Below are 135,177 nucleotides of genomic sequence, written 5' to 3' on the forward strand. Positions count from 1 at the left end.
TAAGACTAGTCAATTAACAGAAAATTATAAAATTAATATTTTCTTACTTAAGTGGCTGATGAGAGCTACAAGTGCTGAAACGGCAAGCAAGAGATTTTTTGAAACCTGAACTATATAGCTAGATAATCATGCTAAAGAACTGCTTAGCGTTTTAAGTGATACTCGACCGTAAACATTGTGAAAAGGGGATACCAAAGGGAAATGTACCCAAAATATTCTGAAAAGTTGCAGTTTTCAAAGATTTGTAGCATGAAGGACGGCAAGCAAGGGATTTTCGACCTATGTTACATATAGCTACTGTCATAACCTACAAACGATTGTACGTCGCAAGTTGATACTCGATCGATAAGACTAGTCAATTAACAGAAAATTATAAAATTAAGATTTTCTTACTTAAGTGGCTGATGAGAGCTACAAGTGCTGAAACGGCCAGCAAGAGATTTTTGAAACCTGAACTATACAGCTAGATAATCATGCTAAAGAACTGCTGAGAGCTTTATGTGATACTCTACCGCAAACAGTGTGAAAAGGGGATACCAAAGCGAAATGTACCCAAAATATTCTGAAAAGTTGCAGTTTTCAAAGATTTTTACCATGAAGGACGGCAAGCAAGGGATTTTCGACCTATGTGACAGATAGCTACTGACATAACCTACAAATGATTGTGCGTCGCAAGTTGATACTCGATCGATAAGACTAGTCAATTAACAGAAAATTATAAAATATAATTTTCTTACTTAAGTGGCTGATGAGAGCTACAAGTGCTGAAACGGCCAGCAAGAGATTTTTGAAACCTGAACTATACAGCTAGATAATCATGCTAAATAACTGCTGAGAGCTTTAAGTGATACTCGACCGCAAACATTGTGAAAAGGGGATGCCAAAGCGAAATGTACCCAAAATATTCTGAAAAGGTGCAGTTTTCAAAGATTTTTACCATGAAGGACGGCAAGCAAGGGATTTTCGACCTATGTGACAGATAGCTACTGTCATAACCTACAAAGGATTGTGCATCGCAAATTGATACTCGATCGATAAGACTAGTCAATTAACAGAAAATTATAAAATTAAGATTTTCTTACTTAAGTGGCTGATGAGAGCTACAAGTGCTGAAACGGCAAGCAAGAGATTTTTGAAACCTGAACTATACAGCTAGATAATCATGCTAAAGAACTGCTGAGAGCTTTAAGTGATACTCGACCGCAAACATTGTGAAAAGGGGATACCAAAGCGAAATGTACCCAAAATATTCTGAAAATTGCAGTTTTCAAAGATTTTTACCCTGAAGGACGGCAAGCAAGGGATTTTCGACCTATGTGACAGATAGCTACTGTCATAACCTACAAACGATTGTGCGTAGCAAGTTGATACTCGATCGATAAGACTAGTCAATTAACAGAAAATTATAAAATTAAGATTTTCTTACTTAAGTGGCTGATGAGACCTACAAGTGCTGAAACGGCCAGCAAGAGATTTTTGAAACCTGAACTATACAGCTAGATAATCATGCTAAAGAACTGCTGAGAGCTTTATGTGATACTCTACCGCAAACAGTGTGAAAAGGGGATACTAATGCAAAATGTACCCAAAATATTCTGAAAAGTTGCAGTTTTCAAAGATTTTTACCATGAAGGACGGCAAGCAAGGGATTTTCGACCTATGTGACAGATAGCTACTGTCATAACCTGCAAACGATTGTGCGTCGCAAGTTGATACTCGATCAATAAGACTAGTCAATTAACAGAAAATTATAAAATTAAGATTTTCTTACTTAAGTGGCTGCTGAGAGCTACAAGTGCTGAAACGGCCAGCAAGAGATTTTTGAAACCTGAACTATACAGCTAGATAATCATGCTAAATAACTGCTGAGAGCTTTATGTGATACTCTACCGCAAACAGTGTGAAAAGGGGATACCAAAGCGAAATGTACCCAAAATATTCTGAAAAGTTGCAGTTTTCAAAGATTTTTACCATGAAGGACGGCAAGCAAGGGATTTTCGACCTATGTGACAGATAGCTACTGTCATAACCTACAAACGATTGTGCGTCGCAAGTTGATACTCGATCGATAAGACTAGTCAATTAACAGAAAATTATAAAATTAAGATTTTCTTACTTAAGTGGCTGCTGAGAGCTACAAGTGCTGAAACGGCCAGCAAGAGATTTTTGAAACCTGAATTATACAGCTAGATAATCATGCTAAAGAACTGCTGAGAGCTTTATGTGATACTCTACCGCAAACAGTGTGAAAAGGGGATACCAAAGCGAAATGTACCCAAAATATTCTGAAAAGTTGCAGTTTTCAAAGATTTTTACCATGAAGGACGGCAAGCAAGGGATTTTCGACCTATGTGACAGATAGCTACTGTCATAACCTACAAACGATTGTGTGTCGCAAGTTGATACTCGATCGATAAGACTAGTCAATTAACAGAAAATTATAAAAATAAGATTTTCTTACTTAAGTGGCTGCTGAGAGCTACAAGTGCTGAAACGGCCAGCAAGAGATTTTTGAAACCTGAACTATACAGCTAGATAATCATGCTAAATAACTGCTGAGAGCTTTAAGTGATACTCGACCGCAAACATTGTGAAAAGGGGATACCAAATCGAAATGTACCCAAAATATTCTAAAAAGTTGCAGTTTTCAAAGATTTGTAGCATGAAGGACGGCAGGCAAGGGATTTTCGACCTATGTGACAGATAGCTACTGTCATAACCTACAAAAGAATTTACACCGCAAGTTGATACTCGATCGATAAGACTAGTCAATTAACAGAAAATTATAAAATTAAGATTTTCCTACTTAAGTGGCTGATGAGAGCTACAAGTGCTGAAATGGCAAGCAAGAGATTTTTGAAACCTGAACTATACAGCTAGATAATCATGCTAAAGAAATGCTGAGAGCTTTAAGTGATACTCGACCGCAAACATTGTGAAAAGGGGATACCAAAGCGAAATGTAACCAAAATATTCTGAAAAGTTGCAGTTTTCAAAGATTTTTACCATGAAGGACGGCAAGCAAGGGATTTTCGACCTATGTGACAGATAGCTACTGTCATAACCTACAAAGGATTGTGCATCGCAAATTGATACTCGATCGATAAGACTAGTCAATTAACAGAAAATTATAAAATTAAGATTTTCTTACTTAAGTGGCTGATGAGAGCTACAAGTGCTGAAACGGCAAGCAAGAGATTTTTGAAACCTGAACTATACAGCTAGATAATCATGCTAAAGAACTGCTGAGAGCTTTAAGTGATACTCGACCGCAAACATTGTGAAAAGGGGATACCAAAGCGAAATGTACCCAAAATATTCTGAAAATTGCAGTTTTCAAAGATTTTTACCCTGAAGGACGGCAAGCAAGGGATTTTCGACCTATGTGACAGATAGCTACTGTCATAACCTACAAACGATTGTGCGTAGCAAGTTGATACTCGATCGATAAGACTAGTCAATTAACAGAAAATTATAAAATTAAGATTTTCTTACTTAAGTGGCTGATGAGACCTACAAGTGCTGAAACGGCCAGCAAGAGATTTTTGAAACCTGAACTATACAGCTAGATAATCATGCTAAACAACTGCTGAGAGCTTTATGTGATACTCTACCGCAAACAGTGTGAAAAGGGGATACCAATGCAAAATGTACCCAAAATATTCTGAAAAGTTGCAGTTTTCAAAGATTTTTACCATGAAGGACGGCAAGCAAGGGATTTTCGACCTATGTGACAGATAGCTACTGTCATAACCTGCAAACGATTGTGCGTCGCAAGTTGATACTCGATCGATAAGACTAGTCAATTAACAGAAAATTATAAAATTAAGATTTTCTTACTTAAGTGGCTGCTGAGAGCTACAAGTGCTGAAACGGCCAGCAAGAGATTTTTGAAACCTGAACTATACAGCTAGATAATCATGCTAAATAACTGCTGAGAGCTTTAAGTGATACTCGACCGCAAACATTGTGAAAAGGGGATACCAAAGCGAAATGTACCCAAAATATTCTGAAAAGTTGCAGTTTTCAAAGATTTTTACCATGAAGGACGGCAAGCAAGGGATTTTCGACCTATGTGACAGATAGCTACTGTCATAACCTACAAACGATTGTGCGTCGCAAGTTGATACTCGATCGATAAGACTAGTCAATTAACAGAAAATTATAAAATTAAGATTTTCTTACTTAAGTGGCTGCTGAGAGCTACAAGTGCTGAAACGGCCAGCAAGAGATTTTTGAAACCTGAATTATACAGCTAGATAATCATGCTAAAGAACTGCTGAGAGCTTTATGTGATACTCTACCGCAAACAGTGTGAAAAGGGGATACCAAAGCGAAATGTACCCAAAATATTCTGAAAAGTTGCAGTTTTCAAAGATTTTTACCATGAAGGACGGCAAGCAAGGGATTTTCGACCTATGTGACAGATAGCTACTGTCATAACCTACAAACGATTGTGTGTCGCAAGTTGATACTCGATCGATAAGACTAGTCAATTAACAGAAAATTATAAAAATAAGATTTTCTTACTTAAGTGGCTGCTGAGAGCTACAAGTGCTGAAACGGCCAGCAAGAGATTTTTGAAACCTGAACTATACAGCTAGATAATCATGCTAAATAACTGCTGAGAGCTTTAAGTGATACTCGACCGCAAACATTGTGAAAAGGGGATACCAAATCGAAATGTACCCAAAATATTCTAAAAAGTTGCAGTTTTCAAAGATTTGTAGCATGAAGGACGGCAGGCAAGGGATTTTCGACCTATGTGACAGATAGCTACTGTCATAACCTACAAAAGAATTTACACCGCAAGTTGATACTCGATCGATAAGACTAGTCAATTAACAGAAAATTATAAAATTAAGATTTTCCTACTTAAGTGGCTGATGAGAGCTACAAGTGCTGAAATGGCAAGCAAGAGATTTTTGAAACCTGAACTATACAGCTAGATAATCATGCTAAAGAAATGCTGAGAGCTTTAAGTGATACTCGACCGCAAACATTGTGAAAAGGGGATACCAAAGCGAAATGTAACCAAAATATTCTGAAAAGTTGCAGTTTTCAAAGATTTTTACCATGAAGGACGGCAAGCAAGGGATTTTCGACCTATGTGACAGATAGCTACTGTCATAACCTACAAATGATTGTGCGTCAAAAGTTGATACTCGATCGATAAGACTAGTCAATTAACAGAAAATTATAAAATTAATATTTTCTTACTTAAGTGGCTGATGAGAGCTACAAGTGCTGAAACGGCAAGCAAGAGATTTTTTGAAACCTGAACTATATAGCTAGATAATCATGCTAAAGAACTGCTTAGCGTTTTAAGTGATACTCGACCGTAAACATTGTGAAAAGGGGATACCAAAGGGAAATGTACCCAAAATATTCTGAAAAGTTGCAGTTTTCAAAGATTTGTAGCATGAAGGACGGCAAGCAAGGGATTTTCGACCTATGTTACATATAGCTACTGTCATAACCTACAAACGATTGTACGTCGCAAGTTGATACTCGATCGATAAGACTAGTCAATTAACAGAAAATTATAAAATTAAGATTTTCTTACTTAAGTGGCTGATGAGAGCTACAAGTGCTGAAACGGCCAGCAAGAGATTTTTGAAACCTGAACTATACAGCTAGATAATCATGCTAAAGAACTGCTGAGAGCTTTATGTGATACTCTACCGCAAACAGTGTGAAAAGGGGATACCAAAGCGAAATGTACCCAAAATATTCTGAAAAGTTGCAGTTTTCAAAGATTTTTACCATGAAGGACGGCAAGCAAGGGATTTTCGACCTATGTGACAGATAGCTACTGACATAACCTACAAATGATTGTGCGTCGCAAGTTGATACTCCATCGATAAGACTAGTCAATTAACAGAAAATTATAAAATATAATTTTCTTACTTAAGTGGCTGATGAGAGCTACAAGTGCTGAAACGGCCAGCAAGAGATTTTTGAAACCTGAACTATACAGCTAGATAATCATGCTAAATAACTGCTGAGAGCTTTAAGTGATACTCGACCGCAAACATTGTGAAAAGGGGATACCAAAGCGAAATGTACCCAAAATATTCTGAAAAGTTGCAGTTTTCAAAGATTTTTACCATGAAGGACGGCAAGCAAGGGATTTTCGACCTATGTGACAGATAGCTACTGTCATAACCTACAAAGGATTGTGCATCGCAAATTGATACTCGATCGATAAGACTAGTCAATTAACAGAAAATTATAAAATTAAGATTTTCTTACTTAAGTGGCTGATGAGAGCTACAAGTGCTGAAACGGCAAGCAAGAGATTTTTGAAACCTGAACTATACAGCTAGATAATCATGCTAAAGAACTGCTGAGAGCTTTAAGTGATACTCGACCGCAAACATTGTGAAAAGGGGATACCAAAGCGAAATGTACCCAAAATATTCTGAAAATTGCAGTTTTCAAAGATTTTTACCCTGAAGGACGGCAAGCAAGGGATTTTCGACCTATGTGACAGATAGCTACTGTCATAACCTACAAACGATTGTGCGTAGCAAGTTGATACTCGATCGATAAGACTAGTCAATTAACAGAAAATTATAAAATTAAGATTTTCTTACTTAAGTGGCTGATGAGACCTACAAGTGCTGAAACGGCCAGCAAGAGATTTTTGAAACCTGAACTATACAGCTAGATAATCATGCTAAAGAACTGCTGAGAGCTTTATGTGATACTCTACCGCAAACAGTGTGAAAAGGGGATACCAATGCAAAATGTACCCAAAATATTCTGAAAAGTTGCAGTTTTCAAAGATTTTTACCATGAAGGACGGCAAGCAAGGGATTTTCGACCTATGTGACAGATAGCTACTGTCATAACCTGCAAACGATTGTGCGTCGCAAGTTGATACTCGATCGATAAGACTAGTCAATTAACAGAAAATTATAAAATTAAGATTTTCTTACTTAAGTGGCTGCTGAGAGCTACAAGTGCTGAAACGGCCAGCAAGAGATTTTTGAAACCTGAACTATACAGCTAGATAATCATGCTAAATAACTGCTGAGAGCTTTATGTGATACTCTACCGCAAACAGTGTGAAAAGGGGATACCAAAGCGAAATGTACCCAAAATATTCTGAAAAGTTGCAGTTTTCAAAGATTTTTACCATGAAGGACGGCAAGCAAGGGATTTTCGACCTATGTGACAGATAGCTACTGTCATAACCTACAAACGATTGTGCGTCGCAAGTTGATACTCGATCGATAAGACTAGTCAATTAACAGAAAATTATAAAATTAAGATTTTCTTACTTAAGTGGCTGCTGAGAGCTACAAGTGCTGAAACGGCCAGCAAGAGATTTTTGAAACCTGAATTATACAGCTAGATAATCATGCTAAAGAACTGCTGAGAGCTTTATGTGATACTCTACCGCAAACAGTGTGAAAAGGGGATACCAAAGCGAAATGTACCCAAAATATTCTGAAAAGTTGCAGTTTTCAAAGATTTTTACCATGAAGGACGGCAAGCAAGGGATTTTCGACCTATGTGACAGATAGCTACTGTCATAACCTACAAACGATTGTACGTCGCAAGTTGATACTCGATCGATAAGACTAGTCAATTAACAGAAAATTATAAAATTAAGATTTTCTTACTTAAGTGGCTGCTGAGAGCTACAAGTGCTGAAATGGCAAGCAAGAGATTTTTGAAACCTGAACTATACAGCTAGATAATCATGCTAAAGAAATGCTGAGAGCTTTAAGTGATACTCGACCGCAAACATTGTGAAACGGGGATACCAAAGCGAAATATAACCAAAATATTCTGAAAAGTTGCAGTTTTCAAAGATTTTTACCATGAAGGACGGCAAGCAAGGGATTTTCGACCTATGTGACAGATAGCTACTGTCATAACCTACAAACGATTGTGTGTCGCAAGTTGATACTCGATCGATAAGACTAGTCAATTAACAGAAAATTATAAAAATAAGATTTTCTTACTTAAGTGGCTGCTGAGAGCTACAAGTGCTGAAACGGCCAGCAAGAGATTTTTGAAACCTGAACTATACAGCTAGATAATCATGCTAAATAACTGCTGAGAGCTTTAAGTGATACTCGACCGCAAACATAGTGAAAAGGGGATACCAAATCGAAATGTACCCAAAATATTCTAAAAAGTTGCAGTTTTCAAAGATTTGTAGCATGAAGGACGGCAGGCAAGGGATTTTCGACCTATGTGACAGATAGCTACTGTCATAACCTACAAAAGAATTTACACCGCAAGTTGATACTCGATCGATAAGACTAGTCAATTAACAGAAAATTATAAAATTAAGATTTTCCTACTTAAGTGGCTGATGAGAGCTACAAGTGCTGAAATGGCAAGCAAGAGATTTTTGAAACCTGAACTATACAGCTAGATAATCATGCTAAAGAAATGCTGAGAGCTTTAAGTGATACTCGACCGCAAACATTGTGAAAAGGGGATACCAAAGCGAAATGTAACCAAAATATTCTGAAAAGTTGCAGTTTTCAAAGATTTTTACCATGAAGGACGGCAAGCAAGGGATTTTCGACCTATGTGACAGATAGCTACTGTCATAACCTACAAATGATTGTGCGTCGCAAGTTGATACTCGATCGATAAGACTAGTCAATTAACAGAAAATTATAAAATTAATATTTTCTTACTTAAGTGGCTGATGAGAGCTACAAGTGCTGAAACGGCAAGCAAGAGATTTTTTGAAACCTGAACTATATAGCTAGATAATCATGCTAAAGAACTGCTTAGCGTTTTAAGTGATACTCGACCGTAAACATTGTGAAAAGGGGATACCAAAGGGAAATGTACCCAAAATATTCTGAAAAGTTGCAGTTTTCAAAGATTTGTAGCATGAAGGACGGCAAGCAAGGGATTTTCGACCTATGTTACATATAGCTACTGTCATAACCTACAAACGTTTGTACGTCGCAAGTTGATACTCGATCGATAAGACTAGTCAATTAACAGAAAATTATAAAATTAAGATTTTCTTACTTAAGTGGCTGATGAGAGCTACAAGTGCTGAAACGGCCAGCAAGAGATTTTTGAAACCTGAACTATACAGCTAGATAATCATGCTAAAGAACTGCTGAGAGCTTTATGTGATACTCTACCGCAAACATTGTGAAAAGGGGATACCAAAGCGAAATGTACCCAAAATATTCTGAAAAGTTGCAGTTTTCAAAGATTTTTACCATGAAGGACGGCAAGCAAGGGATTTTCGACAGTAGCTAGGTGTTTTGCTGATTTTTATAATAGACCTTTAATAGATGAAAATGTTTATTCAACCAGCATTTTAAGCAGTTTGTAATTGATTATTTAACTCACTTTTTAGAAATGCATATGATCATATTAGCTCAATAGTGGGACCGGATTTTTGCACTAAAAGTTTTGATAATTCTAAAGTTGAAAAAGTGATACTTATCTGATATAGGACATATTTTTAAGCATATATGCTATATATGATGAAAAGTTAGAACGAGCGTTAGATATAAATTAGGTATTTATATATTTTTAGTAATGATTTTTTAATATTGAATTAAAGTGCAATGTTTAAGTTCCATTGTTTATAATATGTATGACGCTTTATAATGTAAAATTATTAGAAATTTTTTTAACGTGCTTCTTTGTCAAACTACAATTAGCTTATTATTTTGTCGATATTGAATTAAAGTTTAATAAATCCACAACAACATATCTAAATTTATAAGTTAATAGGCAAGCTAAAAAGCTAGAAGAATAAGATATATGCTTTAGAATTAATATACGTTTTTTGTCCTATAAGATCTAATATTGAATTAGAGTCTGTAAAAATAAGTCTATTACTATAAAATAATATACGCAGCCATATTATGGAAAGTAAGAAATTTCTGTGTGTAGCTTGCATTGTAATAGTAAAATCTAGTTAAAAAGGCGCGAAATTCATACATACGCCGCGCTGGTCCGTCAGTCGCCGGCGCGGCGCTCGAGAGCCTATCATAGCCTACCTATACCTCGCCCCTCGCCCCACCTCCCGCTCAGTAACACTGTCTGTCTTTTCTTATCATTCATTTGTTTGTTTACCGTGCACATATATAAATTAGATGCGGACATTACGTGAAATTAAAATATCTTATTAAGTAAAAATACCTACAGCTGGTCAATCAGATCTTGTCAGTAGAAAGAGGCGGCAAATTTGAAAAATGTAGGTGCGAAGGGATATCGTTCCATAGAAAATTTGAATTTTGCGCCTTTTTTTAGTGACAAGATTTGCTTGACCAGCTATATTTCATTATCTTGACTAATATTGTAATAAAAATGTACAAGATATTCACAACTATTTTTTACTATACATAGTTTGTCAAAGGACTGTCTCATTTCAAACATAGACAGAGAGAATCATCATACTATCTTTGATTTACACTAGTACTAGCACCCAAAAGAAAAGGATGAATATAGTTTTTTGTTTTTATTTACTGACAAATTGGTTTGACCAACTATACCTATTTCTGGTTCCTATTGTCATGTCCTGTCCTATTCAACGTCAATATCATAATATGTATATTATAAACCAACTGATCAATATTACACGGTATACATCCTGAATATACAATAAGGTAAGTGCCCTCACTTACCTTATTGTATATTCCGTGTGGGCCGTATATGCCTATATACAGCCCACCTTAAATTAAAATGGTTTTTTTTTAATAAACAGGATATGAAGTATGAAAAACTCACTCAAATAGGTTTCTCATTTATTTAAGTTTCTTCATTATACCAAAATAGTTATAAAAATATCACGATACTCTTGGAAAATATACCTTTTATAAAAGTCCTATTATGGGCCTTGTTGAACACTAGCAGTGTATTACTTAATCCCGCAAAAAATAATCATTTTGACTGTAGGTAATAACAGATTTTATTGTATTTAACTTAAGAGTTATACATATACAAATAACAATATTTGATACTTCATAACAGGAGAATTTATTTATAATAAGTGAAAATAATTATTTTGGGTCTTAATAACTAAAGATATAAAAATTGTCTAGTTTACGCGAAAATAGTAGGTAACTAAACATAAATCTTTATTAGTTACAGCAGTCTCATCTTTTAACATCTGGGGGCACGGCAGTGCCCCCGCCAAGACGAGAAAAGCGCAAGGGCACTATCTACCTTTTCTCGAAGCGCTTCGTCGTTTTTTGGAACCCTCATAACTTGGGGTTGGATTATACCAGATAAACAAAGTTCTCGGACTTATTAAGCATATCAATTGCATAGCTCTTATACTTTAGATTTTATTCATATCTAAAAACTTCGATTTCGTCACTGACTCACTCACTTGATGATCATCAATACCGGGTACTTCCTGAAGGTCCTCTAAGAAGCTGAAATTTGGTATGTAAGATAGTTTTAGTACACAAACAACAAATAAATTCAAAAAAAATTTATCCCTAAGGGGATGAAGATGGGGTTTAATTTTGTATGGGAAATCAATAATCGCTGAACCGATTTAGTTGAAATTTGGTATGTAGATAGGTATTGTTATGGGGAAGGATATAGAATAGATTTCAACCTCAAAGTTTACCCTTACGGGGTGAAGGCAGATTTCAATCCCAAAGTTTACCCTTACGGGGTTATATGGGGAATCAGTAAGAAGTACATTGTGTAACAGATGCCCCCAGATACTTATTTCAGGATTTTTAATAGTAAATCACCCCCAACCCTTTAAATTAGGGGATGGAAGATTGTCATAAACAACTTACAAAAAGAAGTGAAATCCCATCAAAAACATTTTGATGTACAATGTTGCCCAAACGAAACCATAAGGCTCGCACTGTCAAAAAGTTATCAGATCTCTTGCCAAGCTTCTAACTCTACAAGCCCTCTAACTTTACTAGCTCTACACCAAAAGTGTGTGGCTTGGCCGTTTCGTTTCTACAAGAACTATTGTATGTAAGTATAATACAAAAACCGCCCAAATGCGAGTCGCACTCGCGTTCCAAGGGTTCTGTACATTACACAATTTTTAACAATATATTTTTTTAGAGAAAAGTGAGTAGTCTTTAAAAAACCCGTAGGTATCGGAAAACTAGGTACTTAAGTCCGACTCACGCTTAACTGCACATTTCTAATAGGTTTTCCTGTCATCTATAGGAAGAGAGCTAATATGTGTATTTTTTTCATAATTTTAGACCCAGTAGTTTCGGAGATAAGGGGGGAGGGGGAATGGTCATTTTTTGCGTATTTTCTTAAATAACTTCTAAACTATTTATTTTAAAATTACGAAAAAATATATCTGAGATTCTTACAATGAGCCCCTTCGTTTGATATATATATATATATATATATATATATATCGAACGATGATATATATATATATATATATATATATATATATATATATTTTTTTTTTAATTTATTGTACAATAAGCTAAATAAAGTACATTATTATTACAAGACCCATCGTGGGCAAAACCTTGAGGAGGTTTGTATGCCGATGGGGAGTTCGAGAAAATAACATGACAATATACATATCTATCTTATACTAATTAAAATTCTAAAAAAATTCTCTTATATTAATTCATATTCTAATTCTCTTATATTAATTATAAGATGATATAGTTTTTTTTTCTTCTATTTATCATTCATCTCAAAAGTGACCCCTTTATTTGAATTTCTATTATTTACTTTACATGTATGTCCTTGGGCTAGAGACTTACATGTGTATACCAAATTTCAACTTATTGGTGCAGTAGTTGCGGAGCAAATAGGCTGTGACAGACGGACAGCCAGACACACGAGTGATCCTATAAGGGTTCAGTATTTTTCCTTTTGAGGTACGGAACCCTAAAAATAATGAATTTAATAAATTTTTCACCTTATGCCCATGTGGCGGTAGCGAAACAGCCAAGCCACATATTTTGACTAAGGTGTAGAGTTAGTGATGTTAGGGCTTGTAGAGTTTGAAGCTTGGCTCGACAAGAGATCTGACAACTTTTTGACAGTGCGAGTCTTATGGTTTCGTCTTAGCAACAAAATTTACATGAAAATGTGTTTGTTGGGATATTTTTTTACAGTAAAAATATTTATTCGTAACAGTAAGTATTATCTTTTAACATAATTTTTACAGTACATCTGGTGCTACATTACGACCGGTGCTATAATAAGATTAATAAGCACGTTAAAACACTCCCTTTGACCGTGTTTTAAAATTCGTCACTCGTTGCAAAATATCTATTTTTCGCAATTCTATCGTAAAAGAAAAGAAAACTAACGAAGAGGTTTTACGCATACGAGGGCCGCACTGAAAGTTTTGCGTAACTTTTGAATAAAATCATTTATAACCATAATAATACATTTATTGCTTCTCAAAATGTTTCCCTTTACATTCTATGCACATATTCACTCGCTCAGACCATTTTTGGAAGCATGAGGCCCAATCACTTGACTGCATGTTTTCGACGTGGTGATGAAACGTAGTAACTGCCTTATCCGGGGTCTTAAATGTCAAACCCCAAATTAAATCCTTAATTTTGGGAAATAGATAGAAGTCACAGGGTGCAATGTCTGGATTATAATCCGTATAAGAGACATTTTCCACGTTTTCGTAATTAAAAAATGTTTTTGCCTTTATTGCGGTATCGGTGGACGCATTATTATGACGCAGGAGGATGCGGCTTCTCGGTCGTCTCTCGCGGTCTTTTTCAATGACTGCGGGCACACAAATGGTAGTGTACTACTCAGTATTTAACGTTCTTTTATTATTTAAAAGTACGGTACAAAAAAGTCGCGTTTAAAAAAAACAGACGATCAAAATGTTTGGCAACGCTTTTGGCTTGTTGAACTTCTATGGGCCTCCTGTCACCTTCGAAAGACCCATTGACTGGACTAATGCCTTTTTTCCGGATCGTAGCAGTAAATCCAGATTTCATCTCCTCTAACGATGTTATATACAGCATTTGAACTTTCTTGCTTGTACTTACGCAGCATTTCTCGGCACCAGTCAAAAAGTACCTGTTTTTGGACTGAAGTTAATTCGTGAGGAATCCAAAGACAACAAGGCTTCCCGACTTTTAAATATTCTTGTAAAATCTTTTGTATTTGTCTTATACCTATCCCTAATTGTCCTCAAATTTCGTCATAGGTGATTCGTGGGTTTTCTTCAATGAGTCGTCTCACAGTAGCCACGTTTCCTTGAATGATCGCCGTGGACGGTCGACCTTCACGAAAATCATTATCTAGAATAATACTGTCTCTACTAAATTCACCATACCAACGCCTCACGATGCTCAGATGTGGTGCTTCAATCCCAAAAGCATTTTGAAGGCAAGCACTACACTCTTGCGGAGTAAGCGAACTTTTAAAATCATAACAAAATCATAGCTCTAAAAATATTTTCGCGTTAAAGCCACGTTCAACGCACTGACTTACTTTGACAAGCCATTAAAAACAAAAGACGATCGATTTGTCGCCAACATTTGTCACATTCCATAATCAAAAGCCTGTATTTTTTTTAAAAATACAATTCATAATTTAAATGTTTATCAGTGGCCAGTAGTGCAAAACATTCAGTGTGGCCTATGTAGTAGGAGAGAGGAGGAGTTTGTTAAGAACTATAGACAATAGAAGAGGAAGGATGCTTGGGCACCTGATACGACACGACGAATTTATCAAAAATATCATAGAAGGGAAAGTTGAAGCAAACAGGAAGAGGGGAAGACCAAGGAGAGAGTACATGGATCAAATAAAGGAAAAGATCAAAGTCGTGTCGTATCGGGCTGTCAAAGAGAAGGCGGAGGACCGCCAAACATGGAAATTGCTCCACCGACAAGAGTCATACTCTTAAATATATGATGATGATCGTAAATACCTACCTATGTATTAACAAAAAAAAGTCACTTGTAATTAGTTACTGCCTTTAAAAAGTATAAGTGCCTCAATGTTATTAGACTTTTTGATTCTTTAAAACGTCTTTAGGTCAATAAAGCAAGTGAAAAATTATTAGAGTTAGACCAAGAAAAGTCTGCAGCAATTTTGACAGCCCACGCAGTGCAAGTGTTATTTATAAGTCATAATTTCATAGAAGTTTCTTCAAATCGACCTTATTAATAAGAGATTAAAAATATTGAAAATTATCTTAAAATATTTTAATCTAATATTTCATCTCATACGTTCAATAAGGCCCGGGACTAGACCTTTTTACCTGCACTGACAGTGGGCCTTCTTAGCAACAAGTACAAATTCAGAATAATTGGGAATAATAGGGAGCAACTGCTATTTTTGAATGCTGGGCCTTGTTACCCGCCGGGCCTCATATGCCTGCACCTCACCTACCTTATTTATTTGTTTTACAAGGGGAAAAGTTGTTGATTAACCGCTCGTGCTAATATTGATACCCAAACAAGCGAAACATTTTTTTTTTATTAAATAGGAGGCAAACGAGCAGACGGATCATCTGGTGGTTAGCGATTACCGCCGCCCATGGACACCCGCAACACCAGAAGGGTTGCAAGCGCGTTGCCGACCTTTAAGATGGGGGTCTTTGAAGGTTTGAAGGTCGTATCGGACAGTTCATTCCACAGTTTGGCTGTGCGAGGCAGGAAGCACATTCACAAATTCAAACATTCTAAAATTGAACCACGAGCGTAGTTAGTGGTTCGTAAAGTTGAACCTTGAGCGTAGTGAAGGTTTCAAGGGACGAAGGTTAAATAAAATTTTCACCACATCAGCTCGTAAAGGCCCTCTTGATTGTTCGTAACGGATAAGAAAAGTGGCATTTAATTTGATGCAAATTTTGAGTTGTTACCGTAGGTAAATTGGATCAGTTGGTTGGTAATATTGACTTTAAAATGATAAATATTGAATAACGTCAGTTTGAAATTGATTTTATGATAAAGTAAATATTATCGGAGATGATCGCTCTTAAAAAATATATGTCGCTAGTCATTTATAACCTAAAAGCGCCAAATTACGCAAAATTATATTGAAATGACACCTGTGTATTGAATTTGAAGAATACTTTAACAAGGGTAGTTATCTGTATGACAATGCACCTAAAATAATTTTCAAATGTATCTATTATTTCTATACTTAACACGATAACGAATTCTACGTAAACGAAACCGCGGGCAATCCCTAGTACATATAGAAATAAATAAGGGAAGGTAAGTTTCCATTAGTGTACTGTGTAAAATAACTATTTACCATTGATAATAATTTTATAAACGCTTTGCGTATTTTTAAGGGCACCGCGCTAACCGCTAGCCCGCGACCGTCGATCGCTGCCTCCTGCCACGGCGCACAGCGCGGCGCGCGCAAACGCCGCGCGTTTGAAATGTAACTTAATATAAGCTCGGAATGCATACTTACGTATCAGTATTTAGTGTCGCCGTGATTTTATATTTCTAATCTTTTGTGTGAGAAGTAAGATCTTTATTATGACCGTGTAATATTAACTCTACAAACTTTAATTCAATATTGGCTATACTGCTTAACGAGAAATCAATATCTAGACAAGCACATTGTCTACATTTCTAACTTTTTACATGTATACTAAGTTGATAGATAATATCGTAATTTTGCAATATCAGCTACTCTAATTCTGTATTTTCATAATAATTCCTGTTTTTACGTTCACCAGAAAGCAGCTGTTCCAGATTTCTAAAAACCGAATAGTGTGAATAAATTAAAGTGTTATTGAATATGTTAAAGTTTTTTGTAACTTTAATTTTATATTTACATAGTTATTTAGCAAAAATTGAAAATTTAAATATGGCCGAACGCTCCACCTAAAATTTTCTAACTTTTTACATGAATGTTATTTAACATGCTTACAATAACATATCAAAAAAGAAAAAACTTTAATGTTATCAAAACCCATTTTTGTTCCACCGCTGGTCTATATGTGACCGTTATCAATAAATAATTAAAATAAAGCAACCATGTCTTTAAACATCTACATAGTTATACAGAGGAGGCGTCAATGAATATAATTGATTGATCAAAGGAACTTACCTGTAAGTGACCTTCGATCAAAATTATATGAAGTTGACGCCTCCGTCCTTTTATCCCTTGCCTGCCGTCCTTCATGCTACAAATCTTTGAAAACTGCAACTTTTTAGAATATTTTGGGTACATTTCGATTTGGTATCCCCTTTTCACAATGTTTGCGGTCGAGTATCACTTAAAGCTCTCAGCAGTTATTTAGCATGATTATCTAGCTGTATAGTTCAGGTTTCAAAAATCTCTTGCTGGCCGTTTCAGCACTTGTAGCTCTCAGCAGCCACTTAAGTAAGAAAATCTTAATTTTATAATTTTCTGTTAATTGACTAGTCTTATCGATCGAGTATCAACTTGCGACACACAATCGTTTGTAGGTTATGACAGTAGCTATCTGTCACATAGGTCGAAAATCCCTTGCTTGCCGTCCTTCATGGTAAAAATCTTTGAAAACTGCAACTTTTCAGAATATTTTGGGTACATTTCGCTTTGGTATCCCCTTTTCACACTGTTTGCGGTAGAGTATCACATAAAGCTCTCAGCAGTTCTTTAGCATGATTATCTAGCTGTATAATTCATGTTTCAAAAATCTCTTGCTGGCCGATTCAGCACTTGTAGCTCTCAGCAGCCACTTAAGTAAGAAAATCTTAATTTTATAATTTTCTGTTAATTGACTAGTCTTATCGATCGAGTATCAACTTGCGACGCACAATCGTTTGTAGGTTATGACAGTAGCTATCTGTCACATAGGTCGAAAATCCCTTGCTTGCCGTCCTTCATGGTAAAAATCTTTGAAAACTGCAACTTTTCAGAATATTTTGGGTACATTTCGCTTTGGTATCCCCTTTTCACACTGTTTGCGGTCGAGTATCACTTAAAGCTCTCAGCAGTTCTTTAGCGTGATTACCTAGCTGTATAGTTCATGTTTCAAAAATCTCTTGCTGGCCGTTTCAGCACTTGTAGCTTTCATCAGCCACTTAAGTAAGAAAATTTGAATTTTATAAATTTCTGTAAATTTACTAGTCTTATCGATCGAGTATCAATTTGCGATGCACAATCATTTGTAGGTTATGACAGTAGCTATCTGTCACATAGGTCGAAAATCCCTTCCTTGCCGTCCTTCATGGTAAAAATCTTTGAAAACTGCAACTTTTCAGAATATTTTGGGTACATTTCGCTTTGGTATCCCCTTTTCACAATGTTTGCGGTCGAGTATCACTTAAAGCTCTAAGCAGTTATTTAGCATGATTATCTAGCTGTATAGTTCAGGTTTCAAAAATCTCTTGCTGGCCGTTTCAGCACTTGTAGCTCTCAGCAGCCACTTAAGTAAGAAAATCTTAATTTTATAATTTTCTGTTAATTGACTAGTCTTATCGATCGAGTATCAACTTGCGACGCACAATCGTTTGTAGGTTATGACAGTAGCTATCTGTCACATAGGTCGAAAATCCCTTGCTTGCCGTCCTTCATGGTAAAAATCTTTGAAAACTGCAACTTTTCAGAATATTTTGGGTACATTTCGCTTTGGTATCCCCTTTTCACAATGTTTGCGGTAGAGTATCACTTAAAGCTCTCAGCAGTTCTTTAGCGTGATTACCTAGCTGTATACTTCATGTTTCAAAAATCTCGTGCTGGCCGTTTCAGCACTTGTAGCTTTCATCAGCCACTTAAGTAAGAAAATCTTAATTTTATAATTTTCTGTTAATTGACTAGTCTTATCGATCGAGTATCAACTTGCGACGCACAATCATTTGTAGGTTATGTCAGTAGCTATCTGTCACATAGGTCGAAAATCCCTTGCTTGCCGTCCTTCATGGTAAAAATCTTTGAAAACTGCAACTTTTCAGATTATTTTGGGTACATTTCGCTTTGGTATCCCCTTTTCACAATGTTTGCGGTCGAGTATCACTTAAAGCTCTCAGCAGTTCTTTAGCATGATTATCTAGCTGTATAGTTCAGGTTTCAAAAATCTCTTGCTGGCCGTTTCAGCACTTGTAGCTCTCAGCAGCCACTTAAGTAGGAAAATCTTAATTATATAATTTTCTGTTAATTGACTAGTCTTATCGATCGAGTATCAACTTGCGACACACAATCGTTTGTAGGTTATGACAGTAGCTATCTGTCACATAGGTCGAAAATCCCTTGCCTGCCGTCCTTCATGCTACAAATCTTTGAAAACTGCAACTTTTTAGAATATTGTGGGTACATTTCGATTTGGTATCCCCTTTTCACAATGTTTGCGGTCGAGTATCACTTAAAGCTCTCAGCAGTTATTTAGCATAATTATCTAGCTGTATAGTTCAGGTTTCAAAAATCTCTTGCTGGCCGTTTCAGCACTTGTAGCTCTCAGCAGCCACTTAAGTAAGAAAATCTTAATTTTATAATTTTCAGTTAATTGACTAGTCTTATCGATCGAGTATCAACTTGCGACACACAATCGTTTGTAGGTTATGACAGTAGCTATCTGTCACATAGGTCGAAAATCCCTTGCTTGCCGTCCTTCATGGTAAAAATCTTTGAAAACTGCAACTTTTCAGAATATTTTGGGTACATTTCGCTTTGGTATCCCCTTTTCACACTGTTTGCGGTAGAGTATCACATAAAGCTCTCAGCAGTTCTTTAGCATGATTATCTAGCTGTATAATTCAGGTTTCAAAAATCTCTTGCTGGCCGATTCAGCACTTGTAGCTCTCAGCAGCCACTTAAGTAAGAAAATCTTAATTTTATAATTTTCTGTTAATTGACTAGTCTTATCGATCGAGTATCAACTTGCGACGCACAATCGTTTGTAGGTTATGACAGTAGCTATCTGTCACATAGGTCGAAAATCCCTTGCTTGCCGTCCTTCATGGTAAAAATCTTTGAAAACTGCAACTTTTCAGAATATTTTGGGTACATTTCGCTTTGGTATCCCCTTTTCACACTGTTTGCGGTCGAGTATCACTTAAAGCTCTCAGCAGTTCTTTAGCGTGATTACCTAGCTGTATAGTTCATGTTTCAAAAATCTCTTGCTGGCCGTTTCAGCACTTGTAGCTTTCATCAGCCACTTAAGTAAGAAAATTTGAATTTTATAAATTTCTGTAAATTTACTAGTCTTATCGATCGAGTATCAATTTGCGATGCACAATCTATTGTAGGTTATGACAGTAGCTATCTGTCACATAGGTCGAAAATCCCTTCCTTGCCGTCCTTCATGGTAAAAATCTTTGAAAACTGCAACTTTTCAGAATATTTTGGGTACATTTCGCTTTGGTATCCCCTTTTCACAATGTTTGCGGTCGAGTATCACTTAAAGCTCTAAGCAGTTATTTAGCATGATTATCTAGCTGTATAGTTCAGGTTTCAAAAATCTCTTGCTGGCCGTTTCAGCACTTGTAGCTCTCAGCAGCCACTTAAGTAAGAAAATCTTAATTTTATAATTTTCTGTTAATTGACTAGTCTTATCGATCGAGTATCAACTTGCGACGCACAATCGTTTGTAGGTTATGACAGTAGCTATCTGTCACATAGGTCGAAAATCCCTTGCTTGCCGTCCTTCATGGTAAAAATCTTTGAAAACTGCAACTTTTCAGAATATTTTGGGTACATTTCGCTTTGGTATCCCCTTTTCACAATGTTTGCGGTAGAGTATCACTTAAAGCTCTCAGCAGTTCTTTAGCGTGATTACCTAGCTGTATACTTCATGTTTCAAAAATCTCTTGCTGGCCGTTTCAGCACTTGTAGCTTTCATCAGCCACTTAAGTAAGAAAATCTTAATTTTATAATTTTCTGTTAATTGACTAGTCTTATCGATCGAGTATCAACTTGCGACGCACAATCATTTGTAGGTTATGTCAGTAGCTATCTGTCACATAGGTCGAAAATCCCTTGCTTGCCGTCCTTCATGGTAAAAATCTTTGAAAACTGCAACTTTTCAGATTATTTTGGGTACATTTCGCTTTGGTATCCCCTTTTCACAATGTTTGCGGTCGAGTATCACTTAAAGCTCTCAGCAGTTCTTTAGCATGATTATCTAGCTGTATAGTTCAGGTTTCAAAAATCTCTTGCTGGCCGTTTCAGCACTTGTAGCTCTCAGCAGCCACTTAAGTAAGAAAATCTTAATTTTATAATTTTCTGTTAATTGACTAGTCTTATCGATCGAGTATCAACTTGCGACGCACAATCGTTTGTAGGTTATGACAGTAGCTATCTGTCACATAGGTCGAAAATCCCTTGCTTGCCGTCCTTCATGGTAAAAATCTTTGAAAACTGCAACTTTTCAGAATATTTTGGGTACATTTCGCTTTGGTATCCCCTTTTCACACTGTTTGCGGTAGAGTATCACATAAAGCTCTCAGCAGTTCTTTAGCATGATTATCTAGCTGTATAATTCAGGTTTCAAAAATCTCTTGCTGGCCGTTTCAGCACTTGTAGCTTTCATCAGCCACTTAAGTAAGAAAATCTGAATTTTATAAATTTCTGTAAATGTACTAGTCTTATCGATCGAGTATCAATTTGCGATGCACAATCATTTGTAGGTTATGACAGTAGCTATCTGTCACATAGATCGAAAATCCCTTGCTTGCCGTCCTTCATGGTAAAAATCTTTGAAAACTGCAACTTTTCAGAATATTTTGGGTACATTTCCCTTTGGTATCCCCTTTTCACACTGTTTGCGGTAGAGTATCACATAAAGCTCTCAGCAGTTCTTTAGCATGATTATCTAGCTGTATAGATCAGGTTTCAAAAATCTCTTGCTGGCCGTTTCACCACTTGTAGCTCTCATCAGCCACTTAAGTAAGAAAATCTTAATTTTATAATTTTCTGTTAATTGACTAGTCTTATCGATCGAGTATCAACTTGCGACGTACAATCGTTTGTAGGTTATGACAGTAGCTATATGTAACATAGGTCGAAATCCCTTGCTTGCCGTCCTTCATGCTACAAATCTTTGAAAACTGCAACTTTTCAGAATATTTTGGGTACATTTCCCTTTGGTATCCCCTTTTCACAATGTTTGCGGTCGAGTATCACTTAAAGCTCTCAGCAGTTCTTTAGCATGATTATCTAGCTATATAGTTCAGGTTTCAAAAAATCTCTTGCTTGCCGTTTCAGCACTTGTAGCTCTCATCAGCCACTTAAGTAAGAAAATCTTAATTTTATAATTTTCTGTTAATTGACTAGTCTTATCGATCGAGTATCAACTTGCGACGCACAATCGTTTGTAGGTTATGACAGTAGCTATCTGTCACATAGGTCGAAAATCCCTTGCTTGCCGTCCTTCATGGTAAAAATCTTTGAAAACTGCAACTTTTCAGAATATTTTGGGTACATTTCGCTTTGGTATCCCCTTTTCACAATGTTTGCGGTAGAGTATCACTTAAAGCTCTCAGCAGTTCTTTAGCGTGATTACCTAGCTGTATAGTTCATGTTTCAAAAATCTCTTGCTGGCCGTTTCAGCACTTGTAGCTTTCATCAGCCACTTAAGTAAGAAAATCTGAATTTTATAAATTTCTGTAAATGTACTAGTCTTATCGATCGAGTATCAATTTGCGATGCACAATCATTTGTAGGTTATGACAGTAGCTATCTGTCACATAGATCGAAAATCCCTTGCTTGCCGTCCTTCATGGTAAAAATCTTTGAAAACTGCAACTTTTCAGAATATTTTGGGTACATTTCCCTTTGGTATCCCCTTTTCACACTGTTTGCGGTAGAGTATCACATAAAGCTCTCAGCAGTTCTTTAGCATGATTATCTAGCTGTATAGATCAGGTTTCAAAAATCTCTTGCTGGCCGTTTCACCACTTGTAGCTCTCATCAGCCACTTAAGTAAGAAAATCTTAATTTTATAATTTTCTGTTAATTGACTAGTCTTATCGATCGAGTATCAACTTGCGACGTACAATCGTTTGTAGGTTATGACAGTAGCTATATGTAACATAGGTCGAAATCCCTTGCTTGCCGTCCTTCATGCTACAAATCTTTGAAAACTGCAACTTTTCAGAATATTTTGGGTACATTTCCCTTTGGTATCCCCTTTTCACAATGTTTGCGGTCGAGTATCACTTAAAGCTCTCAGCAGTTCTTTAGCATGATTATCTAGCTATATAGTTCAGGTTTCAAAAAATCTCTTGCTTGCCGTTTCAGCACTTGTAGCTCTCATCAGCCACTTAAGTAAGAAAATCTTAATTTTATAATTTTCTGTTAATTGACTAGTCTTATCGATCGAGTATCAACTTGCGACGCACAATCGTTTGTAGGTTATGACAGTAGCTATCTGTCACATAGGTCGAAAATCCCTTGCTTGCCGTCCTTCATGGTAAAAATCTTTGAAAACTGCAACTTTTCAGAATATTTTGGGTACATTTCGCTTTGGTATCCCCTTTTCACAATGTTTGCGGTAGAGTATCACTTAAAGCTCTCAGCAGTTCTTTAGCGTGATTACCTAGCTGTATAGTTCATGTTTCAAAAATCTCTTGCTGGCCGTTTCAGCACTTGTAGCTTTCATCAGCCACTTAAGTAAGAAAATCTTAATTTTATAATTTTCTGTTAATTGACTAGTCTTATCGATCGAGTATCAACTTGCGACGCACAATCATTTGTAGGTTATGTCAGTAGCTATCTGTCACATAGGTCGAAAATCCCTTGCTTGCCGTCCTTCATGGTAAAAATCTTTGAAAACTGCAACTTTTCAGAATATTTTGGGTACATTTCGCTTTGGTATCCCCTTTTCACAATGTTTGCGGTCGAGTATCACTTAAAGCTCTCAGCAGTTATTTAGCATGATTATCTAGCTGTATAGTTCAGGTTTCAAAAATCTCTTGCTGGCCGTTTCAGCACTTGTAGCTCTCAGCAGCCACTTAAGTAAGAAAATCTTAATTTTATAATTTTCTGTTAATTGACTAGTCTTATCGATCGAGTATCAACTTGCGACGCACAATCGTTTGTAGGTTATGACAGTAGCTATCTGTCACATAGGTCGAAAATCCCTTGCTTGCCGTCCTTCATGGTAAAAATCTTTGAAAACTGCAACTTTTCAGAATATTTTGGGTACATTTCGCTTTGGTATCCCCTTTTCACACTGTTTGCGGTCGAGTATCACTTAAAGCTCTCAGCAGTTCTTTAGCGTGATTACCTAGCTGTATAGTTCATGTTTCAAAAATCTCTTGCTGGCCGTTTCAGCACTTGTAGCTTTCATCAGCCACTTAAGTAAGAAAATCTGAATTTTATAAATTTCTGTAAATTTACTAGTCTTATCGATCGAGTATCAATTTGCGATGCACAATCATTTGTAGGTTATGACAGTAGCTATCTGTCACATAGGTCGAAAATCCCTTGCTTGCCGTCCTTCATGGTAAAAATCTTTGAAAACTGCAACTTTTCAGAATATTTTGGGTACATTTCGCTTTGGTATCCCCTTTTCACAATGTTTGCGGTCGAGTATCACTTAAAGCTCTCAGCAGTTATTTAGCATGATTATCTAGCTGTATAGTTCAGGTTTCAAAAATCTCTTGCTGGCCGTTTCAGCACTTGTAGCTCTCAGCAGCCACTTAAGTAAGAAAATCTTAATTTTATAATTTTCTGTTAATTGACTAGTCTTATCGATCGAGTATCAACTTGCGACGCACAATCGTTTGTAGGTTATGTCAGTAGCTATCTGTCACATAGATCGAAAATCCCTTGCTTGCTGTCCTTCATGGTAAAAATCTTTGAAAACTGCAACTTTTCAGAATATTTTGGGTACATTTCGCTTTGGTATCCCCTTTTCACAATGTTTGCGGTAGAGTATCACTTAAAGCTCTCAGCAGTTCTTTAGCGTGATTACCTAGCTGTATAGTTCATGTTTCAAAAATCTCTTGCTGGCCGTTTCAGCACTTGTAGCTTTCATCAGCCACTTAAGTAAGAAAATCTTAATTTTATAATTTTCTGTTAATTGACTAGTCTTATCGATCGAGTATCAACTTGCGACGCACAATCATTTGTAGGTTATGTCAGTAGCTATCTGTCACATAGGTCGAAAATCCCTTGCTTGCCGTCCTTCATGGTAAAAATCTTTGAAAACTGCAACTTTTCAGAATATTTTGGGTACATTTCGCTTTGGTATCCCCTTTTCACAATGTTTGCGGTCGAGTATCACTTAAAGCTCTCAGCAGTTATTTAGCATGATTATCTAGCTGTATAGTTCAGGTTTCAAAAATCTCTTGCTGGCCGTTTCAGCACTTGTAGCTCTCAGCAGCCACTTAAGTAAGAAAATCTTAATTTTATAATTTTCTGTTAATTGACTAGTCTTATCGATCGAGTATCAACTTGCGACGCACAATCGTTTGTAGGTTATGACAGTAGCTATCTGTCACATAGGTCGAAAATCCCTTGCTTGCCGTCCTTCATGGTAAAAATCTTTGAAAACTGCAACTTTTCAGAATATTTTGGGTACATTTCGCTTTGGTATCCCCTTTTCACACTGTTTGCGGTCGAGTATCACTTAAAGCTCTCAGCAGTTCTTTAGCGTGATTACCTAGCTGTATAGTTCATGTTTCAAAAATCTCTTGCTGGCCGTTTCAGCACTTGTAGCTTTCATCAGCCACTTAAGTAAGAAAATCTGAATTTTATAAATTTCTGTAAATTTACTAGTCTTATCGATCGAGTATCAATTTGCGATGCACAATCATTTGTAGGTTATGACAGTAGCTATCTGTCACATAGGTCGAAAATCCCTTGCTTGCCGTCCTTCATGGTAAAAATCTTTGAAAACTGCAACTTTTCAGAATATTTTGGGTACATTTCGCTTTGGTATCCCCTTTTCACACTGTTTGCGGTCGAGTATCACTTAAAGCTCTCAGCAGTTCTTTAGCGTGATTACCTAGCTGTATAGTTCAGGTTTCAAAAATCTCTTGCTGGCCGTTTCAGCACTTGTAGCTCTCAGCAGCCACTTAAGTAAGAAAATCTTAATTTTATAATTTTCTGTTAATTGACTAGTCTTATCGATCGAGTATCAACTTGCGACGCACAATCGTTTGTAGGTTATGACAGTAGCTATCTGTCACATAGGTCGAAAATCCCTTGCTTGCCGTCCTTCATGGTAAAAATCTTTGAAAACTGCAACTTTTCAGAATATTTTGGGTACATTTCGCTTTGGTATCCCCTTTTCACACTGTTTGCGGTCGAGTATCACTTAAAGCTCTCAGCAGTTCTTTAGCGTGATTACCTAGCTGTATAGTTCATGTTTCAAAAATCTCTTGCTGGCCGTTTCAGCACTTGTAGCTTTCATCAGCCACTTAAGTAAGAAAATCTGAATTTTATAAATTTCTGTAAATTTACTAGTCTTATCGATCGAGTATCAATTTGCGATGCACAATCATTTGTAGGTTATGACAGTAGCTATCTGTCACATAGGTCGAAAATCCCTTGCTTGCCGTCCTTCATGGTAAAAATCTTTGAAAACTGCAACTTTTCAGAATATTTTGGGTACATTTCGCTTTGGTATCCCCTTTTCACAATGTTTGCGGTCGAGTATCACTTAAAGCTCTCAGCAGTTATTTAGCATGATTATCTAGCTGTATAGTTCAGGTTTCAAAAATCTCTTGCTGGCCGTTTCAGCACTTGTAGCTCTCAGCAGCCACTTAAGTAAGAAAATCTTAATTTTATAATTTTCTGTTAATTGACTAGTCTTATCGATCGAGTATCAACTTGCGACGCACAATCGTTTGTAGGTTATGACAGTAGCTATCTGACACATAGGTCGAAAATCCCTTGCTTGCCGTCCTTCATGGTAAAAATCTTTGAAAACTGCAACTTTTCAGAATATTTTGGGTACATTTCCCTTTGGTATCCCCTTTTCACACTGTTTGCGGTAGAGTATCACATAAAGCTCTCAGCAGTTCTTTAGCATGATTATCTCGCTGTATAGATCAGGTTTCAAAAATCTCTTGCTGGCCGTTTCAGCACTTGTAGCTCTCATCAGCCACTTAAGTAAGAAAATCTTAATTTTATAATTTTCTGTTAATTGACTAGTCTTATCGATCGAGTATCAACTTGCGACGTACAATCGTTTGTAGGTTATGACAGTAGCTATATGTAACATAGGTCGAAAATCCCTTGCTTGCCGTCCTTCATGCTACAAATCTTTGAAAACTGCAACTTTTCAGAATATTTTGGGTACATTTCCCTTTGGTATCCCCTTTTCACAATGTTTGCGGTCGAGTATCACTTAAAGCTCTCAGCAGTTCTTTAGCATGATTATCTAGCTATATAGTTCACGTTTCAAAAAATCTCTTGCTTGCCGTTTCAGCACTTGTAGCTCTCATCAGCCACTTAAGTAAGAAAATCTTAATTTTATAATTTTCTGTTAATTGACTAGTCTTATCGATCGAGTATCAACTTGCGACGCACAATCATTTGTAGGTTATGTCAGTAGCTATCTGTCACATAGGTCGAAAATCCCTTGCTTGCCGTCCTTCATGGTAAAAATCTTTGAAAACTGCAACTTTTCAGAATATTTTGGTTACATTTCGCTTTGGTATCCCCTTTTCACAATGTTTGCGGTCGAGTATCACTTAAAGCTCTCAGCAGTTCTTTAGCATGATTATCTAGCTGTATAGTTCAGGTTTCAAAAATCTCTTGCTGGCCGTTTCAGCACTTGTAGCTCTCATCAGCCATTTAAGTAAGAAAATCTTAAATTTATAATTTTCTGTTAATTGACTAGTCTTATCGATCGTGTATCAACTTGCGACGCACAATCGTTTGTAGGTTATGACAGTAGTTATCTGTCACTTAGGTCGAAATTCCCTTGCTTGCCGTCCTTCATGCTAAAAATCTTTGAATACTGCAACTATTTAGAATATTTTGGGTTCAGTTTGCCTTGGTCTCCCCTTTTCTCCAAGTTTATGGTCGAGTATCACTTATAGATCCCAGCAGCTTTTGCTGCATGCTGCATGGAACCGGTTTTAATAACCTCTAGAGCTAGCTTGCCGTTTTATTAGGCGATATTACAGACAGCATGAGTTCTGTGACGAAAATGTACATATTTTAGTTTTTCATCACTTGTAGTCTTGTTCGGTCTGTTTACTTTGTAATTACATGTATCAGGTGCTCTTTTAGTGCTTTTCTATGATATTTTTTACATTAAAAATTTTGACTTCTTAATTTGGTTGGGTTATCGGCGGCTGCTAACTTTGGCTGCTAACTTCACACCGGTTTTTATTTAAGTATACATTTTTGACATTCAAGGTCACGACCTCAAAATGACCCAGAATAACGCTTACTTAGTAGGTTAAATCCCGCTTTGCCGTTGCCTGTGAGGCTCATACCTATAGGTAGACATCCAACTTGGCTCAACAGCGCGTAGAAACTGCTATTCATATTGTGCACGGAGCACAGGTCTTCCGCGAACACCGAAGTTCGCAAATTTCGGGCATCTTTCTCTTTACGAACTTAGATTTTCGCGTTTATAATCCTGGCATGTAACTATGAAAACAATGGAAAGAAAGAAACTATGGAAGAGAAGCGTTAATCTCGAGACACAAACGTGTAAGCGCCATGAATTTCACGACACTTATGATGTTTTGATCGCGTGGTTCACGCCCCGCTCCCCTCGCTTACAGGTTACGAGTGCAACAATTTCATTTTGTTTGGTATAGCTGCTGTATATATGTATGAAGTAATAATAGATATTATTTATTCTCATAATATGAAATGACCTAGCGGTAGCGGTCTGGTGGCCGAGAGCGTGCGACTTGCAATCCGGAGGTCGCGGGTTCAAACCCCGGCTCGTACCAGTTTTCCCTCTGGGTTGGAAGATCAGATGGCAGTCGCTTTCGTAAAAACTAGTGCCTACGTCAAATCATGGGATTAGGTAGTTGTCCAGCAGACCCCAGGCTCCCATGAACCGTGGCATAATGCTGGGATAACGTGAGGAAGAAGAAGAATATGAAATTAAGTACATTATAAATTATGCTAGACTAGTCTACATGAATTAATATTATGATCGTCATTCGTATTTACATAATATTATTAAATAGATACACATTAAAAAATGTCTTAAAATACCTAATTAATAACTCAATGATTTTAAGAGAGCTTCCCAATTAAAGGGCCTTAGATAAGATGTCAATCGAAGAGTAAAAATGTATTATTTAGAATGACAGATGGGAGGAAAAGTCGGTACATAGGTACTTAGTCATATACCTACATGCAATATTTAAGTTTTGATTGCCCTGAATATCCAGATGCGAACTTCTGCTAGCGCTCGGTATCCGTTGTGAATAAATCTTTAGTTCTAGTCGTCCAGGATGTCGACACCTCTGCGCGCAAGAACAGCTTAACTGTCAAGCATTTCTCACTAAGATTCTCCTATTTACGCGAGTAGGAATTACGGTGGAGTTTATTAACTCGATCACCGCCCGAGCTCGATACCAGTTCTTTAACTGGATCATTGCAACTTGAGACCGAGGCTATTTAATGACTTTATAACTAATTGACGTTTAAAATCGTTTTGTAAGATAGTCTCTTTTCACATTCCTTGGTGGTTCATGTTATCGAATTAGTTAAGCTTGGAACTTAAATTGGACTTAAAAAACCAGTAATGATTTACTTATTAAAAATTTGCATTTTCAACCATATTTTTCACTAGAGTTGGAACTAAAATGAAATAATGGAAAAAAATATGACTTCTCTTGGTCACTACACATTTTTATATGCACAACCCGGCAAAAATTGTTGTTGTCGCGTTCCGCACCGCAATACGGGGTCATCAAATATGGAAGTGTTCGCGCGCCGCCAAATGCTCGCCCGCCGCGGGGCTACATTTCAAAACTGTCTTCAGAACCATCCACAACATTAAAATTTAATCACCGCGGAAATTGACCGTTTTATCACTGTCCCATTTAATATGGCATGAAACTGAGGAGTTTCAAAATGGAATTTGTATTTTTTTTACATATTTGCTAGGTACTTAGTTTGTTGGCAGGTGTAGATTGGAGCTTTTTATTTATAAAACTTAATGTTATTTGTTAAAATGGAATTCTGAATTGTTTAGAATGTTAAAATTCATGATAGAAAACTTCTTAATTTGTTTACGAAAGATATTTGTTACACATATTTGTGTTTCTGGGCAACGCTCGTTTGTAAAACTGTGCAATACAACTTCAAAAAAAAAATTATGTTAATCTAAAATATGACTATATTTTCGACTTATAGGTAGGTATAACTATCGGTCAGGATAATTAGATATGTAATATTTAACTGAGCGTTAAACGTGACCCGTCGAAGCTACACGGGGCACGAGGCGCGATATAACCCCCCGGCTAATTAGAAAAGTCTATTAGCACGGTCTGGGCGCAGGTAAACTTTTCTCGTTAATGCATTTTCAGTGCAGTTCGAAGATACAACTTTGTAGCTGATGCAAAGTACACTCTCGGCCCGATTCAAAATTTAAGATACGTCAATTAATAGATCTAGAAACGATATGGATTAAATGTGTCAGTGTCAAAAGTGACGGTTTTGTTTCTGCTTTTTAACCGACTTCCATTTCATAGAAGGAGGAGGTTCTGTATTCGGCTGTGGCTATTTTTTTTTTTTTCTATGTACGTTCACCGATTACTCCGACATCCGTAGTCCGATTTGAGTAATTCTTTTTTTGTTTGAAAGGACCTACTTCCGAGTTGGTCCCATTTTAATTTGGCTCTGTTCTGATGATGGGATCCATGAGGAATTGAGGGAACTCCTCAATTTTTAAAGGCACATGCATGGTGATTTGGGTGTTTTCTTAAGCAAGTCGAGCATTTTCTCCCGAAAACCACCACTTTGATGAAGTAGACCTGATGATGATGATTGTTTTGATGATAATGATGATGATTTTAAATGTAGTATGTTCAGCGATTACTCCGGCACCTGTGATCCGATTTGAGTAAATCTTTTTTTGTTTGGAAGGAGTTGCCTCCTAGGTGTTTCCATATTATTTTTGGTTCTGGTCTGATGATGGAATCCATGAGGAATTGAGGGAACTCCTCAGTTGTTAAAGGCACGTGTAAAGTGATTTCGGTGTTTTCTAAAGTAACTCGAGCATTTGCTTCCGAACACCGCCAATTTGATGTAGTGCAAGTGTAGCCTTACCACGAGCTTGACATTGACATATTCGCTAAGTTAGCGACGCTAACGTCTTCGTAACTTACTTTTTATGCATCTCGCTCGCACTAATATGCCAGTACGAGCGAGATGCAAAGAAAGTAAGTTACACACACGCTAGCGAATAAATCAATGTCAAACTCTTGGTAAGCTGGTAAGGCTACTGATCGGGGGTTAGGGTTAGGAGTTAAGGGGTCGGGTAATGGTGGTTGAAGGGCTGCTGGTTCAGGGCCGAGGGGTACATGGATCAGGGGTTGATCGGGGGGGTTGAGGGATTGGGTCAGTGGCGGGGCGGAGGATGGATTTAGTGTAGTGACAGGAATTATAATTTCCCAGACGGACTCGAGAAAATTCCTGATTACATATTTATTAAAGTAGATACACGAATTTAGTGTTAATCATGATGTCGTTTTTCATTATTGCGTCGCGCTCTTAACAATGCGTTAAAACTAAAAATGGAAAAATAAAAACTTTTTACAAAAAAAAGAAAACCGACTTCAAAAAGGATGAAATAAAATATTATCCTTTTTAAGTCTATGCGTTACCAACTGATATGTTTGAAGTCGGTGCCAAGCCAAGTAGTAACAATACCCGTCAAAAATAATCAGCTTTATGACTATAAATCCCATTAGAACTGTACTAATAACTATGTAATTATAAATGTGTTAGTAATTCTGTCTGCCTCTTTGTCGCCTTTTCATGCATTTGGCAAGAAAGTAAATTCCTTGAATTGTTTTATATTTTGAAATGTAGTCCTCTGAATAAGGGACGGGAAATAACTTCAGTCCCAATCCCACGCTTGCGTGCCGACAAACATGGTACGGACTATGCCAAGAAGGTTTGATCGTGTGTTCTTAGGTACAGTCGACGTCAAAAATATGTTTACACTTTTGCACCTTACTCCTTTGTTATAAGACGAAAAGTGTAAACATATTTTTAACGTCGACTGTACCTACAGAAAGTACGTTCATTGTCGTCGTGTAAGGCAATCCAACGTAGGTACATCCTTATCGAATCGCACCAAAATCATGGTATGCTTCAAAAGTTGGCTTGGCACCGACTTCAAACATATCAGTTGGTAACGCATAGACTTAAAAAGGATAATATTTTATTTCATCCTTTTTGAAGTCGGTTTTCTTTTTTTTGTAAAAAGTTTTTTCTTCTTTTAATACAATATATTCAATATTATATCTCAAAGTACGCAGGAGGGTTAGAAAAAGCTTGATCGTCATTATTTGCAGATTGTAGGAGCATCTTAACCTGCCAAAAATATCGGTTTAGGCCTTTTCTGGGAGACCATTATCATAATTTCAGTAAAATTTTATGTCAGTAAAATTACAAGTGAAAGAAAAAGGAAGGATCGTGTCGTATCAAGCAAGCTGGCGCAATATAGGAAAGCTGGAAGATACTCCACCGACAAGAGAATAACTCTTAAGTTAATGATGATAAATATGATAATTTGTTATGACGTTATGAACAGGTTAGCAATGGTCTTGATCTTCCCGCTCCTAAAACCAAAAAAAATACGTGGTTTAAGGCCTGCGCAAACCGGCGGAGCGCAGCGCAGATCACTTTAAAATTATCAATGTATTTTCTTCCCTATTTCAACCTTCAGGTATAAATTTAAATGCTTTGAGACCGACCTCGGAGCATGACGGAGGATTGTTACTCCGCGGCATCGAGGAGCACGCCAGAGGATACCGCGGCGGTAGGCGGCGGCATGCCGCGGCATCCCGCGACATGCGTCGAGGCCTCCCGAGTGAGACGGAGTAGCGCCGGGACGATGGGGGAGAACTCGTGCATACTAGTCACTAATCCCTTGTGATAGAGTACACACGGCGGCATGCCGCGGCATCCCGCGGCCTGCGCTGAAGTGCTCCGTGGTGCGCCGACCGTGAGCTCTGGACTGTGCGGGCGCTCGCGGTATGTCGGGGGATTTTACCTCGCCGGGTGTGCGCTGCGCGGCGTAAATGCTCCTCGGTGATCTGCGCTACGCTCCGCCGGTTTGTTAACGAGAACGTACCCTATATCGCCGTTTTCAGCCTTCTCTGACTTAAACTATGTAAGTAATAAATATGATTTCACGAATCAATGCATTTTTCTCGCCAGTACGTAAATATTAATTCGTAAAAAGCTGGTCTTCCGTAACCGTGATTTGAGGTGACATTTTTCACTTCACTGCTCGCACTTTTCAGGGTTTCGTAATCAGTATAACAAAAAATAAAACCTTAACCAATTGTGATTATACAACTACTAATATACCGATCCATGCAGCTTTGTTATCAACTCTGTACCTATCTGTATGTGTTTGTGTGGTCTTTTTGTGTAATAATTTTCAAACGAGGACCGTGCTGCAATATTGCATTGTGATGAAAACAATAATTAACCCTACACAAAACAACATTAATTGGCCTACTCGACTCAGCATCGAGTATGTTTTAAGGACTTTACCGTGCAGCTGCTGCTATTTCGTAATTACCATGGCAATTATAATTCCATCTTCCTAAATGTATATATGTAGGATGTAGGATGTATATAGTGTTTCATATTAATATTAGTAACTGCTTTTAATTAATTATACATCTAACAAAACTATGGGAAGGTACTCAAAAGCTTTTGACAAGACGATATTAGTTTGTGATTTTTTTTATGCCAAATAGTACCTATTTTATTTTCGCTCCGTTTACTATGTCCATTGTCCAGACGAGTACAGTAAATAGAAACCAGAAAAAGATTTATTACCGGTTTGTTCAACGTATTGATTTAGGTAGGCACATGCGTTCCCGGCGGCTAATTTATTTAAACGATGTCGGGCGGTTTCGTATGTTTTAATGTCCACTCAATTTGATTGTTTTCCATTTGACCTAAATCCCTCGTAAAAAATCCGTGAGCTCCCGCCGAATCAATTTTGAATCAAATCCCAGGAGATTTTAAATAAATAAGCCTCGTGTGGAGTCGATATTCAAATATAATTTCGTTTATATGATGGTAATCGAGAAAGGCCTGTATTTAGGGACGTGTTATCAAGTCGACCCAAAAGTTTTCGAGGTCTGCGGGGCTCGGATAGCTCTTGCACGGGCTCCATCAGTCCGGATTTGCCGAATAAAATTTGCATACAAACGTGTTAGGCGCGGTAATACTGCGAGATAAGCTCCCGAACTAATACAAGTGGATGTGGTTTAAAAAGTTTTAATTTGCTTTTAATATTTTTTTCTTTTTCTTGATGTTACAGATTTTTATATATTAGAATACCTAGCGACTTGTCATTGGCAGACTGCTTTTCCCCAAAGATGCATCAACGCCTGCATCAAGTACATATGTTGCTTTTTCCACGCCAGTAGAATTTTACGCATCAATTTGGCTTATAATGTTTTAATGAAAATATTTTTTTTAAATTTGGCGGCATAAAATCCTTTCGATTATATTGATACGAGTATTGTATATGACCAGATGACCGTGCTGTTATAATATTTTAATGAAATTATTATTATCAATATGTTACTATGAACTAGAGAACTTGAGTTTGCCGTTTATCACCGGCGACATAACTACCGATCTCAAAAATATACTAAAATACGAGTAGGACTGCAAATGTCACAAAAAAATTCAAATACTGTTCTATAGAACTAGAATAAGAAACTTGCTTAACCTCTGAAGGACTCGCTAATAATATTGACGTGATTCGTACGAACCGTATCTCATGCGAACCGTATTTATAAACTTTAGTCAGACGTGGCCAGTCAACTGCGAAACTGGCTACTTAGGAAGGGTCTCACTCGATTCGGCGGGATTCCACTAAGCTTCTGCAAATCGATCCTTGTGGGTAAATGACCTGAAGATAACTCGATAGCCAAGTGTCCTGTTAGTAACGCGTGTACCAAAATCCAAATACATAGGTATTTAATAAGGCCTTTTGACATGTAATCCCGCTTTCCTTGAAGCACCATAATTATCATCAAAGGGATTTTACGCAGACCTCCAGATTTAAAGTACGCCTTTTTTGATGAGGTAGGTAAGTGCTAACGGGTTCTAGGTACATTTGCCACATTTTTAAGTATACATAATATATGATATGTTCATTCCATAAAAAATACAGTAAGTATATGAGACTTACCTTTCAACCGTTGAACGCATAATTGAGCTGCTCTGAGCTCACCCCAGAGTATAGTATGGCTCACTCACGCTTGACTAATTGAATGTCAGCGACTAGTGTGGATTGGTCAGTTTGCATATTCTTTATCAAATTCTTTATCGTATTTACGAAATTAGCATTGTGAAGTTTGAATTGTAGTTTTAGTCGTAACTGAAAATATATAAAAATATCAAAATGTTAATTATGCCACCTATTACATTATATTTATACACCTACACCATCTCTTTTGATATACAAATTACCTGCTTTATTTAGGTATCAGCGTTGTTTGAATTACTTTTTAAAAGGTTGGCAAAGTGTTGCGCGTAGTCTTTGATCTCGAATTTAAAGTCTATGAATATTCTTATGAAAGATGCAAGCTTCTAGTTATGCTTAGGTACTTAAATGATATAACTTATACATAAATAAGAATGTTTAATGGTTGTCACACTGATAAAAGCGTTCTCCGTACCCGCAGGTGCCTCGCCTATTGCGAAGCCGAGTGTAGTGTGTAACAAATAGTAAGTAAGTAGGTATGTTGTTGTATTTGTTTTTACAGTCATGTTATGCAATACTATTTACACTGTAAAACGGTATAGTTAGAAGAAGGGTTAGACCAACACGTTCTTGGAAATGAATATACCTACATATACCTATCTAAATAATTATACACTACTTCGATAGTGCATAGTGCATCATCACTGCTATATTTATATGCGGAACTGGATTTTCACCTAACGAGATTCTCTTGGGACTTAAAAATATTTCCACCAGCATAAAAATGTTATTTGGTCGCGTCCACGAATAATTCGCGTTGAAATAGAATTATGACAACAGCCAGCGCTGGGATACGCGATAAGCGAAAGTTAGTGTTACGACGGGCCCTTGCGGGTATTGCGAGCCGCGAGGGCGTGTAGAGATAGCTCCATAGTGTGTAAATTGTAGATTTTTAGAAACACCAGCGCCAAAATCAGAGCTTCGATGGCAATTTTACTGGGTGTACAAAAGCGAAATTATTTATTTGAGTTTGCATTAGGTACAAACTAATGCTTAGAAAAAACTAATCAACAGCAACCTGTGGCTAGTCTTTTAATATTATTTCTTCGCATTCGTTCTTGTTTTCTTTTCAATTTAGAAAAACTGACTATACTGTATTCATCTGTGAAGTCTCCCCTAATATTCACGGCATTTATCACTGGGTTGCTCGGAACACGAATTTCGCGGAATGTTGGTTTTGCTCGTTGAAACATATTGGATTGGTTCCGGGAATAACTGTGATTTAACTATTTCATTTGAACTTTAATCTGTTCTAGTAGCGGAGTCAGTTATGAAGTTGACCCAAAAAATTTTTATTAAGCTATGAGCTTCATCACATGATCTTTGAGTAATTCTAAGCATTTCAAGCCTGGGAGGCAATAAGGGGAGGGGGGGTACAAAGATGGCCGCCACCCGTCATCATTCAAAAAAATCTGTTCTGGTCCTGATGGCTACTAGGGCAAGTTTGGTATCATTTTCGTATAAACCGAAAACGTAGAATTCATTGCTGATATTTGTTTTTTTCAGCTTCATAGTAATTTTACAAGAAAAACGTAAAAAGATGAAAATTTAGGCTGGAGATATTTGCTTTGAGAGCTAATAACTTTTGTATAGTAGCCAAAAATATCATATAAAAAATACTATAATAAAGCGTAATTCATGCAGATTCTAAACATATACACATTGAGTAATACCCTACTGCAAAAAGATGGTGAAAAAATTATTAAATGACCGCAGCGCGGGTAGTTGGACTTTCGTTTATCTTGCGGACCGTCGTTTATCTTACAAAATGATCGAGTACGAGTATCTACGTAGATATGCTTACTTTGCTAGATTTTATGATGACGAATAAAATACTTTCATCCAGACATAATTCATCATACAGACATAATTTTATGCACTTTAATTTTAATGCACTTGCAACGATTTGAGTGGGGCCTAGTGTTATTTGACCGGTGTTTTCTGTAAGGTGGAGGTAAGTACGTACTTCCCCAGTTGGGCTCTGCTCGGATAAATCTGGAATGACATCCGCTGTGCTGTGCCCTACCACACAAAGCGAGATGACATTTACAGTGCCCATACCTCTCTTTTGAACGTAGTTTAAGGATATATCCGGGTCCAAAATTGGGTCCGAGAAATAACTATTATAAATGAAATTATTCTAATAAAATAGCGCTCTTATTTTTGCTGATAATATTAAAACACTATTTATGAGAGAAATTGTACTACTTAGGAAGAGGCAAAATATTTATTTTCACGAGAATTTTCATGCTATAACTCACTTTAAGTAATTTTATAGGTACTTACTTGTTGTTTTTAATAAATAACTTCAACCTGCACATAACATTCATTTGGATTTGATTTGGTTTGATTTTGTTTGATATTTTACATTTAATATTTGCTTCAGGTTGGTGTGGTGAAAAATTCTGTGTTTCACTCGGCGGCAAATTTTGTTTAACCCTCGTTCTTTGAAACCCTTACAACGCTCAAGATTCCATTTTTCGAACCACTCACTACGCTCGTGGTTCAATTTTGAAATCTTTCGCTTGATCGGGTATCAATATTAGCACGAGCGGTTAGCAATATTAGCACAACAACTTTGCCCCCTTGTAAAACAAATAATTATTATGCGGAGAGCTTACATTTAGAAATCATAACAGCTATGTATATTTGTCATACTAATATAGGTTATGCAAGTATGACTTGGTGACAAACCAACGAAGCCCCGCCTCGCGGGGCTTCTATTTTCTGCTCTGAGGGATAAAAGGTAACTAACGAACCTAACCTAACCCAACCTGAAATTGCGGTTGTACATGATCTTATTTGTTAAGCGAGCCGCCCTCCTCTTTAGACATGGGGATACCTGTGTGTATTTTTTTAACCTATACCAGAATTATGTCTGTGTACTGGAAACTGCGGACATTAATTATACAGAAAGCATTTTATTCGTCATCATAAAATCTAGCAAAGTAAGCATAGTTACCTACGTAGATACTCGTACTCGACCATTTTGTAAGATAAACGCCGCCTAGCGAGAATCCAACTACCCGCGCTGCGATCATTTAATAATTTTTTCACCATCTTTTTGCAGTAGGATATTACTAAACATGTATATGTTTAGAAGCTGCATGAATTGCGCTTTATTATAGTATTTTTTATATGACACTTTTGGCCACTATACAAAAGTTATTAGCTCTCAAAGCAAAAATCTCCATCCCAAATTTTTATCTTTTTACGTTTTTCTTGCAAAATTACTATGAAACTGAAAAAAACAAATATCAGCAATGAATTCTACGTTTTCGGTTTATACGAAAATGATACCAAACTTGCCCTAGTAGCCACCAAGACCAGAACAGATTTTTTTGAATGATGACGGGTGGTGGCCATCTTTGTACCCCGCCCTTCTCGACTAGACGCACGCTTCTTATCGCCTCCGAGGCTAGAAATGCTTAGAATTACTCAGAGATCATATGTGATGAAGCTCATAGCTTAATAAAAAATTTTTGGGTCATATATGGCAGCGATCCGTAACTGACTCCAGTATAGATTTTATATTAATAGTAGTTATAACCTTTATTTCATGCATTTTTGTTTTTTTTACTTTCATTGTTTTTTGTATATTTATTTATTTTGATAAGTATGTTCTATTACTCGTAGCGCATCTCACTCGCACCAGTATGCAAGTATGACCATGCTCTGGCGAATGATAACAAAATGAGACTAAATCGAGATTAATTTTTAAGTTCGAACCGGCCTCTGGGTGCACAAGGCATTGATCCACTAACCTTAGGGTGTTTCATTTTTCCGAATTTTCGATTTTCATCTGACTTTGCTCGAATTCTTGTTCTAACTGATAAAAAAAAATTATACGTTTAAAAAAATTAAAATCGGTCAACATTTAGAGGTTGCACATCATCAACAAAGATTTTTCAAATAACCAACGACTCTACATCGGAGGGTAGAAAATGGTTTAAGCGGCTATCATCAAAGCGGAGAGTAGTGTGATACTGAACCTTCTACATATAAATAAAATTTAAAATGAGTAATAAACTTCGATTTTTGTTACTCGATAAATGTTCTAATTAAGATTTTTCAGTTTTTCCACCTTTTTCCAAAGGAAAAGTGCTTTTATCGTGTTTTAGACGCAAAATTCAGTTTTCTCATTCGATTTCAGTATCAGTTCATTATATTTTGTCATTTTAGAAAATAGTTCATTTTCCCGCAATGTATGGGGTTCTCACTCTACCTTTTCAACTTGTGCAACCTCTAAACGTTATTCGATTCTTTTGAAAATTGAAGTAGATAGTTTTTAGAGTGGGGAGACTCCATTGGTGAGCAAAGTCAGGAAAAATATTACAACTTATTTTTCTCCGTACAAAAGTGAACCACCCTAACTAACCTTCTTTCCTTGAAACAGAAATCCGGGTTATCCGCAGATGGTCTAGATCGCGAAATGACTAGTGTGTTGTTTTGCCTAAATCGCAATTAGTCTACATCGCAAACGGTCTAGAACGCAAAATGCCCACTTTTTATATCACCACATTTTACATAAGTAGGTGAGGTTCGTTAGGTATCTTCAAATGACCGAAGGCCAAACAGCAAAGAATAGGAGCCCGTCGACATCGCTATAAAGTTAAGATAATCGGAAAAAATAATTCGGGCATTTTGCGTTCTAGACCGTTTGCGATGTAGACTAATTGCGATTTAGGCAAAACAACACACTAGTCATTTTGCGTTCTAGACCATCTGCGGATAACCTGAAAATCCAATGGTAGGGGTGAACAGCGATGCGTAACATAGTCGTAACTATGCGCTTGAATCGGCACTACTTATGTCGATTTAGTGGCTAGGCAAATCGTGTGCGAAGCTGCAGTAGGTACCTATGCGATGCTAAGTTCGCTGAAAGCGATACGGAGTTGCCGTGAATTTGCCTGGAAAGCGCGTGCCTTCTAAACCGTAGTAGATCGTGGGTTGAGATATCTAGAAGTAGCTCAGGGTTCATACATCTCTTATATGCAAGACTATTAATGTACTTACCTACATTTTTAAACCTTAAAAACGCATTCAATCGCAGTAGGTAATTACTTTTCGCGTTGGCAAGGGAGCGATGAAAGAAAAACTTCATAATATAAATAGACAATATTATTGTATAAATTTTTGTATACATATCAATATGTTAATCAAATTAACTAATTACACTGACTAGATATAATTTAACTAAACCATTTGGCAGTTGTTGGCTTCGTTTCTCAACTTCCAGAATCTTGTGAACAACCTGTAAAATAACGCATTACAGTATTTTTTTTATTAGGCAGGTATTTAGGTAAGCCTTGAGTGGGATTAGGTTCGTCCACGTCAATTTACTGTCCATTTTAGAACAAGTAGGTCTCCCAATAAAATTGCTTAGGACCTCAAACTCAAGTTTTTTTTTCAATTATCTATTTTAAACCTTAGGGACACATCGACACAACGCTTTTAATATTTATTTATTTCTTTAAACTTTATTGCACAAAACATAATAATAATGTACAAATGGCGGACTTAATGTCTAATGGCATTCTCTACCAGTCAACCATCGGGCCAAACAGAGACATGTAAAAAATGGTATTTTTGGTATCTATGTAGGTACTGGTCACAATAATGGGCTTGATTTTAAAACAGATCGCGGCGCATATCATATTCATTTACATTTTCGTTAAATTAGCTTGTAAATGGTAATTTTTATAGGTATCTTACAGGAGTACAGGGAGGAATAGCTGACATTAATTACCTACTCCCATTTTTAAAAATTATCATAAGTACGAAATTATGCGATACAAGAAAGTTACCTAATAATGCCACAGTAGAATATAGATAAATAATAATTACCATTATAATGACCATGATCGGGGCAGTACAATATAGATAAATAATAATTACCATTATAATGACCATGATCGGGGCAGTAGAATATAGATAAATAATAATTACCATTATAATTACCATGATCGGGGCAGTAATGGCGGCGGCGCCGGCGGCGTCGCTGCACGTCGCACGCGTCTACGCATGTCTCTTCTGTCAACAAAACAACGGATTCTTAATACATTAGTAAGTACATAAAACACTTTAACCTTTTTCCAGGCCGCACTAATCTACAAGCTTTTCCCAAAAAATCCAAAAATATTCCAATAAATCTAACATTAATGATTTATTTGAAGACAAGTCACATTTCCCGAAAGTGCAAACTAATTTGAACCTAAGTCAGTAGGTCAATAGTATAAGGTCTATCTCGATTTTCATATTGATTGTCACCGTCACAAGGTACGAAATCGGTCATAAACTGACATCGTACATTTTATAGCATTTTCGGTGCAGCGGAGTGGTGTTAATAAACAATTGGTATCAACAATTTCAACCCTAATGATTAATTAGCGTTAATTACGTTAGGTAATGTTAACCTTAATTTACCATTTCAGTTGGAATTATCTACCAATTCCGTTAACACCTCTCCGCTGCACCAAAAATACTATAACATTTACGATGTCTGGTCATAAAATAATACTTTCGACCATACCAAGACAAATTAGCACCAACAAAACAAATAAAAGCGGCCACGTGCGAGTCGGACTCGCCCATGAAGGGTTCCGTAGCAGCAAGTACCAATAAAATTCCGGTTTACGATTTATGACGTATTAAAAAAAAAATACTTACTTGATCTCGTTCAAACCAATTTTCGGTGGAAGTTTGCATGGTAATGTACATCATATTTTTTTTTAGTTTTATCAATCTCTTATTTTAGAAGTTACAGGGTCAGGGACACACATTTTACCACTTTGGAAGTGTCTCTCGCGCAAACTATTCAGTTTAGAAAAAAAATATATTAAAAACCTCAACATCATTTTTGAAGACCTATACATACATACCCCACACGTATGGGTTTGATGAAAAAAAAATTCGTTTTTTTGTTCTATTTTTGTGTGAAAATCTTAATAATGCGGTTCACAGAATACATCTACTTACCAAGTTTTAAGAGTATAGTTCTTATAGTTTCGGACAAAAGTGGCTGTGACATACGGACGGAGAGACAGACAGACAGACAAGACGAATCCATAAGGGTTCCGTTTTTTGCCATTTGGCTACGGAACCCTAAAAAAGTGTCGTACCGTCGCAGCACGGCGGGCGCGCGGGCGGCGCGGCGGCGTCGTCATCATGGCGGGCCAGCGCTCGCAGCTGCAGCGTGTACGCGCGCGAGTCGCTCGCCGCGGGGCCCGCAAACGTCACGTACGGACTTATCTCGTACAAAACAAAAAGGTGTCGTACCGTCGCAGCACGGCGGGCGCGCGGGCGGCGCGGCGTCGTCATCATGGTGGGCCAGCGCTCGCAGCTGCAGCGTGTACGCGCGCGAGTCGCTCGCCGCAGGGCCCGCGAACGTCACGTACGGACTTATCTCGTACAAAACAAACAGGTGTCGTACCGTCGCAGCACGGCGGGCGCGCGGGCGGCGCGGCGTCGTCGTCGTGGCGGGCCAGCGCTCGCAGCTGAAGCGTGTATGCGCGCGAGTCGCTCGCCGCGGGGCCCGCGAACGTCGCGTACGGACTTATCTCGTACACATCTGTTTTATAAACAATAAATAATCATTGCCGTATTTCTAAACTGACAGTATTAAGAAGCTTGACTAGGCACAGTCAACTGTAAAAATATGGGTGTACAAATACAAATCATTTCAAAATATGTCCCATAACTCTTATGTCAGTGAATTAAAAACTATGGGACATATTTTTGAGTAAGTAGTCTACACCCATATTTTTACAGTTAACTGTACTTATTACGAAACAATTCTGCTACCGTAATTCATTAACCATTTAATCCCATGAAATGCTTTCGTAGAACTGTCCCGTCCACTGCCGGTTTATCTTCGCTGCGCCGACTACAATTTAATGTACAATAGTAATTATGCTGCAACTATTAATTGCTTTTGGAGATGTTATTTCTAGCTTTGCTTGTAATGGTGAATGAATATTTGCGCACACCGCGTAATATAATGTGTTCGTTAACCTTACAATAACTCATCATCATCATCATCATCATCTCAGCCTATATACGTCCCACTGCTGGGCACAGACCTCCTCTCATGCGCGAGAGGGCTTGGGCTATAGTCGAAGTCTTACAATAACTATTATTAGATATTATGATTATACATATGTAATAAAATTACAATAGCTACTCTTCGAAAACACGGAAAATATCTCCGTATGATCAGATTTTTTCATAATTGGTTTCATAGAAAAGTTCTCCCTAAGAGATAATATAGTGTAATCACAAAACAAAATAATCCGGTATAAATAAAAAATAAAACACTTTTAGGTGCTGTCACAAATCAAAGTTGCAAAGTTTAATTGTCCTTAAAAATACCTATGTCCTATGTCTATAAATAATGGGATCCTGGAATATGTATAATAGGGGCACCTATGAGACGCCCCACTGGTGCGTTGCGTTCATGGTGGGAAATAAATTCCGATACTACTATCTGATCTATTTACTTATAAGATTTACTACAATAAGCATCTCTTTATTTTCAGGGAGCCAGTGAGACTAGTTTTCCGAAGATTTGGTTTATATATGTATATTGATTCCTTGCCTGTAAGTTTATCTTATGACATACATTACAAATACAAATATTTATTAACTACATCAAAGTTAAAGGAATGATTCAAATGTTTTTTTTGCCAAAAAAAAACATATTCATGACATGAACAGATTGTTTTTTTTTCATTTAGCATCGTGTTAATGGTTATGAGTTGCGTCATGCCGACGGCATCGTGTGCACGAAAAAGTCCATCAAACTACGTTTGTTTAGTGATTGTTGTAAGTTAATTAATATATAGTCATTTTAAATTATGTTTTTCTTATTTATTCGTAATGCATGTTAATTATAAAAAAGTAATGTTTTGAAAAGATGTGTCCCGCCGAGTTGGTTGCCGGTCCCATATTGGGATACCCTCCTCCAAAATCTTCTCGAGGCATTTGACGTTCAATAGTACATTGTAGGAGAGGACGGAAAACCGCTAAAAGATGGACGAGTGAGTTCGAGGGCCGACACGTTAGTGGAGGCCCTCGAATAATACGAGTCCATTATTAGCGTTTCCGGCCGAGGCATTACATAGTGCTTTTCACGACTACTGTGAGGAAATAAGAAAACATTTGCATAACTATAAGTACTAGCCCATCGATTTCTCTGGTAGCAAATTACTAGCCACTGCCTGTACTGTCTCTTGAATTTCGGTAGGCGTCAGCGTAAGAATATCATTTTCTTCTCTAGAAGAACTCATTTTTATAGCAAGTGTAGATACGCGTTTCTTATATTTTTAGTCAAACACAATTTACACTATCCAATTCAGTAAGTATTTTCAGATCCCGCCTTTTTTACTTTTTTTACCACTTTTAAGAGGCGTTTTTCTGTTATTTGCTTCAAACCGACTCTAAAATTAAAAGCGTTTTTGCTAAAAAAACCACAAACTGCTACAAAAGTAAAAAAACGCCTTAAGCGTGAACTGAATGGATAATTGTTTAAAAAAAACCGGGCAAGTGCGAGTCGGACTCGCGCACGAAGGGTTCCGTACCATAATGCAAAAAAAAAACAAAAAAAAGCAAAAAGAAAACGGTCACCCATCCAAGTACTGACCCCTCCCGACGTTGCTTAACTTTGGTCAAAAATCACGTTTGTTGTATGGGAGCCCCATTTAAATCTTTATTTTATTCTGTTTTTAGTATTTGTTGTTATAGCGGCAACAGAAATACATCATCTGTGAAAATTTCAACTGTCTAGCTATCACGGTTCGTGAGATACAGCCTGGTGGCAGACGGACGGACGGACGGACGGACAGCGAAGTCTTAGTAATAGGGTCCCGTTTTACCCTTTGGGTACGGAACCCTAAACAACTTTTAAGTCGCACAAATATAATATCTAGTGTGTTTATTCTACCAAATAAAAGAGTGATGTATCTACACGAACATTTACAACAACTGAGCTGCCAGCCTAACAATAATTATGGTACGTATTAAATAACCCAGAGAACAAGGTTGTTAAATTAACTCCCCTGATAAAACCTCAGTTTTAGGGACAGTAATTAAAATCAAGGTCATATAGCCCTTCATTTGCGAAATAACCCCGTATAGGACTGAGCCCCAATTCATAAAGCGAGCATGTTTATAACGCGAACGAGGACAGGTCGTAATTGATCCCTAGATACAGCATGTAAAAAGAACACCGGTTCAGAAAGGTACCTATTTGTAGAAATAACGCCATCTATTCTTATTAAATTCGTTGGTGGTTGTTTCTTCAGAAAACTGACGGTCGTGATTTACTCGTTAACATTAATTAGACTTCATTACATCTAACAACTTAAATTCAAAAAACTAAAAAGATAGATAGATATACGGCAGAATCAATGTCAATGGCATTATCTTAACCATAATAAATATAATCTTAATAAAACATGCAGTATGCAAAATGATCTAATAGCTTAGAAAAGCAATTAGAAATTAATAGATGTTATACTTATACGTGATCTGGACAACTAGAGGAAGTTGTAGTGGTGGCTAGTAAACAAGATGGTATGCAAATTGTAGAGTGTGTGAGCCCGTTTTTATCCGACTACGACAATGCCAACAGAATAAGTAAATTTTAGCATCATTGAATTTACTTGATTTTAAGTACATCTGTAAAACAATGCTTGATTAATGCCCTTGGGAGGGGCGAGTTATTCAGATGTGATTAAAAAGCGTATTGCTTGCTGTGTAAGAAAACATCATATGAATTTTATGCTACCGGTTGTGAAGTGTCGAACTAAGAAGAACGTCTAGCTCTATCATTATTTGGGGGACTGGAGGGAAGCACGGTTGAAGTAGCCCCTGGTTGTAAGTGAAATGAAGGGGGTCTAGTGAAAGGTAATCTAGGCTAACGGGTCAAACGAGGCTTAGGCGCCGAGCGTATGCTAGCTTATTTATTTAACGCTCACACGAACTTCGGCGTTTGCCAAAACTAAATTTACGTTCACGGCTAGATATATAGACACTAGAGCTTAGTGTTGCTATATTTCACAGACCTAAGTTGAGGTTTAAACGTTCGTGAGTGCTTACTAATTGAAATTAGGGACCATACTATTTACTTTTACAGAAATAACGATTAAATAATGAATGAGGGTGGATCAAGTTTTTTTGTTGCTCTTATGTCCCGTTGTTCAAAGAACAATATTGGCACAATTAGAAGAAATGTTGTATCACTTGTATCGCATCCTGCTAACATGCTTAGATGGTTCATTAATCTCATTATGGACATTTAAAAATTGATTCAGAATACGTGGAATGACTATGCATGCAGAAAGTAAAATTTTAATATTGTGTTGACCAGCGGAAAAATCATAAAGTAATCTCAGTATTAGAAGCATTCTATGAAATTGTCTACCGTTGTCCCGTACAAACGCGAAGTTTCTGAAGATTTAAAGGTATAAGAGTTTTCTTTTCAATGACAAATGGTCAAAAATATGCACAGAAAAATAATCGCCTGCTTTAAATGCCGAGAAAAAAGTCGCAACACAGGAAGTAAAATGCGTTTGTACGGAACAGCCCGTGGAATGCTCCATTAATGGATGGCGGATGCACCATTAATGCATCCATTAATCCTGAGATTAGTCTATGTGTTGGGTTCCACCGTATATGTTTAAAATCAAAACATAACGAGGGGTTTATTAATTACCTGCCTATGAAATAATAATTTGATGGCTATAGCCGATACGATATGAAATCTCGTCAATTATTATGTCAGTGGGAAAGCAGAATGTGGACGTACATCTCTACCACTCTAGGAACAAAAAAGGGCCTAAGGGTTCACCTGGTGGGTCGGGCGGTAGTTTCGGCGTTTGGTGTGGGGGCGCTCGGTACGTGCCGCAAGTCGGCTTCTCGGCGCTCGTGGTCACTCGCGGTACGCCGCCGTCACTTCTGAACAGAAACAAATACTTGAAATACTTATGTAATATTTACTGGGGTAAGTAAGTGCAGAAATGTATGGAGAAGTATGCACTTTTAAGTAGTTTCTCCAGGATTAATGGGTCTCTTACGTAAATCCTTCCTCACATTCCATTCCTTACTTTACTTTAGCATATATAAAGATGAATTTTATTGTAAACTTTATTAAATTCAATTGTCAATGGTAATAAAGTTTACCTACATTATTCCATACCTTTAAAGTACATAATATATGTAGAATAAACACACTGCCTATGTTTAGTTTTCGTTAAACACAAACTTAATTTACAAAAGCACGAGTAATAAAACAGGTACATATGAAAACTGTTCTAATTTGATAAAGCCGTTTTCTGTGTTCTTTTCATGAAGCTTTGAGACGGGTGAAAAGAATGAATGCAGAACTTCATATTTAATTATTTCTGTTTAACTTTCATTATAAAACACAATTTTGTATTTGCTGTTTTAATTACATTTAAATAAGCAAGTATATATGTATAGTTTAGTTTATACCTAAACTTCGATCTTTCATACTGTAAGAGAAATATGGAAGAAATTTTTATTTGTTGTTAGGGTTCCGTACTCAAAGGGTAAAACGGGACCCTATTACTAAGACTTCGCTGTCCGTCCGTCCGTCCGTCCGTCCGTCTGTCTGTCACCAGGCTGTATCTCACGAACCGTGATAGCTAGACAGTTGAAATTTTCACAGATGATGTATTTCTGTTGCCGCTATAACAACAAATACTAAAAACAGAATAAAATAAAGATTTAAATGGGGCTCCCATACAACAAACGTGATTTTTGACTAAAGTTAAGCAACGTCGGGAGTGGTCAGTACTTGGATGGGTGACCGTTTTTTTTTTGCTTTTTTTTGTTTTTTTTTTTGCATTATGGTACGGAACCCTTCGTGCGCGAGTCCGACTCGCACTTGCCCGGTTTTTTTAGTTGTGTTTGGTCAAATTTTAATCTAAGATCCTTAACTGTATATATAAGTGTGTATTGTAGGAGATCATATCACTGCTATTTATGTTTACTCTTTTGAACCTTACTCTTTTGTGATAAGGCGAAAAATGTAAACTATTATGTTTGACGTCGACTGTACTATAGATTTTGATATAGGTATTAAGCAATTAACCTTACTTTCATTTCAATTGTGATTCATTTCACTAGGAAAGATTTATTTAAATACACCGTGTTTTTATTGAATTCCGTTAACTTCGGGGTATGGTTAAGTACGTTTAAGAGAACTAATTGGCATAGTTATTTTTTCAAAAAAGAATTTTTTTTTTGCCTTAAAAAAAATCAGTTTAAAAAGTAATTAAATGTAGCATATAGCGTAGTTGTAATACGGGCATTACATTTAACTCAACCAAACAATCGAAATCTTTGACATATCAATGTCATTTCGAATATCGATCGACCGAGATTGTACTTAAGTTTAGTAGTAAATGTATGAACTCATTCTAAACACTAATTAATATGTAAACCGGCCCTAAGGCAACTGTACACGCTTGTAGAGGCCTTATAGGAAAAAAATTAATTATTGAATATCTCCGAAATGGAGTTAATTAGAATATTAGTCTTTGAGAAAGTTACTTGATTTAAGCTCAGGAATGCACCCTTGAAATTAACGGAAATAAAAAAAAAAACACGGTGTATAGTTGTTTTTCACTTTATATTAACAGATTACGTATCAACAGGTACCCATCTAATACTAATACTATTAAGATAAAGGTAGACTCGTAGAGAAACATTTAATAATTACGACTACGTCCTTTTAAACTCTTAAATATTAAAATTAAAAATAAATTACCTTAATAAAAAGGCTACATCATATAGTAACAAAACTTATTGAAGACACGTATAGTGTAGGTATTTTAAAAACCAAACTCTCTGGTAGGTACTTACTTTATAGAGTGTGAAACATAAAAATAAGCAAGTAGAGTCTCCTCCGCGTAGTGTTCGCACCCAACCATAAATTATTTGTGATAGCGACTCGCTCCTGTAGCTCGGTTAACTTCGCTATTTTTCCACTAGGGAAAATACATTTTACATCTTACTACCCTTACGTAAGAGAAAACGGATGGGTTTTATATGAAGTTGAACCTTGCTGAATGTATTTGATGAGAAAACAAAGACACATTCGTATTTTTATTTGGAGTTATATTTAGATTTGTATATGTGCGTAGTATTTTTTTTATCAATTAATGCTACTTAATACGTAATTTTGATTGCTATGTTAATGAAACCGGCTTTTAGTAACAAAATTAGACATAATAAGAAATCCACACGTATTTAGTGTCCAGTTATAAATCGTTTGTTAATTATATTTTGTATTAATTAATTATTTTATTGTATAAAAACATGTTAATCAGAGACCCAGAGAAAAGAGAATCAGAGAGGTATGAATCTTGTACCTATTTATTATTTACACTTTATGCCATAAATTTAATAGAAACTAATATGAAATGCGTCATTTTATTTTTCTTCCCTATTGAAGTTAAACTTTTTTATAAATCTACTAGATATTTCTAAACTTTATCATCAGTCAATAAAGGTACAACGGCATAATCAACTAGGCAGTCACTGCCGCCACGCAATAAATTGCACCAAAGTCAAAGAACCCTCCTATTCCGAGGAGCAAAATCACATTTTTCTCTCAAGTCGTACATTATCCAAAAATACGGCGGGGATCCATAGCGGTGGCGTTATTACTTTAATATTTTCTGCTGGAGGACAGGCGATATTAAAACTCGTGTCATACGTCGTTAGCACGACAGACGTGAGAAGGGTCGATGGGTCTACGCTTAATTGTCGACAAAGAGGCCCCGTGTCAGCAACTCGTTTGCAGATCACAGACCTAACGATCCGAAGTGGGTATTTGAATATTTTTTCACGATTCGGCTCAACCTTAATTGCAGGCGAATGCATTTCAGGATTTGGCTGACTAAAGTCTTCAATTCTACTACGCACGGGTTGTACGAACACTAAGGGTCGGTTGCATCAAACAGTCTGTCACCGTTAAAGCGTTCGCTATTTTTTATTTGTATGGGAAATTTTATACTTCACTGCTGTTTGACGTTAATCAGTCTGTTAAATGTGGTTGGTGCAACCGGGCCTAAGAACGTATTATCTTTTTCTTTAGTTGTATGATATTCACATTTCATTTCTTAAATTACTTTTTGGAAAAAAAAGACAATAATATTAGCAATCAAAGTTATGTTTAACAATCTTGCCTTTCAAGTTTCACCTATAAATAGAGTATTTAATTCTCGAACAAGGTTTAAATGGATAATTTGTTAAGGTTTTGTGTTACCCGTGCGATGCCGGGGTGTGTCGCTAGCTACATATATTAATACTTAGCAATGTACATACGATATCGAATAAACAAAGATAGTTTACTATTAAAATGACGTACAATACACAATACAATACTCTTTATTGCACACCTCACATACACGTAGTTTACAATAAATGGACAATAACATAAACAAAGACAGTAGAGGTAACAACAGGACAGGACGTACCTTTTCCGTCTCAAAAGAATAGCTAAAATGGTCAATGCAGCCAGCGACAGGGCCGCACAAAGTGCTAATAACAAGGCCAGTTCTCCCGCCGTGGCCGGGAAGGGCGCGTCCACCTCCTCCGCGTAGCCGCCCTCGGCCGGAGTCGTGGTGAACTCATACACCTCTCGCGTCCAGCCCGCTTCGTTTGACGCGCGAGCTGCCACGCGATACCTCGAGCCAGGCGTTAAACCTAAGATAATAAGCCAGTGTCATATACTATTGCATAGAACTAATATTATCTGTAGCTACATGACCAAGTTCCGTTCCAGTACGTACCGCCCAGAATAACTTCGCCCCCAACAGGCACATCCCTCGCACCAGCAACGCCTGATCCAGCCCACTCCAACTTTAACGCCACGGGCCCACATCCCCCGTCCGTCCAACTGCTTGTGTCGAATCTTGCGTGTGTGGAGTTCACTCTAATCCACCTCGAGTCAGGAGGTGCGACGGGTGGCCCTCCGGTGGTACGAACCGCTATCTCTGTACCGGGTGGTCCGCCTGCGGACCCATAAGCCCTGTAAGCTGAGCCACAGCGAAGGTTTGGTAACGTCACCGGACCAGGGCTGGCGGCTAATATCCTCCATTCTCCCTAAAATAAATTATTGTGAAAGTTTCCATTCACTCTGATACAAGTACAAGTCAAAAGACAAATTTAAGGTTAGCTACCTCAGGAGCAGCAAGCCGCCAGTGTAAAGAATAAGATTTAGGCAGGGCATGCCCAGGAGCTCTTGGAGCTGGTCGCATATCAAGCTCAAGTTCCCTTGATCGAGCTTCAAGCAATGCCAGAGCTGGGGGTGCCGGCGGCCGTAGGACTACAACTCTCCACGTAGCTGAGTCAGAACCGTGAGGGTTTTCGGCGACGCACGTGTAGTTATCAGCGTGGGATAGTTCCAAGCCTGGAGAAAAAAACTAATTACTAAGTACTCAATTCAACTTGTCAACCTATTAAATACTGTCGTTGCATTTGTGACGACTCATTATATAATACCTCTAATAAGAAGAGCATCTCCATCCAGATGGAATGGCGATCGTGGGTGCAACGGACTGCCGCCTCTTAGCCATCGTTTAATTGGTGGTGGGGTCCCTCCAACGACGCATTTTAGTGATAAGGATCCGCCGGCAGCTCCAACCGCTACATCACCGAAGGAAGAAATCCGGGCAGGAGCTATAGAAGAAAAACATGGTTGTTGAGTTAGGTTAAGTAATATGTCTCACCAACGTCTAAAAATCTGAAAGTAAAATAATTGTAAAAAGAAAGTTTCAGTTCCGAAATTAATATAAATAAGCGTTGAGACTAGGGCTTATTTAAATGAAATTACGTAGCGAAGCAGGAAATAGAATTTAAATGCTAACTAAACTAAGAAAAATCGTATTTTGCTTACCATCATTCATATCTAAAGCGCTGGTCTCACAAGCCACGTCGCTTAGTCTTTCCCGGAGTGAAGGCTTCGGAGAGTATTGTACATGATTTGCTCTCGTTGCAAGCGTCTACTTACCTAAGGCACTGGTCTGACAGGCGACGGTGGTGGTAGGCGGTCCCTCGCCTGCGCTGGTGGCAGCGCGGACCCATGCTTCATACGTTCGACCGGCGCGGAGACCTCGAAGGGTTCTCATGCATTCTGTGTATACACCCTCGCCCTCGGTGCATGCGTTCACTCTGGTGGCGTTTGGCTCTTGTGAACTGTAGAAAAGTATCCTAATATACTTTTGCTGCCAAAATATAAAATCAACTTGGTTGCAACGGTAACAATTATTAATCTAAAAGTGTATATTGTTCGTTAATGGTTACTTATTCGCTTATTTAGTGTTAATCCAGAAATGTGTTTTGTCCGAGTCCAAGCACTAGATAAATAAAATTTACAGCCAGAGACCCATGGCCCAAACGATATGACACATATATATTATTTAAATTACAGTTTATAGAAAAGAGCCAAGGCCATAATTAAGATCAATTGTTTTACTAACCCTGACAAATCCTTCACGTACAATATGTACTGCGTCAGTCTTCCGTTGGGCTCTGGGGGTGGAAGCCAGGATGCCCTTAGAGACCGCTCGGCTAATGCTATTAGCTTCATGCCACCAGGTGCACTTGGTACTGAAACAATTAAATTTTACATCACTGCCTCGAGCTCTACATTCTTCGAAATCTTATTTCCAATTAATATTGAAACTGGATGGAAGAGATTGACAGTAAAATTGGAACATGCCACGTCTGCTATCCGTTTATTTGTCTCCGCTAAAAATGTATTAGAATCTACCTCGATCCATCTCGGTTCACTCACTTTCAGTATATTATGCATTAGGTATTTTTTTAATTACTTCTTATAATTGTTAATTATCATTATTTTATTTTACCATTATTTTTAATAGCCTAAGCAGGGCTTCGCATACGTTTCTTACAAAACATTTTTTAATCAAGGTTTTATCTGAATGTTAATTTTTTTGTAATGTCTCGTTTTCAACTATCCGTTAAATAACATTGTTATGTTTACACTAGTTGTTTGATATTATATACTAGCTGTTGCCCGCGACTTCGTCCGCGTGGAATCTTATCTTCAACATTTTACATCTTTAGTACCTATAATTTTCATATCCAAGCAATGTTGAAATTAAGTACTTTTCTTTTTTAGCAAGTTGTATGAAGTTTTAAATCAAGTGGATTTTGATGTTGGTTGCTGAAATTACTTTTCTTGTATTCTCATAATAGGTACCTATGCCCTTATACAAAGATTCAAGTTCCGCATTCCGCATACACAAAATACCTGATACAAACTTTCAACCCCTTTCTCACCACCTTGGGGGATGATTTTCAAAAATGCTTGAATTCGTTTTCATGTTTTTTTAATTTATTACCTTTTTTCCAAAAAGTTAAAGTTCCTAGCTTAAAATTAAATTTACACCCCAAGACGAATTTTCATCCCCTTTTTAGCTCCCTTAGGGATTGAATTTCCAAAAACGTTGCAATTCCTTTTTTTTGTAATCGGCTATTATGTCTTTCTAAGAAGTTTCAAAGCATTTGTAATGGATTCAAACTTTGAACCCCATTTTAACCCTGTTAGGGGATGAATTTTACAAATCGATGAAATCACTTTTATTGTCTTCTAATAATATCCCCAAATACAAAGATTCAAATCCCACGCTCGAAAAAATGCATGATATCCAACTTTCAACCCCGTTTTCACCACCATAGGGATGAATTTTCAAAAACGCTGAAATTAGTTTTCTTGTATTTTAATATAATAGCTTTTTACAAAGTTTCAAGTTCCTAGCTTCAAATAAAATTTGCACCTGAAGACGAACTTTCATCCCGTTTTTAACCCCCTTAGGGGTTGAATTTCCAAGAACGTTGCAATTACTTTTTTTTTGTAATCGGCTATTATGCCTTTCTAAGAATTTTCAAAGCATTTGTAATGGATTTAAACTTTGAAACCCATTTTAACCCTGTTAGGGGATGAATTTTACAATACGCTGAAATTACTTTTATTGTCTTCCAATAGTATCCCCAAATACAAAGATTCAAGTCCCACACTCGAAAAAATGTTTGATATCCATACAAACTTTCAACCCCTTTTTCACCACCTTAGGGATTGAATTTTCTAAAACGCTGAAATGAGTTTTCTTGTATTTTAATAATATATCTTTTAACGAAGTTTCAAATTCGTAGCTCAAAAGAAAACTTTAATCCCATACAAACTTTCATCCCCTTTTTAACCCTGTTAGGGGATGAATTTTACAAAACGCTGAAATTACTTTTATTGTCTTCTAATAATATCCCCAAATACAAAGATTCAAGTCCCGCGCTCGAAAATTTTTTTGATATCCATACAAACTTTCAACCCCTTTTTCATCACCTTAGGGGATGAATTTTCAAAAACGCTGAAATTAGTTTTCTTGTATTTTAATAATATATCTTTTTACGAAGTTTCAAATTCCTAGCTTAAAAGAAAACTTTAACCCCATACAAACTTTCATCCCCTTTTTAACCCCCTTAGGGGTTGAATTTCTCAAAATCGCTTCTTATTTCTTGTACACTTTATAAATGCAATCTGGTGTGCAAATTTCAACTCTCTGACTTTTGTAGTTTCGGCTCTGCGTTGATGAATCAGTCAGTCAGTCAGTCAGGACACTTGCATTTATATATATAGATCAAATCAGGGCAATAAGAAGCCAAAACCCCTTTGACAGTTACTTAGTGTATATTAGTTACCATCTTCGTCTGTCCGGCACACTTGCGGCGCTGACAGGGGTCCGTCGCCCGCCGCGTTGTGTGCACGCACCCTTATCTCGTACTCGGCGTATGGTGTTAGTCGGGATATTGTAGCTTCTTCACCCTTTACAACAAATAAAATCCTTGTATAAATAAGGTGAGAATAAGGTATTCGAATTCCTAACTCAATACCAGACTTTTACGGGACAGATGATAGTTAGTGTAGGTAGTAATTTAATCCTAGAAGTTATCTATCGGAAGGTTAATTTAAAGTTTAAACTTAGATTTTGACAGTAATATGATGTCATTCTGTTATTCGGCCGCGCATCTCGCTCGCCCCGATACATGTACCTAGTGATGTGCCGTGGGAATTTCCCGGGAACAAGGAATATTCCCATATGGGAAATTCCTGGGAAATTTCCCGGTGTTCCCGGGAATTTTCCCCAAACAGGGGAATATTGAAACAGATTCAGCGTATTATAATTTTAATTAAAGCTAGCTATAACGACAAATAACTGCGTTTAGTAAAATAAAGTAGCCAAAAACCATTATTTGCAAAGTGGCTTCCCAAAAAAAATACTTGGAAAGTGGATTTGCTTACAACATTCGCCACTTTGGATGCTTAAAAAAATATGGCATCACTTTAAGCCCCCGAAGTACCTGAATGCGAAATTTTAGCGAAGTCGGACCATTTCGAAATTATCTCCATACAAATAGATAAAAAAAATTTTAATCTCCAAAAAATTATGGCTACAGTTTTTTTATTGGATATTTTGATAATGTAATGCAAAAACATTCACGAGAACACGTCCTTAATACTCGTATGTAGAAGAGTTTCTTGGTAAAAAACTTACGGAACTCCACTATTCTTATTACATAGTACCTAACTTATTTTGATCCTGATTAAATTGTGATAATTTTTATCGATATTGTATAATGGCGTATTATTGTAAAAAAAAAAATGTTTAGGCCGGGGAATTATTCCCAGCAACTATGGGAAAATTCCCAGGAAGAATGGGAAATTTCCCGGGAAGAATGGGAAATTTCCCGGGAGTATAGGGAATTTACGTAGGCGAATGAGATACAGTTTATAATGTTTTTGAAAAAAGTTTAAGATGCTCAGTGTTGACTGAATTTCTGATAATAAAATAGTATATCTATGCGCAATTTCAAAATTCCCCTACTTTCCCTTCATATGGGAAATTTCCCGGGAACGTTTCCGGGAAAATTCCCACCTAGGGAAATTTCCCGGGAACGGCACATCACTACATGTACCTACGGAGAAGTACGAGCAAAATACACACACGAATTTTAACCGAATACAGACATCAAATGTAGGTACCTACGTAACGTTCGAATTGGTCTCTAGTGCATCGCATTCCATCAAATTTAGTTTCGCCTGATCGAAAGCGGGTTTCCATAAACCAATAAGCCATTATAATACATATATGTGACGTTCCATAGAAAAAGGTACCTTATGGCGGCCGGCGCTTACGTCGCATAGCGCCGCAATAATATTGGAGCGGCGTTAATAATAGCGTAAGGGCCCCCCCACATCTGGCGTCTTTCGAGCGTCGGCGTCTGTCGGCGTCGGTCCAGCGCTATGGAAAATGACGTCGCTGCGCAGTTGCGTCGACGCTGCGTCGACGTTGCGTCGACGTCGGCCATAGAATTGTAGACGCCGACGCTCGAAAGCCGCCAGATGTGGGGAGGCCCTAAGCGTCAACCGGCATAAGGTACCTTTACCCGTGGAACGTCACATATGGGTCAAACACGTTTTAGGAAAAGGTCACTTCTATGGACAGTACAATAAAAGTAACTACTCGAGCACTAAAGGAATGTATCACGTCTGCAAGGGTGCAGCGTAAAAATTAGCTTTACATAGATTCCCTTAACTTTGTGATGTCTAGGAAAGACGCGAACTATAAAATGTGTAATAAGCATGACTATAAAATGTGTATGACCCATATGTATGTAACATGAAGTTAATTAAGGCTATTAGTTAAACCGTAGGGTCTTAGCTTCATAAATATGTTTAACAAATCAATAATTTGGAATTTGGAACTAGAATTTATAACTGTCAAATATTGGTTCTTATGTTGCGCTGACTATCAAGAGATTTTCAAAGCAAACTTAGATTACCTTTCCCAAAAGCTTTCGAAGACGTGAATGCTCTAATTGCTATTAGATATTAAACCTAGTACACTCTAAAAAAAATTTGGTTGGCCCTATCAATATTTTGATAGTCGTAATCAAGCATCTTGATTCCATACGAGCCTAACAAGGACTTCGACATTTCAAATAAGGTAATTCTGATTGATCTTACTATTGCTATGTAACTGAGCCAACTAAGATCTTGTTCAATATATACATGAAAAAGAATTATGGTAACTAATTGACCCTAGTAAGATCAACTAAGCTTGATATTTATTGAATCAACCTACGTTACATAATTATGTCAACAAGTTAATAATAGATGCAAGGTATACAATTGTTAGGATTAATCAATACCTACTTTATTAGTTCAATCACAGATACACTTATTGTTTTAAGTAATCAGCTTTCATTGATTTATATAAGATCGTAATTGTTGTAATTAACTTAACGTCAACTAAGAAGAAACTGCTCTTAGTTGGTCTTCATTTTTTAGAGTGTAGAGTTGGAAAAGTTGGACAGTCGTAAGCCGGTAGTTAACCACACAAAACGACGAAGGCTTAAAACTTCTGCAAAGTAGGTAGTCATTGGTTTTTCAAAAAAAAATCATTCGCCTGACCTACTCATCTATAGAGAAGTGAGTGCTATCACAACCAGAGCGCACTCCGCGTTAAAGAATTCTACATTTTGAACTCCAGGCGGTTATGAAGTTCGATGGTTATAAAAAATAACAAGATATTATTGCAAACCTTACCTGAACTCGTAAATACGCGTCTTGAGTTGGCAGCAAAGGGTCAGCATCATATCTTGTGAATTGCAGTGTGTAGTGGGTAATAATGCCACCTCTGGAATCTACTGCAGGCGGCCGCCACGCTGCTCGTAACGATGTCGGTCCACTTGATTTACAGCTCAGCCCTTCAGGACCCCCCGTCGGAGCTAAGTATTTAAACAAAAACTTTAACAAGTCACATACTTAGAATCATTCATTTAGAATCATTTATTCATCAATTGTGCATTACAGGTAATGAATACAGGTGTCATAAACAATTTTGTTCTCTGTAATATCTTGCGACGTATAATAATCTTAGTTGCCTAGCGCATGCAACATTATTATTAGAAATGACACTATATTTTATAATAATTAATAAATTGTAATTAATATTTATAATAATTAATGGGTAATTTCTATAAGTCAATCATTAATTTAATATGTATTATGGAAATATATAATACTTAAACTTAATATACGACTTATAGCTAATACTATAGTCATTTACAATAGCTGTAGCTCGCAGTAGGTAAATAGGTTTTTCAGTCACTATGTGATGATGGTATTTGCAAAATTGCTAAAATATTCGAAACTGACTTTAACAAAATATGGGGTAAATATACCGCGAGTAGCGTGAGGCATCCTTTAAATTTATAAACGCTATAATATAATATAATATTGTGTAGTGAATCAGTGTAACATAATAACATATATGGATAGTAATGAAAGCGCAGAAAAAAAGGCGGTCTTGATTCACCATAGAACACAAAATATTAAATAACACACTGTAGGTATTACGGTGTGTAGGTACTCAGACAAATACAGCTTTGTATTTCTTACAGATTTTCACTGCCCAGAGCGCGGTAGCCACTTAAGAAGCTTCCGCCTGAACGGACTCGACAATAGATTTTTTGTGCAGTCAACGCCAAAAATATGTTTACACATTTGCACCTTACTCCTTTGTAATAAGGCGATGTATACCAAATGTATACTATTTTTGACGTCGACTATACCATAGCGATCCTTGGTACCTACTATGATTGTATAAAATATATTTGGACTCAAAACTTTTAATTCTCGTGGTCCAGAGACCGTTACCGTATTTGCTAACAAAAGTCGCAATCTTTAGTCCTTAATTAATACATGTTAAATTAGTATTTTCTGAAAATTAAGTTTACGAGAAGCAATTTAACGATGGAAAACAAAGGGACTGTCGTTGATTAATAATTCAGATTTTACATTATAATACATTGTTTAAACATCTGTGTCGATCGGTACAGAAAATTGAAATTGTTTGTCACAATTTACAAAGTATCTTACCTACTTTCCCAGTCTCGTTTTTTTAATATCTTCTTCCGTAATATTTTCACTTTGATGTTCTTCTTCATTGCGCAAACAATATTGTCCACTTAGAACTTGTTTAACTTTATTATCAAAAAGTTAATGTTAGCGCTGACGAGAGCAGTGCTATCTCTAAACTTTCCAACTCTTGAGCCGTATTTTCGGTGGATTTGAATATCGACAATTCCTTTTGAGCTTCAAAAATGCTAACAAAGTCAGCTCTCCAAGTGCCATCAATTTGTGCTGAACCATTTGACCTATATAGGGGCCACGGTCCAATTAAACCATTTTGCATTTTGATGTGAAAATTTACGATGGCCGCTTCCTGTCGATAGCGCAATGCGGATTTATTCACGAGTGCAATGACAAAAGTTGAAAACAAAACTTGAAAAGCGAAGCGGTTATGCCTCGCCGCTGTTAAAATAGTGTAATTTGGATTTTATAAATTGGCTGCGCATTTTTTTAACAATACTTTTCGTTCATAATGGAGCTTAACCAAAGGCTAGGAATTAATACTCGAAGAATCTTTGTGTACGTGTTATTAAAAATCATAATTTGTACTAGGTATTAAAGGTTGAACACCCCAAAACGTGGGCATATAAAGTAGTCAATAAAACATAATCAAGTACAATATTGAAAAAACTTTTTATTAGATTAGCTTACATGACTATCATACATCTATGATCATACAAATGTGTATTTAATTATGGCTTGAATACGCCATTGCCCTCACATTGCGTCGAATGCTGCTCATCAATGCTTGCACGGCATTGTTAGGGTACTTTTTACCAGCCCAACTCCATGTTTTTTGCAAATCAGCCACAGAATTGATTTGCCCGCCCTTCTTTTTTAATATCCCTTTCATTATGGACCAATATTGCTCGACAGGCCTAAGTTCAGGGCAATTAGGAGGATTGCTGTTTTTAGGTACCACAGCAACACCATTCTGTTTGTACCAGTCTAACACAGCTTTGGCATAGTGGCAGCTTGCTAAATCGGGCCAAAACAATGGAACTTGCGAAGTATGATTTTTCAGAAAGGGTAATAGTCGCTTCTCCAAACATTCTTTCTTGTAAATTTCGCTGTTTACAGTGCCCGTAGTGATAAATGATCGACTTTTTTTACCGCAGCTGCAAATAGCTTGCCAGAGCAAGTACTTCTTTGGAAACTTGGACCTCTTTTTTAACTTACAGTCCTCAGGAGCGTCTTTGCGACTCGTACTAGTATAAAACTCCTGGCCTGGTATCTGTTTGAAGTCAGCTTTTATATACGTTTCGTCGTCCAACACGATGCATTTAAATTTTGTTAAGAAATTGTCGTATAGCTTTCTTGCCCTTCGTTTGGCCGTCAAATTTTGCTGAGCATTGCGGTCTGGTGCAGCTTGAGCTTTGTAAGACCTTAATCCAGCTCTCTTCTTTACTTTTTGCACAAAAGATTGTGACATTTGCACTTTTTTGGCGACATCGCGTGATGAGATCTTCGGATTTGTCTTAAAAAGCTGTAAAACCTTGGCTTCTTTTTTTTTATGTCTTACGCCTTGTTTTCCGCCAGAACCTGACTTCCGATCTATAGTCAATCGTTCTCGGAACTTTTTTAAAACAGAACAAACAGTGGATTGCGGGTATTTCAATAACTTTGCTAGTCCTCTGTAGCTTAGAAGGGGATTTTCTGCGTGTTTGAGCAAAATCGTTTCACGCTGCTGAAGTTCAAGGCTCGCCATCGTGAAAACGAATGATCGAAGTGACATGCTGTCATAATATTTTTTATTCATCATACTATGGAGTTTATAAATATATTACTAAAAAGTTTATATAATATGGAAAAATTAAATTATACGTATAAATAAATGCCCAAGTTTTGGAGTGTTCAACCTTTATATAAATTATATTACGGTTATTAATTAAAGATCTATGGTAGAATTACTATTAGAAGTATTGGAACAAATCAAAGGGACTAATGTAGAAGGTAGCATTATACTTACGCGATTCTAACGTATGTCGGTAGTGCGGTGGCGATACGGGCCCAGTGCCTGCCGCATTATAGGCCCTCACTGTGACCCCATAACGAGTAGCGGCCTTTAGTCCTCGCAGGGTCGTACTAGTTGCGTCCGCGCTCGCGCCGCTTTCGGAGCCCGGGCTGTCATTCAGCGTTCCTTTGCCTTCTTCGGAAACCCACCAGCGGATTGTGTAGCCTAGCAGCGTGCCATGCCATGATTCTCTAGGTGGCGGCTGGTAACAAAAAATACGACTTATAAAGCAGCGTAGCCTTTGAAGACTTTCGTTAATAAATAAGGTGAGGCCAAAGTGAACAAAAAACTATGTATTAAGGACAGAAGACTGCGATATAAAATGACACCTACAAACACAACAAACAATTCGTTTTGCGTTTGCGCGACTTTGTATTAAGAAATGGAAGTCAGTAATATCAGTCTCAATTGCTTTCAGCCACTGCGAGTTCAACTGCCGTATTCGAACTTCAAGATATTCACAAGAGACGACACGTAGGTACTAGATCTATTCTAGATACGTTATAGTTTAGATATCAACTAGTTCTCTTTTGCAGCACAATTCGGGCAACCAATGTCACCTTTACGTTAAATAGAGTAAGATATCTATTAGATGTAAATTGTATCTCTAAGTCATATCCTGTGGAAATCGTTCAAGAGTATTTCCAGAATCGCGCAAATGTCAAATTTGACAGGTTAGATCTTAAACATATCGTTATCGTATCTCGGTGATGTCTAAAAGATATCTAATAGATATCTATTTCAAAATCCGAATCGAGCCCCTAGTAACAATTTGGAAACGCGAGCCACTAAGAGCTCATGTAATACCCGTAAATACAGGTACCGGATCAAGGCCTGTTCACTTCCTAAGAAAGTTATGTCCCCAAATAATTGCGCATGTGTGCGCCTGAAGCTTCTATGTGTGCGTTGGCCTCCGAGAAAAAGTTGCGAGTAATAAAAATAAAAACATTTTTCTACAGCAACATTGCTCCCAACTCTGATTTAAATTATCACGAATTTTATACATAATTAATCATAAAACGGGACTCAAAATGCTTAAAACTTAATTACACGCGATTAAGTTTTATAATGAATATTTGCTTTGTTTGAGCGTTATATATATTATTATAAGATTTATGAGTAATTTGCCATTTATAGTGGAAATAGTTTAATTTGAAACCTCAAACAGCTCGGCCTAGATCTATGACAAAGATATTTTATCTGTGCTTTTCGCTCTTGCAAAAATGTGTGATCTCAATCATATTTTTTTCCATTGTCCTGCATTTAATTTACAAAGGCTGTTGTTTGTTGCCATGTGTATGGACACAGGTTTGCAAGTTCTACCAAAATCTGTGCAGGGCCTTTTGAAATATAAACAATTATATCCTGTAATCTATGAATTTGTTGTTCACACTATTGGCAGTTTGTAAATATTTTATAAGTGATTGAAATAACCATAAAGTTTAAGTCTAATGTAACTTTTAGATTCATGTCATATTGTAATGTGTAGTAGTAGTTAGATTTTAGGTGTAAGCTGTCCATTGTAATTATTTTTGTTTTGTGTTTGAGCTGATGGCCTAGTTGCCAATGCTCATAATAAAAAAAAAAAAAAATCTTGCAAAAATGGCCGCTCAAGCTAGTTCGCTTTCCTTTACAATAAAACTGAAAATTAGTTATTGTGTCGATTCACGGTATAAATGTGTGTGAAAAGTAATAATACAATGCGTCTTTTCATAAAATCAAAGTTATATTGCATAATCATCCACCATAATAAAAAAATATATTTGTCAATGACTCTGTCCAACTGCTGTGGTTAAAGTTCATAACGAACATTTTATTTATTAAATCTTTAAATAATAAATACAACGTAGCGGTACAACCACTTAAGACTGTAAGTCTGTACCTACATAGATTACAGCAATGCACATAGAAAATGTGTTAAATGCGGAGCAATGGCTGTTGAAGCAGCCAGAGTGAAATTTATACAGCTTTAGTGGGTTCAGAAGGAACCGACTCATAACGCATCTGGAAAGCGTATTAATTAACCGTGAAGAAATGTATGAATACAAGTTAGAAATCTGTGTAAAATGCCGTGTGTAAAGTGTAAGTAGTGTATCTGTTTGTAAAGTGTAATAGGTAGGTATGCCTAATGTTATTTGTATAATACTGAAAACTTTGTGAATGCGCTTTATTAATGTCTATTTTTATTAAGTTGTCAGGGTTTAATTTTCAGTGTATATTTCTATATGTAAAACAATGCAATGTTATAAACATAAATATGCCTTTTATTTAAATCAATAGATAATACCACAAACAAGGGGTAATATTTGCATCTTTCATATATTTCGTGATATGAAGATAACAAATATGTTTATCAACATAATTACTATATACCTATAATACCAATACCCGCCAGGCTAAACCGGTTGTTAACTTTAGTTCCATTGGTACACATCGAGGGCGCCAGTAGTATAAACGTATAAACGGTTGGGGACATTTTTTTGTATGGAGTTACCGTTCTTCTCCTAATGAGTATTATATTCTTTGTACCGGATTGTGAAGATTACCTGCCAAGTGATGTGTAGTTCCCTCGCCCGGAGTGCCCGCACGGTGATCTCTCGCGGCGCGCCGCCGGGAGCTATACAATCAACAAAACACCCGAGTCATGTTAATGCTTTAAATACGCTTTCAGGTCGTTACCTACATATTACTTACGTAGATACAAGAGTATTTTAACTAAGGGAATTCCGGGAATGTTAATTTATATTAGACATGTTAGAGGCTAATCATGTACATTATGTTTATGCACGTGTATAAATATTGTTATACCGGGTGTGGCCTGTAATATGAGCAAAAAATTAAACTGTAGGCTGTACTCCTCACACTGACCAACATTTGTTCAGCGATTTTTAAAAATTACTTGTGGTTTGATTTTTAATGCACTTTAAAGTTTATTCTAAGACGCAATGTATTGCGAAATTTGTTATGTTTAAGGCGTGACAAGCAACGTCAAATCACAACGATATGGCGTGGCAAATTGGCAATGGCGTCCATTGAAGATAATATTTCTTTTGTATGAAAAATAGGGAATCTAAATACTTCATATTTTTTTTAGGTTGTTGAACAAAAGTTTCACCATTTGAGGAGTACAATCTATGTTTTAATTATTTGCTCATGTTACAGGCCACACCCGGTATAATTCATACATCAGTTCTAAGGTATTTATAGCTAGCTATAGTATAGCTTGACGAAAACTACCTAGGTTACTTCAGGCGTAATGTAAATAAGTAGTAAAAAAAAAGTAGTTAATAATCGAACATAAATGTTTTCGTTACTTTTAACTGAAAACCAACCAATGCAAAATACACTTTTCACCTGCAAAAATCCGGTCTGGAAAGGACATGTATCAACCAACTTTGTATAACTTTGTATACGGACTACACCTCATTGATACAGTTAGATCTGTATGCATCATGCTAAAATATGTTTTTAATAGGTACATTCATCAAAATCGGCTCAGTAATTTTCGGGCAGAGCGCCTGTTTATAAATTTAAAAGCTGTGACGTGTTCGCAAAAGACGTTATGAGTGACTGTGACGAGCTCGCATTCAAAAAAGAGCTTCTCCCCAAATTATTACCACGAAATTCATTAATTATATAATTAGCACTTTTTAGTGAAAACGAACATTTAACAATATACCGTGTCAAAATAATGCTTCCACACTTACAGTTTACGAGCCCGTAATACAACGTGTAGCACATAAAATGGCTTAACGATTATGGTCGGTATTAACACCGGACGACCCCGTATAGTCCATTATTTTATTATAGACGTCATGACCTCGTTAAGGGGTGTAGATCATGTGTAACATAGCTGTATCTTGTAACTTATGTTTAAAGATTTAATTAGTTGTTTGTTTTCCTGTGACTTGCAGCTTCCAGTATCCGGGAGCCTGATTAATATTTTACAAATTATCATGGTTTTGATCTTATTTTGACACGTTGTTTGGTGCATGCGAAATAAATGTGTTGCGTAGGACGCGTGATAATCACCAAGATGATCGTCAAAGTCGTATCAAAACCATTTCAAAACCATAACAACTTATTAGATAATATGAATCGTTATCTTTACTAGTCTGATAAAAGTAAAACAATGATAATATTTTACGAATGTGTTCGTTTCTGTTCCACGTATTTTACCGTAAAATGTATCATTACTCGTTATGAATACAATCGTCCGAACTGCGGGAGGCATATTTAATCAGTTGCAATTGGGATTTAAAAACCATACCTGCTTATATTTTTATAGGTATGAATAAAAACGATTGACATATTTACGATTTTACCTATTGTAAACATAAACATAATTTATTTAAAAACACGTATTTCATGGTTACATTCATATAAAACAAAGACGTAATAATAGTGATGGTTTACATGCGCCTGAACTAGGATTCCTTGTGTATCAGGCGTAAGTATTATTGTACCAGTAAGTAGTATGAATGTTGGTGTGTCCTTATTATAAGGACTAGGAAGTCTAACGTCGCGCATGTAAAGGCAATAGCAAGTGTAATGTTTACGAAAAGTGATTTACAATGTTAAATCGAGGTACATCTGTCACTAACCTTCCTCTCTCGTAGTGAAATGCAGCGGGGAGGTGTACGCGGACGCGCCGACGTCGTTGAAGGCGGCGAGTCGGAGCGCGTATCGGGTGTCCGGCGAGAGCCCGGACACGGACGCGCCGGCACGCCCCGGCCCTTCCGACCTGCCACACGTTATCTCAAGGCAAATACATTAAATGAAAAAAAAAACACGCCATAGTGTTGGACTTTTCTGACCAATACTTATGTTTTTTGTTGATTTTACGAGGGTCGCACTGAAATATTCGGGAATGGGACACTTAGAAATAACATAATAGAATGAGGCATATAATTTATAAAAATGTAACTCTTTATAAAACTTTTAAGGTATATTCCATTTGGTTGTCATTTATATTTAAAAATTACTGACAATTTGAAAATTGTATGTCGAACATTATTTGAATTTTTGGCCAAGTGATTTTTCGGATCACATTTTTAAACGGTTTTCAATATGCCCTCAGCGAACAAATAAAAGTTACAATGGGCTTCTGTTATTTTTTTATGAACTAGAGTTCATCGTACGCTCGTTTGCAGTTAAAATTATATATGAAAGTCGCTTTCATTTTATCCCATGGGTGATCTTAAAGAAGCATGTCATTCCAAAGCGACGTCAAAATTTAAAATCGCATTTGTGTTGTTAATTAAAAAGACTGCCAAAAAAGTTGCATATCGGCAGATTTCGACATTCCTAAATATTCATATGACAACAGTAAAAAAATCTTTTATATATAGATATATGTAAAAAAAACTTCAATTCCGTTGGCTACTTTACGAATTTCATACAAACCCACTAAGGCCCCAAAATCGCCATACAAAAAGGACTTTGGGATTATGAGCCGTGTGCATTACAGAATGATTACTTTCAAAAGAAAATTTATATGCGTGGTCAGTTTGAGTTTAAGTATGCATTAAAATAAAGATTGACTGTCTAGATGCGACAGTTTTCTCTATTCCCGACATTTTCAGTGCAACCCTCGTAACACAACTGCATCAGTAGCATATTAGTTTTGAAATGGTAATTTTAATTAAGCAACCTTACAACCAAAAATGTATACTTTTAGAAAAGACTAACGAATGGGACGATGAATATCCACGAGTTAGGTAATTACCGATAGAATTAAATCAACACCCAACCAAAAACAACACGCTGACTACGAGAAACTTACGAGACGTGGAGTAAGTCTGAATTTGCCAAAGTCAGGTTAAGTACTTCGGGCGAGTCCCAGTTTTCGAGTAACCCGGTCAGGGGCGTGTCCAATGACACAGTCAAGTCTCGGTTTAGCGCCCTGTACTGCAGCGAGTAGTGAGACACGAGGGCTCCGCGGGCTATCCTCCAGGTCACTCGCGCTCTTCGGGACCACACTTCTGATATCCGAACCTCTTCAGGTATATTCGGACGTTCTGCAATAAGAACACAACCCTAAATATTTTACTATAAATTGAAGCTTGCGTTGGGATAAGGATATAATCATAAATTTCTTTAAATCTTGAAACGAGTCACCGGAGCAAAACGAGAATTGATTACGTACACACCAAATTATACCTAGAGGGCTCTTAATCAATAAAATATTAGCATGTTATTAATTTGTAAAGGTACATCAATCAATAAAAGATCCTGCCTAACAAACTTGTCATAGGTAGAACAACCCAACCTACCAACCTATGACAAGTTTCCAAAAGGTTTTTCTTTTGTAACGAAAGGAAGATCGTTTTTCGGTAAATTTACCTTTAACATACAATCGATACACCAACTCATCATTGCCGTAGAGATTCCTCGCAAGACAGCGATATTCTCCTGCGTGCTCGGGGCCGGCGTGCGTTATTGTTATCTCTGATATCTTCCCTCCATTACCAGTGTCTCTGGTTTCGATGCCACCGGCGCCGCTGTGAGTTGACATGACATTATAAAAGGTTACCATAACATTATCTGTTTAGTGAAATACGAGCGCAGTCCTTTGGGCATTTAATAAGAAAAGATCGTCTAATGTTTTGTATTTTATATTGAAAAGGAAACCATCAAATATGGGTCAATCAGTCGGTGTAGGAAAACTTTATAAACCTTTAGCAAAAAAAAGCTTTCTTGTTACGGATTGGTAATATTAATTGTACAATTAAGAAAATACGTGATACACAGCTTCTCAAAACTTACTGTAACGCCAAAGGCCTGGAGTCATGCGTCCAATGCACGTGTATCTCCGGTTCTCCGCTAACAACACACAGCAGTCTCGCTGTTGAACCTCTGACCACCCATCGAGTTGCTCCGCCGCTGCCGCCTCTGTTAAGTTTTGGCGGTTCTAAAAAATATATCAATTTAAATGCTGTAAGTTTTAACAATGATTGAAGAAATATTTGCGGCTTATTATAGTAAGTTTTCTAAAATAAGGATAATTCTGAATTTGAAGACAATAAGTTGTTACCAAAATAGTTCAGTCTCCATTTTCAATGACAAAAATTTCTACTTTTGGGTTTACTGCATCAACCGCCCTTCCCGAAATTATATCATTTACCTTCCTTTTTGAACATCATGGAATAAAACGAAACCTAAATGATATGCATCACAGTACACTTATGGGATGGCTGCAACTGCAGCGCAGCTGCCCGTTTACTTATGGCAAAAGGACCTAATTGATAGACATAATCATACAGTCTCCCCCCTTGATCCGTCCGTAGCAGCCTCCATCGCTCTTGCTTACTTGACAATCCAAGTAATTAGTCAACTGACCTCTGACATCCAAGTAGAAAGTGTGGTGTATAGAGGCATGCTGCGCGCGCGCCACGCACCGGTACCAGCCCTCGTGCTCTGGAGTGGCAGCCTTGAGCCACACGGTCCCGTCGGACAGGATCGATCCTCCTTCAGCATCGTTAGTCTCTGACTGACCGAATAGCACGTGACGCCAGTTTTCACCATCTACGGCGAAATATTTTATTTGTTAGTCAATATTTTTCATCTAAATTATTTTCATAACATATTTATCTACATCATATTATGATTCAAGTTGTATGTCTTACCCAAAGAGTATTCCCACGAAACTCTGGGTGCCGGTTGTCCTTTTGCAGAACAAGGCAATAAGAGAGAAGCTCCAGCTGACACTGAGGTGTTCTGTGCTCTCCACACCCACATTGGCGACTCTGTGCATTAAAACTGTTTATTATGTTATGTTATTAATTTCAAAACTATTTTCTGTTATTTTATAATGCACTATGTTGTTAAAACTACTTAGGGAATCAAAACTACCTTTGACATTGAGTGATGCAGTATGACTAACGGCACCAAACTCATTAGAAGCTTTACACGTGTAATCTCCGCTGTGTGCCGATGTTAGTTCCTGTATAATTAATAAAGAAAAAAAATCCATATTCTTCTGCTCCACCTACAAAAAAACATAGAAATCAACGAAGGTCCTATAGCAATATATGCAAATATCACAAATAGGTACTTAATAATTGCATACCTTTAAAATAGATGGAATCGGTAAGTTATCCTTATGCCATGTGAATTGAATGGGTTTGTCTCCAGAAACTAAACTACATGTTGCTTGCGTACTGCCTCCTACTTCAAGCTCTTCAGGAAATAGAAAAGGTGCAATTTTAGGCGGTTCTGTAAATTAAGGAAGGCTTATGTATTATTTTTCATACAAACTGAAATACAGTACTTAGTACTAAAAAAATCCAGAACTTACTATGAACCTCAACCCTTACAGTTCTTCTGGCAAGTTCCCCACTTTCAGCTCGCACTTCGCAAGTATAGCTTCCTGCCGTGCTACTTCGAACAGAAGACAGTTTTAACATTCCTTTCTCATCGTTTGATTCCATAGCAACTTCAACTATGGAACCATCTTCACGTCGCCAAACCACTTCTCTAAAAATAAATTTACCATTAAGAATACAAATTTAATTTGAGGTTATTACTCAAAATTAAGTAAGACCTACTACTCACTTTATTGGATAACCAGAATACGGACAGTGTAAAACCACATCCGTATCAGCTTTAACATGTATGGACGATAAATATCTGATATTTGGAGGACCTGAAAATATATCGATTGCAATTAGGACATTAGGTAATTTAAGGTTATTGTAGGTACCTATTTAAAATAAGTTGATTCGTACCAAATACATTCAGTCTTGCGTGATGAGCTTGTGAACCACGGGAGTTGGTTGCGTTACACCCATATCTGCCGCCTTCATCGGCAGTTCTAATGGTCACACTTAGAGTTGATACAATAGTCCCTTCTTCACCGCCAGAAACACTTTCGGCTCTTGTATTTACACTATATCTAAAACATAAAAATATCACACAATAAGTAAATAGCAAAGAAAGATACAGGACAATCTTGTAACTATCAAACCAATCATCTAACGATATACAAGAAGGTAAAAGTCAATTAATTATAGAAATCGTGAAACTTTCAATAATATAATAAACGTGAATTCTTACTTGTCTGGTGCCGATGGAAGGGGTCTATCATCTAATGTCCATAATATTCGAGGTGGAGGAATACCAGTAGCCGCGCATCTTAGTGCAACGCTTTGACCAATTCTAGTAACCGCTTCGCTGAACGTAGACACCAACCTTGGCGGTCTATCTAAAACCCAACCAATTAATTTCCATTAATTTATATAACTTTGCTAAGTTATATTGCTAATGATTAAAAAAACATGAAAGGTTACCAGCAATGATTAGTTCAGCTCCTGCCACAGCAGAATCGGAATGATCGTGAGCAGTACATTGGTACAATCCTGCGTGATGAGAGTGAACTGGGCCAAGGGTTAGTCGAGATTGAGGAGCATGGAGGGGTCTCGCTTCATGTTGCCAACTAAGAGTGACTCCACCACCCCGTCCACCAGTTACAGAACAGTTCAAGTGTCCGCTACCACCTGTCCCTAACATCTGTAAGTATTATGATCCAGTTGGGTCTAGATTTTTAATCAAATAGGTACATTAAGTTTTAGTCCAACAGAAAATACTGGGAAGCATTATAAAAAGAACGGGGACTATTATGCTTTCAAATAGTAATTATACTAGTATCCATTGGAAGTGACATTATATTGAAGATCAATAATACAGATGTCTTACCAAAGGGTTAGGAGATACAGTCACAATCAGAGGATCATAAACGACAAGCCGGATCAGAATCCTAGGAGCCGAATCTGTCCCAGGGAAGCAGGCGTACCGCGAGGCGTGATGCGCGCGCGCGTTCGGCAGCACCAGCGAGCCGCCCCGCACCATCCCCTCGCCTGCCACCGCCGACCACGAGCCCCCCGCGTCCTGCCGCTGCCAACTGACGATTTAATTTTGCTGTACTACAGGCAACCTGATCTGATGAGTTGGTAGTTGGAGGGTCGAATGGAGATTGGTTTTGGTTGGTTGATTGGTTTGGTTGATGGTGGTTGGATTGGTTGGATGCAGAGAACTAAAAGGTTTTGCTGCACAATGTCTATAAAAACTAACACAATGACCATATACATTAAAATGGAAGAGGAGATCTAGACACGCGGCAGCGTGTCAAGCCAAGTTCAAGCAAAGGAACTGGCTAGCCAGCGCCGAGTGTAATATTACACGAACCACTTGGTGCCACTTTTGACCCTTCTATAACTCAAAACATCTTTGACGTAAACACATAAAACTACGTGTGTTTAATTATATCCATAAGGATATCTAGAAGCCCAAATTTCATGAAGCTAGCTCAAACGGTTATAAAGGTATGAAGGTCAAAAAGTCGTAAATTTTAAGACTGACTTATGACTTATAGTACCTAAACCTAACCTACTTCCAGATGACCTAGAAGGATGAAATTTGGAATCCAGCTTGGTTATTGTGTGTAACCGTAGAAAAAATTTAAAAATAAAATAAAGTTAAAAAATAGGGGTGGTCCCCATACAAAAAAAACACTTTTTATTGGGACTGACATATAAGTACCTAAACCTAACCTACTTCCAGATGACCTAGAAGGATGAAATTTGGAATCCAGCTCGGTTATTGTGTGTAACCGTAGGAAAAAATCTAAAAATAAAATAAAGTTTAAAAATAGGGGGGGCCCCATACAAAAATCCATTTTTTATTGGGACTGATATAAGTACCTAAACCTAACCTACTTCCAGATGACCTAGAAGGATGAAATTTGAAATCCAGCTCGGTTATTGTGTGTAAGCGTAGGAAAAAATCTAAAAATAAAAAAAGTTAAAAAATAGGGGGGGTCCCCATACAAAAAAAATATTTTTTTATTGTAGCGTTGGAACCGTTACAAGCAGATATTTGAAACTACCCCAATATATGTATTATTATATTTGCTATATTAAAATAAAGTTTAGTCAAAAAATAAGTGGTGCCCTATACAAAAAACTTTTAATACGCTCTAAACAACCGGCCAACGGTGTGTCGTCGGCGGCGCGCGGTACCACATAATTATACAAAGAACAGAAGTAAAAACCATACAGCGGAAACACAAGAAAAAACATTAAATCTCAATACCTGCCTAGTTTTCTTTACAAAAAGTATTGATATCCCACCAAAAACATAAATGTAAAAAAGGAGAGCCAAGTTCAATACAAAAATTATGCTTGGCTGTGGGGCTCGCCGCAAAAAGAATGGAGATCTAAATGACTGCCACTGCCAAGTTCTATGCAAAATCCAAATATGTATTTATAGGAACAAAATAACATTATAAACAAGTATTAAACTCTATTTCTTTGCTTTATTGGATACCTATAACAATTGCTGTTATTTAAAAAAATGTGAGATCTTAAAGTAGGTTAGATTTGACTTGGCCAGTTTTCATTATATCAATCATTTTATATATATTGTAATTCTGATAAAACCTGGCCAAGCCAAATCTAACCTACTTTAAGATCTCACATTTTTTTAAATAACAGCAATTGTTATAGGTATCCAATAAAGCAAAGAAATAGAGTTTAATACTTGTTTATAATGTTATTTTGTTCCTATAAATACATATTTGGATTTTGCATAGAACTTGGCAGTGGCAGTCATTTAGATCTCCATTCTTTTTGCGGCGAGCCCCACAGCCAAGCATAATTTTTGTATTGAACTTGGCTCTCCTTTTTTACATTTATGTTTTTGGTGGGATATTAATTATTGTTAACACCGACAACATTATTTATAGACTTATTTTGGTGGTAATATGAAGGCAATATAATATACTGTACATATTAGCATTAACAGAATTCGAACCCAAGACTAGATTATAAAGTATATTTACCATCGACAATGCCACGTCATCGTGCTTACATTCATCATCTGCATCTTTAATCTTCACATCTTTATTGTTGATCATGAAACCCTTTTTTACTCCCGCAAACAACGTACCCGTACCTTTTTTCATTTATAACCTATATTGTGTTACATTACGACATCCAACCATCAACTTGAATACGAACCAATACACTATACTTGTATTGAATTTATAGATGTGCAACTACATAGGTACCAATCAAATTATTTTTATTCAATAATTTTGATTACTGTTTTTAAGTACCTATATACCTAGTCACACTCATACATATAAATTATAAACTGAAACAGATAACATATACCTACCTACTAAATATGTAGTTGTGATTGAGCGAATATCAGACAATCCCGAACTGACATTGTGTTGTAACCACCAATTAAGTACCAGTGTCTGAGGAGAGCGCAATTAGCATCAAATCGAGCGAAAATGATATTCATGCCATGTAATAGGTATATACATAGTATGCTAATCACGGTACCTATGTGCTATATTGGTTCTATTATACTAGTTAGTATGCGAGATTTGACATGACTGACTTGGTTATGTGGTTCAAATTTCACGGATTTACTTGGCTAGCTCATCAAAGAACAACTTACAGCCACCCCGATCGCTTAATTTGAATTAGTTACAACTCGACTAAAGAAAGGTAGGTATAAGTGTACAAAATATATAAAAATTCATGACTTATGATTTTTCTGGATTAATCTGATGACTGTCATTAATATTAAAAAGCCAAAGAGAAAATAAATAGCTACATTTTAATTGGCATCGTCCGAGAGACGCTCAATAACAGATTCCGTACCAATCTATTTACTACAGCGCAAGTAATAAAAGTTTTGTTCAAAATACACATAATTATTTCACAGTTTTCATTATAAATGGAAAATGCGAGATCGATTTCATTTTTGTCATATGCAGATAATGTTAAAATTTGTTTTTTGGCTCAGAAAGCAACTGAATTTAACCTGTTAGGTTAGGTATATAACTTTCGCAAAAAAAACGAAATATAGGTATTACCTAATGGTGTGTCCACTCATGTGCCTTATAATGCAAGGCAAGATAGCGGTATCTCCAGCTCGTGTCTCAATAGAGTTCAGTTCGATGTGCTCCAGCCAACTGCTATCTGTTAACACAATAAGTACGTAAATTAAGAAACCAAATATTTTTTTGTTTCACTCGATCTTTTCTGAAAAGTGCTAAAGTGGTCAACTGATGGTCAATATATATTTAACTTGAAAGAAAATAATTACAAACCATCCGTGGTCAATTTGAGCGAAGGGCTTGCAGTGTCCAGGGCGACGCAAGAATATTCAGCTTGTAAATCTGCTTGCGTTAAATCGAGACCAAGTAGAACCCCAGCCCCGGATATCCAACGGGAGTCTGCAACAAAGAGACATATATACACTAGTTCTACCCCCCTTTCCACTCTCTTTAGGGATGATTTCTGGCATAAAAATTAATCCTATGTTCTTCCCCGGGACTTAAGCTGTCTCTATGCCAAAAAACTAAATCCATTCGGCGGCTTAAGCCTTCGAGCAACACCGGCTTGCGACACATCGGAAGTTTAAGCGTGAAGAGGTGTTACAGACAGACACTTTCGCATTTATAATATTAGTATGGGTTTTGCAGAAATATTTGAAGCATGCGTCAATCTTAATCAATGTCAAGGTTAAGTTTTTGATTTAAACTTCGAGGTAGACTTTCCAACGCGCACGGTCCCAATATCATTTCGTCTTTCACTAAATATGATGAAGGTTTTGTGCAAGTTGTAGAGAACCTTACCAGGTCCAAGGTACCCGGGGGTGAGAGGCAAGCCATCCTGGAGCCAGGAGATCTCGACGAGGCCAAGCTGAGGAGACACTTCGCAGCGGAGCACCACGGAGCCGCCCACCTTGGCTGGAGTCAGCTGACGAGCGGTGTGGGCCAGCACGTTGTCCTCCACTAAACAAAAGTTATCTTGTTAATGGAATATTCCATGGCACTTTAGTAAACATTTCAGTGCTGCTAAAAATACCCAATTTTTCATTTTTGAGGGAACTCATCGATCTTTTACTCAGTTTGAAAAAAAGATCGACGTAGACCCTCAAGAGTAAAAAATATTTCTTTTTGATATTGTATGATTTTTCAAATATTCACCTCTCTGAATCTAAGGCACCTTAAGAAGATGGAAAAACCTTAATTAATCTTTGGTATTATTGAGTCATTAAGTCCAAGGAGATTGAAATATGTAAGCGGACCAAATTAACTCTGCACCAACTTTGAAATCTGATGTGTAAGGTGACACTGCCACACTTTGTCACTGAAAGTATGCGCAGAGTATTTAAGTTAGTCCAACTTTAAGTATTACACTTTAAACTCAGATGCTATTTTTAAGAATACATTATCATGTTCTTTCTACGAAGTAGGTAAATACCGCAATTACTTGAAGTGCAGATCGGTAAAATGCAAAGTTATTTTTATGTGTTCCGTTAAAGGTTTTATGTGAATGGCATCCTATTATTCAGTTACGGCATCGCCTTTGTACAAGCAGTACCGAGTCGCGTTCATTTTAGTAATTGGTAACTGGAGATTTCTTTTATTGCTCGCTAAGAGAAATAAGAGGCGAAAATAAAAGAATAATTGTATGCGGGCTTTGTTTACGGCGTAAATAGGTATTCCAATATAATTGACCTTCCTGAAGGCTAATATAATTCGAGTCGTAATGAATATTCTTATTTTAAGGTGGTTTATATTTCTATTGATATTTTCACTGTCTGAGAGCAGAGACTGAGATATTGCATGCTTTGCAGTTTATGAAACTACATTTAGTATTATGATACATGAGACATGAGTACTTATACAATATTTTATCATATAGGTATTCACATAATATATTAAGTCCAAATTAATTTCGTAGACTACTAAAGCCTTCCTTTCAGTGCTCGTGATGCAGGTAATCCTAAGTTCGCGCGCAATTCGAGACTTATAAAACTAATTACTCGCAGTGTATCTTGTAAATACTTACACATACTAATCTATTGATTTTAGCCAGATACCTATACTTCTCGCGTTAAATGATGATCCCTATGACATTTCATCTCTCTATCTCTTTTAGTTGTTTTACACGGGTGCCCAAAAACTGAGTGTATAGCTTGAAATGTTCCTAATATTCTTGTTAAATCAATGTTATATTTAAAACAAATAGTATGCTAAACTTAACATAAAATATCTCCTAGTTATTTACAATACAAGTGCGTGCTATTCGCACGTGTATCGTACAATAATGTATAGTACATATGGCCATTTAAAGTTTCGACGTACTGTAAAAATATTTACACCCTGGGGAGTATTAGATAATACCGAATAAGCCTACTGCACCGGGGCTTTTCTTATACAATTTAATGGTGCTTTAATTTATTCATTATTTTAGGAATAACCTATTTAAAAAATATATTTTCCTTTTAGAAACCTGTTAACAGAAAGTATTTGGAATAGGTACTCGTTGTTACCATGTACATCCTTTTATTATTTTTTATCCATATTAAAAATCTGTCAAAGCTTTACTGAGCATAGAGGGCCTTTTCAATATCAATTTTCATTTTAAAATGCGTCGACGGTATTTCAGACATGCTTTCAAAGTAGTTTCAACAGCGACGGATGAGCAGCAAAGCGAAGTATTCGTATGAAAATGTTTCTCTAAAAGTTACCACCAGTTATTGCTAATTACTGCTTTTTGGTTAGTGCATATAGTTCGTTTTTTTTAGCATTAGAAAGAACTCCACAGACGCAAGCGTGCAGTTTTTGTCAGGCTCTTTAATTGTTAATAATTATTGGATTATCTAATGTAGCATGGTCAATACATATCATTTACTTCAAATTATTACCGCTAAAAGTGCCGGATTTGGAACCACAAGCTTACTTCTGCGAAGTTCTTTCTAATGCTAAAAAAAACGGACTATAGTTAAGTTATAATTCATAAAATTATTAAGAAATGAACCAAGTACCAAAAGGGAATATAAAGTGTAATTAGTAATATTTTATTCTTTATTTATCTTTCTTCTTAGGCTAGGTCATTTATAATATGAATATAAAAGTAAAATATAAAAACACTTACACAACAATAAAAAATACATATAAACACATTATAAAAAACCTAACCTATTATTATTAATATTAATTTTAATGTAGTAGCTTTAATAATAATTTTTATTTCGCTTAGATCCTCACGTCACAGGCTAAGCCTATAGGCCTATAGGCTTAGCCTGTGACGTGCACTATAGTGTGGGGATCACTGTACTGCCCCTTTGTAATATCAAGTTACGAAATAAATATATTTTTATTTTAGAATTATTCGTATTTTTTTAAATGCCAGTTTAGATGACACTTATTATTGATGTTTACTTTATTGTAAGCTGCTATTATTCGTGATAATACAATGTTACTATGTACCTATATCATACCGAATCTGCGGCCTTCATAGTCGCGCTTTCATGTAGTGTTATCGTTGTGGTACCAAATATGTAAGTGCAAGAGTGACGTATTAATCGCATGATACGACAAGGTCGATAAGTGATAGAAGTGCCACCATCTGCCGTAGGGGGTATATGCATTTTGGACATACTAATTAAATAACTTAATTATACTCGTAGTTAAATACTAGAGTCTGCGCGGAGTGTGTGGAAAGAGAACAGTCGTGAAATGTATGGGGCCCAATACATTAGGTACAAGACTCTTATCTTTCCGCACAGACCCATTATTATTTTTCGTTTCTAAATGTAAACAATACAGACTCTTGTTTGAATGGTTTTTGACTTTTCACAATTACTGCGATTATAAAAGGAAAACGGAAAAGTTTGTTATTCATCCTCACCGTTCTTTTGTGTTTATTTAAATTCAGAATATTCTAATCAGCTTTATAGATTAACACAAAATATTACTGCTTTCATTGTAATTATAATTAAATAATATTAACCGTCTCATTGAATTTCGGATCGTTTTCAGTATTTGATGCGATAATTGCAACAAAATAAGAGAGTGGGAAATGTACCATTCAATATTGCATATCGACTTTAATGTTTCATACCGTCCCATCTCTTCGTCATAGTTAAAAATGTATAGGTTATTTGTGAAAAAACAACAATATGTACCTACCTAATATGTTACTATATCTCGTCATTAAAATCCGAATATCCTGACCCAAATACCTACCCTAGTTTACAGGATCGTCATTAGATGTAGAATACAACGGCGAGGGCTCGAGTGTCGCCTCGCAGTCGATACTGTCGTTAACGAGCATCCTCAAGACTGAGTTGCAAGTTACAGCACTAAAGTTCCATCTTACTCGTTATATAAACTACTTAACCTACATTTAAACCATCCATTTTTGCAAAAAAATAATTTGTGACTAGGTTTATGGGACAAGTGATTATTGACTTTCGTCGCTTCATTTTATTACTACTGCCTAAAAACTAGATACAAATAATGTAGATACCTAATAATTGTATCATCGTGAATTTCTTGCGAAGAATGTCACCTCAATCCCGTTTATTCGTAGCCCGTATACTAAACGAGTTCAAGGCCATTATTTTAGTCGCTTACCAAATAACAATAACCCCCCTATTGAACCAACTTAAGCCTGATCTTGAGATCCATAATAACTATGCTTACTAAAAGGTCACACATCAAGTGGCAGGCATGGCGCGTGCCGCTTAGTAAGCATTTGTAATTACTGCATTAGCAAGCCAAAAACTTCCTCAACCACCTTTGCCTCACGAAATCGGCTACAATTTCTACATGTTCCTCAATCAATCTTTGGGTAATATGGCTCCATCGATACTGTCGATGATTTCGCCAACGTCAAAGTGAATCCCACGAGGGATCGAATTAATATTATTTGTAATAAATAAACTTTAGCCAGTGTACGGTATAAAACTATCAAATTATGGCCTCTAGGGCTCTAGCCAGCCACGGTTAGAGGTAGAAATACCAAATGCTCGTAGAGCACGACGTTGTTCGGTATTAGGGTTATGAGCTCTTGTAAGGTGATAGCTGGACTTTACAAGGACCCTCGTGGGCTACCCGGCGTTGACGCCAGAATGGTGGTTAAACGCGTTTCATGATTAATTTTTCATTATCTGCACACTTCCACATTAATTTACTGCATAATACGCTATCAATATTACACTTTAAACAACATTAATGAGCAAAAACAAAGAAATGAATCACGAGGCGATGTTACCAATATGGCGGTCGACGAATAATCCTACATGTTCCTCAATCGGTTCCTAACTTGCGCTCGACTTACCGAATTCATTTACCATATTTTAATATTTTCTGCTACAAGAGAGACTACAAAGGAATCGAAAAGCAACAAATGGGAACACAGCGGTAGCTTATTCTCATTCAAATGACTTCTGAAGAAAGTGTCTGGCACTTTGATGTTGTAATTTACCTTTAAACAAGTATGATCAAATTGAATTGTAAACTTTGTTATGTCATATGATTAATTTCGTTCATTTATTACAAGCTTTTATTTAGTTTCACCTGACCGTTGTCTGTCTGTCTGTAATCAAATCTTGCAAGTTAAATTTGATCCACTTCCCGGTTTCCGATTGAGCTGAAATTTTACATGCATGTACATAAATCGGATGACAATGCAATAATATGGTACCATCGAGCTGATCTGATGATGGAGACAGGAGGTGGCCATAGAAACTCTGTGATGAAACAACGCAACCTAATTGTGTTAGGGGTTTTTAGAATTGTCTCAATGAGTATTAGTTGTCTGTCGTAAGAAAAGTACAGTCAGTGATAAAAGCTTGTACCAAAAATGAAATTTTTGCCAAAAACTTATGTGTTGTGTCATCCATTCACTGCACAAATTGACGAGCCAGTAGGTCTGGCTAATGACTGGAGTAATGACGAAAGACGAAACATATACAAATTTTTGAAACTTTTTTACATTACATAACGAGATAAAATGTTTATAGAAAAAGTTTTGAGTACGTACAATTTGGAAATAGGCTTCGCCGACGTCAAACTCCAAGGTGATTAGGAGGTGGAAACTTAGATTCGAGCGTAAACAGCTTTTTCGTTTACTTTTATTACTCCATCTAATGTTGTAAATGCGAAAGTTATGTTATCATTTTCTGAGCCAACTTTATGTAAAAATATTTAAGAAATAATAAATGTTTTATACTACAGTTTGGTAGATGCCTTGCTAACAATGCATATCAAATCGAGTTTGGATTTTTCAGAGGAGACGTGAAGTAGAACAGAATTTTATATATTCTTTACCTTTACCTTTTATCACGATAAATAAATAAAAAATACTTCTGTTTAAAATTTTGCTCGTCAGCTCCCTCAACTATATCACTTATTATCATGAGCCCATATTGTCCCACTGTTGGGCAAATGTCTCAGTCTTATTCTTTCACGTATCCCTATCCTGAGAAGTCTCCCACCAGTCTCTGTCAAAAGCGTCAAGCTCGTCCCGCCATCTCCGACGAGGTCTACCATGACGCCTTACAATTTCTGGGACCCAATGGGTGGCTGTTTTGGCCCACAGGTTATCCGGAATATGGCTGACGTGTCCTGCTGAATCCCATTTGAGCTTGGCGTCAGTTTCAACTACATCAGTTATTCCAGTTTTGGAACGTAGTATTGTATTTTTAATGCGATCGGTTAATTTTACGCTCAGAAGTAGGCTGAAATAATTCTTTCTACTATTTGGAATGGTTTTAAACGAAATATCTCTAATATTCATTAATCTAAGACGAATGCAGTAGACAAAATGTTCCGTCATGTAACATTATTGCTTTTCCTCAACGTTCGCAAATGGAAGCCGCAGAATATCCGAGACTTAAAAAATTACAATATCTGTCCCAGGAGGGCATCTTCATTTTAACAATAAAGCCATTTTCAATAAAGAAAGCCGGCTCCGCTGTAACGAAGTTCTTTGCAAGATGAAGGAATAATGTCGCTCAATCTTTAATTAAAACTTTTAGCTGCTGTGTAAAAAGTAATTGGACTGAATATAAAATCCCATAAATTATAAATATAATTAATGAAACTGTGGTTTCGTTATGGTTATAGATTCGTACAGTTAATACAATAAATAATGAAAGTACCTAAACTGAATATTTATTAAGTATTTGTGTATTGGCTATTATTTTAACATTATATATTTTCTTTTTACGGTCATTAGGTACTGTATGACGACAAAATATAATGATTATAATGAATATAATTATTGTGTCATTATTCATTTATTGTTGTAAGTACATACCTTAAAGATTTAAGGACAGGTATGGAGCTATTTTCGTACATAAATTACCGTGGAACCATGAAATCATGTCTAAAGTTCGTAATAATATATTTTTTTACTGCTACACAATTATATTTTTTTTTACTAAACACGCGACCATATTTTAAGTAATCATGTTTTCTTCAACCACTCAAATAAACAAATATTACTAAGTTTTACTCATTATTTTTCCATTAAGATATTATTAACTTTGAAAGTCTTGCGTTATTAATAAATATTGGATGAGTATTTAATAACGCAAAAATTTGTAAAATTACTTGTTAGAAATCTCTTTGACATCTCTGTAACTTTGGCAAAAGTTTCGTTATTATGTTAATGTTATGTACTCTTTAAAATATTCATTTCGTGGCCTTATTTTTTCCGCGATTCGCGAGCGGGCGAACAAAGACAAGTTACCTTATTGCGAACTGGCTCTAATGTCATTTGATCCCTTAATTAAAAGTTTTCCGCGTAAAAAACTGGCGCAGCCGTGGGCTGTTTTCATTTTATTCCATATTTCCTCGCTGTGTAACGGAAAGTTAATTGGTCCAACTCGACTCGAAGTTGTAATTTGTTTTGCCCTCTTCTCGTCCGTCTGTTTATTACGCAAGTCTGTTGTTTACAGTTTCCATAATTTTCCATTACGTATCATTCCTACGTCGAATTGGTGTTTTTTAATATCTCAAAATAAAGGAATGTTGGTGGAATTTGCATATTTTTCCTTTATGTGCATACCTTTGTTTCTAATGTAATTGGCGCTTGACTTTGCCTGTATTCGTTACTAATTAGACAAATATTGTTTAATAAGGTACCTACTCGTACAGTCAGGAGTTGTAGAGATACATCGTGAACCAATGCAAGACTTATTTCGCTTTTTTGTTCATGGTGTCGCCAATATTGCATTTAGTCTTTTATAGATACAAAATATGATTTCATTAAAATACTTATACCTACTTATGTTAGAAATTGTAATATTCAGGTATCAGGTCCCAGTTTGGAAATAATAATATAACTAATCGTAAAATATATAATACACCTTACCTATCTCAACAACCTTGTCTACACAGCAAATTCTGCCGCTTAGCATCCGATTTCAGTGGATCAAATTCCCGTTTTATTAATACAAATTATTTTATCGGATGGTTTGCCGTTCTGATTCTTTAAATGTGTCAAAATGAGACCATATTTAGGACCACATAACACGAAGGAATGAAAATGATTCTGATAATGCAATATAGGCACTTTTCTAAGTAAACAAACTGCTAGATTAACTCATATTCATAAATATTTGCACATTTATGACATAAACAGGAACTTTAATCTAAATGTTAGCACAATCCTGACCTAGGTTAATTAACTTCGTTCAAGTTGTTTCTTTTGTACTAAAGTGGTTTGGCTTCATTTATCAGTATAAAGAAGATTATTACAACTCTGTATCTTAGGCCCACTTGCACCATTCTACTAACCCGAGGTTAACGGGTTAAACCTGGAGTTACCAAGTTTACCAGTACAATTTGACACTAAGTTAACGGTTTGACCGCTTAACCTCGGGTTATTGGGATGGTGCAAGTGGGCCTTACTGTGTGCACGTTTGCTAATTAAGTCAAAATTTAAAAAAAAAACATTGTAGGTTTTATTTGTGTAACACAAATTTTCCATCGTAAGACAATAGAAATCGGTATAAAGTACAAAAATATTGGAAAGGTCTTTATTAAAGTTATTAAGACGAAGTACTGTGTTAAGTATAATGAATACCTACTTAATTAGACCATCGTAAATTATTTAATTCAAAACAGGTTAGGTATTAATTTGTTTTTGTGCTTTTGATGTTATTGGTTTGAAGCTAAACTAAGCCGTTTGAACGTTTCTATTAATTTGTTTTATAGGTATAGCTTTATTTTTACATTTGAGAAAAAAATTATAAAATTAATAAGAAAATCGAAGTGCTGCCTTTGACACGAGAGGGTTACATATCCTTATATTAATTGACTCACGCTTCAAAGTAATTAAAAATAAATCCGAGCCCTTTAATATAAAGTAAAAACAGCCTAGCATCGTTGCATTAAAATACCTACTTATTTCAAATACGAAGTAAGTACAGGGTGATTTCGGGGTCGTGGAGCAAGAGAGCCAGACATCATACAGAATCCAAAGATGAACCTAATGATGTTGTTAATTATTGTTTATCACCAATAATGATGATTCTTTTCCAGATGACAAGTAGGAAAAAACATTTTTGCATACAATTTGGTGACCCTACTCAATGTGACTTGTGCGCTTTCCATACAGCGTATGTCAAAAGTCATAGGGTGACCATAATTACTTAAGTAGTACAACATTCATTTTACTTGAAAAATAAGAATAATTAAAGTAATTCTCTTTTAATCAAATACTACCATATGATAATGTGGATCATTTACAGAGTCAGAAAAAGTGGTTCTGGATCACGACTGTATATTTAGTACCAATACGAAGTCTGTCTGGTACGGGGCGGGTAAGTGTTTCAGCGCTTCCACTGCCCTCGTCGAATGACCGTTGCACGCTGAACAGATTTACAAGCATGATTGTAAGGTGTCACCTGGTTGCAGCAGCACCGTGCGGGACAGCGTCGCGCCGGCGCGGTTGGCGGCGCGGCACCGCAATATGGCGCCGGCGCCGCCGCTGTCCTTGTGTACTAACCGTAGCACGCTGAACAGGTTTACAAGCATGATTGTAAAGTGTCACCTGGTTGCAGCAGCACGGTGCGGGACAGCGGCGCGTCGGCGCGGTTAGCGGCGCGGAACCGCAGCATGGCGCCGGCGCCGCCGCGCGCTGTCCTTGTGTACTAACCGTTGCACGCTGAACAAGTTTACAAGTATGGTTGTAAAGTGTCACCTGGTTGCAGCAGCACTGTGCGGGACAGCGTAGCGCCAGCGCGGTTGGCGGCGCGGCACCGAAGCATAGCGCTGGCGCCACCACTGCCCGCGTCGAGCGACCGCCGCGCGCCGAGCACCAACCGACCGTCGCTCAGCACGTGTCTGCAGACAAATTTTTATATTGATTCTACTGATACAATTTTTACAAAGGGGAGGCCTATGTTCAGCAGTGGACGTCTTATGGCTGAGATGATGATACAATTTTTATTGTTTAGGGTGGTTCGCTTTCGAAATCACGCAAAAACATTATTTTGGAAAACAAAACGTTTTCTTGCGTGATTTCTGTATAAAACAAAGTTTTACTATGAATTTAGCGCAAATACACATTTGAAAGTAGATAGATGCGCACATCTTTATGTAGTAATAGTGTGTAATTACTAAATAATTAATTGTTTTTTGTATGGAAAGCGAACCACCTTAACCCTAATGACACGCGGCTGGCCAGTGTTTGATTATTTCAAACAAAGTATAAATAAAAATCATACTCAAAGCTCCGATAGCTCAAAGAATTTTACCCGAAGGTGTAATCAAAATAATTTGTACATATCTATCTACATACGTATCTATTTACAACCCTTTCTCTAAGGATTATAATGTCTATACCCTGATAGCGTTTATTCAGAGGCAGAATATAAACCGTGTATGAAATTCACCGTTCTGTTCCATTTGGAGGCTTCCAAGTATAATAGGCACCTACATACATATAGGTATATTATACTGTATCATTAGAATGAGGACACCTTTTGTGTTGTTGTCATGAAACATCGATCAGAAATCAGTCTAAGAGCAAACTTACATTATTTGAATCGTTTATATTATGGCAGTCAAACTACTAACTTAAAGCTCAATTTGAACATGCTCTTACTCCATATCCGGCAAGCAACACTTCGGTGTCAGTCGTCTACATATAAAGAGTATAGCTACATGCCGTTACACGTGTGATTATTCAATTTTTTCTCATCGCACGGCGTGACAGGTTATCTACACATTCGCGATACTCAATCATTGCCAATTTTCCGGCGACATTCGCATTCCATTCAAGCTTATATACATATTTACATAGAAACCTAATTTTCTGCTCCAATGTTTTGCAATTTGACAACGCGTGATAGCGAAACGTCGCGAATATGTCCCTAAATGTAACTTGTATTACATTTCGATATGTCGGCGTTTGACAACGCAAGCGATTTGAGCAACGAAAATTACATTTCTAATGGATGATATAAGTATAAAAAGTAGAAATATCTAAGCCTGTATTTTCCGTTTTCTTGTGAGTTTTATGACACATTTAATATAGGCATCTACACCTATAAACATTATGTAACACAGACAGTGTACAGACACACACAGTATAGTGTGTAGACAGTGTGTATGTGTACAGAAAATACATTATGCATGTTAGTCTGTAAGGTATTTGTAATATGGGCCTTGTTGCCTGAATTAAATTTCTAAATAAATAAATAAATTATATAAATAATCTAAATATACAATATGAACAAACTAATTACGTAGGTAGTGATACAAAATGGCACAATGCGGATTAGTAGTCGTCTGTGCAAAACAAGTCCCAAAACAAAATATTACTATCCAACAAGTGTAACACACTGTCCGCAAATGTGTTAACCAAGTATAACACAAGACAAACTAACTTAACCAACACTACATCGAAAGCAGGTAATATTTTCTCAAGTATTAATTCGACCCGCCATCACCGACATCTTAATCAGAAGTTTAGACATCACGTGGCCGGCCTCCTAACTAAGTTTGTTTGTCTTTACGTGTTCTAGGTAAATAAATCTTAGCTAACTTCCCGCGAAGGTGTCAAAAGTTACCCTTAACTCGATCTCCAGTCAACACGGCTATGTTACGTACGAGTGCCGCGTGACAACGCTTGAACCGTATATGTGACTAACTTTATGGTAAATACGGACGAAAACGACCTGTATTCAATTGGCTTAAAGTCTCTTAGGAATGCCAATAGTTGAATGGGATATGTGGCAAAGTTTTTCGCTATTGCATAAGGATGTGACCTTTATTAGCTTCTGTTAGAGTTTATGCAGACTGCAAATATCGCGTAGTATTGGGAAGTTAAGTTGGTCCTCGCTATTTTGTATGCAGAAACTTGGCGGAACGACACGGCGCCATATATAGAAGGAGAGTAGAGGCATATTTTATTTTTGAAATCATCTAAAGACTTGTCGTCTAAACTTACTCCATATTAGCTAAATTGCTCCTTTGATCTGTTTATAAAGTCAACTACGTAACTGCTTTCACTTGTTTTTTCAAGTAATCTCATCAAAATCCTATTACGTTGTGACATTAGGGTACACTAAGTAAAAAACCGGGCAAGTGCGAGTCGGACTCGCGCACGAAGGGTTCCGTACCATAAAGCAAAAAAAAAAAACAGAAAAAAATGCAAAAAGAAAACGGTCACCCATCCAAGTACTGACCACGCCCGACGTTGCTTAACTTTGGTCAAAAATCACGTTTGCTGTATGGGAGCCCCACTTAAATCTTTATTTTATTCTGTTTTTAGTATTTGTTGTTATAGCGGCAACAGAAATACATCATCTGTGAAAATTTCAACTGTCTAGCTATCACGGTTCATGAGATACAGCCTGGTGACAGACAGACGGACAGACGGACGGACGGACGGACGGACGGACGGACGGACAGCGAAGTCTTAGTAATAGGGTCCCGTTTTACCCTTTGGGTACGGAACCCTAAAAAGTAGATTTCGGGTGGGTTCTTGCGATTGCATGCGATTAGTTCTCTGGAAGGTGGTTTTATACATTTTAAATTTAGTAGTCAGCAATCAATCTCGCTAACGTTTTATAATCTATCCGTGCGAAACCGTGAACCTCTCATGATTATACAACGGGAGCAAAATCTCTTTAGGGCCAACCATTGTTTGAATTTACTACACCTTCGGGTTCGCCAAGGGAAGGTTTCGCAATGCCTACTTTCCCTGTTTACCATACATAGTTAAGGAGAAGCTGCTCAAAAAATATCATTTAAATGTTTTCCTACAAAGGACAAAATGATGATGGACACAAGGTATCTAGGCGTTTTCTAAAATACATAAATATCGTAAACCTGATTCTCACAGATCCTGTTTTTTTTGGGTTCTTTCAACTCAGAATTACTAGCATATTCAATTCTAATGATAAAATAAAATTTCCCAAAAATTTGAATGAAAATTGTACGTTCCACTACGTCACGCCATACAAGTAAAAAAATCATACTTAAACGTGATGTAATGGAATGGACATTTTTGGGCATCTGTTTTTAATGGTGGGATGGAGAATGCTGTTGATTCTGAGTAGAATAAGCCCAAGAACGTCCAGCTCTGAAATAATCGGGTTTTCAATATTTAATTTAGAAAAATGCCCTTCTAATACGAACATTGCCAATTCGTTTAACCTCTAGCCGCCCAGAGACCTATAAAAAGGTCTCCTGTTCCATTCTAATTTGATCTTTGTGTTGATGAAATAAAATTTCATTTTGCTTGGCAAGGTTTGACGTATGGGCGGCGGATTCGCTTTGGCAGCTTGCAGTTTGTAAACATCGTATCCATTACGGTGGTTTTAATTTCATTTTAACGAGCAATTTCGTTCGCAGGGGATCATGTCGGGAGCCGAAATTCAAAACCTCGTATATTTAGTCCCTTTCACACATCAGAAGCGAAAAATCCGTGCGAAAGAGACGTCAACGTTGATTTTCGTATTTCTAACTACGTGATCTGGTCGACATGTTCCTGCTATAAATAATGGCTACAACGCATAATCTGAAATCAATATTCATACTCGGCGCCGCATTTTACGGCCGTTTTGCTTTCAGTAAGTGATTTTTCATTTGTTTTTATAAATTCGTGAATTGAATTTAACTGCGTGAGTGTTTTGTGGCCTAGTGGCGAATGTACATGGAAATAGCACATAGTTTAGGTATATTTTTTTAATGATGGGTGTTGAATAATATTGTTGCGGCATGTTCTTTTTAGGGTTCCGTACCCAAAGGGTAAAACGGGACCCTATTACTAAGACTTCGCTGTCCGTCCGTCCGTCCGTCCGTCTGTCACCAGGCTGTATCTCACGAACCGTGATAGCTAGACAGTTGAAATTTTCACAGATGATGTATTTCTGTTGCCGCTATAACAAAAAATACTAAAAACAGAATAAAATAAAGATTTAAATGGGGCTCCCATACAACAAACGTGATTTTTGACCAAAGTTAAGCAACGTAGGGAGTGGTTAGTACTTGGATGGGTGACCGTTTTTTTTTTGCTTTTTTTTGTTTTTTTTTTGCATTATGTTACGGAACCCGTCGTGCGCGAGTCCGACTCGCACTTGCCCGGTTTTTTAGTATCACCTTATTATTTGCGTATGAGGGAGCGAGTTGAGTAATAGCATAGGTAAGTGAATAACTATCTGTTAACTGCTATTGGATCTTGTAGTAAGTACTCAATATTATTATTAAAATAAAATATTAAATTTGCTTATGACAACCTCAATATTACCTCATACTCACAACCTAAGTATTTATTATAAACGTATTACAAATTTTATTTTAAAGGAAAACAATCTATTTTCCATTTTTTCCTTTAATATAAATTTTTTAGTAGGTATTTCAGGCAGACGTAATAAAAAATTGGTTTATAAACGTATTTTTAAATCAGGCCAAAGTCGTGACCAGACTACAACAAAATAAAATATTGACTGAAAATATAATACGATACAGTGTATAAAAAATATACCTAATATTTCTATCATTATAACCACATTTTTAAAAAGCGTTCAACCCAAACTTCTGACAATAAAGCATAACTTGAGAACGCGCAACACGTTCTAAGGGGGGAAAGGACATTAAAGCACGAATTCTGCCATTCAATTCAATACGCCATTGTTACTTTTGCTGCGAACGGCGAAATGGCGAAAGTTTCTTCTCGGCACCAACCGTAAGAACTCGAAGGCAAAGTTTCGTAGTTCTATCTATTAGTAACTCCGACGGGGACTAATTTATTAGATCCTTTTTCATTAACCTACTATTGGCCGTATGAGTAGACCCGAGGTCGAAAGTTTGATTGAATTACAATGTAGTTTAACGAAAATAGTTTGGGGCTCGTTCGTTTTTACGATTTGAATACGCAGTTTACGAAATACGATGTTTGTAGGACGTGGTTACGTTTGAAAATTCGGTTTTAAATCTACTTTATTACCAAATAAACGGAAATAGAGTGCTAGCGTGATGCCGCCGAAAAATACAAAAAAAACTGACCATGAAAATGTTTCATAACCTGTTTTAGTTACCCTATGACAGCAACTATGCTGTCACTATCCAATAACACTCAATTCAAAAGAAAAGTAAAAAGCTTGTTATACGTTTTTTACTTACCTACCTACTACTTTTAATTAATTAGTTTCTTATAAACAGTTTTGCATTTTGCAATACATAAGCACAACAATATATAAGTAGAGAGATTTATAAATAATGCTAATTTAAAACCTTTTACTTATTACTATCTTACTACGGTCTAGCATATGGGCAAAAGTGGCAAAAGTTATTTGACTGATTAGATAATGTGTACGTAGTACATATAAAAACATGTGCGCACCGATGTAAACATTTTTTCCACGCAGTCGTCGCTTTTAATTCCACTGAATAACAGGCGTATTCAGATTTTAAAAACAAGCCACGAATTAGATCCATGATAAAAATCTTATTCGTGGCTTATAATTAAAATCCGAATACGCCTAATTCCCACTTAGCCAATAAACCGTAATAGGTATCACCAACCCAGTAATAATAAGTCCCCATCGAAGTTAAACGATATAGTTGAAACGCGTCGGCGCCTAACTTGGGAACTCTATTCCCCAACTTCACCGATTTATGGCTCTGACTACGAAATTAGGCCATAAAAGGATCAGGACTATATCATTCCGAGCTATGTTTATATATTATATAAGGACTAGTTAGCGCTATTACTTCCAGAATTAAAATGGATTTTATGCTTCTGGAACACATATTTGAATAGTAACCAGGTCGCAAAAAAACCATTTTAATTTAAATATTATGTGCCTATATATTACTAACTAAGGTATGCCTTAATACCATCTATCGTAATCCCATTACCAACGCTCCTTTAAAATTACCCATTATAAGGCGGGTGTCCAACCGACTGCTATCAGCATGAAGCATGAACGTTACACCGGGCCTTGGCCGGGCCGGAGCTTCCGGCCGGAGCTTCGTTTTTATATGGAAAGCACCACGTGATCACCGATCAACCATTATAGAAAATGACATGTCGGACGCCCCAGCCCGGACAAGGCCCAGTCTAGCGTGAGTCATCCTTGAGTTAGACAAAAAGTTAGCACTTTAGCTGGTACCCGTTATGTTAGTCTAAATATCCTTATTGATAGATGTCAAAAAGTGACAAGTAACACTTTGCAAAAAGTAGGTTCTACGAAAAAAAAAAGTAAAAATCAATTTTAAGTGACAAGTTTACCAATAACATTTTTTTTTTATGTACAAATAAGTACATTCAAAAACTCGCAAAACAAAGAAAAAAAAATTTTTTTTTGTTGGCGAAATTGGCCTAAACTCATATTACATTTTTTACTTCTTTTGACCTCAGAAATGCGTGGTTAAAATTATTCGGTTTCCTCATGTTACACCGTGTACTCTGTTCAGGTAAAAGGAAAAAAAGTGAAAAGCCACAAGTCAAGATATTTTGTCACGAGACAGAATATTGTAACCGAAACAGCTGCCGCGAACTTTTCCAAGTCTAACGACCAAGCCTGGAGAGGCTTCCCGACAAGTTTTGTAATTTTTAATAAGGCCTGGTATTACAGTGAGCCGACGACACAACATAACTTTGAGACGAACAACTTTGATCGCAGTCTGTTATGGTGTATTTTTATCTTCGTGAAATATTTAGTGTTGCTTTGTGTATAAGGCACAGTTAAGTATATAAAACGCAGATGCACATAAAATCTTTTGCAATTTGTGTGTGCTAGTGAACTGATAATGTTAAAAATGATCGTAAAATATATAATAATAATAGGACCTACATATTTAGCAATGGCAATGACACATACTCCACTTCATGTTTTTAACTGCCATTAATACTTATACACAAAAAGCAAACTAGGAACTTGGCAAGGACAGACGGTGAAATCCTAAACGACATAACTACAATATATAAAGTTGAGATAAAACATCCTTTGAATTACAAGTAGGTAGGTAGTTGTATAACTACCAGTCAAATTGCCGTATTCGAACTTCAAGATATTCACAAGAGACAACACGTACTAGATCCATTCTAGATACGTTATAGTTTAGATATCAACTAGTTCTCTTTTGCAGCGCAATTCGGGCAACCAATGTCACTTTTACGTTAGATAGAGTAAGATATCTATTAGATGTGAATTGGATCTCTAAGTCATATCCTGTGGAAATCGTTCAAGAGTATCTCCAGAATCGTGCAAATGTCAAATTTGACAGGTTAGATCTTAAACATATCGTTATCGTGATGTCTAAAAGATATCTAATAGATGTCTATTTTAAAATCCGAATCGGGCCTAAACTCATTTTTGCTGTCAGCCCCGGAGGCATAACTAGTCCCAACAAGACATTGCTTTCATCCCAAATAAAATTTAGACCTTTCTCATGTCATATAATTCAACGACAGCCGGCGACTACGGACCCTTATCGAGTAACAATCAAGTAAATCAACGAAAACCAAAAAATATTAAGATATTGATTAATGTTTACGTGATTTAATTTTTTACGTACCGTAAAATGGGGTGAGTTGGGTGAAATTTGACTTTCAAACCTCGATAAAATTTTATTTTTACATGTGAAAACTGAATGGTGTATATAATAAGTGGTTCGGACGTTTGTATTTTATTTTGGGTAGTTCCATTTCATAACTTTGACGATAAGGAGGAAAACCCACCTCCCCCCGTAGTGCCTCGTATTTGGGGTGAGAGGGTTTTTCATACAAAGGTGATTTTGGAAGATTGTTGGATCGTTTTTTTTCATTATGCGTATTACTATAGCCGCATTTTAAATTGGAATACATTATTTTTGTAGCAGTAGCCTTAAAATCCCTTCTCACCCCCCTCTCAAACCTTCTCTCTCCATTCATAACCCAACTCTCCCCGCGAAACCTACTCACCCCGTTTTACGGTATATTATCGCCATTATCGGACAACAAGAAAGGCGCTTTGTTATTATGTTTATTTGTGCCAGCGTAGTTCGGTAGTTAAGTATTCTTCAATTATTAACATCGTCTCTCCCTTCCTTTCTAACATATCCACGACGCAATTTTGAACTTTTACCTAAGTATATTCAACTTCCGTATCGCGTTTCCCATAAAATATTGGTAAAGTTCGAAGACGCACACTTAATGATATGTCGATACGTCGTCGGTAAACTCCCTCACTAGGTACTGAAATTATCTTAAAGATCGATCGAGAGATGAGACCGCAGTTCCTAAGTTGTATACAAGGAAAACTTGTTGGTAAACTAGGAACAAGTTGATATTTTAAGTCCCCGACGGTTCATAATCATCTAGCAAGTTTCAGGGAGATTTTCTTTGTGATAGGTACTTATAAAGAGTTCATCTTGTTCAGTTAGAAGTTTTATAAAGTCATTTGGGGTGTTTTTATTTATATTTACTTAATAGATTAAAATTGTATAAAAGTTTATAAATAAATAATTGTATTTATTTATAGATACATAAGTATTTCTATGAGTATTGACTCATAGAAATACTTATGTAGGTATCTTTTTAGATTAGATACCTTACGTATACAACACACATGTCTAATAGTTATTTTATGACAATCCTCTTTAGCATCATGATTCATGGTCGTAGCTTGGTGCGTCTCAAAATCCAACGAATAGGAACCAATGACAGTTGCAGTTAGACTTTTTAAGATGACTGAATCGTAAGGAAAGTAACATATTTGGACACCTTAAAATGTTACACAACTTTGATAGGTTAGCTTTTCGTAAAATTCGGAAGTAGGTAAATTATTTGAGTGTTGTAGCGGTATTCTGATTTTACAGTTTGTTACAGTTTTGATATTGTTATGACCCGACCTTGTCACGACTCGCAGTGCATCTAGCGTGCACTATAACTAATGCGAGCGAGATACCTAATAACACGAGTCCGAGTGCATGTCGCGCGCACTAAGTAATTAGGGTAAGCATAAGCAATCACCATGGTCGTATCATAACAAAATCAAAACCTGTACAAATTGTAAAATATGAATACTGCTCAAGGTACTCTAGAAAGAGGCATTGAGATGTGTCTGGCTCACTACGCATAACAACCATTAGTGTTATAGGAATTTGTAATTGAATGCGCGAAAATACGGTTAACAATCTAGGTAGTTTAAAATAATTTTTAAGAAAAAAAAACCGACTTCCATGGGGGCCGATGAAAGATTATTGTAGATGGTACACTATGTAGAAAAGGAGGTAAAACCACCCACTTTTCTACTAGCATTTCGCTTCTGTATAATGGCTCCTCTACAGGATGGGCCAACGCCGGCCACTCCAAGGGACGCAGCCATGCGGTAGAATGAGATAGCAATATCACTTGCTCCCTCTAACGCATAAATGCGTCCCTTGGAGTGGCCGGCGTTGGCCCATCGTGAAGAGGAGCCATGAGGGTCGTAGTTCTAGCCTAACCTAACCCACTCCTCAGATAGCAGTTCGGTTCTGTGCGGATCGCAGTTCGAACCTAATCAAACCCACTTTTCAAGTAGCATTTCGTTTCTGTAAGGCTCGCAGTTCTAACCTAACCTAATCCTTGTTCGGTTCTGTGAGGATCGCAGTTCAAACCTAACCTAACCCACTTAATAGCGCATGCCGTGCGGTGTACGGGGGTTTAAGCGGGAGGGGCTAGTAAGATTGGCATCATCTTACTTTATACCTACATTAATTTTATGGTAGGTATTCATAGTTGTTAATTTAGTTAAGGTATCATAGTGGTTTTCTGGGTCAAGGTCCGGGTCCGAGTCCGGGTCCGAGTCCGGGTCCGAGTACGGGTCCGAGTCCGGGTCCGAGTCCGGGTCCGAGTCCGGGTCCGTGTCCGGGTCCGAGACCGGGTCCGAGTCCGGATCCGAGTCCGGGTCCGAGTCCGGGTCCGGGTCCGAACCGGATCCGGGTCCGAACCGGATCCGGGTATGAGTCCGAGCACGGGTCCCAGTCCAAGTCAAAATCGAAATTCGTAATCACCAAACGTGTACCATGCGTCATTGAAGAGTTCTGTTCTGGTCATCATCAGCAGTTCCACTTCATCAAATGCGACAGTTTTTAATGTAAATGCTTGATTTTATGATGAATATACAAAAAAATCTATACGTATGCCTTTAATATTTGAAAAGTTCCCTCGATTCCTTATGGATCCCATCATCAGAACTCGAGCTTGACAAAAATGTGGCTTAAAAACTTAACTTGCTTAACGAACATAACGAAAAGGAAAAATCGCCAAACGTGAACTATGCGTCGTTTAAGAGTTCTGTTCTGATCATCATCAGCAGTTCCACTTCATCAAATGCAACAGTTTTTAATGAAAATGTTTGATTTTCTGATGTAAATACAAAAATCTCTATACGCATGCCTTTAAGATTTGAGGAGTTCCCTTGATTCCTCATGGATCCCATCATGAGAACTCGAGCTTGACAAAAATGTGGCTTAAAAACTTAACTTGCTTAACAAACATAACGACGAGGACAAATCGCCAACCGTGAACTATGCGTCGTTGAAGAGTCCTGTTCTGATCATCATCAGCAGTTCCACTTCATCAAATGCAACAGTTTTTAATGAAAATTCTTGATTTTCTGATGTAAATACAAAAATCTCTATACGCATGCCTTTAAGATTTGAGGAGTTCCCTTGATTCCTCAGAACTCGAGCTTGACAAAAATGTGGCTTAAAAACTTAACTTGCTTAACAAACATAACGACGAGGACAAATCACCAACCGTGAACTATGCGTCGTTGAAGAGTTCTGTTCTGATCATCATCAGCAGTTCCACTTCATCAAATGCAACAGTTTTTAATGAAAATTCATGATTTTCTGATGTAAATACAAAAATCTCTATACGTAGGCCTTTAATATTTGAGGAGTTCCCTCGATTCCTTATGGATCCCATCATCAGAACTCGAGCTTGACAAAAATGTGGCTTAGAAACTTAACTTGCTTAACGAACATAACGAAAAGGAAAAATCGCCAAACGTGAACTAGGTATGCGTCGTTTAAGAGTTCTGTTCTGATCATCATCAGCAGTTCCACTTCATCAAATGCAACAGTTTTTAATGAAAATGCTTGATTTTCTGATGTAGATACAAAAATCTCTATACGCATGCCTTTAAGATTTGAGGAGTTCCCTTGATTCCTCATGGATCCCATCATCAGAACTCGAGCTTGACAAAAATGTGGCTTAAAAACTTAACTTGCTTAACAAACATAACGACGAGGACAAATCGCCAACCGTGAACTATGCGTCGTTGAAGAGTTCTGTTATGATCATCATCAGCAGTTCCACTTCATCAAATGCAACAGACAGTTTTTAATGAAAATGCTTGATTTTCTGATGTAAATACAAAAATCTCTATACGTATGCCTTTAATATTTGAGGAGTTCCCTCGATTCCTTATGGATCCCATCATCAGAACTCAAGCTTGACAAAAATGTGGCTTAAAAACTTAACTTGCTTAACGAACATAACGAAAAGGAAAAATCGCCAAACGTGAACTATGCGTCGTTTAAGAGTTCTGTACTGATCATCATCAGCAGTTCCACTTCATCAAATGCAACAGTTTTTAATGAAAATGCTTGATTTTCTGATGTAAATACAAAAATCTCTATACGCATGCCTTTAAGATTTGAGGAGTTCCCTTGATTCCTCATGGATACCATCATCAGAACTCAAGCTTGACAAAAATGTGGCTTAAAAACTTAACTTGCTTAACAAACATAACGACGAGGACAAATCGCCAACCGTGAACTATGCGTCGTTGAAGAGTTCTGTTCTGATCATCATCAGCAGTTCCACTTCATCAAATACAACAGTTTTTAATGAAAATGCTTGATTTTCTGATGTAAATACAAAAATCTCTATACGCATTCCTTTAAGATTTGAGGAGTTCCCTTGATTCCTCATGGATCCCATCATCAGAACTCGAGCTTGACAAAAATGTGGCTTAAAAACTTAACTTGCTTAACAAACATAACGAAGAGGACAAATCGCCAACCGTGAACTATGCGTCGTTAAAGAGTTCCGTTCTGATAATCATCAGCAGTTCCACTTCATCAAATGTCACTTTTTTGGGTGTATATGCTTGATTTGTTGATAAAAACCCAAAAACCACTGTATGTATGCCTTTAAGATTTGAGGAGTTCCCTCAATTCCTCATGGATCCCATCATCAGAACTGGGTTTTGACAAAAACGGGAGTTCCCCTATCTTTGGCATAAATTTTTTTGTAATAATTCTATTGTGCATAATAACTTTAGGCATAATATACTGTTAGCATAAACTCACTTGGTACTGGATTGTTGCGCATACGTGCTCTACGCATAATTTTTATTGATCGAAGTGTCTTTTGGCATAATTTTAATGTCCGAATCGAGACCTGGTATCTGTTTCATTTCGCATAATTTTATTTGTAATAATTTATTTTAGCATAATTCGCCATTAAGCATAATGTACTCCAAGCATAAAATCTTATGGCATAGAAATGTTTTGCATACTTGCGAGAATCATATATGTTGTAGGCCCAATATTTTTTGGCTGAAATTAATTCGCCGAATGTTTCGCAACTCGCAACTATTATTTCTCATAATTTCATTTCGCCGAATAACAACAGTTTGTTTTCATGGGGTCGCAGTTCTAACTTAACCTAACCCACTTTTCTGGCAAAAGTTCGTTTTCTTGGGGGTCGCAGTTCTAACCTAACCTAACCCACTTTTCTGGCAACAGTTTGTTTTCATGGGGTCGCAGTTCTAACCTAACCTAACCCACTTTTTTGGCAACAGTTTATTTTCGTGGGGTCGCAGTTCTAACCTAACCTAACCCACTTTTCTGGCAACAGTTTGTTTTCGTGGGGTCGCAGTTCTAACCTAACCTAACCCACTTTTCTGGCAACAGTTTGTTTTCGTGGGGTTGCAGTTCTAACCTAACCTAACCCACTTTTCTGGCAACAGTTTGTTTTCGTGGGGTCGCAGATCTAACTTAACTTTACCCACTTTTCTGGCAATAGATTGTTTCCGTGGGGTCGCAGTTCTAACCTAACCTGACCCACTTTTCTAGCAACAGTTTTTTTGTTGGGCTCCGCATCTGCTCCGGCGCTACGGGCATAGCAGCCCCTTCGCCCTTACGTAGCAAAGCGCAGGCGCTAATGCTATGTGCCATTCTGCTAAATGTAGCTTATGACAGATGCGTTTTAGATCATACAAGTTATACCAAATAGAAAGAATCGAAATACGTTTTCTGCGATGTAAATATTCGCCTAAATCCTATTATGCTAAACAGATTATGCAAATCACATTTCGGACATTTAAACAAACGCAAAATAAAATTATACGTATCAAAAGTCGGCCAAAATAATAGTAGTCTATTTAAGATTCGGACTTGCAAACATTCGGTCTATTGCATATTATACAAACTGAAGCTTTCTGCAAATTTAACATTCGTCGAAATACATTTCTGCGAAATAGGTTATGCCAGATGCGTTTCGGCTCACGGAAGTTATGCCAAATAGACGGAACCCAAAAAGGGGACCAATCTGTATGCATATACATTCAATCAAAAAAAGAATTTTCAAAATCGATCTAGTAATGACGGAGATATGGAGTAACAAACATAAAAAAAATAAAAAACATACAACCGAATTGATAACCTCCTTCTTTGAGATTTGGAAGTCGAGTCGGTTAATAAAAACAATTGCACCCCAGACTCACAGAAATCGTATACGGCAGTGCCTACTTTAAGTTATTGAACTTTACTGAGTAGGTGCCTCGCCAATTACGCTCTGTTGAAATATATCTAGGACTCAATTTCAGATTCCGTTTCAGATAGATTTTATCGAAAAAAATAAAGTAAATAATTCAAGTGGCATTTCTAGAAGCGCACTGGCGTAGACTAGACAAATAAATTCAAAATCGCTCTCCTTCTTGATGCGACTGGCAAATCATATTACTTTTTGGCAACCGGGTTTCTTAACCTAATTAGACCCCGCTGAATCCGAATTTGCCGGTTGCTCGATCGAAATCTTGACCGGAAGTGAGATATTTGACATTAAAGGTCCCTTTTTTTCGTTTTTCGTAAATAACTCTTAAACGGTGGCGCATAGCAAAAAATGTTCTATTACATAAGTAATCTACATAAAATTGCCTACAAGAAAGATTCAGTACAATTTTTCGCTAGGATCAATATTCAAAGAGATTTCAACGCGGGAAATTTAATTATAATCACTTCTAAGGTCCCGTTTTTTAGGTTTTCGTAAATAACTCATAAACGGTGGCCAATATCAAAAAATGTTGTTAGACGTTAATAATCTACACAAAATTTTGAATGAAAAAGATTCAGTACACTTTTCGCAGGGATCAATATTTAAAAAGATAATAAAGAGGGAAAGTTGATTATAATAAATTCTAAGGTTCCTTGTTTTTATTTTTTCGTTAATAATTTGAAAAGTATGACTCATAGCAAAAACAATCTTATACATAAATAATAAACGTAAAATTTCCTACAAGAAACATCTAGAACACTTTTCGCTAGGATCAAAATGTAAAAAGACAAAGCAGCGGGTAAGTTAATTATAATCAATTTTAAAGTCCCTTTTTAGTTTTTTGTAAATAACTCGTAAACGGTGTCCCATAGCAAAATAGGTTTTTAAGAACAAATAATCTACATAAAATTTCCTCCAAAAAAAATCTAGAACACTTTTCTCTAGGATCAATATTTCAAGCGATATTAAAGGAAGAAAGTTAATTACAATCAATTCACAGGTCACTTTTTTTAGTTTTTCGTAAATAACTCGTAAACGGTGGCCCGTTGCAAAACAATATTCTACATAAGTACTAAACATAAAATTGTCCACAAAAAAGGTTCTGTACACTTTTTCGCTACGATCAATATTTAAAGAGGTATTAAAGGGGGTAAGTTAACTATATTCAATTTCCAGGTCCCTATTTTTAGGTTTTCGTCTATAGGTAAAGAACTACTTGATTTTATTTTAAAAATGTAGACCCAGTAGTTTCGGAGATAAAGGGGGGGGGATGGTCATTTTTTGTATTTTAATGTTTTATTTTGGGGGGAGGGGCTTTATCTCTGAAACTATTGGGTCTAAAATTTTGAAAAAATATACAGAATAGAACCTCTATAGATGACAGGAAAACCTATTAGAATTATGCAGTCAAGCGCGAGTCGGGCATTACTTAGTTTTTGAACCGATCCCGACAGGTTTTTTAAAGGCAATCACTCGCGTTTCACATATACAAAATACATTGTTAAAAATTGGGTAATGTACGGAACCCTTGCAACGCGAGTCCGACTCGCGCTTGGCTGGTTTATCTTCATTTTGAGGCACGGAACTCTAAAAAGAGAAAAGTGTTCCATATGTTTTCCATAGAAAATTTTATATCGATTATTTATTTACAAGAATATTAAGAACTTATTTTGCTATGAGCCTTATTTTACGAGTCATTTACGAAAACCTAAAAATAGGGACCTGAAAATTGATTATAATTAACTTACCCCCTTTAATACCTCTTTAAATATTGATCGTAGCGAAAAAGTGTACAAAACCTTTTTTGTGGACAATTTTATGTTTAGTATTTATGTAGAATAGTGTTTTGCGACGGGCCACCGTTTACAAGTTATTTACGAAACTCTAAAAAAAAGTGACATGTGAACTGATTGTAATTAACTTTCTTCCGTTAATATCGCTTGAAATATTGATCCTAGAGAAAAGTGTTCTAGATGTTTTTTGGAGGAAATTTTATGTAGATAATTTGTTCTTAAAAACCTATTTTGCTATGGGACACCGTTTACGAGTTATTTACAAAAAACTAAAAAGGGACTTTAAAATTGATTATAATTAACTTACCCGCTGCTTTTTCTTTTTAAATATTGATCCTAGCGAAAAGTGTTCTAGATGTTTCTTGTAGGAAATTTTACGTTTATTATTTATCTATAAGATTGTTTTTGCTATGAGTCATACTTTTCAAATTATTAACGAAAAAATAAAAACAAGGAACCTTAGAATCTATTATAATTAACTTTCCCTCTTTATTATCTTTTTAAATATTGATCCCTGCGAAAAGTGTACTGAAACTTTTTTATTCAAAATTTTGTGTAGATTATTAAAGTCTAACAACATTTTTTGATATTGGCCACCGTTTATGAGTTATTTACGAAAACCTAAAAAACGGGACCTTAGAAGTGATTATAATTAAATTTCCCGCGTTGAAATCTCTTTGAATATTGATCCTAGCGAAAACTTGTACCGAATGTTTCTTGTAGGCAATTTTATGCAGATTACTTATGTAATAGAACATTTTTTGCTATGCGCCACCGTTTAAGAGTTATTTACGAAAAACGAAAAAAAGGGACCTTTAATTCAAATATCTCACTTCCGGTCAAGATTTCGATCGAGCAACCGGCAAATTCGGATTCAGCGGGGAGGCGGAAAAAGTAATATGCTTTGCCAGTCGAAATCGTTTTTATGAAAAATATGACCAGTCTAGCGGAGTAAAGTGGAAGTAAAACTCAAGTAAAAGGATTTTAATATACCTACTATGTCCGCGGCAAAAAGCGTACGTCAAATCTTATCTAAAATTTAAACTATTAAAAAGAATTTAACTATGTAGGACCACATAACAACACATATACCATACACGATAATCATAATCATTTATTCGATGCATGCAATTGTAACCCACTGCCACAGGGTCACATCTCAGCCCAATGAGGATGAATGTAGCATGTAATTTGTATTATAATTGCCAGCAGTATTATTATGATTCACTTCAAACTTCAAAGTTCAACATTTATTCAGCAAATAGGACACAAGGGCACTTTTACACGTCAACATTGAATTTACTCGTACATACGAGTACAAGCAAAAATAATAATAATCATCAACAATTTTATAAAATACAACTAACGGCAACTACCAATTTGCTACTAACTACTCTGCTAGTAAATATACTTATTGTCATATCTGAAGAAATCATTTGTTACCTTAATCCCGGCAATGTGGTCAACAGTTGTCCCTCAGCGGTGACCCAATGGACGTCCGGCGTCGGGTGTCCGGCGGCGCGGCAAGCGGCGTGGGCGCCGCGAGTGGCCGGCCATAGGATGCGCGACGGCGGCTCGACCACGAAATGTGGACGCTTGTCGCTCGTCGCTTGAACCGATGCCAGAGACACCAGAATCCATGGAATTGCGAATCCTGAAGACAACATTTTAAGGCTGTAAGTACATATTTATAAATTTATGAACAAAATAAGAACAATATAACAATAAATTGATAGGATCAAAATAAAAGCAAAAAATAGCTAATGGTTGCTCACGTCTTGGTTGTGCAAATTATAAGTGATAAGTACGGTCAGCCAAGAAAGTGGTCTACCACTTTTCGACTCTATCATCTGATTGATAGAATCGAAAAGTGGTAGACCACTTTCTTGGCTGACTATACCTATCTGGTTGCCCAGATTTACACGAGTGACAAAATATTGTGATTTTTTTTATTGGATATCTGCACAAGTAGGTTTCTATACCACAATTTAAATTTTTATTAATTAATTGATTTCCATGAAGACTAGCGACTTTAGGGCATGTAAGATATGTTTTTATATCCCAAATAAAATGACTAGTTCGATTGACAACCTACCCAATCATTATGGTTGTTGTACCAATAAACTATAATTTTAGTTTCTAGTATAATATAACGAGGTTTAGCTTTTTATGACAAAGCTCTGGTATCTAACGCAATTATTTTATTTCTGTTTGAAAATGTACAAGGTGACTTGAATGGAGATTAACTTGGGTAGGTAGATATATAAGCCTCGTTATGAAATTCAGAAAGCGTACTATGTTCGTTACATTTTTTAGTAAATGATGAAATATTATTCCAAAATCTAATTTATTTTCATTTAAAATGTGTTGTTTTTATCCCAATATAGGTATTAGATCTTTTATTGGTCTAGATAGGTATTGGATCTTTTATAGGTGAGAGACAATGTACCTACATAAAAATCTTACACTATTATTTATGTTCCCGAAGTCTTTAAAACTTTTCACATAAAACAAAGCTTCACGACCGATTCGAAAAACAAGACCACCTTCTTGATTTATTAGCCAAGCTACAGCGCACTATCATTTAGGACTAAAATGTAGCAAGAGAGAAAAGAGGCTACATGTGTTAATACATCTTTATTTCTTTGAACATTACACTCGGCACTCCTGTAAAATAAAATAGCTGCTTGCCACGGAACTAAGAGATAGATATTTGGTATATGCGCAGTGTCTTATTTATGTTGTAACGTTGTGGAATTGCAGACCAATCTTCCGCCAAACCAAACATTACTTTAAAGAGTTTAAAGAAAGCTCATTATATTTAAGTATTATAAAAATCAGAGGCACTGAATGCATCAACACAATAGTGTAAGTAGAAGTGTATGACACAGCCATAGATGGAACCTATCTAACCATTTGTTGGCTCTGGCAGTAAGGATTCATGTTGTATCGAAGGAAATATTTATTTATAGATACAATTAGCTGCCGAGACGGCTGGTCCCGCCTGCTTAATAAGTTTAACTTACTTATCTAATATAAATTAAGATATCATCATCATCATCATCTCAGCCATAAAACGTCCACTGCTGAACATAGGCCTCCCCCTTGTTATGGGGGGTGAATGCCATAATCGCCACGCTTGGCAGGCGGGTTGGCGATCGCAGTCGAGTACACGGAATTTGAGGGACGCTGCTGCCCGTCCACCGGTGGTCTCGGACGTAGTTTAAGGACATACCCGGGTCCTGGTCCGGGTAAATTAAGATATGTTCACCTATATTTAAATTTGATTGTAGATATTATTCTGATTGCGAAGTAAATTGTGTTTTATAGCCACTATCCTAACATCAAAATTATGTTTTTAATATCCAGATTTTATGTTTAAATTAGCAATATTTAGACGCCTCACGTAAATGTCCCAGAGTGATATTAAAACTTTTTCCTCGATTTGATTGTAATTGAATATAACTTGGAGTGTAACGACACCCTGAGAGTAACATCAAATTAATATAAAACCAGGATTAGATTATTAAAACTCGAATAACTGACCTATTAGTACGAGTATACATACATAGGTATGTATCCTTAATGCTTGCCACCAAATATTAGACTCTGAAATACGAGGACATTAATTGTATAACTTCGTTATTATTTAAAGATATGTTAATTCTGGAATTTAAAATATGTATAATGATACCTATAACTCAAGTGAATTGCCGTATTGCTGCAATATCGCTCACTAACCGGCCGTCAGGCTCTAAGGGTAGTAAATAATGAGTCCACGCGACATACGCCGGCGATTCTGATTTATGTTATGGACTGCCATAACACTATATCTTTAAAATGCCGATTTTGAAGCAAATTTTAAAGCCGGCCGTTCTGGTTCGTTATTGAACGGATTTTATAATAGTTCACGGTAAAATTCAATTTATAATATGCCTTTTTGACGTTATAATATGACGTTATTTTCAAATTGCATTATTTTAGCGAGCTGTGTATAATATATGTGGTTTATATATTTATAGGTCGTATGTATTCAGGAAAGCTTCCAAGCGATTTTTGTAAATTAAATATTCCCTAATTTTGTAAAAATTAGGGAATTAAGTAGGTAATCGATTATGACACTGGTGACATGTAATACTTAATCGTAGCCGGGTTAAAGTTTTTCAAACGTAGTGTTCCGAAGATTACAATTATTCTAATATCAATATTAGCAATACAGCTGGCCCAAGACAGGGGGATTTGGAGAGCGGTGGTGAAGAACTGCACTCCTGATGGTCACGACCCTCAGCCTTGAGGAACCGACAAAGAAGAAGAAGAATATCAATATTACACTTACAAGTCTTACATCAATCGAGAATGCTTTGCTTGTGTGTAAGGTCGAAAACTGTAAGACTAAACGGTTTGATGACCATCTGTACGTTCCAGGTACCGCTGTAGAGACGATGAACCTACTAAAAGACCTTAGTGAAATCGGCTTGACCAGCGTTTCTCAAACTATGGCTCGCGACCCTTTGGTGGCCAAATGACAACGTGATGACCGATCGGGTTAACAGCCGGTACTAATAATATTTCATGCTCGCTATTTAAGACGACCAAGAGGTTACCCGATTTTGAACTATATTTCAAAGTGATAGAGTTCAATTTTGCATAATTCCTGACACCCTTATGCCTCATAAAAGGGTGGGTTAGAGCCCACTCAACTTTCGGAACACTGGGCTGGACAGGAACGGCTTTGGCAGAGAATTATATCGGTATTTGGTGTAGAAGTCTAAGATCCAATTCGGCTCGTAGCGCCACAGCAGTAAGTAGTTTGGTAAGACCTTAACTCCAAAAGGTCGTATCAAAACCATAACGGATTCTTAAACAAAATCGGCCTCACGAACATTTCCTTTCAATACAGCGAATTTAAAGTAAATCCACGACTTTTATTCGTAGCGCCGAAGGGCTGTATGAATAAACGAAACTGGAAACTGAAATTTTAAATTCCTGCGCATATAAGTTGAAAAAAAGTTGCACTGTAAACGTACATATGTACGTACATAAAAGCCGCTGGTTTTTCGTATATCTACAGTTTTAGGTACAAGAGGCGTTGAAAATGTACAGGATTTACATTCATTCATCAACTTTTTTAAGTGTGAGTGCTTTTTGCAGTTATTTTTAATTAACTACTACCTACTGATATATAATTTAGACTGTTCCTTTGAGTATATTATTATGTTCTCACAGTTATATTGCGATTACCTACTTTATTGTATGGTTAAAAGTAGTAATGCTCTAACTATTAGACTAAAGCCAAGGACTTGGAGGATATTATCTATATATATAAATGCAAGTGTCCTGACTGACTGACTGACTGACTGATTCATCAACGCAGAGCCGAAACTACAAAAGCCAGAAAGTTGAAAGTTGCACACCAGATTGCATTTATAAAGTGTACAAGAGATAAGAAGCGATTTTGAGAAATTCAACCCCTAAGGGGGTTAAAAAGGGGATGAAAGTTTGTATGGGGTTAAAGTTTTCTTTTAAGCTAGGAATTCGAAACTTCGTAAAAAGATATATTATTAAAATACAAGAAAACTAATTTCAGCGTTTTCGAAAATTCATCCCCTAAGGTGGTGAAAAAGGGGTTGAAAGTTTGTATAGATTTCAAAAAAAAATTCAAGTGGTGGACTTGAATCTTTGTATTTAGGGATATTATTAGAAGACAGGAAAAGTAATTTCAGCGTTTTGTAAAATTCATCCCCTAATAGGGTTAAAAAGGGGTTGAAAATTTTAATCCATTACAATTGCTTTGAAACTTCGTAGAAAGGCATAATAGCCGATTACAAAAAAAGTGATTGCAACGTTTTTGGAAATTCAACCCCTAAGGGGGTTAAAAAGGGGATGAAAGTTCGTCTTCGGGTGCAAATTTTATTTTAAGTTAGGAACTTGAAACTTTGTAAAAAAGTATCAAATTCAAATACAAGAAAACTAATTTCAGCGTTTTAGAAAATTCATCCCCCAAGGTGGTAAAAAGGGGTTGAAAGTTTGTATGGATATCAAAAAATTTTTCGAGCGCGGGACTTGAATCTTTGTATTTGGGGATATTATTAGAAGACACTAAAAGTAATTTCAGCGTTTTGTAAAATTCATCCCACAACAGGGTTAAAAAGGGGATGAAAGTTTGTATGGGGTTAAAGTTTTCTTTTGAGTTACGAATTTGAAACTTCGTTAAAAGATATATTATTAAAATACAAGAAAACTAATTTCAGCGTTTTTGAAAATTCAACCTCTAAGGTGGTGAAAAAGGGGTTGAAAGTTTGTATGGATATCAAACATTTTTTCGAGTGTGGGACTTGAATCTTTGTATTTGGGAATACTATTAGAAGACAATAAAAGTAATTTCAGCGTTTTGTAAAATTTATCCCCTAACAGGGTTAAAATGGGTTTCAAAGTTTAAATCCATTACAAATGCTTAGAAAGGCATAATAATAGCCGATTACAAAAAAAAAAGTAATTGCAACGTTCTTGGAAATAAAACCCCTAAGGGGGTTAAAAAGGGGATGAAAGTTCGTCTTCAGGTGCAAATTTTATTTTAAGCAAGGAACTTGAAACTTTGTAAAAACGTTTTAAATTTAAATACAAGAAAACTAATTTCAGCGTTTTTGAAAATTCATCCCTATGGTGGTGAAAACGGGGTTGAAAGTTTGTATGGATATCATGCATTTTTTCGAGCGCGGGATTTGAATCTTTGTATTTGGCTATATTTTATTTGAATCCATTACAAATGCTTTGAAACTTCTTAGAAAGACATAATAGCCGATTACAAAAAAAAGTTATTGCAACGTTTTTGGAAATTCAATCCCTAAGGGGGCTAAAAAGGGGATGAAAATTCGTCTTGGGGTGTAGATTTAATTTTAAGCTAGGAACTTTAACTTTTTGGAAAAAAAGGTAATAAATTAAAAAAACATGAAAACTAATTCAAGCATTTTTGAAATTCATCCCCCAAGGTGGTGAGAAAGGGGTTGAAAGTTTGTATGGAGATCAGATATTTTGTGAGTGCGGAATGCGGAACTTGAATCTTTGTATAAGGGCATAGGTACCTATTATGAGAATACAAGAAAAGTAATTTCAGCAATCAACATCAAAATCCACTTGACTTAAAACTTCATACATCTTGCTAAAAAAGAAAAGTACTTAATTTCAACATTGCTTGGATATGAAAAATATCGGTACTAAAGATGTAAAATGTTGAAGATAAGATTCCACGCGGACGAAGTCGCGGGCAACAGCTAGTATACCTATAACACGCATATTTAAATTATTTTTCTTGTTACTTGTGGACATGTCTGGGGCACAATTCCATAATGTTTTTTACAACTTGTGACATTAACGCTATATGGCGAAGTATCTCACATGTCAACTATTAATGACTGTTGCGTAGCACATTGTTGATCCATAGTGCTGTAAAAAAGTGTGTTAATGGAAATAATAACATAATAATCTTATTATCCATATTCAACACAATGCTTTAAAAGCTGCCTCATGTAAACACATTCACAAAATCAGAAATTATTCACTTCTATTTATCCAATCGAATTCCTTGTTGTTTCACTATCCCCAACTTATAATATTTCTTCTCGATTAAGAAAGTAAACCAACGAGCGCTGGTCACGCCATTGGATAATTAATCATTTCTCAACGAAACACTGTTAGTAATGTAATAACAAAGTATGGGTACATAAAGAGTAAGTTTTCTCGCAGAACGTCGCTGTTCATTCGTTCTTAACTAAATATGCACGTACTACAAGCTGTGTCGGTTTGTAATAAAAATGATTTCAAGCGACATTGCAATTGATCCTGACAAGACCTAGACACTGAAATAAGATTGATCTATTAAACCTAACGCCACACGCCACATTTCAGGAAACTCTTGATATATTTTTTTTTGTTTGGAAAAATATTGTGTCGTAAATTAGTAACAGGTGTTATGCATTAGAGATGAACAACAGGATTCGTGATGTCACACATCGGTTAGGCATATTAGACAGTGAGACTCACGTATCTATTCTAATCTAGAATCCCCTTATTCAAAAAAAAAGCTAAACTATGGAATGAGCTTGTACTTACCTGATCATAGCGATGGTGGGCCGAACATGTTAAAAGATAAAATAGATATTAAACAATTTATATTGTTCTAAAAGAATGATAAACTACTTCTTTTATTTAACTCTAGCCATGATCAACTCAAACTTCTTTGATTTTGCGTGAGTCAGAGTTTATTAGGGTTGTTATTCTTATCGCTTACCCAACGTTTACATATTATTAGCTCTTGGTATTGGTACAATATTACGTGCTCGGGAACTACACTTATAGGCTAAAAGTTAAGGATGACTCACGTTGGACCGGGCCGTGTCCGGGCCGTAGCTTCCGGGACTTAGTTTTCTATGACATGACAGGTGATCACTTGATGTTTTCCATAGAAAACGATGCGCTGGAAGCTTAGGCCCGGACACGGTCCGGTCTGACGTGAGTCATCCTTTATAACGTACCTGGCGAAAAATATTGCACATACGGCCCTTGGAAAGCACTTAATATAAAATACACCTATATATTACCGGGTATAGCATATATTGGTATTAAAGTACATTTTAGCTTGCGGCAATCGCTCTCCTGCGCATAGCAAACTCTTCTTCTTCTCTTCTTTTTAGCCCTTTTCAATCTTTGAGATGTCTCCTTCCTTCCTTTCTTGAGGCCTCCTTCAATTTTCGCCATTCTGGTCTATTTTGTGCCCTTTGTACCCATTTTGATCCAGCTGTTCTTTTGATGTCGTCATACCAACGCATCTTTGGTTTTCCTAAGATGCATAGCAAACAATAAATTATATTTAGATGACTTACCTAGCTCGGGTCAATCAAAACCTTTTGCAGGTAGGTAATAATTTTACGCATACTCCTCCCATACCTTAAGATTCTGTTACACTGGTTACTCCGAAAATGCGACTCGCTCGCGCTACTAATGAGTTCTTGAGTAGCACTAATGAGTATATAGGGCACGCTGAGCAAGGTTCAGAAATGCCCACGTCAGCTAATTAGCGACGGGTACCGTGTTACTTGATGAGATGATGAGTTGCAATTTCATTTAGTTGGTTAATATTGCTTTTAAACAATCTGCCGTATTCGAACTTCAAGATATTCACAAGAGACGACACGTACTAGATCCATTCTAGATACGTTATAGTTTAGATATCAACTAGTTTTCTTTTGCAGCGCAATTCAGGCAACCAATGTCACTTTTACGTTAGATAGAGTTATGTGTGATGTGAATTGGATCTCTAAGTCATATCCTGTGGAAATCGTTCAAGAGTATCCCCAGAATGGCGCAAATGTCAAATTTGACAGGTTAGCTATTTCTAAATCCGAATCGGGCCCAATGTTTCATAAAATGATAGGAGAGTAAAGTCACGACCACATCGCATAATACGTGGTCATGACGTGCAAGGTCTATATTATATTCCAGTCGGTATAAATATGCTACCCGCCCATTATTATTATATTGGTCAGCGCCTATCGGGTCCCAACGCTGGGCAAAAGCCTCCCCCAATTTCTCCACTGATCTCTAATATCCAGTGTTATGCCTGGTCACTCCTTCAAAAAGAAGCCCAGGGGCCCGATTTTTGAATTTCGATCGGCCGATTTCGTCACTCGAAAATCAGCGGAAAACGGCGAAATGCTAATTGTTGAAATACGAGCGATCGAAATTTGGAATGGTGTATTTCGTTGGTGTATTTCGTTAAATAATATCTCCAATACTAGGAACTTAAATTCTACTAACAGAATTGAAATCGAGTGGTTAATAGCACTAGATTCTAAATTTCGATTGCTCGTATTTCAAAAATTAGCATTTCTCCGTTTTCCACCGACTTTCGAGTGACGAGATCGTGCGATCGAAATTAAAAATCGGCCCCCAGTTCATCCCGCCATCGCCGGCGTGGCCTGCCAGATCCCATTAAAGTTTTTGGGCTTCCACCCCGTAGTGATTTTGCCCCACAACTCTTCCGGCATTCGGCAGACGAGACGTGACCAGCCCAGTCCTATTATAGCTTAAGTCCACCCATTCGACCTTTAAATAAATAGAGCTGACAGTTTAAGTCCTAACGATCACTAAGATCGAAATTCGTCGACATTCTACCCTTTTAAGAACCTTAGTGGTCATAGTAATCTGACTTCTGATATTTCTTAGACGATTATGTTTATAATATAATTAAACCACTATCATCCAATATAAAATATTTGAAAATACAGAGGAAACTCACCACAACATTTTGTATATGCTAATTAGAAACTGGTAATAACTGCAGTACTGCATTTAGTACTAATTTGACCACAAATTAAATTTATTTTAGCATACATTATATTTAGTAACATCATAATGTAAAGTGTATTTTATTCGAAAATAAGTAAAACGAATACCTACAGTACCTATATAGTACCTGTAAAGAATAGGTACAATTAAAAAAACCGGCCAAGTGCGAGTCGGACTCGCGTTCCAAGGGTTCCGTACATTACTACATTTTTAACAATATATTTTTTTATATATGTGAAACGCGAGTGAATTGCCTTTAAAAAACCCGTAGGGGTCGGATCAAAAACTAAGTAATTGGTCCGACTCACGCTTGACTACATATTTCTAATAGGTTTTCCTGTCATCTATAGGTAAAGACCTACTTTATGTATTTTTTTCAAAATTTTAGACCCAGTACTTTCAGAGGTAAATGGTAACTTTTTGCCTATTTTCTTGAATTACTTCTAAACTGTTTATTCAAAAATTATAAAAAAAATATGTTTGAGATCCTCACATTGAGCTCTTTCATTTGATATGTAACACGATATAGTTTGAAAAACTTTATTTTTTGATTTTCTCATTTACCCCCCAAAAGTGGCCCCCATGTTTAAAATTCATTTCTTTACGTTACATGTCCGTCTTTGGGTCACAAACTTACATATGTGTACCAAATTTCAACTTAATTGGTCCAGTAGTTTCGGAGAAAATAGGCCGTGACAGACGGACAGACAGACAGACAGACAGACAGACGCACGAGTGATCCTATAAGGGTTCCGTTTTTTTCCTTTTGAGGTACGGAACCCTAAAAAACCCATAAACTTGTTATAAACTTTTTTTCTGTTATAATATGCCGATGAAAGTACATAATTAATTATTTTTTATGTACTAAGAACATTTAATAGGTACTTTCAATATATCATTTACATGAGTGAATATGAAGTCATAAATATTCATATTCGTACATATACCGACTATGGAAGCCTGATTCTGATTTTCCAATTTGCTATGATTTTTAACTTATTATATTACGTTACGACCTTGACTCACAGTGCATCTCACGCCTACCAACAAAGTGCGAGCAAGATGTCTAATGACCCGACTTCCAGTGCTTTGCGCTCGCTCAATCAGCATGAACTGTCGTCGACGACGTGTCAAAACAAGATCAAACCCGTAACAAAGCGTTACATCAGAATCGGCTACTTGGAGTACTTTCGGCGAACAGTTGAGAGAAAACAAACCGGAGCAAACATGCCTGAAACAACACTTTTGGCTGGAGTGGCTGGTTGAGACTTTGCTGTTTTCGTTAGCCTCATTATATACACATAAGGCGTGCCAGGGTCTATAAATAGTCGAGTTATACGCCACCGGAGAGCTTCAGTGCTTTCTTTGACTAAATTTAAATTACAAAAAAATATTTTTCATACCAAAACGACCCTCATACCTATTTACATTACAGTTCAATTATGTTTGTAACATTAATAAATTGATATTGCGCATTTGCATAACTTCCTCTCTTGTGGGCCAATTTATCATGAAAATTTAAATTATCAACGTCAGAAAATGTTGATATGCAATTTTTTTTAAACCTACTGAAATGCATTCACTCTTACGGCTCGATTCGGGAAATGAATTAGAGATTCACTAGATCTGAAATAGTAAAGATATGTGACGTTCCACGGCAAAAGGTACCTTTGCCCCGGCTGAATATTGGAGCGGCATTAATAATAGCTTAAGCGCCAGCCGCCATAAGGTACCTTTTGCCGTGGAACGTCACATATCTTTACTATTTCGTATCTAGAGATTATTTAATTCATTTCCAGCATCGCGCCGTTATTTTAATCAGGGAAACTACTGAATGCATTTTGCTAGTGGAGTGCCAGTGTGTTTATTTTAATTGGTGTTTATTGACATGTTTTTTTTAGGTGTGTAATAAATAATGTTATACGAGATCCGTTATAGCTATAAATACATATATGTTTCAATTTTGAAAACAATACACCGTTATTTTAACAACATAAAAGCGATTGGTTACGTAAATAAGGTTAAGTAAATTATTTTTTAATGATGTCCAGTCCAAAGTTTACTTTATTTTATACGTATACGTTAACATTGAAATAAACCTTAAATAACTCTTTTAAGCTACGCTCGTAGCGCTACGTCGTAGCTTGTAGCATAGTTTTCTCGGTATGCAGCGGAAATGGTTCACCGAGTCACAAAGATAATATGTCATAATTATTATTGAAGGGGTTAAATAACATTTTCACCACACCATCTCGGAAAGGCTTACTTTGCACATCAAAAACTGATAGCATATTTGCATTTTATTCACATGTGAGGCAAAGTAATCAAATGCAAATTTTGAGTTGTTTTCTTATTTTTGCTGGTAGAATTGACTTTAAAATGATGATAAATATTTAATAACATTCATTTGGATTTAATTTTGTTTGATATTTTACATTTAATATGTAACGTTGGTGTGGTGAAAAAAATTTGTGTTTCACTCGGGGGCAAATTTTGTTTAACTCTCGTGCTTTGAAACCCTCGCAACCCTCAAGGTTCCATTTTTCGAACCACTCCCTACGCTCGTGGTTCAATTTTGGAATCATTCGCTTGCTCGGGTATCAATATTAGCACGAGCGGTTAAACAACAACTTTGCCCCCTTGTAAAACAAATAACTATTCAACTAAATAAGTTACTTAATATAAAAGGTACTTAACGAAATAAAAGGTTTATAAATACCTACGTAAGAATTCAAAACAAACCTTTCATCCTTGCGCAACACAATCTGTCACTATTCACGACATTCTATCATAATCCATCAGTCCGTCACTGCACAGTTCCATGTCGAATTCGAAAACATACTCGCAGTCGATGTGTCGAAAGTTTTCCCTCCAACCGGCGAGCGGGCGCGCGCGGTGCTGGCGCGGCGGACGGTCGCGGACTGGCGGCGGGCCGCCGTTCCCGCCCATGCTCTGATAGCCTATTGTTATCGGTAAACTTCACTTAGGATTTAAAGCTATATTTAGTAGCTTTTAACACATTCATTGCCACTAAGTGCTGCGGGTTACGCTCGTAGCGCGTAGCCACGGTTTCGCCGAATGTAGCGCGTAACTAGTCGCTACGAACAGTGTACCCGACAGTCTTGGAACGTGTTAAAGTAAATAAATCTTAGTAGTGACAGTGACACTAATCCCATCTCTAAATCGTAATCACTTTAAAGGTGTGACTTTGAAGTATCGATATGATATTAATTTTACGTCTAAATATATTCATAAGTATGTAGAATACCAAATTGAAGCCGTTAACACACCGGCACTTACTTTATAGTTAGGTCTGGCGCCTCTCGAGTTTTTATGCATACTTTGCAGTTCATATTTTGAAGTTTTTTGGCATCGAAAAACTTATCGTGACTATAATATGATAATAATTATTTAGCAAGTGCCTACTAAGTAGGTTTATTTATTAAAATTTCGCTTTCTATACAGTACCGAAATATTAGAATTTCTTTGCTTGCCTCCGTGATAGACTGCCGTATTCGAACTTCAGGATATTCACAAGAGACGACACGTACTAGATCCAATCTAGATGCGTTATAGTTTAGATATCAACTAGTTCTATTAGATGTGAATTGGATCTCTAAGTCATATCCTGTGGAAATCGTTCAAGAGTATCTCCAGAATCGCGCAAATGTCAAATTTGACAGGTTAGATCTTAAACATATCGTTATCGTATCTTGGTGATGTCTAAAAGATATCTAATAGATGTCTATTTCAAAATTCTAATCGGGCCCAGACTTAACACTTCATGCAAGCGTTCAGCGCTCTCAATTGATTGACGTTTTTGTACACACCCTTGGACACCTTCAAACCTCTAGGCAGGTACGACTACGGCTAAAGTGAAGCATATAAGGTTTCTACGTAGTAATGCTCATATTCATAGAAGCCTAACAGTAATTGAAAAATATCTAGAAGCTACATATTTACCTACCGTCAAAGGCAGAATAAAAACTGGGGAAAAACAAAGGAAATTAGAGGACTATTTTTAGCTATGTAAACATCCCGAATTACGTCTCTGATAAGTCTAACGATAAAATACTTTACTTTAAAAGAACTTTGCCCTTTTGTTTCCCATTTGAAAATTTGCGGTGAGTCTAAAATTGACGTAGATTGGTCCATTTTTGCAGTTTTTGGACGCTCATACTTATTGTTATAATAAATATTACTGGTAGAGAATGTCCTGAGGCATATCATATTTATCACGCATATAATAACCCTAATTAACCCTATGTTAAATAAACCAGTTCACACGAGTAATTTTGCACGTTAACCCATGTAATAAGCGTTATTAATTTAATATGTTGTGCAAAATTTAAAGCATTACACTCTGGTCTCATTTACATTTAACATTGTAAGGTACACACAGCAACACTCCTAACTGGTACATCACCTCCCTCCACCTCTCAACATGACCTTATTACAAAAGACATAAGGTCCACCGATGTACAATTAACAATGGCGATGGTACGCACTCTGTGGTTTGATTTTTCCCGAATTTTGAATTTTGGACCTGGTGACCTAGCCAAGATGAAAATCATGGATAGGAAACGCCAATCCAAACTTGTAAAGGGTCACGTGTCTTTTCGTAGCATTTGTTATCCCAATACATATTTTCTTTTCATTTGGCATTTGTAATTGTACGATTGTCATCTTGGCTAGAGTGCCTGTTCATAGTAGGTACTCAATACTCATTCGAAAGAGTCACTTATTTAAAACAAGTTTTGACTATGGTTCGTCTCGATCTGGAGTTATATTCTGATCTATTAATCTGTTAAGGTTTTAATATTGATATTCGCTTTTCATCGCAAAGAAAAATGAAAACACATTTTCCAATCATTAGCCTATAGAGTTCTGTGAATAAAGAATTAATAATAATATGGATATACCCGAACACGTTATCATTTGAATACGGGCCAGCCATTAGTGGAATTAACGTTTCCTCTCCATTCGTCCAGAATGTAATCGCCATCTTCCAATGAATTGAATAAAAGGAAATCAATAATTTGGCAAAGATAATCGGAGGTCATAAATAAAGATTCACGTTGGAAATGAGCGTTGAAAAGATTCGGATAACTTTCATCTAGGTATTTGCTTATTGATATAATGGATTAGGTTTATATTTTAGTCACTTGTTCAGTTAGACTATCTAAACCAAAAAAGTGTAGTACGTACCTATCACGGAATAAGTAAGCGTTTCTTTTATTTTTTGCCTTGTGACCTTTTTTTGCCACTTTTGTGTTATTTCTACTCAGTCACGAGCTCTTTTGATGCTATGGGATAAAAAAATGTCCTAGATTTATTTTTTCCTATTGTGTTACCATTTCCCCATACGAGTACCTAGGTAATATACTTTGTATGGCGAGATTGGCGAGCCAAGAGGAGAAAGCACATACCAATTATTTTATTTGCTCCTGAGCATGGCCAATATTCGATATCTCGTTAAGTATTTAAAAAGTGCCTTCAATTACATTTTAATTACATTTGTAAATTTTATAAGTGTAACAGTACCCTACAGTACAGTACAATTTATCCTGTACGGATATGATGGTCGTTCTTGTCTAAGTGACAGCGTGATAAAACGGTGTCCGTCACTTTCTATCTCACGGTGTTAAAAAGTGACAGTTATTTTATCACGTGGATAAAGATGGATTAAGCCATGCATAATAAGCTGGCTGATCAGAAATAATTTGTTTTCCGAAAACATTGTCTCATCGCAACAAAGAAGTAAGTGCCTACTTTGCAATAAAGCTGGTAATCTTTTGTAAGTCCGTTAATTTATGCGCCGGAACGAGGGTGATAAGAGTAATCAGTGCTGTTATATTCCTCTTCTACTGAGTAAACATGAGAACTTTGCCCCAGCGAACCAGCAGATTTATGAGTAATTTGGGATTGGCCACCGACAACCACAGTCTATAAAACAATACCCATTCGACGAAGCATGTGTCGGAAGCCGGTGTTGCTCGAAGGACGAAGCCGTCTAGACAGGGCAATCGTGCGGGGTGCGAGGGGTGGATCGAGCGCACCCGAGCTGCATACATCGCCATTGTCAGTAGCTTGGTAGGTACTACTTACAGGACTAGCGTGTCTTATTTGAAATGCACTCATGAATGGCATAAAACTACCACTGGTTTTAACCCTCTTTATACAATGTAACCGAAAACAGTATACGTACTCATACTCATACTCATACTCATATATTTTATTGCATTTCATGTGTACAGAGGATCTTAGGGCTAAGTACAGTTTCAACATGAACCCTGCGAGGGTATAGCAACATATTTAAAACTAATTAAAATTAAACTAGAACATTTAGTTCTCACTTAAAAACTCTTGGATACAGTAATATGCTTTGCTAATTAAATGTCGCTTTAGTTGCACTTTAAATCTATTTATGTTTGTTTCTACCTGTATGGACTTTGGAATTTTATTATAAATATTGACTGACATGGCAAATGGACCAGAGTGGATCATTTTCATGTTGGAGTTAGGGCGGGCTAATCTAGTGTTGGGTCGTAAGTTTGATGGACGAGTGTACTGTGGGAAAAGGGAAATGTTGCTTTTTACGAAAGTACTTACTTCTAAAATGTACAACGACGGCATAGTTAAGATGTTATGTTGAATGAAGTACTCCTTGCAACTTGTCATAATATCTATGTTTGCTATGATTCGAAGGCACCGTTTTTGAAGTAAAAATAATTTTATTGCATCAGAACTATTGCCCCATAGGACTATGCCATACTGTAGCCATGCGTGTGCATATGCGTAGTAGGCACACAGGGCTGTCTTTTCGTCGGTACATTTTTTTAACTCGTATAAGGCATAAGTAAATCGGCTCAACTTTATAGATATTGTATTTATGTGCTCCTTCCAATTTATTGTAGAATCAATGTGTATGCCTAGCAGTGGGAAAGTTTGGACGCATTCTAATGTAGTGTTATGAAATGAGAAGTCTATATCTATGCTACGTTTCTGATACGGTCTAAATTGCATGAGTTTTGTTTTATTAAAGTTTAGTTTTAAGTTATGATCATTTAACCAGGTGACAATATTTACAAGGGTTGAATCTAATGTTGTATTTAAATGTAATTCATTACGGCAAGGTATTATCAACGATATATCGTCAGCAAAAAGGGTGCAAAATTTATCTATAGCTTTGGGCAGGTCATTTATATATACTAAAAATAAAATACAGCCGAGAACGCTGCCTTGAGGTATAGATCGACTAATATTTGTTTTTTCAGATTTAAGTGTTTGTATGGTACCCGTTATATAGTTATTGTATTCTATTTCTACACATTGTGTACGACCTGTAAGATATGAAATGAACCAATTGTGAGCTGAACCTCTAATACCTCTTCCAAATAACTTTTCTAATAAAATGTCATGCAAAACACAGTCATAAGCTTTGCTCATGTCTAGCAGCATACCAATAGCATATTTTTTATCATTTATAACGTTTAACACCTCATTTATATATTTAAAAACCGCTGAGGTTGTTGATCGGCCTTTCCGAAAACCATTCTGTGAATCGTTAAATATTTTAAACTTCTCACAAAAAGAATATAAACGGTTTGACATGGCAGTTTCAAAAATTTTTGAAAACGTAGGTAGAAGGGCTATGGGGCGGTAATTGCTAGAATCATTTTGGTTACCTTTTTTGTAAATTGGTTTAGTAACGGATATCTTAAGTAGATCTGGGAATGTGCCTTCGGTAAATGACTGATTAATAAGCAGTGTTAATGGAAGTGTTAGCTCCTCGGCACATTTTCTTATTAAATATGTACAGTATAGTACCTACATCTAATGCTTGACACGCTTAACAATCACCTCCTTTATATGTTTGAAGATTGATATACTGGTTAGATTGAGGCGAACAGTCAACTTTCGATTGGAATTCAACTGCGTCTGCGGGCCCCTCATCCGGAGCGGGATATTTTATCGCGAGACAAATCGCTCGATAAGGGCAGCTCACCGCTAACACGTATTTTAGGGATCTTTAGCATTATTGTGTAATGTTATGTTTATGCACTGTACCTATACCAAAATATCCAAAAAAGAGTTTTTTTCTTTACCGACGCTGGCTTAAAGTTTAGCGACTGCCAGGCTAGAGATCAACTCCTTGAATTTTAAATTCAATCTAATTTATTAGACTTTAGAGACAAGGCTACTTATCTTCTTCAAGCCCTTAATTTTACTAAATAAACTAAAGAAGTAGGTACCTAGTTGATTTTTGAAAAACATTTACCTACTTTTAGTTTGTTGAAGATGACAATGCCATTTAATGACATTTTTTCACCATGGTACAGCGGTGGTTCATTAGTAAATATGGTGACGTCGACACTATGCGATTATCTCTATCAATAGTTAGGTACGGTACACCGGGTACACGTCCCACTAAAAGCGCTAAAATACACTATAATATATCAGAAATCAGAAATCAGAAATTTATTTGTATAACATAGGTAATAAATACAGGTGGTACTTTTTATACATTTCGATCAGTATGTTTATCCACAAATGCGGATGTACAAATTTTATGTAATGCCTAACCTAAATAATAATATTCTTACAAATATCACAATCAAACTTGCAAATAATACAAAATATTAGTTATTGAAAAAAAATTATCTATATCGTGTGATGTCATAAGGTCCTAACATATACAATTTATATAAAATGAAAATACGAGTACTTATACTATTAAAGAAATGATATTACAGTAAAATGTGAGAAATAATTAATATGGGGAAGGAATTCCATTTACAATATCAGTTATCTATGTCGTTTAGGAAATCATTGATTGAGTAATAACATTTACGAATTAATAATTATATATATAATAATATACAAACAATCGTTAATATATTCCTTGCCGGCGTCTATATTTCCGTGTTCTTATAACCCGGCAACCTTCAAATCAAGAGTGAACAGGCACCTTCTGGGCGAGCTCGCTACATCGTAGGCCACGTCTACGCCTCGGCTAGTCTGTGGCCATGAGTAAGCCCATTCATAATGTTATTATTTCTGTATTTAGTATGTTTATTACGCTCTCTGGCATTTTATTTTACTGTATTTGACTATTACTTTTAATTTATATTATGATTATTTGATTGTTTTATATTTTTTACTTATTTTTTAATTATTTTAATGTATTATTATTATTGTTTACAATCTGACGATCTTTTTGTGAATTCATGTTATTTGGAAACATTATGACATTTATGACATTGTTAAATATCATGTAATTTTCAATAAGAAATAAATTAATCTAATCTAATCTAATAATAATAAAAAAATTACTAAATCTCAAAGTGGATTTATATTTATGGTAACACACTGGCTGTTAAATATATATATAACATTAACATTACATAACATTGTGTGACAGGAACAACATAATAAAACACTATCATATTATCCCTGTCACACGATTTTATATAACATTTTATAACAGCCCGTGTGGGACCATCATTAAACAGCACTGATATATATAGTAGTATACCCTATAATGGACGTGGAACCAGTAATGGGACAAAAAAACATAATTCCTCTAAAATAAGTATCTAAAAGTAGTTTATAAACACTGGCTGTATATTATCATAAATAAGAGTCCTAGAGCTGTTTCAGTTTGAAGTTTCATTAAATTTGGTTGCTTATTAAGAAATTGGCGTCAACCCAAAAGTTGTCGTGTCACTGAAAAGAAATACCACAACGAATTCTTAACAACTTCGCTAAGAGAGGTGAGTTAATTTATTAAATTTCAATTAATTAATACTTGATGAAAACTAGAATGTGTTTTGTTAGTTGCATTTACCATGAGATAAGGTATGCAACACACTATGTTGTGACTCCACAGATGTAAAAAAATAGTGGTATTTGGCCCAATCCCATTATAGGAGCTGTAAAACTGCGTACCTCCTATGATGGGACAATTGACAGAATGATGCTTGCCATGCCATAATTTTATGTTTAAACAATACAGAAGTAAAATGTAACTAGTTACGAAATATGTCAATCAGGAGGTATTCTCGGACTTCGGATAAATTAATATCGTTTTTCCAAACTTTTATTTAACTTGCCCTGTTAGTTAGTGTGGGTCCAATCTTGGTAGCTGAATTTGAGCCACTTTTCGATTTCCGATTCAGTTGAAATTTTGTGTAAGTACGTAATTAAGTATGCAAATCGGATGATAATGTAATATTATGATAACATGGACCTAATCTGATGATGGAGACAGGAGGTGGCCATGGCAACTTTATCGCAATAAACCCTAACTAATTGTGTTTGGGTATATTAGAATTGTCTCGATGGATCTAATACAATAATAATTGGCTGTGGAAAGAAAAATACATTCAGCGATAAAAGCCTATACCAAAAATTGATTTTTTTGCCGTAACTTATTCCCCATTTCAATATTTTATACTGATAGAGCAATGTCCATTATAGGGGGCCCATTACTGGATCCACGTCCATTACCGGGGGCCCATTACTGGAGCTTTGGTGTCCATGATTGGAGAAAAAAAGCATAGTTTTAATTTGTTAAATATGTGGAAACTAATTGCTGTATCTTTCATACAACACGCCTAAAACATGAAAGACGGATAGGACTTTCATCTTTTAACACGCTAAGCGGTAGACCATTTACATGTATACGGGAAATATCATAAATACTCCAAATTTCCTCTTAAATGTCCCATGACTGGTGCTGTTATTATAAAGCTTGAACACGCCAAAACGTGGGCACACATTTTTGCTTATAAATTTTGTAAAGGGTGGTTAAATTTTATTTCTTTACTTAAATTAAAATCGCTATAGTATGAGGAACATATGATACCACAATAGTTGTCAATTGTATGATTCGTTTTCATGATAACGAGCTTTAAACAATAACGGAGCGAAATCACTTTGCACCAATAGCATTGGAAAAGTCGATTAGGCTAAGGAAACTTGTGAAAATGTTAATATATCGAGGATCGATTAGTTTTTGTGTTTTTGAAATGTTGCGGAGACGTCAATGAATGGAAAGACAACCAGAAAGCAGAAAAACACGAGATACAAATGAGAAAAAAAAAGAAACTAGGAACATACAGCGTTCTTACATAAAGACCGAAACCTAATTTTTCTTATGTTACAAAAAACGGACAAATATCTCAAATTTATGTACAAAAAGAGAAGTCAAGTTAGATTAAGAGCTAGCAAGAGCTTATCTGCTCCCAAAATAGTGGTGCTAAATGAAATTTGTATGCAAAATGTAGGATATTAAAACGTTTGATCATTTTTAACGTATTTGAGCGTGTTAGGTGTTAGACGATGGTTCTATAGAAATACATACTTCAAGCAATACACAAAATAAAAAGTTTGACTTCTATGAGTTGCTAATACATTCCCGAAGATTGCAAGATAAAAATAATGCTAAGTATCCCCATTATTTATGGTTGAGCCAGCTACTTGTGATTGCATCAAGCGATGCCGTTAATTGATTCGCATAAGGGACATTGACTATAGAAATATATGCAAGAAACATTTGCGAAAATGACCTAAACCTATTTTTAAGAAGCCACAGCTCACAGTTACTATTTTGGTAGCATTCATCGTGTTATCATTACACTATAACAGTGACGAAGGGGTATTAACATGATGGACATGCTGACAATGCCAAAAGGGTACTTTTGGGGGATGGTAATAAATGAAGGCGGATGGCAATGGACTGGGCCCATATCAATGAATATTTGAAAAAGACACCTGTTAAAGTTATATTATCAACTTATCCGCAAATAACTCTGGCTTGGACTACTTAAACATACAGTAATCATGTCGTGCAAAGTGCCTGTGTCCTGGTCATCACGAAGTCTGTGACATGTCAAATCCTGAGGCTGAAATGATAGTCTAGTATATTAGCATGATAAACTATAATATTTTCAATTATATTCAATATATATTTCGCTCCATTAGACCTTTATTTTCTATTTATTTGTAATTTTATGTGCCCACGTTTTGGCGTGTTCAAGCTTTATGTATGCTAAACATTTTTATTATTCAAAATTCTTGTGTGGCAGTTTCGTGATTTTCAGATCGTATTTTATATTTCGTATTATTGTGTGCGACTCATGACTATAAAATTATGTATTTAGAATTTTAAGTTAAACTTTAAAAGAAAGACAATCTAACTCTCTTATTGATGCAAACCTCCCAGATCCACAGATGCTTGTTAGTTATTTTTGGATGAGGTATGTCAGTTATCTTATATCTTGTTGGACGACTATCAGATGGCTCACAAGAATCTCAGGCCTTATCTTTACTTGTGTAAGTTTCCATGATATTTCAGAACAGGCACTCAAACAACTATAAAAAGTAAATAATAATAGCTTAGCTTTCAGTACAGAACCGCCACACGTTAATTTGAACGCCACGCCAACTAGCGAGGCGTCGTCAGCATTGCGTTGCGGTCAATAATTGAGTTTAGTGGTTCGATATCGCTAGGTACGAACTATAGGGATACTGACAGATAAATGCTACTATGCAAAAGTAGGTACTCGGGGAAGGTGCTCAAAATCATAATATCCTTATAGTTGTGAGAATAAATAAGTGAAGATCATTTTTAACACCTTACAACACTTACTTCTGGGACAGGAGCCCATATTGACAATAATAACGCCGACATCGATTTAATAAGGATAATGAATTAATCACCTTCAAATATCGGACATCTTTTAAAAACAAAGGAATTTCATTTGACCGCATTTCTAGTATCAGCCGTGATGATGTTTTATTGAGTGTGTGATTAAATTAAAGACCGCAAAGGCCGTAACACGCGGCTTCGGTACACATATATAAAGCAGTGTGCATAATTTAGAAAACACCCATTGGCTGTTTTATACGAAACTCGCTTTTAGCTAGCAATGTACAAATTGCAGAACATTCCCAAAAAGCGGAAACGTTCTCGAGAATGTTCTCAGAACATTCCTGCAACATGGAAATTATTGTTTAAACAAGAGAATATACTTGAAATAAAGTTTAAATAGGCATAACTTAAAACTAAATGTTATTATGCATATATTATTGTCTATTACAGTTAGCTATTTTGTTGATGTGATAAGTTTACCAATAAGTTGCTTAAATTCTCACTGTATTTCAGAGAACATTTCGACTTTCGACAATTTTTTTCAAAATGTTTTCCTCTCCTATTCTCTCTCCTCTTCCTCTTCCTATTCATAATAGGCCCAAGTTTAAATGCATGATTTAATTATACACTATTCCCCGATCCCTAATGTTAATATCCCAAGTCGCTCTACCCACTATGTTCTCTATTTGTCAAACACCCACAATGTATTAATTAAGAGCACTCCATTCTAACCCTGACGACACAGTTATATAATAAACCTATACACCATCGCTGTTATGAATAAGCGGGATCGCAATAATAGTTAATTTATAAGGAATGCATGAATGGCTGAGTGTGTGATTCTCGTTCCGCCTGCAGTTGGCTCAAGAGGCTCATTTGAAATTCATATTGTCGTCGCACCGGATATAGAGACAATGGAATATACCCCGAACTTTCGCAAACAACCTGTTTTCACAAACTAAATTCGCAGTTTATTCCCGTTCCCGTAACGATGCCAAGCATTGTCGTTAAGTGAATGTGTCTGTGAAGTGTTTGTAGAAAATGACATTGATATCCAGTTGTATTATGAATATTATGATGCTATATGTAAACACTCTTTTTAGAACGCAGTTGCATATTATAAACAAGAGCAGAGCAAGAAAGAAGTTGCATATTTTGATACACCTACATATTGTTGAAACATCAGTACGGATATGATGATCGTTCTTGTCTACGTGACAGCGTGATAAAACGGTGTCCGTCACTTTCTATCCCATGATGTTAAAAAGTGACAGTTGTTTTATCACGTGGATAAAGATGGATAAAGCCATCCATAATACGCCGGCTCGAGTCGTTATCATTCACGTTTTCTTTTCTCAAAAAAAGGGAATTTTTTTAGAGTAGGTACACTCTTTTTCCGCTTAGTTGTTTCACCAATGTCGAAGAATTATACGACGCAATTACAATTTATTACCTAAATTAAAATTGTATGCCAATCATGTGGCTGAATACTTATCCTCATAATGCGATCCACGATCCTGAATAACTAAGCATTAGAAATCCTTAAACATAATTTTAGGCAGTTAATTCGTAATAGTAACTTTGATAAATACTCTTAGTTTTCCTGCTGTCAACCGTTCCATATTTAGACATTATACTCGGAAATATGTAGACCCACTATGACTTATGTAGATGTGTAGCGATGTAGTCATTTTGGTTTATTGCTAAGGGATTATAATATCGGCTGAGTGCGAATGGATTGTGTAACGCTGAGTAACTGAAAATTAAATAGTTAAACTACATTTAATCAAAAACTTAAACCTTCCACGAAAAAATCACCGAGCAAATTACTCACCAATAGTTTCATTTATGTAAGTTCTATATAGGCCCTTATAGGTCATTAACAAGAGAATTCTGGCGAATTCCCACATATGCGTTTACACAGCGGCAAAAAAACTCTTTCTCAGAAGTTTGCTAGTTATCATTACTCAATGTCTAAGCTTTTAGGGCTTCCTTGTAAAGAAAAGTTAACCTTTGCACGTGTTTATCTGTTGTTATAAAGATGCTACCGAGTAGGACACCAGTGCAACGAAAGACTGCATTTAAAGTTTTGTCATATCTATTGATATTAACCTCTAGGAGTCATAGTCGCCACGGTGTAGAAAACGATGCCAAGTTCTCGTAAACCTGCCACGGCTGGCTTAATATACTAAAGATTTTCAGCCAAGTAGTTACCTATTTTGTAAACGCTTAAGTACTGACATACCTTTCTAATGCAAGATAATAAACAATTTGATTTACAATTTAAAGGTATAGCTTGGCAGTTAACTAGGAATCCTATGGTTGAATTAACCAGTAAGACTCACCAACAACCAGTATAGTTCTTGTGGCTTTTTTCTCTTTATTTTTACCTTTAACAACACAGAAAATCATTAATTAAAAACGATACGAAATAAGACTATATAGTAAACAATTCTCTATATAGTACACAGTTTTGACATCAACTTATTCCCTACATTTTTTTACATTTCTACCACGGCACGGCTCACACTGCAATCTTACTCTATCTTCACCTCGGAGTTGCACATGTCCGGTCAGCAGCAGAAGTTGCTAAGCGGGCGAGGTGTTCAAACTTACCTTGACACGGTCTTATTCTCTTAACAAATAAAGTCGCGTCAAGGTAATTTTGAACACCAGGCCCGCTTAGCAACTTCTGCTGCTGACTGTCCAATAGCTCCATGTGCGACGAGCTTTATACATTTCTCAATGGCACTAACACCTAGCACACAACAAGCTACATAGAGGTGCTCGGGCGTGTTCGAGCCTGTTTGAGCACCGCAGATGAATCGATTCAATCGACTGAATGATTCGAATGCATCGCTTGCAGCCATATCGCACCTCCCAAACCACAGCGCATTATCGGCACCACAATGTACGAGCCAATTTCACACCTATCACGTCTAGATTAAACATAAAATTGAATAAATAACACAAACATGGGTAGTCTTTTGTTTTTAAGGAGCGATACGCCCATGGCAATTCAATGCTCGCTGTATTCGCCGGCTAAAAGTAGTGATTGTTTTTCAGTCGAGATTACGCTGATATCAGTTATTGATGCCCGGGTTTACACCTCCGGTTCGATACGATACATGCTTGATTCATAGCTTATACAGATATACTCTATGAGTTAATAAATACGATGAAGCATAGCTATGGTTAACATACATCAAATTTTGTAAAATATTTTACAGTATATAGTGGTACCTAGTTTCCTACTTTTCGTACATGTATCGTAATGTACTATTCCATAATAGGTATCAATATTTTAAATGTTTATTTAGACAAAGCAAAAATACATTTTCTTGGCAATTGTTGATGTGTCGGCGGGAATTAGCGTATCGCCGGTCAGTTTCCTAATTCGTCAATTTTGTTGATTCAACAGTTTAATGATTAGACTGTTTCTTAATTCGCCAATTTCCTTTTTTGCCAGTTTCACTAAATTGTCAGAGCCCTATTAATCACTAAATTGTCAGAGCCCTATTAATTCCTCAATTATCTTAAGTTGTCAGTTTTGCTATTTCGTCATTTTCCTAATCCGTTACTTTCCTTGTTCATCTGATAGTTTAGTTTGTCAGTTTTCCCATCTCGTCATGTTTATGATTTGCTACTTTTTTGGGGTTCCGTAGTAAACTAGGAACCCAGCTGTTTTTAAGGCGATCTTAAGGCGATACAAGACATATTTTTGTACTCAGCTAAAAGTCACGAAATGTAAGTTTAATATTTTTAAACCTCATTGCCGTATTCTTTTAAAAAAAACATAGTCATGTCTTATTTTACACTAAAACTGATGGAATAATAAATAAATATTAAATATTATAGGACAATCTTTACACAAATCAACCTAGTCCCACGGTAAGCTCAATAAGGCTTGTGTTGAGATTATCTGGTGATATAATGGTACGCGGGACACAATAATCCCAAGGTGTCGGACAACAACCGGATAGAAACCGATTATCTAGGGGAAATGACCATTTGACCAAACTGACGAATAATTAAATTAGCACATAAGGAAACTAGCAAATTTACGAAACTGAAGCCTAGCAAAACTGGCGAAAGAGTAAACTGAAGGTTTAGGAAAATGACCCACTAGCGAAATTGTCAACCTAGTGAAAATGACCAGAAGGTAAACTGTTGAATCAGCAAAATTGATGAATTAGGAAACTGACCGGCGATACGCTAATTCGTCGGCGGGAAGAAAATAGATAAGATTTTATGTATTAGATAGACACATTACTTACGTGCACAACATGACCTTGTAATGTATGTAGGTATGTCTAATTATTCATACTAGGCTAGCAACAGAATTATAGTCTAAAAGACATGATTCCACTACCACTATTTTATATTAAAATGGTGCTTACCCCGAGTTGCTGCCGTGCCTCGAGTCGAGTGCCACTCGCCTTTGTCGCGGCAATCTGCCACGTAGGTACTCGGCTAATCCTCCAACATTATTGTGACCTGTTTCCAGGCGTGATTAGCAACTATTGTTTTACATTGTTATAGTTTTTGGCATAAATTTCATTTTTGGTACAAGCTTTTATCGCTGACTGTACTTTTCTTACGACTAATACTCACCGAGACAATTGTAAAAACCCCTAACACAATTAGGTTGCGTTGTTTCATCACAGAGTTCCTAGCCACCTCCTGTCTCCATCATCAGATCAGCTTGACGGTACCATAATATTGCATTGTCATCCGATTTATACATGCATGCAAAATTTCAGCTCAATCGGAAACCGGGAAGTGGATCAAATTTAACTTGCAAGATTTGATTACAGACTGACAGACAACGAGACAGGTGAAAGTAAATAAAAGCTTGTAATAATAAAAAGGACACATTTATTTGATCACGGGGTAATTCTTTATTAACACGTAACAAATTATTGGGATTTCATCAAGAATTGCGTCATTTCCAACTTGTCGCTTACTATAAGGACGCTTTGACCGGTTATTTGGATAACGATCTCGTCCTTATGGTGAGCGACAAACTGGGACCTTTGACTAGACATCGACACAATTATTTTACTTACAAGCTTCATCGAAAATTAATTTCCTTAAAATTCTGAATTTAGAACAAACCAACAGAAGTCGTTAATATAAAAGAAACGATTCAGATTAGAATTTCAGTCTCTCTGAAATTAGCAGCAATTCTACAAATTCTAAAATCCATCGAATTTAAGTAATTTTACATTCCTACAATATTCGGATTTGAATTTCGAACGTCGGAGGAAGTAAACAAAAGAGCAATATTTGTGCGTACTGCCTCTTCAAATCAAACAACAAAATTGATTTGATTGGGATTTCAATTCAAAAACAATATCCTATTTGATTGGATTGATTGTTGAGCGCGATTCCAAGAACGAACACAAAATACTCGATCAAGTAGCGATGCTCGCAGCCACTCACAGACTGACTACTTCAACTACGTTAAAAATACCTACACTGTGACGAATAATTGAAGTTTAATTGTGTTTAGGAAATTAAGTCAAAAATCAAGAAATACACACTACACAAGTCCTAAAGTTGCCAACTTTGCCCGTAACTAACCAAAGTTTTACTAGAAATGGTATCAATATCTACCTTTTAAGTAGAGTAAAACTAGCATACATAATAAATATTATAACACGGAGGCAGTAGATGATTTAATAAATCCCCCTAATATAAACATCTTAAATCCAATTTAGCTATAACGTGCTATTGCCAATCCTGCTGGCTTACGAGTAACACCTCTGGCACTTTATATATATACACTTGTAGGTAGCGCAAAGTGGTATGTGGATTTTGTGACGATAAACAGGGTATGAATTCATATTATTCTAACCAAAGCAAACAGCAGAACATTATTGCCAATTATGCGTCTATATCTATGATTTTGATTGACACACTAAGCTAAAGAACACGAATGCCGAGTGGTAGTATACAAAGCCTGTATAGTAGGTACCTATACACTATATACAGGAGCACAATACTACATTTATGCCAGGCTGAGAACTCAACAAGGACTTATTGTAACGAGGGAGTGGCAATTACCCACCGGATTCATCTTCCGCTTGCGTCCCGATGCCTGCTCCCGGTGAAATAATTACTTTTGCCCTAATTCCGTTTAAATTTCATAATTAGATGAATTTGCCGTTGCCGCCGTGCCAGTTTTTACCACGATGTTTTATTTTGGTAGCAATTAGTCTGGTTTTCCTCGTTAGCTAAGTGATTATACTGTTTTTGGAATGAGCAATTAGTTAAAAAACCGTCCAAATTTCTGGACTCACGCGCTTTTGGATCCGTAAAATCACGCATTTTTTGACAATATTTAATTCTTTTGCTTAAGATCAAGTTACACTTGATCAGTTTTTATTAGATATTAGTTGTTATAGAGTTTTCTACTCATCTTATCATTTTCCGGTTGCATCAAATATTTATCACCTGATATTTCTTACATAAGTCCCCAACTTGCTAGCCAGGTTTCGAACCCGTGAGACCGTGAGTCATTTTGAAAATGCTAGTGCTAGTCCCATTCTGCTTTTGATAGATATATTTTTATATGTGGAAACATTTACCCCCCACGTAGGGTAAAGATATACGATTTAGCAGTATTTGATTTTAAGGGAAATTCTAATTGCTATTTATTGCAACTTTAGACAGTACCTACCTAAGCAATCGTGCCATTTTGCTTGGCACAGCGGCGACGCCTTGTGTCGAGAAATTGGTTTGGTGCAAAGCGAAGCGAAGTCTATTGAAACGTATCGTGCCGTATCTACATCACGCCTCTTCGTGGCGCCGCTGATGCCAATTAAAATAAAACAATTTTAATGATGCACAACACCGCGTTCTTTGCACGACCCTTGCAGAATACTTAAACAGGTGAATCATTTTATTATGATTTTAGAAGAGCTCATATCTTAAAGGTACTTAGAAAAAGAACACAAGGGATTATCGGTGTTAGGGAACTTCCTTGCTTAATTATACGTACTGTGTCATGAAGAATGTTACAAATAATTTTTAAGAAAAAAAAACCGACTTCTATGGGGCCCGGTGAAAGATTATGGTAGATGGTGCACTATGTAGAAAAGGAGGTAAAACCAGTACCTACTTTCTAGTAGCATTTCGTTTCCGTAAGGGTCGTAATAGTTATCTAGCCTAACCTAACCCACTTCTCTGATAGCAGTTCGGTTCTGTGAGGATCGCAGTTCGAACCTAATCAAACCCACTTTTCTAGTAGCATTTCGTTTCTGTAAGACTCGTAGTTCTAACCAAACCTAACCCACTTTTGTTCGGTTCTGTGAGGATCGCAGTTCAAACCTAACCTAACCCACTTAACGGCGCATGCGGTGCGGTGTACGGGAGTTTGAGCGGGAGGGGTTTGGCATCATCATACCCACATTTTATGGTAGGTAATCATAGTGGTTTATTTAGTTTAGGTATCATAGTGGTTTTCCGGGTCAAGGTCCGGGTCTCTGAGTCAGAGTCCCGGTCCAAGTCCGGGTCCGGGTCCGAGTCCGGGTCCGAGTGCGGGTCCGAGTCCGGGTCCGAGTCCGGGTCCGAGTCCGGGTCCGAGTCCGGGTCCGAGTCCGAGTCCGAGTCCGGGTCCGAACCGGATCCGGGTATGAGTCCGGGTCCCAGTCCAAGTCAAAATCGAAATTCGAAATCACCAAACATGTACTATGCGTCGTTGAAGAGTTCTGTTCTGATCATCATCAGCAGTTCCACTTCATCAAATGCGACAGTTTTTAATGTAAATGCTTGATTTTATGATGAAAATACAAAAAATTCTATACGTATGCCTTTAAGATTTGAGGAGTTCCCTCGATTCCTTATGGATCCCATCATCAGAACTCGAGCTTGACAGAAATGTGGCTTAAAAACTAAACTTGCTTAACAAACATAACGAAGAGGACAAATCGTCAAACGTGAACTATGCGTCGTTGAAGAGTTCCGTTCTGATCATCATCAGCAGTTCCACTTCATCAAATGCGACAGTTTTTAATGAAAATGCTTGATTTTCTGATGAAAATACAAAAATCTCTATACGCATGCCTTTAAAATTTGAGGAGTTCCCTCGATTTCTCATGGATCCTATCACCAGAACTCAAGCTTGATAAAATTGTGGCTTAAAAACTTAACTTGCTTAACAAACATAACGAAGAGGACAAATCGCCAAAGGTGAACTATGCGTCGTTGAAGAGTTCCGTTCTGATCATCATCAGCAGTTCCACTTCATCAAATGTCACGTTTTTGAATGTAAATGCTTGATTTGTTGATAAAAACACAAAAATCACCATATGTATGCCTTTAAGATTTGAGGAGTTCCGTCGATTCCTCATGGATCCCATCATCAGAACTGGATTTTGACAAAAACGGGACCAATCTGTATGCATATACATACAATCAAAAAAATAATTTTCAAAATCGGTCCAGTAATGACGGAGATATGGAGTAACAAACATAAAAAATAAAAAAAAAATAAAAAAATTAAAAAAAAAACAAAAAAAATAAAAAAAAAAAACATACAACCGAATTGATAACCTCCTCCTTTGGGATTTGGAAGTCGGTTAAAAATAGATTTTTAATGACTTTGATACTACAAGACTTGTACAGGACTTGCGTACCTACCTATGTGGTTAATTTCAGCAACTCCTCCGCTATGTATTAAAAAAAACTCCACGGTACTGACGGCAAGTCGTCGGTAATTCACTATGTAAATATATGTATGTATATACATACATACAACTTATCAGAACTCACTAAAATTAAGCAAACATTTTAAATTGAGCCCGAACATTTGCATCGAAAACAAGTAACAACTTGTTCAGTTTTCTGCGTACCATAACTGCGTAATAAACTCTCAACTCAACGCAGAAAAGTACAGTTCCAACCGTTCAGCGTTTTTCCAGCTCATACTTAATGCGCATAAATTACTTTTGAAGAGTACTTAACCGCGAAAATATGCAAAATTATGTAATATGCAGCTGGGAGCATATGTGGGAGTTATTAGGGAAAGTGGAAGTTGTAATAAGGGGGGCTTTTAGTGGCCATACAAGCTCATTCACGCGTTCGCCCGCTTTCATCAGTGGAAACACTCCAAACTCGCAGTGCTATCCCGAATTAGTCCTTTCACTGATAATAACAACACGAAATGATATGATTCGAATATACCTAGGAATTTAAGCTAACATGATCATTTGCATTATAAATATTATTGTAACCGGGGTACGGGGTATGGAGATGGGACCATGTATGTATAATTATACAGGATGGTCCAAACCAAACCTTGACGTGCAAACATTATCAGATTAACAGTGCACCCCATATATATTAGCCGATTTTTCGTAGTTTTCGAGTTATGATTTTTTTAACTTTTAACTTTTGTTATCAAATTTGAGGGTTCCCATACAGGATGGCTAAAAATAACTGCATTCTCGTTGCCAGGGAGATTTTGGGATTATACTGAGCAACTTTTACTATGGAGCCAACCCCGAACTCGCAAAAAAAAAATTAGGCTATGTGCCATACATTTTAGCTGGTCCATTTTCTATGGAAGCGTAAATTTTATGTCCCATAGTAGTATCAGACTTTTTAGTCAATTTGAAATAGAAGTAATAGAAAAACTTTCAATTAAGTAGGCTATGAAATTAAACTTACATGTCAAGTATAAAATATAAACGAAGTCACAAGCAGTTCTTTATCACATGTCATCATAACAATGGCTGTGTGAAACGTCGTGTACCCTTGCACAACACATGACATACAAGGTGAAACGACGTGACATTTAGAGGGCGCCACTTGACTGTAGAGCCCTCGAGGCGTGAGACCGCGTTTCGAGTGGAGTTTAATGGCCATACATACTATCTGATCGATGTTAGTAAATATGTAGCATCATGTGCTCGTTGTTTGTAACTAAACTATGTATTTAATCATCGGGTAGGTAGCAGCGCCGTGCGTCAGATCGCTCCTAAGAAATTTAATAAAATAAAATAGCTAGATGGCTCAAAAAGCGCTCGAATGTGCAATTCGCGAGCTACAACAAACAGTGACGGCAATGTCGAATAAATTAAGTGCACTCGAAGTGAAAATAACCGAACAAAGTGAGTTAATTAAAAAGCAAAATGATGTGATAAAAGTTCTAAAACCGAATTCGGAGGGTACCACAACGGCGCACCGCAAGTCCATTACCAGTTTCGCACCCCCGACCCAAGTAGCGCTGCAGCGGCCAATACGTCAAGCGCGCATGAAAGCCGCCGCGAACCTAGCAGCGGGCGCAGCGAAAAAATCAAGCGCTGAGCGCGCGGGCGGATCAAGCACACTAGATGGCACGGAAACACCCGAGGTAAGCGGATCGGCGGCGGCGACGATTGCGAATGTGTCATCACCGCAAACGAATCCACCTACAACGACGAAAACGGCAGACCCCGACAATTTGGAAACATCGAACATGGGAATAGATGTATTGAATGACGAATCTGATATTCTCACGAATTCCGATAAAAACAACTACCATACAGTGACATATAAAAGAGGCCGGATGCAGTTAAGCCCCAAGCGTAACGCAGTCACCGGGACCGGTCCAGTTGACAGCGACTTGCACACGGCAGAGCGTGTCAAGAAAATCCACGCATGCTTTTTTAGGAGTGATACAACTCAGGAAGTCATCCAAACGTATATTGTCAAAAAAACCGGCTATACAAGCTGCGTAGTCGAGAAACTCCGCCTTAAACACCAGCATTACGCATCATTTTCCATTACCGTCCCATGCAGTAAGTTTGAGGAATTGATGTCCCCCGATATATGGCCACACGGGATTGTAGTTAGCGAATGGTTTCGAGCCAGCGGCGGGCGCGCCGGGCGCGCTCCCCCCCGCCGCCGCGACCCCCGCTACACAGCTGATAACGAGGCGTAAACAAACCTTGCGAACAAATAACGATAATACAGTGCCATTGATCATTTGTCAGCAAAATATTCAATCACTCAACAGCAAAACCAGGCAACTTGAAGTATTGTTAGAAAAAGAATTGAAATGCGACATTCTAGCCTTAACTGAGCACTGGCTGACAAGTGATCAATTGGAAAGTATTTATATAAATAATTTTAGACTAGTCTCCCAGTTCTGTCGTAATTCGCGTGAACACGGTGGCGCATGTATTTATGTAAAAAACTCACTGAGAGTAAAAGAGTTAGACTCATTAACCGCCTTATCGGTTGAAAGATACTGTGAGATTGCTGCCATAGAGATTTTAGATTTTAATATGATAGTAGTTTGTTTATACCGAACAAATCTAATTAGAGCGTCAGACTTTTTAGATGTACTGGAGCGACTGCTCAACAAGATTAATGAATTAAAATATGATTGCGTTATAGTAGGTGATACTAATATAGACTGTTTGACCTTAACCACCGACCATAAATCCTTGGTAGATATACTGTCCTCATACGACTTTAAAAATATTGTGAATTTTCCAACTCGGGAAACTAGGACAACATCTTCCTCCCTAGATCACGTTTATATAAACCTAAACGACAACACCCTTGTAACCGCATTTCCAGCAATAACAAATATTAGCGACCACTACGGTGTCCGCGCCGTGATTGAGCGCGGGCGCATGTCAGTGCCACCGGCGCCTGCACGTACCCGCCGTGTCCGCGACTACACAGCTGCTTCCAGACTCGCCTTCGCGCGAGCCGTAGACAGCGTAGATTGGAACGAATTGTATAATAACAAAACCACCGTTGATGATCTCGCCCTTGCAATAATCAACGTTATAGTGAATAAAATGGAAATCTGTTTCCCATTTAAAATTAAACCAAACGTTTCTAAATATTCCACTTGGATTACAGAGGACATTTACAACACAAAACGACTACTGTTTGATCTTGTTCAACTCAAAAACAAGTTTCCCGATAAAGCGGAGATAGTGCAAAA

The 135,177-nt window shown here is 36.7% G+C and overlaps 1 protein-coding gene across 1 annotated transcript; it reads right to left on the reverse strand.

Annotated features, from left to right (window-relative positions):
* Positions 1-40,399: 40,399 nt before the first annotated feature.
* Positions 40,400-113,472, reverse strand: LOC134667353 (cell adhesion molecule Dscam2-like). Its single transcript, XM_063524726.1, has 34 exons — positions 113,312-113,472; positions 101,669-101,879; positions 84,366-84,508; positions 74,990-75,148; positions 74,462-74,587; positions 74,225-74,330; positions 71,032-71,236; positions 70,626-70,845; positions 70,393-70,540; positions 70,065-70,231; positions 69,892-69,982; positions 69,635-69,813; positions 69,407-69,552; positions 69,190-69,325; positions 68,964-69,083; positions 68,677-68,862; positions 68,104-68,248; positions 67,681-67,838; positions 67,121-67,355; positions 65,940-66,079; positions 63,882-63,952; positions 61,291-61,537; positions 57,954-58,135; positions 55,046-55,169; positions 52,804-52,933; positions 52,335-52,519; positions 51,827-52,003; positions 51,505-51,734; positions 51,115-51,427; positions 50,800-51,028; positions 47,142-47,248; positions 42,726-42,863; positions 41,255-41,326; positions 40,400-40,547 (listed from the first exon to the last, which is right to left on the reverse strand). The coding sequence occupies exons 1-34, from the start codon at positions 113,316-113,318 to the stop codon at positions 40,522-40,524; spliced, it is 5,259 nt and encodes a 1,752-aa protein (XP_063380796.1). The 5' UTR covers positions 113,319-113,472; the 3' UTR covers positions 40,400-40,521.
* Positions 113,473-135,177: the final 21,705 nt, after the last annotated feature.

The sequence above is a fragment of the Cydia fagiglandana genome, chromosome 9 (assembly GCF_963556715.1).
Source record: "Cydia fagiglandana chromosome 9, ilCydFagi1.1, whole genome shotgun sequence".
In the NCBI taxonomy this organism is placed as follows: domain Eukaryota; kingdom Metazoa; phylum Arthropoda; class Insecta; order Lepidoptera; family Tortricidae; genus Cydia; species Cydia fagiglandana.

Bases quoted from the DNA above. Each gene is read 5' to 3' on its own strand.
- LOC134667353 (XM_063524726.1), bottom strand. The intron at 69,553-69,634 runs GTAAGTTCTGGA...CTTAATTTACAG, and splicing joins TGTAAGGGTTGAGGTTCATA to AACCGCCTAAAATTGCACCT. The intron at 52,934-55,045 runs GTAACTAATATA...TAATTGTTTCAG, and splicing joins GTGCCGGACAGACGAAGATG to TACCAAGTGCACCTGGTGGC.